The sequence below is a fragment of the Rhinopithecus roxellana genome, chromosome 3 (assembly GCF_007565055.1).
Source record: "Rhinopithecus roxellana isolate Shanxi Qingling chromosome 3, ASM756505v1, whole genome shotgun sequence".
Lineage (NCBI taxonomy): Eukaryota > Metazoa > Chordata > Mammalia > Primates > Cercopithecidae > Rhinopithecus > Rhinopithecus roxellana.
This window is the reverse complement of record NC_044551.1, coordinates 108,283,730-108,427,908: the sequence shown is the minus strand read 5'-3', so window position 1 is coordinate 108,427,908 and position 144,179 is coordinate 108,283,730. Positions and strand designations below refer to the sequence as shown.

At 36.0% G+C, this 144,179-nt stretch overlaps 1 pseudogene; it reads right to left on the bottom strand.

The window, feature by feature from the left end:
• Positions 1 to 63,546: 63,546 nt before the first annotated feature.
• Positions 63,547 to 126,107, bottom strand: LOC104675073 (annotated as a pseudogene).
• Positions 126,108 to 144,179: the final 18,072 nt, after the last annotated feature.

Here is a 144,179-nt window from a genome sequence, read left to right as displayed (position 1 = left end):
AAGAAATATTGAAGTACTTTACAATAACAAACATTTAAAAACCCAGGCATTTTTCTTATGGGTGTCTGAAAGAAAATCAGAGAAAACAGCTTATCACCCAATGTAACTTTTTCCTTGGGGCCGAAGCATTATGTCCGTTAAATGGAGTAGATTAATGCTGATATTCATTGTAATCCTGTTTTAGAATGTCAAACTAGGATCAAGAGCTAGCTCTCTCATTTTGGAGATTCATTCATAGTAACATTTTATAGTATAATGGTAAAGCAGTTAACAAGTCATTAATTGCAAGTACTGTATATTGAAAAGACATACCAAAACATCAAACTGTTTTTTTAACAGCAAATACATGGAAGAAAAACATTCATGCCTGGGACATTTCCTCTGCATTAAAAATCCCTACTGTAGGATTTTGCCAGAGTAAATATATTTCATCCATATGCAGAAAAAGGTACAGTGGGTATGTAGCTGAAGCAAAATTTTGAGTCATTTCAAAACACAATTTTATTTTCTCTGGCTTTTCATTTTTGACTCCATCTCCAAATCTATTTACATTGATTGAAGCTTTAGAACGGTTTCAGTCATGCTCCAAATCCCTAAATGCCTCCATCTGAATCGACATCAATGGAAGTCAGACACAGCCCATATTACAACCATTGCCAAGTCGAGGATTTTACCACAAGCCTTGGATTTCCTCTAGTGACAACAGCCAAAGAAACATTTATCCAGATCCTTTTCTTCCCAGCCACTAAAACACAATTCAGGTTCCAATATTCCAAGACATTCTTTACCTCCCTCTCTCCATGAGGTAAGTACATGACTCTTCCCTTCACGGATGAAACCTGAAGAATTTTAGAAGCTAATTGTCACCAGCACTTAGAAGTCCAATCACAGTGATAAAAAGGTGCTGTTTGGCCTTTACAGTTTTCTAAAGTGCCTATATTGAAAGCATGAAATATTATTTCAGGCATGCCAGAGAGTGAATACTTGTTATTCACACTTGATTCAAATGAGGCCTTTTTAGATCTAATACTTATCTTGTAAGATTAATGCAAGCTATAATCAATACAGTCAAATTTCAGCACTTTCCTGAAATTAATACTGAAAGTCCAGAAGGGAAAATAATTGTACATTTAAAAATACAGAGCAGGTAATAATGCTTTTTGACAGCTTATGATACTGATCACTAAGCATAATGGCTTGATAAAACAAATATGATTTTACTTGAAATTTCAGATCATTATTTCTCACTATAAAAATGAAAGGTATTTCTACAAGGTATTCCCAGGTTCTAGCATCCACTAAAGTGTGTAGCAAATATGTTTATAGTTGCCTGTAAAATATAATCCCATGTATATAACCCTATGTTTCTATAGGTGTGCTTTGTTTTCTTGGTGATTGCCATGAACTTTTCAGACTGCAGAAGACTGAGGCTGCAACACAAAGATGGACGATGCTCAGGAACAAAAACAGTCAAGTTGCAAATACACCAAACTTCAAGCAGAAATCTAATCACATCTGTTTATCAATGTAGAAATTCCATTGTACCAACATGTTACACACAGACTGGTTGCTTTAGGCCAGGAGGATCTCTAAACATATGTTATACTAAAGAAACTTTTAAGTATATCTTGGTTTTATAGAAAGTAATGGGATCTAATTAAACTAAAGAGTTTCTGCACAGCAAAAGAAACTATCTTCAGAGTGAACAGGCAGCCTACAGAATGAGAGAAAAATTTTCCAATCTATCCACCTGACAAAGGGCTAATATCCAGAATCTACAAAGAACTTAAACAAATTTACAAGAAAAAAACAAACAACCCCATCAAAAAATGGGCAAAGGATATGAACAGACACTTCTCAAAAGAAGACATTTATGCAGCCAATAAATATATGAAAAAAAAGCTCATCATCACTGGTCATTAGAGAAATGCAAATCAAAACCACAATGAGATACCATGTCATGCCAGTTAGAATGGCAATCATTAAAAGTTAGGAAACAACAGATGCTGGAGACAATGTGGAGAAATAGGAACACTTTTACACTGTTTTTGGGAGTGTAAATTGGTATAAAAAACCATTGTGGAAGACAGTGTGGTGATTCCTCAAGGATCTAGAACTTGAAATACCATTTGACCCAACAATCCCATTACTGGGTAAATACCCAGAGGATTATAAATCATTCCACTATAAAGACTTATGCACACGTATGTTTATTGCAACACTGTTCACAATAGCAAAGACTTGGAACCAACCCAGATGCCTATCAATGATAGACCGGAAAAAGAAAATGTGGCATATACACACCATGGAATACTATGAAGCCAATAAAAAGGTTGAGTTCATGTCCTTTGTAGGGACATGGATGAAGCTGGAAACCATCATTCTCAGCAAATTAACACAAGAACAGAAAACCAAACTCCCCATGCTCTCACTCATAAGTGGGAGTTAAACAGTGAGAACACATGGACACAGGGAGGGGAACATCACACACTGGGGACTGTCGGAGGGGTTGGGGGCTAGGGGAGGGATAGCATTATGAAAAATACCTAATGTAGGCCAGGCGCGGTGGCTCAAGCCTGTAATCCCAGCACTTTGGGAGGCCGAGATGGGTGGATCACGAGGTCAGGAGATCGAGACCATCCTGGCTAACACGGTGAAACCCTGTCTCTACTAAAAAATACAAAAAACTAGCCGGGCGAGGTGGCGGGGCCTGTAGTCCCAGCTACTCAGGAGGCTGAGGCAGTAGAATGGTGTAAACCCGGGAGGCGGAGCTTGCAGTGAGCTGAGATCTGGCCACTGCACTCCAGCCTGGGCCACAGAGCGAGACTCCGTCAAATAAAAAAAAAAAAAAAAAAAAAAAAAAGAGAAATACCTAATGTAGATGATGGGTTGATGGGTGCAGCAAACCACCATGGCACGTTTATACCTATGTAACAAACTTGCAGGTTCTGCACATGTATCCCAGAACTTAAAGTATAATAATAACTACATAAATAAATAAATAATTTTTTTTAAAAAGTAAGGACAGCAGTTCAGGTCAAAGGAAAGGCTGATCTTTGGAGTCCATCGCCCTGCTTTTATATCTTAGCTACCATGATCCAAATGTGTGATCTTGGGTAAGTTACTATTTTCACTGAGCTTCAGTGTCCATATCTATAAAATGATAAAACGAGTATCTAACCTTTCATGAAAGCCTGTGAATATTCAATAAGTTAAAGAATAAAAAGCACCTGGCTTGATAAATGGTGCCTTATTGAAGCATTTGAATTTTCTCAGAATTGCTTCTAAGTTAAGAAGAATAGTTAGTTCTCTCTTCTTACCTTCTTCCATTCATCTTTCCCCACCCCACACAAAAAAAGTTATATAAGAGGCAAAACTAATAGTAGGGGGTAGATTTATGCTTATTCTTGGGTTCTGTGTCAGCATCTCTTATTTAAGACCCTAGATGGTCATCCACACAAAAAAAGGGAAATTCTCAACGATAAATAAATACGCCTAGTTCTCCACTGAGAGCAGCAAATTCCCTGCTTGAGAGATTTCCTTGGCTTCCAGGAAAAGATGCATGCTGCACTTTTCTTTCAAAAGGCCCCCATGAGAGAATATTTATCATCTTTAAAGCAAAGAGGCTGCAAGCAGCTGTGCCCATTCTACCACTGAGCCTTGGAGAACCGAGCCTTGGAGAACACTCTAAAACCACTTGCAGTCAGGGGGCACACCACAGGCTTTTAACTAACATTTTTAAAGGCTGTGTGCCAAGAGCCAGATCCAATTGATACAAAGTCATCTAAACAATTCTACACCAATATGCCCACCTGTTATGTTATGCAATAACCATGAAAGTTTCTCTTCATCATAGCAAAAGTAAAGTCCCATGAGGCTTTCCCAAACCATGCTTGTTTTGCTTCTCAGACCAACAAAGTGGTGTTCTATCATTACATTCTTAATTGAAAACTCACCAAATGCAATTGAATCTCTTTTCCTGGAGTGTTTCATAGCATGTCTCTCTTACCCAGGCTGCCAGATAAAAGACTAACTTTAGAAAATTCTGTTTCTCTCCAGTCCCTTCTTCTAAATTAATATGCTTGCGTTTACTTCACTTTTATGTATGTTCAGTATTTAAAATGTTCGTTGGCAATAAACTTTACAGTGCTTTGTGAATCACTCATCAAGTCAATAACTGCACAAAATAGGAAATGCTCTAACATTTATTTATTTCCAGTATGAGTAGAGGATTACATTTACGGTGAGAAGTTTTACATGCTCAGAGTTGGTGTGGGTCTGCTATTCTGATCCAGTGAGACCCTTCTGATTGGAGGGAGCAATTTAAATTTTGACATGATTGACACAAGTTTCTAATAAGGTATTCTGAAAGGAGTATTAATATTCTAAACGGCCCTGATTTCTAAGTTCAGAAACTCCCATCTGTGCCAATTAGCTGGAAATGATTGCACATATATTGGAATTAATACCCTGCATTGGTTTTCCCAATCACAGTATAACTGCAAAGGTCAATTTCAACTCATTGTTAAATGTTCCTATTAATATAAGAATGGAAGTTAAAAATGGCATCACCTGTTTGTTTTTAAAGTCTTTAGCCAATCATAAAGCATTCATAATGCTCTAAATTCAAATTTAGAGGAGGCCCTTGGTTTGGACTAAGGTTCTGTGTTAGGCCCAACAGACTGAACCAGAACTGAGTCACTCATGCTGTATTTCCACATCATAAAGTCAAAATTCAATTGTATATCTGACTTTCAAAAAATCAAGAGGGAGAAAGACAATAGCCAAATTCCCCAGCAAGCCATTTCTTTCAGCATGATAAGGAAATCCCTTTTGCTTTAACCTTAACAAAGAAACTTTGAAAAAACCAATCTGCTTTGTGTCTTCTCTTTCTGTTTCTTCAGCTCCATTTTGTCTATAAAACTAAACATCTCTGCACAGCTCATTGAGACACTCATTTTTCTTTATAAAATGTGGTGTTATCTGATTCTAGAATTGCAAATAAAAGCCAAATAAGATCTTTAAACTATTTTTTTTTGTAATTTTGTCTTTGACAACACCACAATAATGTTTTAAGTAAAACCCATTTTTGCTAAATTGTCTTGCATAATTAAACAATGACTCATTTATATTTTAACAAAGATCAGTGTTCTAAAATTATTAAGTCTTTCCCAATTAGACTTACTTGCCTAACGAAATCTTAGCGCCATCTTAAAAGAACCTTGAAACATATCTTTTCTAAATGATTTATTCTTAGTGAATTTGCAAAATATTTAAACCCTAATCTTTCATCTAGTTTCAACAACTTCAGTGAAACTTACAGAGAAGTAGAAAAGGTCTACATATTGAAATTTCTAGAAAGGAAACATACTTCATTTTCTTCTTACTTAGTGGTTAAATGCAGGAATCAGCAATTGCCTTAAGGAAATCATATTTTATCAGTGCACGGAAAGGGAGGGGTTTGTATTTGCTTGGCCTAGAGTCAGGAGTGACATACAATCTGTCCTCAAAGAAAGCGAGCATTCCTAGTGCTAATGAATCAATCAATCCACAAGGAAATGCCAGAAGAAGGGACTAAAGTCTAGAAATTCACTGTTCCTTTGGAGCGTGTTTGCCAGGTGAACTGTTGCCTTAGCTAGGCTGCTGAGGGGCGCAGCTGTGAGAAGGGAAGGAAGCTTCTTATGCATTTTACGCATAGTTCTTTTCCATAGAAGGCAATAAATGATATTAAATTGCAAAGACATTGACTGAATATTGGGATGCCTTCAAACTTAATTTTTCTTGGTTAACTTGATCATACTAACCATCAAGGTATAGATTTAGTAAGATAAAGCAAAAGTTCTTAAAATCAAAACCCAAAACCAAAAGCTTCATTAATATACTTCTCTCAACCAGATTACACACACACACACACACACACACACACACACACACACACACACACAGTAGTTGTGTATACTAAAAGTCAAGAGCCAGGGTCTTCTTACAAAATTTACTTGGAAAATGTATACACATATATTTCAAACATAAACTAATACTTCTAACTGAGCTGTTAAACATTTAAGGATTTATCTATCACAGACTCCCTAAATGTATATCCAGCATTTGGCAGGATACCATATGTAAACAATAAGTTACCTTTCTCTGAATTTTTTTTACCAGAACAAATTTTTTAAAAAGCAGTTTGGTTTTTTCTAGAGGGGCTGGGAATGGGGTTGGAGAAGGGTGTCTGGTTGCTGTAATTTCAAGTGTAGAAGTAGCTCACTTTATTACCCTACAAAATACTATTGGATATATAAAGACTATATAGTAGAGAGAAAATTTAAAAAGGAAATACTTAAAGTGACCTACAGAAAGTATTAAAAACAACTGAGTTCTTCCCAAAGAATTCAGCAAGTTAAGTAATTTCTGTAACTCATATGTATCTTGGACTAAATGTTAATAGTTAATTTGTTGAATAAACATTCTCTTCATCCTATTACATGTAGAATGACAGCAGAAAATTTCTCATACATTACCTATTTGCAAATACCCATCCTTCACATTCATATTTTTATCTCTACATATTAGAACACAGAATGTTAACCACAAAATAAAGGTCTGAAGATTGATTTATTAAGAATTAAAATAAAGTTATGAGAAGTGTCAAAATAATTATGCGTCTGGAAATTTTTGTAATATCAATAATTTAAAAGCCTATTTCTATTTTATACAAAAGAATATCAGTAATCGTTAAAGCTGATATTGGATCAAAAATGAGACATGGCTCCTGTGATTATATTTTTAGATAGATTGAAGAGATAAATCCAGATTTAAATATAGATATAAAGTAATATTTATTCAAATATAGGATATTTTAGTCACCAGATTTCACACATGTTCTGTGATTGGAGTTACCGTTAGTGAACGGCTATGTATTTACCATGGAATTTTATCTGCCATCTAGGAATGTAGTATTTCAGGCATAGAAATAATTCTGGAGAGGGGGGCGGAGCAAGATGGCCAAATAGGAACAGCTCCAGTTTCCAGCTCCCAGCGCCAATGACACAGAAGACAGGTGATTTCTGCATTTTCAACTGAGGTACTGGGTACATCTCACTAGGGAGTGCCGGACAATCGGTGCTGGTCAGCTGCTGCAGCCCGACCAGAGAGAGCTGAAGCAGGGTGAGGCATCGCCTCACCTGGGAAGCACAAGGGGTAAGGGAATCCCTTTTCCTAGCCAGGGGAACTGAGACACACAACACCTGGAAAATCGGGTAACTCCCACCCCAATACTGCGCTGTACCAAGGGTCTTAGCAAACGGGCACACCAGGAGATTATATCCTACACCTGGTTGGGAGGGTCCGACGCCCACAGAGCCTCCCTCATTGCTAGCACAGCAGTCTGCAATCTAATGGCAAGACCACAGCAAGGCTGGGGGAGGGGCGCCCGCCACTGTCAACATTAGACAGATCAATGAGACAGAAAGTTAACAAGGATATCCAGGAATTGAACTCATCTCTGCAGCAAGCAGATCTAATAGACATCTACAGAACTCTGAACCCCAAATCAACAGAATATAAATTCTTCTCAGCACCACATCACACTTATTCCAAAATTGACCACATAGTTGGAAGTAAAGCACTCCTCAGCAAATGTACAAGAACAGAAATAATAACAAACTGTCTATCGGACCACAGTGTAATCAAACTAGAACTCAGGATTAAGAAACGCAATCAAAACAGCTCAACTACATGGAAACTGAATAACCTGCTCCTGAATGACTACTGGGTACATAATGAAATGAAGGCAGAAATAAAGATATTCTTTGAAACCAATGAGAACAAAGATACAACATACCAGAATCTCTGGGACACATTTAAAGCAGTGTGTAGAGGGAAATTTATAGCACTAAATGCCCACAAGAGAAAGCTGGAAAGATCTAAAATTGACACTCTAACATCACAATTCAAAGAACTAGAGAAGCAAGAGCAAACACATTCTAAAGCTAGCAGAAGGCAAGAAATAACTAAGATCAGAGCAGAACTGAAGGAGATAGAGACACAAAAAACCCTCCAAAAAATCAACAAATCCAGGAGTTGGTTTTTTGAAAAGATCAACAAAATTGATAGACCGCTAGCAAGACTAATAAAGAAGAAAAGAGAGAATCAAATAGATGTGATAAAAAATGATAAACGGGATATCACCACTGACCCCACAGAAATAGAAACTACCATCAGAGAATACTATAAACATCTCTATGCAAATCAACTAGAAAATTTAGAAGAAATGGATAATTTCCCGGACACTTACACTCTCCCAAGACTAAACCAGGAAGAAGCTGAATCCCTGAATAGACCAATAGCAGGCTCTGAAATTGAGGCAATAATTAATAGCCTACCAACCAAATAATGTCCATGACCGGATGGATTCACAGCTGAATTCTACCAGAGGTACAAGGAGGAGCTGGTACCATTCCTTCTGAAACTATTCCAATCAATAGAAAAAGAGGGAATACCCCCTAACTCATTTTATGAGGCCAACATCATCCTGATACCAAAGCCTGGCAGAGACACAACAAAAAAAGAGAATTTTACACCAATATCCCTGATGAACATCGATGCAAAAATCCTCAATAAAATACTGGCAAACCGGATCCAGCAGCACATCAAAAAGCTTATCCACCATGATCAAGTGGGCTTCATCCCTGGGACGCAAGGCTGGTTCAACATTCGCAAATCAATAAACATAATCCAGCATATAAACAGAACCAAAGATAAAAACCACATGATTATCTCAATAGATGCAGAAAAGGCTTTTGACAAAATTCAACAGCCCTTCATGCTAAAAACACTCAGTAAATTCGGTATTGATGGAACGTATCTCAAAATAATAAGAGCTATTTATGACAAACCCACAGTCAATATTATACTGAATGGGCAAAAACTGGAAAAATTCCCTTTGAAAACTGGCACAAGACAGGGATGCCCTCTCTCACCACTCCTATTCAACATAGTGTTGGAAGTTCTGGCTAGGGCAATCAGGCAAGAGAAAGAAATAAAGGATATTCAATTAGGAAAAGGAGAAGTCAAATTGTCCCTGTTTGCAGATGACATGATTGTATATTTAGAAAACCCCATCATCTCAGCCCAAAATCTCCTTAAGCTGATAAGAAACTTCAGCAAAGTCTCAGGATACAAAATTAATGTGCAAAAATCACATGCATCCTTATACATCAGTAACAGTCAAACAGAGAGTCAAATCATGAATGAACTTCCATTCACAATTGCTTCAAAGAGAATAAAATATCTAGGAATTTAACTTACAATGGATGTAAAGGACCTCTTCAAGGAGAACTACAAACCATTGCTCAGTGAAATAAGAGGACACAAACAAATGGAAGAACATACCATGCTCATGGATAGGAAGAATCAATATTGTGAAAATGGCCATACTGCCCAAGGTCATTTATAGATTCAATGCCATCCCCATTAAGCTACCAATGACTTTCTTCACAGAATTGGAAAAAACTGCTTTAAAGTTCATATGGAACCAAAAAAGAGCCCGCATTGCCAAGACAATCCTAAGTCAAAAGAATAAAGCTGGAGGCATCATGCTACCTGACTTCAAACTATACTACAAGGCTACAGTAACCAAAACAGCATGGTACTGGTACCAAAACAGAGATATAGACCAATGGAACAGAACAGAGCCCTCAGAAATAATATCACACATCTACAGCCATCTGATCTTTGACAAACCTGAGAAAAACAAGAAATGGGGAAAGGATTCCCTATTTAATAAACGGTGCTGGGAAAATTGGCTAGCCATAAGTAGAAAGCTGAAACTGGATCCTTTCCTTACTCCTTATACGAAAATTAATTCAAGATGGATTAGAGACTTAAATGTTAGACCTAATACCATCAAAACCCTAGAAGAAAACCTAGGTAATACCTTTCAGGACATAGGCACGGGCAAGGACTTCATGTCTAAAACACCACAAGCAACAGCAACAAAAGCCAAAATTGACAAATGGGATCTAATTAAACTAAAGAGCTTCTGCACAGCAAAAGAAACTACCATCAGAGTGAACAGGCAACCCACAGAGTGGGAGAAAATTTTTGCAATCTACTCATCAGACAAAGGGCTAATATCCAGAACCTACAAAGAACTCAAACAAATTTACAAGAAAAAAACAAACAACCCCATCAAAAAGTGGGCAAAGGATATGAACAGATATTTCTCAAAAGAAGACATTCATACAGCCAACAGACACGTGAAAAAATGCTCATCATCACTGGCCATCAGAGAAATGCAAATCAAAACCACAATGAGATAACCATCTCACACCAGTTAGAATGGCAATCATTAAAAAATCAGGAAACAAAAGGTGCTGGAGAGGATGTGGAGAAATAGGAACACTTTTACACTGTTGGTGGGATTGTAAACTAGTTCAACCATTTTGGAAAACAGTATGGCAATTCCTCAAGGATCTAGAGCTAGAAGTACCATATGACCCAGCCATCCCATTACTGGGGATATACCCAAAGGATTATAAATCATGCTGCTATAAAGACACATGCACATGTATGTTTATTGCATCACTATTCACAATAGCAAAGACTTGGAATCAACCCAAATGTACATCAGTGACAGACTGGATTAAGAAAATGTGGCACATATACACCATGGAATACTATGCAGCCATAAAAAAGGATGAGTTTGAGTCCTTTGTAGGGACATGGATGCAGCTGGAAACCATCATTCTCAGCAAACTATCGCAACAACAGAAAATCAAACACCGCATGTTCTCACTCATAGGTGGGAACTGAACAATGAGATCACTTGGACTCGGGAAGGGGAACATCACACACCAGGGCCTATCATGGGGAGGGGGAAGGGGGGAAGGATTGCATTGGGAGTTATACCTGATGTAAATAATGAGTTGATGGGTGCTGACGAGTTGATGGGTGCAACACACCAACATGGCACAAGTATACATATGTAACAAACCTGCACGTTATGCACATGTACCCTAGAACTTATAATAATAATAAAAGAAAAAAGTAATAATAAAAAAGAAATAATTCTGGACCATGTGAATGTTAACAAAGAGGGGCTCTGGAGAGTCATGAAGTTCTCAACAAAAAAATTCAAAATAATTTTAGAGGCTATCACAGCAAATATCTGACTCTGGATTCTTGGGACCAGCTTATTAAGAAAGACCCCTTCTGATTCTGGGCTTCATTCAAACATCATATTAACTACCTTTAACAAAAATAAAACAAACCTTTGACATATTTTCATGTAACAAAGACTATTGTTCATACAAGGATTATATTATAAGATGGCTTTGAGTTCCCTAAGATCGTCTCATGAATGTACTTATATTCTTTCCACTGAGTGCTGCTCTTCACAATTGGCCCCTTACTCTAGACATAGCCACCATAAATGTAAGAATATTAGAAGGACTAGAGATAATAAAACACTTAATAACTTATAAAAAGTTAATAAAGTGAAATAACCCAAAACCAAAGGGAAACTGTGTATATATATGTGCATATAAATAAATAGGTGGATATATACAAGATTAATCAAACAACAGGTGATAAACATAGAGATATAGTTTGTTTCATTTTCAAAGAACTTAGGACCGTGACGTCCTCTCAAAATTTCATTTCCTAGTTACCAGCATACCTAGTAAAGTTCTAAAACATGAAACTTCTTTTGTAATTACACAGACAATTTCTCTTTATTCTATAAAATCTACTATAGTTAATGCCCTTAACTAGGTTATTGAAAGATATCCTCTTCAGAGACGCTTAAGAATTGTAAAAATATGCGTATATTCCTGTGTATTGGTGAGGTTGTTTTTATATGTGTGCATAATTAAAAGAATGACGAATACCAATTTCATAACAGTAATTACTCCTGGGGAGAAGCTAGGGGATGAGTTGATGTCATTGTCATTTGGAATGTGTCTTTACAGCTAAGTGGTTGAACTAATTCCATACTAATTAGTAAGTAAATGCTAGCCCAATTCATCTGAGTGTTCCGTTTACCCATTCTCCCTTCAGTCCGTCTTCTGTGCACCATCCTCATAGCAAGGGGGCTCCAGAACTTGGCTTTAGAACTTGGGCCTGTATCAACTCCCTTTGTGCTTCTGTCTTATATGTAATTAGATAATATGCATATCACTGTACATCTTTTGTATACTGTTTCCTAGAATATTAATTCTTGGTTTGGGTTTTGAAAATATAGGTGTTTTATATCATTAATTAAATATGCAGCAAATAAAAAGGGGAGAAGAGAACGAAAGACAAGTGGACAATTCAACAGAACAGTCTTCTATTTGTGACAATTTTTTTCCTAAGCTTTGTGATGTACTGCATAATGGGCTTTGGTTTCTTATTTTTTTTTTCTATATTTAACTGGGGCCCAGCCAGAAAATTTATCCTGCATGCTTCTCTGGGAGACATAATATTCACTGACATTATCAATACCGGGCGCACTGCCCAGTGAGTGAGATTCAATATTAATTATTATTACTTATCGAGCACTGACTGTGTACTTTGGGTTACTAAAAACACAAGAGACAAGGTCTCTGGCCCGAGGGTGTGCAGAGAGCTTAGGTTAGTGAGACAGGATAATTCGGCTGATGCATACACAGCAGATCTGAGTTCAGTTGTGTTCCCTCTGCCGGCCACCTCGTTGTTACCACTCACAACGGGAAAACAACCTGGTCATTATTAATCCTGATACAGATCTCACCCAAAGACTTACGCTTTTTCTTGCTGTTCTTTTTAGCTTTTATTATTTATTTGTCTAGTTTTAATACATTTCACATCTTTACATATAGGCAGTTTTAAGGGATATAATTTGAGGAGTACTAAATGATCCACTGCCCTAATGTATCACCAATAAAAATATTTGCTAATATTTGTTTCTGGCTATGTTTCTGGACATGTGCAATGCAGTTTACATGTAGTATCTCATTTAATGTTCGATCATAAAAAAACAAAACCTTTGGTGTAAGAGTTTGTAAGAGTAAGAACATACAAGCAGTTTGAAATGGTAGAGTGAGAAAAAAGCAGAATATTTTATAGGAAGAAAACTCATTTTGTTAATGGGCATATTTAGATATAAAAAGCTATTTATTGTTACAGATCCAAGACTCTGAGAAATGTCTCTAAGGAAAGTGTGTCACTAAATTCTTCTGTCTGTGGAAGTAACAGGGACTTGGAAGATCTCTGAATCTGAAAACTAGAGGACCTAATAACTGAAGTACTTTAAACTTGGCAATAAAGAAATATAAGAGGGAATAAAAAGGAAAGGAGATCTCAGAAAACACTGGAAGCTAGTCCTGACTGAAGGACACATTAATCATGAATTACCTCAGGACAGAAAACAGCCAAGTTTTTAAGGTCATGATATCTAACATTGCATTGTAAGCTACTCTGTGTGTTGAGTTACAGTCCTCTCTGCTAACCCAGACTATGACTAAAAATCAATTATATACTCCACATGCTAATGGCATGTCTGCACACAGAATAAAGAAGTGTGGCAGGAGGAATTTATAAAATGACTCCTCAAAGATGTCTCAGCCTCATCCCTATTTATATCTATTTATATACCAAGGTATCACACTCGGGATTATGTTATATAGCACAGTTGACCTAAACTGGGAAACTACCAAGTACGTTTAACCTTATCACATGGGTCCTCAGAAGAAGAACATTTTCTCTGACTGATGGCAGGAAGACAAAAAAAAGTCATGAAACATATGGACCTGATGCATGGTTGCTTTGTTGAAGATGAATGGGGTCACACGAGAAGGCACACCGGGGGCCTTAAGGAGTTGAGAGAGCACCCTGACTGACAACCAGCAAGGAACTGGGGGCCTTAGCCCTACAACTGCATGGAACAGAATCCTTCCAACAACCTGAGTGAACTTAAAATAACTGAGCCCAGGTGACACCTTGATTTCAGCCCTGAGCATAGAACGTAGTCAAGTTCACCTGGACCTAAAGAAGTCTGCGCTAGTAAGTGGGTGTTGTTTTAAGCCAGGAAATATGTAATAGTTTGTTACACAACAATAGAATACTGATACCAGTTATCACCATTACAGACCAAAAAAGGAATGCACATAGGAAAGGAATCATGACACAAGACAGAGAGCATAGAGAAGGAATAGGACAAAGACGATAGATGGAAAGAAAAATGTAAGCTCCTTGACAAGTATCAGCTGCATCAGGAGGACTCAAGATTTCCTACAGTGGGATGGATGCTTATCAGTTTTATTTGAATGTTAAACATGTGTGAATCTTCCAAATGTCCTGATTTAGAGGAATATCCTGTGAAAGGGACATAAAATCACTGTCCCCATTTTATGAAAGTATTAGTGAGTAAGGAATTTTAGTGATCTGGTGCAGGAGGGATATTAGAAAATCCGTAACTGTGGTGAATAAATAAAACTGTATTTATCCCATCTTGGATTATGTTTTCAATGGAAGCTGTAAAAGTTATCATGTGTTAAAACTATGGTAGTTAACCATGGAATATTTCACAGGCAGCAATGAGAGATCAGAGATCTTTTGTTTGCTTCAACATATTATTAATTATATCTACAAATACTAGTATGCTCTAGGCTATAAGGAGATTACACTTGCAATTGGATGGCATTAAATTAAGGCCAGAATATCAAAATGCATACACAAACACACACATATACATATACACACATATATATACACATATATACCTATATATACACACATATATATACATATATACCTATATATACACATACATATATATATATATATTTTTTTGAGTCTCGCTCTGTCACCCAGGCAGGAGGAGTGCAGTGGTGCAATCTCGGCTCACCGTAACCTCTGCCTCCTGGGTTCAAGTGATTCTCCTGCCTCAGCCTCTGGAGTAGCTGGGATTGCAGAAATATACATACATTTTCTAAGGACTTCCAGTTAAACACAGAAAATTGATCATCCATTTTCACTGGAAATCCCACCTGAAACAGCACTAAAGTATCAGTTAAAGATATTTTTATAGGCCAAAACCAGAAAGAATAAAGAAAACAGAGGGAAATACAGCAACACAATTTTAAAAACCAGAAAACATTTGAATGAATGGTTACTGACCTATAAATGGTCACTACCATCCAGATGTAGGCACATTTATGATATAGCACCCTGAAAAAGCTCAGGAATTAATGGTACCAGGCACATCTGAGAGAGAGTAGGTAATGCTGAAAACAGATGTATTGTTTGCATGTCTCTCAAATCATACCTCACACACTGTAGAACTACTTATTCCTCCTTTCCCCTTCACAACCAAAGACTGTGAGGTACGTTAAGCTCAAGAACATAGGTTCCAGCAGAGGAAGGGGAAGGGTTATCATGCTGGAAACAAAGGGATTTAGTGAAAGACAACACATTCAATGGTGAGGTCTCAAGCCTCCATCTTCTACTAGATTCTGTGCATGATGGCAGTCAAGTTTACAGCTTATGGCAAGAGATTAGGTTAGGGGTTTGAAACAATGGCCTGCTGCTTGTTTTTATAAAATTTTATTGGTACATAGCCATATCTTTTGTTTATGTATTGTCTGTGGCTACTTTTGTGCTACAATGGCAGTTAGCCAATAAGGCATAAAATATTTGCTACCGGCTTTTACAGAGAAACTTTGCTGAACCCTAGGCTAGAAACTCTTTTCGAGGAAACTGACTGGGACAAGTAAACAATCTGTAGATAATGAAAACTAGAGTTTCCAAATGAAATGGCTCAGCAAGTATATCAATCCTACAATAAATCTACCACTAGACAAAGCCCATCTATGCAAATAGAATTGGCAAACAGCTTCCCTTTAAATATAAAATAACATCCAAGGATTACCAGATATTTAAACAAAGTCTATAACATGAAATACAAAGATTAGAAAGAAAAATAAAGAGATCAGAGCTAAAAGAATCAATGAAGGTAGCAGAAGAAAAAAAATTAATATAAATACACATATATACACAATGTCCTTGGATAAATAGATGGCATTGATTAAATGAAAAAGGGTTATACAAAAGAAATATTCAGATAAAACATTTTAAAATGAGATATTCAGTAACTGAAAAAAAAATCAGATGAAATTCTGGAAGTTCAAAGAAATCTAGGAAGTAGAAGAACAAAAAAAGGAAAGCAACAAATAACTAATCTCAGAAATTTTCTAAAATGAAAACACTAGTGTTTCCAGATTGAGTGGTGAAACTGAGTGCTTACAACAATGTAAGAAAATAACACATATTTCTCCTAGGGCTCTGATACCAAAGTAACTGGCAAATCTCAGCTTTTGAAACCAGTAGAATTTGTATTAGGTTGGTGTAAAAGTAATTGCTGTTTTTGCTACTAAAAGTAACACAATTACTTTTGTTGGTTATATTGACCACATGTTTATTACATATAATACAAATGCAAATTCTGTTGAATTTGAGAAAAGAGCTAATATATGGTCAAATTAACCAGTTTTGTTCAAGTCATCTCATTGTAGATTTTTTGTTTATCACAAGTTCATATTCTTTTGCAAAATAATCCAGGTATTTTATGAGAATATATATATATGTGTATATATATATATATATATATATATATATATATATATATATCTCAAAATGCTGTGAAAAAAGCATTAATAGGAAAAGTGATTTAAGATTTTTTCTTCCTTCCTCATCTTTTTGCACCTTACAGATATAAAATTCAAAAATGATGTTTAGTTAACTTTTTTATTAGACAGATTTTAATAGGCTTATCTCTCTATAGTAATGGAGAACTTCTAAAAACCAAAATAGAGTTTGCATAAGAGTTCAGTGCATGGCTCTTAGAAGGTAATCAAAATTTTAGAAGGTAATCAGAATTTTAATATTTAATGTAAAAGTTTGAATTGTATTCATGTCTTTAAATTCAATAAGAAATAAGACACATGATATGTTCACATTATTTTCACCTCTTTATGAGGTGAAATTATTTACAACTGATTTCAAAATGTCTCCAAACTTAGGTTTGGTGATTTTGCCAATATAACTTTAACATATTCAGAATTACTTCATAAATATCCATTCATATCAGTTTATAGCCTTGACTTTCGTCTTAATGTTATTGACTGTACATCTTCATGGGCAGAAAGACATGAAATCTTATAATAAATCTTAGAATCTCTTTCTAAATCTTCCTTTCCATCTATTCAATTTTTAAGTCCATTTAATTAAAGTATATCACACATATATCTTCCTCTCTACTGCCATAGCTAGTACTCTAGTTCAGGCTCTAGTCACTTATGGCTAGGCTAACTGATACAGTAGAAATCCGAGTGGTCTTTGTGTATTGAGCCTCTTGTCTAGTATATCCTGCAGGCGAATTACAAGGAGTTACTCCTTGGCTCAAAATCTTTGAGTGGATTCCAGGGCTTTCAGAAAAGTCCAATATTCAGTAAAATGATAGCCAATAACCATGTGACCTGCCACCAATCTCTAAGTCTGGCCCTATTATAAACATAGACACACACACAGACACAGACACACACACACACACACACACACACACACACACCATCCTCTCAGTGTTACCGGCCTTACCTTGCTCTTTTCCATATCACTTTCTCTTCTAGAAAGCTCTCTCTTTTATATTTTCTTATACTAATAAACATCTTCCAAAGACCTAGATATAACACAGAGATTGCAAATAGGTGGTTTTGTGGTTTGCAGGTCAAAAGTGGGCTTCAAATATATTTCGTTAAACTGACTATGTGTGTGTATTATATATATATATATATATAGGCATATATGAGTTTATATATGAAATATAATCAGTTTATACCTTATATATAATTTTTATAAAATATAAGAACACAGATATATAAATAATATATACATATGTAAACGTACTTTAAAACATTTAAAAGGTTGAAGATTGCACATAAAACTTTGACTTCGTAGCTTCTCTTGAGAAATCAGAAGTCTTTGTCACCTAAGGGGCCTTATCCCTAGAAGGTAATAATTAGCTAGAGCTAAGGAAACGTCCTCTTTAAAAGGAGATACACTCTCCAGTTTTCCTTGGTCCCTGCCACTCCCCTTTATATTACAAATGGTTTGCCCAGTTGTTCATTTATGCCACTCTCCTCTCCCCTGTAGACCTTTGAATTGGTAACCTCTGTTACCATGAAAACCTATCTGATTACTCCATTCACTTCAGATCCCTGCTTCTCTGCAGTCCTATAGATTTTTAAACTACTATTTTTTCTTCTTAACAACAAAACAAACAAATAAATACAAAAATCTATGACCAAAAGCAACATTAGATGACTTTCTCCACTAATGCCTTTTAAACTCCTTGAGAATTGTATTAAGTCTCATTTGACGTTTTTTTCTCTCAAGGAATTTAGTTCAGTAAAGCACAAATACTTTGCAATATTTTTTTTTTTCCTCAGAGGGTGAATGAGTAAATAATGAAGCTTCCCTAAAATGCTTTTCGATAAATATAATTTGCCACTTTCACTAAAATGACAAATATACAGATATAGCTCAATGAGATCACTGACATACATAACAATCATTAGGAGTTGCCACTTAACTATTTCTTTTATTGTATTTTACTTTCCATGGCTAAATAATTTGCCATTCTTTAAGCTCTGCATTTGGTAGCCTCATTTGTACATGTGTTTTTCTCATAACTTCTGCAATTATCTTAATGGAATGCTTATTCGGGCCCTCACAGATCTCGCCATATGGAAATAAGTTGTTACTTGCTATGATCTTACATCATTATTTCAGCATCTCCACACACTTTTGTATCCAACATGCAAGACCCAGTCTTCATTAGTGGTAGAGTGATTTGTTCAAGGAGACAGGGTAATTAAATCTCACAGAGTCAACCTATTAAGCCCAAATTACTTAGAGGACTATAAACTTAGAGCTGTTGCCCTTCTTTTTAAGTTGGTAAAACATGGAGTTTGGTTCCATGGACTCTTGGTCTTAGATTTGTTTGAATGATTTGATTATCTGGTTCCAGGGAATTAGGGAGTGGACTCATATTTTAAAAATTGACGAAAATGTAGTTGTTAACACGGAATAAAAATTGACTAATGGATTACTTGAAAATTGACAGCACAACTCCTGATAGATTACAAGCCCTGACATCTTTATCATTTGATCCAGGAGGAGAGAAACATAAACCATCCCTCTACTACTTAAATTTGGACCTTCATTTAACCTTCCAAATATTCTTTCATTTTGCATGTGTCGGCTCTGGAAAACATGAAATGATATGCTCATCAAGAGAATTAAAGTACAGTTGTTGTATATTAGTATAAGGGAATTGTCAGGTCTCTTTAGTAATAGGAGTGTGTCTTTGCAATCAATCAGTTATTAATTAACGGAAATAGCAAATTTGTCTTCATTTAAAAAAAGTGTTATTTAGTTAGACTGAGACTCTTCCTACATGTCTTATAATTGCTTTACAAACCCTTTTAAAATTATTGTCATTTTGGCTTTTTATTAGCAGGGTTCATTTTTGTCATGTCTGTGTGATTGCAACTAAATCAGATTAAACTAAAAGATCTAGTTTGACTAGATACCACTAACTGTTGTTTTTTGTCTTGGTAAATCAAACGGTAATGTTGTAGTTTGAATATAGACGTATTCTATATTACTCATCATATGTATGTATTAAGAAATAAAAAACAAGCTGATTAGATAACAGCATCAGCTTTGGCAAAAATGTTGAACTTGGGTTTAGTGTCCCCTTTGACAGTAACTTCCTTAGACTTCTGAAAATTTATGCTGAACCAGTAAGACTACGAGTCTAATCTGTTTTCCTGTTCCTACTATCTTTCTAAGAGTGTCGAGTTAAGAAATATCATTTTACTTCAATTTGCTCCCTGCAGAATAGAAAAACATACAAGTTTAAATAATTAAATAAAGATCAATTTAGTCCGAAACGCTGAAAAGAGCAAAATATAATTAGCCTTGATATCTGTATGCCTGTTCTTTAAACATGATTTTTAAAATATTTAAATGTTATTGGCATTACTCACTAGTTTCCTATGTAAATAAAAAGGGCATGGACTTGGTATCATTATTCAGGCTGTTTTCTAAAAAAATCATTAACAGTTTATTTTATGTACAGTTAGTGGACATGATTAGTAAACATCTCAATAATGTTCTCTTCTTTTTCCTTTAGGTAAACTTTTACTGAAATTTTCAGGTAAATTTTTCTTTCAGGCAAATTTGTGCTAAATTGTTATACCAACAAAAAAGCATATCAATCATAATAATTTAGCTTTTTCTGTACAATTGTACACACAGTAAACACAGCCATATAAGCAGTACTCAGATCAAGATGCCGAACATTACTAGCAACCGTGAAACCCTCTCATATCCTTTCCCAGATACTGTCCTTCCAAAAGTAACTACTATTATGCCTCTAACACATAGATTAATATTTTTCTGTTTCTTAAAGCACAATATATATACCTTTTTAGCTGGCTTCTTATTGATCTCATTTTTTAATGCAACCATGTTGTTGCTTGAAGCAATAATTTGTTTGTTCTAATGATGCACAGTATTTCATCAAATGAATAAAATAAAGAGTATTTGGTTTGTTTCTCCTTTGATGCTTTTATAAATAAGGATGTCATAACATGATTAAACATGTCTTTCCATTGGGCATGCACCTAGAACTGCTATTGTTAGGTCAAATGGTAGGCATATATTCAACCTGGTAGATGTTGCCGAATAGTTTTCCTAAGTGATGTTTTTCAATTTACACTCCCATCAATAGTGTATAGGAATTTCATCTCTTTCAAAACCTTGCCAACACTTGGTGTGGACTGTCTTTTTCATTTCAGGCATTCTGCTGGGAATATAGAAATATCACATTGTAATTTAATTTGAATTTATCTAATAACCAATTAAGTCAAGAATCTTGTCATATGTTTATTTGCTGTGCAGACTGGTATTCTGGGAGTTTGAACAAATTCTGATCATATCGATATGGCTTCTTAGCATTACTGCTCAAACTGTCATTTTGTGAGACTGGGACTGTATCAGTGGATCTGAGTCTATATGCCATTGGGAATAAAATAATGAAGCAAAAACATTCCTCCTACACACTCCAATACCACCATGCCTGTCCTTAGTGCTTGCAAAAGCAGATCAGGTTAGGGTGAGGGATGATTGGGTAGATATAAAAGAGATGTCTAATGGAGCTAAAGATACAAAATGTCATGGCATGCATAATTTTTCTATTGTGGAACATAAATTTAATCTAAAAAATGTCAATCAATCTAACAAATCAAAAAAGGAACATGGATCACATCATAATATAGAGCACCCATGGTGAAGACTGAGAATTAGATGAGGCAGCACACAAGCATTCCCTGCCTTGTGTGGTCCACATTGAAGGAAACAATCCTCCTGTACCCCCACCACTGTCCCTCCCCACACACTATCCATTAGATATCAGCTAACAAAGACTGTGCTAAAGGAAACTTGAAGCCAGTGTATAAGCAAATACTCAGGATTTTCAGAAAATAGCAAGGGTCTTAAAACAAGAAAACACCAATACCAAAAGTCAGCAAGAGATAATAGTAGCAAAAGCCATAAAAGAAAGAAATAGAAACTAGTCTCTTGGCCACATTAATTCTAGTTCCTCATAATATACTGAACAGGGAGGGTCTAGAAAACTATGTTAGAGTGGAATCTCATAAGACTTAAAAAGGGTCTTAAGCATGAGAGGAACAGAATAGGCAGAGGGGGAAAAACTTGAAGGGATTGTATTCTTTACACAAATTATCTTTGATCTAATTTTAAATATAGGTAAATTTCTCAAATGGCCCAAGTGAAGATATTTTTAAGACACAGTAAATTAAGAAAATGCAAAATGCAAAAGGGAAGAAAGTCAATTGGGACAGGTAATTTGGAAAGGGAAGAAGACAGAACTAATAAGCCAACATGTATGGAACATCTTTTGTATTCTGAGATATGGAGTGAAGCACCCATCTGAAAGCAAGTGTATGAACTTCAGGAGAAAAATCAGCTCAGGAGCAATGATTTCACACATCAGTCCTTGGAGGTATGCTGTGCCCAATGAGGAACCAATCACGGTGTCATGCAAATGTTGCCGCTATGTACTCTCTCCTTAATCTTTGTCAATCCAGTCTTTTCTGTAGATTTGAAATAACAGATAGAAAGAAAAATTGTAAAGTTGTTTTGCTTTCTTTTTCCGTCTTGTCTTGTCTTGTCTTGTCTTGTCTTGTCTTGTCTTGTCTTGTCTTGTCTTGTCTTGTCTTGTCTTGTCTTGCTCTGTCACCAGACTGGAGTGTAGTGGTGTGATCTTGACTTACTGAATCCTCTGCCTCCTGGGTTCAAGTGATTCTTGTGCCTCATCCTCCTGAGTAGCAGGTTTACAGGCATGTACCACCACAGGCATGTGCCACCACACCCAGCTAATTTTTGCATTTATAGTAGAGACGGTGTTTCACCAGTTGGCCAGGCTGGTCTCAAACTCCTAACCTCGTGATCTGCCTACCTTGGCCTCCCAAAGTGCTGGAATTACAGGTATGAGCCATTGCGCCTGGCCTGCTTTTTTTTCTTTTAAAAATATGACCATGTAGCCCAATTTCCTGCCTTGAGTCTTATGAATGGATCTCCTCTTTTGGCATTTTGATGCATGCAGTGTTCCCTTTGCCATCTCTGCCTTGCCATTGCTCCTCTTGCCATGCCCATCTCCTTTCCTCTTTTGATAGAGACATACATTTGTCTCTCCATTTGTTTTACAAAGGAATGTGGCTGGCTGGGAAGGAAGGACTATTTTTCCTGTTGGCATGCTGTCAGGCATTTGTGGCATGTTGCAGTTGAGACTGTGCTTATTTTTGCATTGTGTATCAGTCTAATTTAATATGATTCCTGCATAAAACTGTCCACCCATACACACACATTTATATATTTTATTTTATAGTCAGGGAATAAGGATTTTTCACCTCTAAAAGAACAAATGGCAGGCTGTGGTTGCTGCCTGCCTACTGAATAGTTTATTGAGAGCATAGTTAAATTAACATGAGACTTCTCATAACATTTTAATTTATCTTTGGAATAGGATCCATGATTTGGCTGACACTTTTTTCTCTTTTTTCTTTCCTTCCTTCCTTCCTTTCTTTCTTTTTCTCTTTCTTTCTTTCTTTCTTTCTTTCTTTCTTTCTTTCTTTCTTTCTTTCTTTCTTTCTTTCTTTCTTTCTTTCTTTCTTTCTTTCTCTCTTCTCTCTCTCCTCTCCCTCCCTCCCTCCCTCCCTCCCTCCCTCCCTCCCTCCCTCCCTCCCTTCCTTCCTTCCTTCCTTCCTTCCTTCCTTCCTTCCTTCCTTCCTTCCTTCCTTCCTTCTTTATTTCTTTCTTTCTCTTCTATTTAATGTATTTTCATGCTATGAAGTTCAGGGTAGGCTTAACTCAGTAACTTGGACTTGAAATCATACCTAACTTTTAATTTTTAAGAATTCGGGTTTGAGAAATAAAGTTCCAGATCTGATGAAGGACCGCATGGTGTTAAATTTGATAACTACCTCAATATAGTACATCAAATAAAAAAAGCTCCCACGTTTTCCCTGCTTCAGGAAGCTGAAGTGGTAGGACAGTCCACCTGCCTTTATCAAACAGTGTAACTCCCATTCCTCCATCCTGTCCCTGGCAACTTTGTATCCTCATTTAGTTTATTTTGCTTATTTGAGGTAAGAAAGGATAGGGACAAATAAAATAAATCACTGGAGACCTCAGAGTAAAACTGTACTGTAGGACATGCTAGCACTTACCGGCCTATTATCTATGTTCTACTGTGCCTCTACACTATAGAATTATTAAGTTTATTTTGATCCATACAAATCATTGTCCTGTGAATAGTGTGACACCCTAAAAGCATCAAGTAAGAAGTTCTGCTCTCTCTGCTATTTTAAATAAGCCTGTGTAGTTTCACTTCTCTTCCTCTCAATTGACGTCTCCCATAAGAGTATAATTAGCAGTAACTTCTGGGTTACTGTATCTATTTAGCATGTCAGTAAAGACCTAGAGATCAATGGGCAACATCAAGGCAATAGTCCAAGTTCCATGAATAAATTTCCCCAACCATGAAATTCAAATCGGTTCATCCGGATGCCACATAGAAAGCTGGAATGTGATGCCTCCCAAATAGAATCCCAGGGAGTGCCTTCAGCGGGGAAATAATGGTCTAGCAGACACTGCTCTCCATGAGGGGTAAGCAACAGCATCATGGAGCTGGAATCAAGACTCATTACAGGAAACTCTGAACATTTGCCTCAGATGCTACCACCCTGAGACCCCAGGCTTTCTGAGAGACTGAGTCTGAATGAATACATCTGGGACATAATAAGCCAAACCGCAGAGATTTTACACTGAAAAATAAAAAGCAGCAATCCTGGAAGTGAGCCAAAGGTTACAGTAAAGCATGATCATATCATATACTGTGGATGTCCAAGATGAAATATGGATGTGCCCATATGATGAATGGCATATGGCCAAAACAGAAAACACACTTGCCCTTTGACATTACGTTCCAGGCATCTATGCATGGGAGACATTTCCATAAAGGAAAAAATGCTCAAAATTGGAAAATAAAGCAATTGAGAAGTTGATGTTGATGGAAAGATGAAATGAGTTAAATAGAGACAAGTTGCCCTTATAAACAAAAAGACAGACAAAGAGTTATACAAGATATTGAAGAATTTATTCTCTATATCCCTAATATCTAAAAGAGTTCCCGGCACATGGTTATTATTCGATATACATCAGATGAATGAATGGCTTTCGAATGTAAACATTACTATAAAGAGGTCATCAGTGTGCCCTATAGGAACATACAACCACAAAATATTTTTAATGCTTTTCTTTAAATGCTTGAGAAATAATTTAAACAGAGTAGACTCAGATATTCTTTCTAACCTCAAGACAAAGCTTATATGGTCTCATAATTCACAAAGGGAAGGTGAACTTTTTAATAAAGCCAACAAGCAACATTCTCTTGAATGTGGGACATTCCAGGCTTGTGAACAAGCCTTTACAGCTGTGCCAACATTCATAGACAGAAGCAGAAGTTTTTAATTGATCACATATCATAGATTCTCCAGAAGAAATTGCGAACTGTAAAAGCATGCACCCCATCTGCCACCTAGTACCCTGTTCTTGCTCCTATTTAGATGTATAAATGAAACTTAATAAGTTATATTTTGCTGTATATGAGGATTTGGGGCTTTGTCTCGGCTTTGTCTCAAATAACTTCAGAAATAGAATTATACTTTAAATCTTGGCTGATTTTTGAATAGCCAAAATGTATTCATTGTGTGACTGCAAACATGTAATGTGGTATGCACTTGATCAAAACTTTTAACAAATTGCAGGAAAAGATATATGTTTCCCATATGGGGAGTCAGAAATGAAAGGGCAATGCTTATGGTTCAACACTGAAATGTTTAAATAGTTGTTCCTGGTAAAATTAATTCAGTATTCTAGCTCTGTAGAGGAGATCAAAAGGAAAATTGTAGAAACTGTTGCTATCTTTAACAGATCATTTGCAGCAAAAACAGAAAAAAAAAGAGTAACTTCTATGGGAAGATTAGGATGTGTGAGCACTGAGGCTTTATGAAAAGGTGCATTCAAGGTCTTTCTTTTAATAGAGTTTGAATGGTTGATAATAAGTATATTGTTCCCAGAGTTTTGGGACATGATGATAGAGTCTATTTTGTGACCACCTGCTTCTTCTGGCTAACATTAAGTATGTGCAGAATAAGAAATACATGTAAGATGTTAAGTGGATGACTGGAAAATAAACATACCAACATGTGGATGGGCTTTCATGTAACTGGATCACCTTCTGCTTCTAAGTTGTTAGAGTCCCACATGGTTACTCTTAGCCTCCTATTGGTTGAGGCTATCCTTCAATTCAAATCCCAGATGAGCCATCAAGTGCAATATTTTCTACACTGAATACCTGTTCTGTGCAAATTAATTAAGTGTTAGGTTAGCATTAAATGCAATTATTAACTTGTTTAAATAATGTGGAAGGAATACAGCCAGGAAGAGACACATGTCAGACCATTTCAAGATCTCACAACAGAAGAACATCACATGGGTCCTCTACTGGTTCTTTAGGTCCCACTTTGTGTTCCACACTGGGTAGGGTTGCTTGAAGCCACATTGCTCTTACGTTACTCTTCTTTTTAGAAGTTGGCAGTGAAGCCCAAGTTACAAACCCTGTGCATACCCTCCTTGTCCTCTGCAGAATTTATCTCATTGTTCATTCCCCTTTTCATTGGATTCCAGGCCAATGAATTGCCCTCTTCCTGCCATTTCTCTGACTCTAACTTGGATGCTTGATGTTTCTCTCCTTTACATTTAATGTAAATTTCCCACAAGATTCTGCCTTTGCCTGTCTTTTCTTTTCCCTTCTAGAGTTGATCTTTCATTCATGCCTTTTGCTGAAGAATCCTAAACCAATAATCATATTTTTCACTCCCCCTATTTGCAAGGGACAACAGCCATTCTCCTCATAAATGTCCTGTCAGCACCTCCAATTTGGCATGCCTATAACTAATCATCTACTTTCTCCTTATATATGCTATACTATGTCTCATCATACTCTCAATTGGCAGAAGCTATTGCTCCAGTCAGGCAGACTCAAAACTGTAGAGTCCTTCCTATAGTAGGTCTGCATTATAAATTTAGTGCTAATCTTATAAGAATGTAAGGAAGTAAATTGCACTTCTTTACTGTCTTTCACATATATAACTTTCCTTTCTATTATTGCTACTAATCATCTAGCTAAGAACTGTGTCTCTTTCATAAACAATATCCATAAGAGGATTTGTCCTACTGCAATTCCTTCCTTGAACTTACACCTCTGTTCATCAGACAAGCATTACTACTACCATTACCATCATGTAGAATAGTAAGAAAAGTATTACTAAAGCAGAACTCTGGTCAAGCCATCCCCAATTATATAACTTTGAATGGTTTCCAAATACTTCCTAAAAAGTGAAGTACAAGAAAAACAAGGAAGACTAATTCTAAAGCAAAAAGGCATTGGGTTATATGAAAGGAAGACTGGAAGAAGAATCAAAGGTAATAGCAAGTGTTTTCCACGCATAAGCTGAAGGACTGTGGATATGTGGTGACTTATCACTAAGTTATACAAAGAACCATAATTTGCTTATTCAGATCATTACTCTCTTAGACAACTTCCTTTCCTAGACACCTTAGTATTATTCTATAGGTATACATGTATAAAATGAATGTACTTCCCAATGATATGGAATACAATCAGACATATGGTTGTAGAAATGGGGCTGGGAAGATAAGGGAGGAGCCCGTGGGATGAGGCCTGCAGCTTAGGGTGACTGGCGGAAGGCTGAACAACTTCTGAATTGCGCCAAGTCTGGAGAAATTCTGCTCTGGTGCATCTCTAAATATCACCAGGTCTCCTTTTGGTCAATGACTAGCTGTGACACCTAGCAGGGAAGCAATGATATGAAGAGTTAATAGCTCTTCCCAATCTGTACCAATCACATTTATTTCTGAAGAAACCTTTTGATGTACTGAAAGCTCTAGAACCAGAAAATTACTCTCTATCTAAAAGGTTCCATTATACCTAACAATGAAAATCACATATAATCCTTCAAATCCAAATAAAAGTTCATTTTCTATAAAGCCTTTCTGGGTTATTAGAAGGGTTTTTGTCCTCTGTGTTTTATAGCTATTTGCCTGAATCAGTTATAATCTATTATGTCAAGTGTTGAATATATTAGAAATATAATATAATGTATTATCTCTTAATGTATTCAACATTCCTCAATGTCCACAATGGAAGGAGAGAACATGAAATATAAGATCAAAAAACATGTGTTTGAGAACCATTTCTGAGACATATGAGTTTTGTGATGGACTTTGAATGAGGTCCATAACCTTTTTCTACCCACTTTCATAATCCGCAAAACACCAATAATAATAATATTTTCTCAAACAAGCGGTATACAAGAACCCTGCTGATTAATCTAAAGGTACTTTGTAAATGATAATGTGCTCTGCAAATATTACTTACTATTCACATCCTACTCTGTACCTAACCGGAATCTTTAATATATGAGGCACTAAATAAATGCTAAATACCTGTAGAATCAAATTGAATTTCAACCCTTCAAGGTGAAATAGGAAATATTAAAACAAAATTTAGAAATGACACTTTATATACACAGATTATTTTTATAGATAAATGATTTCCCAAATGAATACCAACAAATAGGAAATTGTATTGGTGGTAGCTCAATATCTGGAATGTTCTGCTTTAAACTAATATGTATCTTTATTATTTTTATTTGGCATTATCAAGAAAATAGAATATAGTCAGGGTTGATGGCAGTGCCTTAGGATTAAAAGACAGAAAAAGCACATTTATAAAAGAGAAACAAATAGAAAGTGAATGAGAAAAATGGAAATTAATCACTGGGGAGAGACAGGGAAAAAGTAACTTCAGTCTAATGAATGCTATGATTGCACTTCCCTGCTTTCACATCAGTGGGGTAAGTGAGGATCCAGAATAACAAGGAATCACTTTGCTTTATAGCACTTATGATCTTTACATGAAGCATGAATGTTTTCTGAAATCTGATCAGACCTGCATATACCTTAAGTTTGAGGAGAAGAGATGAGTTTGGTTTAGATGCTAGCTACTCCACATTCAACATACAATGAAGGTCCTACTACTCCTATTTTACAACTAAGAAACCTGAAATGCAAAGAAGAGATTTCCAGTGATGTTTAGAGATAATTTAAGAGAGCCCAAAGTTGTATTGCCTTTGAGCCTAGGAAACAGAGTGAGTGCTACAGATGATAAGATCCATATTCCGTGCAGAACCAGTGTGTTCCAATTCATCAATGACATTCACCACTCAAGGCCTGAATGACATTCACCTCTTGGGGACTGGAGGATAACACCCTGGTTACAGATAGTGTTTTAATGGCAGAACAAACCATGGTTTCCTACAGACCTGTGATTCCTAGATGACTTATCAGGAAGGCATCCTTAACAAGAGAGCCAGAGAAAGTGGGGAAAAAACAGGGCAGGCCTAACCGCAATCATAAACATAGCTTGCATTCTCTGAATGCTTACTATGTGCTGGGAAATATGGTGCATTCTTGACAGCTGGTTCCTTGCTGTTCCTCACAGTGACCCTATGAGGCAGGTACTCTTATTATGCCATTTTACAGATCCAGAAATGGAGGCAGAAATAGCCACTTGGCTCCAAACACTTTGCTCTTAACAACTGAAAGTGTCTTCATGCTACACCAATCATGTGAGATAACTGAAGCCAGCAGAGTGTTTTTGAACAGGAGTGTCAGATAGTTCACATGGTAGTACCTATAAACAATATGATGCGTTTGAGAAAGGAATTAAGGGACTACGTGAATGAGTGGGGACCTAAGCCCTAATGGGTTTTCACTGCTAAAGAAATCCAAGTTTTTCCAGACCTCAGTAACCTGAAAGTACAGCTAGACCCGTAGTTCTCTGGATACTTGGAAGATGCTCATGGGGCTCACATTCCTTTCAGAAAAATTTCCTCGATTTTCTGGGATCTGTAGACCATGGAAAAAATATTTCTCTGTTGCTGTTTTATTCTAGTTTTCTGGTTAGTATCTTATCAAAGCTACTCTTACCATTGTAAATCTTTTGGTTCAATCTTAGTGTGTTTTGTTGTCTTCTGCCTTCTTATGGGTGGAAGTGTCATGGACAATAGGATGATCAAAATATGTATCAGAAGAAGGAAGTGGAGGATAAACATGTAAGGTGAAGAAGAAAGGCTGACCTTAGAGTGTGTGTCTAACAGCTGCTTCTTTGTAATGCTTTGGGGTCTGTCTTTTTGTGGAAAATATAAACATACAGGACTGTGTGTTTTGATGACCCCAAGTTGTCAGAACCTTGTTCTTCATGCATAAATTCCCTCTAAAACCACACACATGAACTACGTTTTCTACTAGTGAAAATTGCTTCTAGATCCTTCCTCCATACTATGTGAAAACTTTGAGAATAATAACATTATAACTAGTAAAAATGAAATGTATGATAACAATTTAAAGCAATGGTTCTCAAATCTAATCCTTTTGTGTTTATAAATCACTTTAGCAGTATTGCGATACACATGGAACTTCTTCTCATAATAATGTTATTAAATGTATAAAATATTTAAAAATAAAAGTAAAATGAAATCATTTATACTGAAATACAATTATCAAAATATTAAACAATAAATTTGTGATATAATAATCCATTTTTATTAGCACACTAAATAAAGTTCTTAGCAGCAAGTGTAGTAATTACTGTGATTTCTGAGTAATCAGGAGGGTCAACAATATTTTACCATATTTGCAACAACTGTAATATGATTTGAAAATAGCTGTGAATGGCCAGGCGCGGTGGCTCAAGCCTGTCATCCCAGCACTTTGGGAGGCCGAGACGGGCGGATCACGAGGTTAGGAGATCGAGACCATCCTGGCTAACACGGTGAAACCCCGTCTCTACTAAAAAATACAAAAAAACTAGCCGGGCGAGGTGGCGGCGCCTGTAGTCCCAGCTACTCGGGAGGCTGAGGCAGGAGAATGGCGTAAACCCGGCAGGCGGAGCTTGCAGTGAGCTGAGATCCGGCCACTGCGCTCCAGCCTGGGCAACAGAGCGAGACTCCGTCTCAAAAAAATAAAAAAAATAAAAAAAATAAAAAAGAAAATAGCTGTGATTTCCATGGGGGATGAAGTAACTGTTGCTGCTAGTGTTACTGTGCATGTTGCACAGGAATGTTAGCATTAACAATTGAAGGGTATGTAAAATTTCATTTAAAGATTGGTGAAAATAAAGAGGTAATTTTGTTCCGTCTTTCATTGTCATTCATGATGTCTTGGAGACTCTGTGGACCTGAGGTTTAGAAGCCTGAATTAAACTGGTGTTCTCTCCAGAGACTGCTTCTGTTTCTTTCTTTCTTTTCTCTTCTTTTCTTTTTTTGTTTTAACAGAGGCTCACTCTGTTGCCAGACTGGAGTGCAGTGGTGCAATCATGGGTCACTGCAACCTCTGCCTCCTGAGTTCAAGCAATTCTCCTGCCTCAGCTTCCCAAGTAGCTGGGACTACAGGCGTGCACCACCCACATTCAGCTAATATTTGTATTATTATTTTATTTATTTTAGTAGAGAGGGGGTTTCACCATGCTAGCCAGGATAGTCTCGAACTGTTGACCTTGTGATCCATGATCCACCTGCCTCGGCCTCCCAAAGTGCTACAATTACAGGCATGAGCCACCATGCCCACCATCTGCTTCTGTTTTTTAAGCTTATTAATGATAAAGTGTTGAATTTTAAATATCAGTTATTTTATAACAGAAAATTTGGGAAAGCCGTTGCCTTTTTCTCATTCCTAAAATGCCATAAACTAGACTACCTGGTGTACACACCGATATTTCTGACATCATTTCTAACCATTTGCAATTGTAGGGGGTGTCAAAAGTTACAATTGCTATGTGGGTGAGGTAATGCAATTAACACTTTTATCTCTTGTCTAAATTAACATTCAATTGTCTATCTAGTTATATGCCGAAAGAAGTAAATAAAGAAGTCACAGGCCAGGTAATTTTGAAGTGAGATATCTGTGTGTGCAATTACTTATAAGGAGAATTCACAAAGCACATGTATCCTAAAGAGCCAAACTGCAATTTAACCACCCTCGATATATAAAAGAATAGTGAATGGAAATAAACATGGGGAAGGATTATTTGAGGTGGATAAGTAGGTACTACAAACAAAATTTTCCTGTGTATTGCCTGCCCAATGGATAGCCCAGAAATCAGTTCATCTGCTTCTGAATGTGGAATTCTGCATGCCATAGAATTATTTGTTTTATTTTTTATAAAGATCACCTTAAACTAGAACTTTACAAATTATTTGAATTACATATGTGATACACAAATGCATTGTTCTATAATATTAGCTATTACAGATAAAACCAAAGGCCCTTTATCCCCCCTGCACAATCCAACTCCTTCTCTAGATGTGGTTATGTCTATTAATGAGTAAATGTCCACACTTTTCTATTACATATATATAGGTTCATGAGTTTATTTTTATATCATATACATATTTTATAGTTTTTCTCAACAATATAATTTTTTGACATGTTTCCATGTTACTAAACACATATCTACCTACTCTTCTTAGCTACTGAATATGGATATACTACAGTTTATGTAACCATTCCCTTTTTATCCAGCACTTGGGTTTTTTTCCCCAATATATTTATGTTAAAAACAATGTAGCAACAAACACCTTTTTACAAACTTCCTTGAGCTCACATGATTTTGTTTTCATCATGAACAAACTGATAAGTAGACTTGCTGGGTCTTTGAATGTGTATGTGATTGTATATACACATATTTGTGTATATAGCTGTAAGAGACACTGCCATATTGTTCTCCACAACGTATAGATTTATACTTTTGTCATTGCTGTGTAATATTTCCAATTATCTGTACCCTCGCTAACACTTGACTTTATGATACAAAATGACACTAGACTTTTATTTCTTTAGTCAGTCATAACTGGAAGAGACGATGCAAGGTTAAAGTGATTTCTAAACAGAAATTTCTGGGTCTTGTTTGTACAGATGTCCATGCTATAAAAGCAAGGACAAGCTCTTATAAGTTTCTTAATCAAAATGATAAAAGCTAAAGACTCTCCTCATAATAGCATATATAATCCACAAATTCAAATGTGACAGTATAATGTTTAGTTTTCAGTGTGAAAAGAAAGATGGGGGAGAGAGATAGAGAGGAAGACATTGAAGGACAGAGTTATGGGAAAGCTCTGCTAGGTGGACAAAGGGTTCCCGAAAGAAACTCCCAATCTAGGGTGAGAGGAAGTAATGGACATTTATATTCAAGTATAATATGTGTTAGGATAGAGATGTTGTGGGAACATGAGAAGGGACACCTGATCCCACTATGGGTCCAGGCCCCCCGAGACGCTGAGGAAGGTCGGCTGAGAGAGCTGCCGTGTTTGCCAAAGCAGCCACCATGCTGGACTTTGATGTTTACAGTGGGGTCTGGATACAGAAAACTAAAGAGGCCGTTCTCATAACACATATAACGGAACAGCCTTACAACTCAGACAACTTCTTATTTCATTCTTTTGCGATTTGGATGGAATTCAACATGACTCTGCCTCCTGATGATTTCATGCTCAAAAGAGAATTTGAGGGTGGTCCTAATGCCCTTAAAACTTTGAAAAAGGAAAAAAGGCTCGTAGATACAAATACCAAAATGACAAAAGAGGCAAACAAAAATATTTGAAATATCTTTCTTTTCCTATTTTCTTGTTTCTTTGTTCTTTGTTTCTGTTTTCTTTCTTTTCCTTTCTTTCTATTTTCTTTCTTTTCCTCTTTTGGGGGTTTTGTTGTATGCATAGAAGTAATTCTTAGAAAATGGGTAGAATGGCAGGCATGTAACTACTGTTGTCATGCTGTCTGTGGAAGTGGACTGAAAATAAAACTTTGTAGCTATGGACAGATGTCAAAAGAGAAGCAGAATGGACATGTACATATTGATACTGATGTACACTTATGTTTATATAAAGCATCTGCCCATTGCCAAAGTCTCCAGGTTTATTTGCACAATTAAAAACAACATATTCGGTGTGCTAGAAGAACAACAGTAACTAGGTAGTGCCCCACACAAACTCCTCTGAACATTCTCTAGGAAATACATATTCCTAGTGAGTTCCATCAAACAACAAGCTGAGCAAATTATTGAGACATATTCAGTGCCCTGAAGGTCACTTTCTTTGAACAAGTATAGATATGGCATTTTATAGTATGAGAGCTTTGCCTAGAAATATCATTTCAAATATAGAAATTTCCTCTAGTGATCTCTAAATTCAGCAGGGCTCTTAGGAAAACAAGTGGCTTCTTTAGAAGGTAGAATAAAACAATACTTTCCAATTGTATCCAGGAGCACTCAGAGAGTGTGGCTGTTTTGCTCCTGTTGTGTTTGTGAGGCATCCATGCTGAGGGAATTTCAAGGAGCCAGCTGCTGCCCAGACAGCTGGAACCAGCCCACCTCTCTCTCTCCCTCTCTTTCTCTCTTAGTAACCTCTCCTGGAAGATTATAGGATGCCTGGAAGGTTTTCTTCCCTAGCTCCGTGATGTGTATATAGTGAATTTTATTTCTACTTTCTACAGCTCCCAGTCATGTTCAAAGTCCCAAATGTCTTGGTTTATTTCATGGCTCTATTCAAGCAGAAGTGCTTGTGAAATTAATGAAGGAAACACTAATGGAGAAGAGGTAAAAAGGACAAAGTATTTTCCCATCCTTTCCCACTTTCCTACTCCTATGAGAGAGGTGCACCACAAGGTAAACAGGGCTCATGTGCCTCTTGAGTTTTCTGAGGCATTAAAGACCTCTTTGCTTTCTATGTGGGAACAGGACTAATATTTTGTCCATGTTTATTGTGGACACTAAGTGGAAAGCATATTCTCTTGCAACAAGATGTATCATGTCACATCCACCTTCTCTAATGGTCGAAAAACAGTCTGGGACCTGGCTGAGTCAGAATACAGGAATTTTTTCATGCTAAATAATTTCCTTGTCATTTTATTAAATCTTTATGAAGCTCCCTCTTAATAAATTGACATGTAAAGGATTAACATTTTCCAACCTTGGTGGATATAGACTGCTTGTTTTTAATTAAAAACATTGATGGCTCCAGAAACAGGATTTGGTGCCGAGTGAGTTTCCCTAATGGAGCCCTGGAACTTGGACGCAATTTGTGGCTTGGGGCTCTCAGTTCTCTTTTCTCCTGATTGCATCTCTCTGTAGAATATCATTTATCCCAAGAGGGCCTAATGTCGTACATCTACAGTGCAATAAGCATAGCTACTTAAAACTGTGGACTGAGAAGGGATTGAAACTGAGCTCAAAATATATATAAAGATTTAAAGGTCGCTTATTTTTCCACATTTGTCCTTTAGGGAATAATTGTAATTGCCATTTATTCCAATTTCCATAGCTTAGTTTTTGGCAACATTTTGCAGAGTGTGAGGAATTCACAGAATGAATGTGCAGTGTTTAAACTTATAACCTTGAGGATGGTTACTGTCAAGTTTAGCTTCAAGTCAGTACTTTTCCCCCATTCCTCTGGGTATTCTCTTTTATGCCATTTGTGTACCCGTCTCTATTTTCTAGTAAATGTGAAGCTTCTGTTAAAACCTAGATAATATTTTATTCAACTTTATGTATTTCCCAACTTATCTTCTAACACAGTGTGTTGTAAGCAGAAGCAGTTCAATAAATATTGGTTAGAGGGAGAAATAGAGGACAGTGTTTCACAAAGTCAGCTACCTAACATGATTACAGACAGTAAAAAAAATAATCTTTTCATGTTAATAGTATTATAATTATTTTGTGCTTATTATTAGAAATCACAGAGTTTATGATCAGATCTGCAGCTTCAATCATATTTTTATAAGTTAAAATGCAGACAAATTTCAAAGAATAAATATTAACAATATTAAATGCTAAAATAGGTTTTATGTGAATATGAGAAAAATTGTGACACTGGCATATTTCAATAGCAACAACATGAGAAAACTCAAGCGTCCATAACTCACCAGTAGTTGTTATTATCCGTGAGTTTTAGCAAAAAAGACAACATGCTGAAGTCAGTTTCAGAACCAAGAGTAGAACTCAGGACTCAAATTATATTGGGATATTGGGCTTCTAATTACTCTAAATCTTGACTTTCTCATCTAGAAAAGAAGCTGATTGGACTAAACTGGGTAGTCCCTCCTGTGCCTGTAAGTCCAAAGATAAGAACCAAATAATAGTATTCAATGGTGTTCATGAGTACTTTAAAGAGCCATTTATTCGTTGCATTGCTATGTTTTTTTCTCTGTAATTTCTCTGTTCATTGTCAATTTATACAGCATGGCTCTGATCCAATTTGCTGCCAACCACTATACAATCTATCTCTTTATTATATAGGCCAGAATGTGAGGATAAACTTAATTTTGGGCTCTGGCAAGTCAGATCTTGATATGCTATGGTTCCCCTGGTAGCAATTTAAACAAGTTTCAGTGTCCTTTCAGAGTACATGAATGTAGGCGCTTTTTTACATTTTTTCACCTGCAGAAATTGAAGTTTTAGATAACACTTTTCTCTTGGTAAATAACACATTTTATATAACCAATTTATACTCCCATATGTTTCTCATGGTGATATATTTCTATTAAGGACTTTCTGAGCACTTACAGGCCTGCTTCATCAATAAAACTAGATTTATATTGCTTTCATGAGTTCTAAAGTAGTAAATGCTTTAAACAAGGTTTATGGTAAATATAATTGAATTATAGATCCAAAGTTCATATTTATAGAGGAATTACATTACTGGAAGCCTGTGGAAAATATAGCTGATGATAACTAATAGAATATTTACATTAGGTACAACCACACCAACCTGTAGTCCTGCTTGATACTAATGTTCATATTCTCTTGCTTTCCTAAGTATATTTTCTAGAAATAGAGACATTTGCAATTAAACTGCATACATTTTTCTTAGATTTCCATCTTTTCCTCTGACTTTAACTTTCTTAACATGTCACTCAGTGGGATCTGTTAGAATGGCTAACTGGAAGAAGGTTCCCTTTTGCTACATTTCAAGTCTGTTTAAACTCTAAAATGAATAGACAATTTTACTTCACTCCTTGCATGAAATGACATGAATTAGAACAGTCTAATATGAAATGTAATTGCTCTAGTAATGCTTGCAACTGGCCTCTGAGGAACAGTGTTTGAAGATCTCAGTGGGACATTAATGCAGTTGAAATTGTAGTATCCCTCAGGTCAGCCCAACTTCCCAATTTTCCTTTAGTGATATAGTAGGACACTATAGAAGTATGTTCACAATCAAATTTACTCCCCTAAGCAGATGATACAGCAAATCTTTTATTCACCTAGGTCAGTTGGTGTGATCTAAGCAAAATGCCTTATTAGATGAAATGTTCCCAGTTACTCCCTGGATTAATACAAATCTGTTTATCTGAATCTACAGCTGGCAGTGTAAACCCTTTTGTGAGTTCATTGCTAACCCTCTAAAAAACAAGGTCACATTGCAGAGTGGGAAAAAAGAAGGAAGACAGGGAAGCAATACAGTTCTTTCAGACAAATAGGGCACACTTTTGAACAACCCAGCAAAGCAACTGAGTAGAGACTGTAGATCCCAAAAGGACAAGTAAGAAAGCATGATTATATCAATTGTATCCTTGAGAATTCAAAATATCAATTCCCCTCTTAAAACCTTTAGACCAGCAACCTAGAATTTCTGGAGTTATTTTTTAAATTCATTTAATTGTCTTAACTGTCTATTTCACTTTGGCAGCAAAGCATAGTCACACAGAAAACATTCATGTATGTAGGGTCTACCACGAACCACTCATTACATTAAGCATAGTTAAACACATTTTCTTATTGAATCTACTTAGTAACAATATGAATAAACTGTTATCATCCATATCTTTCAAGTGAGACAAAACTGAGATTCAAGGAGACAGAGTAATATTTCCCAAGGTCACGGTACTGTAAGGTTGAAAAATTAGGGCTTTAACATGGACTAGTATGGCTCCAAGGCCTGTGTTCTCTATACTGTATCATGCTTCTCAAAAAAAAAAAAAAAAAAATTGCTATTTTTATTAGTAACAAACAATAGACCTAAGCAACTTCATATGATTCAACCTAATAAGTTTGCAGTTGTCAAACTTCAGGTGGTGCACAGAAAACATTTATTTCATATGATTGCTGGCAACACAAGAGGGAATCAATTTGGGGGACCACAAAACCTCAATTAGTAGCTGTGGATGATTTTAGGGAATGTTTCGTATAATACCCTATATACTTTTGAACAAGGTATAGGCCAACATTTCCCAAGCTTTTATGTGCATACAGTCACCTGGGGATCTTACTAATGTACAGATTCAGATTCAGTAGATCTATGGTGGAGTCTGAAATTCCGCAGTTCTCACAAGCTCCCAGGCGATGTCAATGTTGCTGGTCTGGGAACCAAACTTTGAGTAGCAAGAGATTAGGCAACTATTCTTAAAAATAAGCATTCATGTTTTGAGAATAGTCTGGGACCAATAGCAGCTGTCTCTAGCCTGCAAATTTGCTAAGAATCATTTATGTCATGCCTTGCTTTCTGAAGCCAAGAAATTAAGAACCAGGACCTCTGGACTCTATGTAAAATGCACCATACCACATCTCCTGGCTCTAATCTCTTCCTAATAGGAAGTTCTTCCAGGCCTAAATAAGTAGGAAATATTTAGAGAAATAATCCCCTCATTCTAGCTAGATACCAGCAACTCTGTGATAATTTATGTTAGTTGTAAGCAGTGAGAAAAAAACAAGATTAAAAATTTCCAGTTATTAAGTAAGCAAATGAATTAATGACTTAGTAATCTTGAGAAGTTATATTATTAATCTGGTAATGAAGACACCAAAAACTAAGACTGATTATGATTATAATTATTTCATAAAAACTATAGGTTATTACTCATTTGTCTTTTCCTGAATAACGCACCACCTTAAAATTTAATGGCTTAAAATAATAAATATTAAATATTGCTCAGAATTCATCAGGATGTCTACACTGGGTCAGCTAGGGCTGAGTGGAATAGGATGGTCTCGCTTACAGGACTGAGACTTCAAGTGAGACTGCTCTGTCATCTTGGAGCTGGGACCTCTCTCTATGTGATCCCTCATCCTCAAGAAGATATACTGGATTCACTTTCTCATTCTTCTATTTTTGTTTTGTTTTGTTTTTTTCTAGTTTTACTGAACTGGCTGGAATTTTCAGTAAAATGCCAAATATGAATATTGATAGTAGAGCCCATGTCTTTTTCCTGATTTAAAGTGAAATCTTTCAACATTTCCCATTGAGAATATTTGTTGTGGAGACTCTTTGTCAGTTTTTTTTTTTTAAAGTTGTCTTTACCATGTTTGCCAAGAGGTTTTTCATTACTTATTTATTTATTTTTTCAAATACCGTACATTCTCACTTACATGTAACCAATGTTAGTGGAACTAAACACTGGGTACTATGGTCATAAAAATGGGATTATTCACAGGGTGATTGCAGAGTTCCCAGCAGCAAAAGAGGGGAGGTGCCGGCGTGAAAGCTGATTTTTAATCCTCTTCTTGCATTGCATTTGCTTATATCCCACGGTCAAGGCAAGTCATGAGGCCAAGCTAAAATTCAAGGGATGGAGAAATAGACTTCACTTGCTGGGAGGGGTTGTGAAATACTGAGAGTATCTTTTCAATTTAATATGTTTTGCTCTCTGACTACAATTAGTGATACTCCATCCACAGGTAAAATATGTTTATACCCATCTCAGGGTCCCTCAAAGTCTCACCCAATGTTGTCATCAAGTCTTAATCCAGATGAGGACCCTTGCATGAAGTTCTTCTTGATTCAGAAACCTGTGAACTAAAAATACAAGTTATTTACTTTCTATCTGTCCCACATACAATGTTGGACAGGGACTGAGTAACTGCAACAGACACTCCCACTCAAAAAGATGAAGAAAAGGAAGGTCATGGCAGTCACTGATTTACAGCAATTCTGAAATCCAGCCAGGCTCATATTAGCAGGTCTCACTGTTTGCAGGACAAAAGATGATTTCTGATTAGGCCTAGTTCTGGTCTTCGTGATTGACTCTCTAATACTGCAGTTCCATATGGCTTTTGGCTCCACTCTGGGTTTTTCACTCTGCTCATTGAGACATCCTTCTTTTTCCACAAGAAATGGTTCCTATTTGCAGCTGAGTAATTTTCACCTTGCTTCTTACAGTAGAAAATGCAAAGGTCACTGGTCTTCTTTTAAATATAAATTATCTTTGTTCCTTTTAGTCTAAGACTGGTTACCTATTAATCTGATTCAGGTTCACTCCACGCCCTGAAAGTCATATTCCTTTTGTTTGTTTTATTTTTAAAGACCAGCCTCTATTTGGTGCCATGTGTCAAATTGGCATGACACAATCCTCTCAGGTTCCTAGATCTTTAATCCAGCTATGTCTTCAAGAGAACTCTAACAACATATCTTATAGTCACTTTCTTGACTTCACTTTTGGCTCCGTACCTTGTTTCACATTTAAATAAAATTATTTTTATAAGATAGAGAGACCATTTTATTTTCCAACCATGCAAGTCCTGGCTTCTCTCTAAATTCTGCCTGCAAGTTGAATAGTAGTAGCTCATTGACATCTTCCTCAATGTTATTATTCACAACCATAAACAACCACTGACACTTTCAACATTCTAGTTGTAGATTTCCTTAGCCAAAACCCAAAAGCTCACTAGGTACACTCTCAGTCTTCCAAATTATCACAAACAACAGTTTTTCCAATTAGGTTTGCTGCTATGAGTTGCTATTTTTTAAGTGTTCTTTAGAAATGTTCATGCCATTTTCCCAGGCTTCACTAAGAGTTTACTACCCACTTTTCTAGACTTTATTAACACTTCATTCACAATTTTCCAGTCTTTTCCTGTTTGGTGGTCTCAAGTTCAATGCTACACATTTTAGATTTGTGTTCAACACCACCCGACTTCCAGTATCAATTTATGCCTTAGCTGTTGCTGTAAAACAAATCACTCTAACACCCAGCAGCTTAAAGCTGGGTGTTATATACATTTATTCTTTTTCAAAATTCTTTGGATTTTCTGGACCGTTCTTATGGTCTGAGTTCTCAGCTGGGATGGCTGAGAGTTTATGAATGTTTGGAACTCTTTCCACAAGATTTCTCAACCATGGAAAACTTGTCTTGGCTTCTGCCCGTCATAGTCTCAGGGATCCCAGTAGCAAGAAAGGGCAAGCCCCAAGGTGATATAGTATGTTTTAAAACACTGCATGTATCACTTTGCTAATATCTTACTAAAAGCTAAGGTCACATGGATAAAGAGAGATTCAAGGGGTAGCGACATAGAGTTTGTGTCTTGATGAATGGAGCTGTAAAATGTTGTGGGTTTTTTTTTCTTCTATCTATTATTCTATATTCCAAAGAAATATATTCTTATTCTACTGGAAAACTATTTAAAGAAATAAAAATCTATTTTTAACATAGAATATTAGAATTAGCATTTCATGAAACATATACAAATATATAGAGAGCTATAGATATGCATTACACAGACATATATACACTTATACACACATATGTATGTGTGTGCATATGTGTGTGTATTCCTAAATCAGATGTGTCTTTTCTGAATAAAAAGCATTAGATTCTTATCTTCTTCTAAAATTTCTGTGCAATTTTTTCTCCATTCTGTTTCACAGTTATACTTTACGTTAATTCATTTTATTTAGCTAAGGAACTTTTAAGATGGGAATTTAGTTACTCAAAATCATATTGCTTATGTATAAAATTTAGCATCAAATTTGCATGAATTATGCAGATCAAATTATCAATTATTTTTATACATAGTTACATAATGCATTCCATATTATAAATGTTCTTTTAAGAACACCATTTCTACAATTAGTACAGTGTTTACTTTCTATGTGTAAATTTAAGTTAGGTAGAATGTTAACAAATGTAGAATTGAGTTTGTTACCTTCAGTTACCAGTATTTGTCTTGAGCATTCTAATTTAAATTATAAATTTAAACATTTCCAAGCAAAATAAATAATTTTTACATAATTGGAATTTATTTCCCCCTAAAAAGCAGCCAATTGCTTCAATATTGAAAATTTAATTCATTTAGAAAGAGAAGTATACCTCTAATCATAGAGTTTATCCATTACTCTGCTCATATTTGGAATAATTGAATATGGAAATATTTTGACAATATAATTACAAAGAAGTATGTGGTTTTCACTTCTCCATGACATATTGATTTTATCGAATGTCACCATTTTTCAAGGAGACTGTGATAAAAGGAAAATGATGTGAGAGAACTGGAAATATTGGAAAAAAAATATTGATGAAGGATATACCACAGATTCTAAGCTGAAAAGGAAAGTGAATGGTAGAAATTGATTGAGACAGAGAAAGTACAAGGTTAATGGGACAAAATAACTCAGAAATGGTCCTAAAAAGAATAAGAAGGAAAACAGAAGTGGAGAATATGTAAATGAGACAATTATAGATGTGTTTCTCAGAATATCTCCCTGTTAATATTTCCCAATAGACTGCCGCTTTGTTTTCAACTTTTAAATGTAGTAGAATATATGTATCTCTCATTACAAAAGTTTTCATTAAATGTTTGTAAAGTTTTTTATGTATGCTCTTGTAACAGTATAATACCTAAAATACATTAATCTTTGTTTAATTCCTATTTTTATCATCTACAAGATTGCTCAAGAAGTGCAAAAACAGCAGATAATTAAACAATGGTTTTTTAAAATTCAACAACGACCCCTCATCTCTCATTTCCCACTCTCACTTTTTTGGCCATACAGGCTAAAAATCCTGTTTGTTTTTCTATTTTAAGCATTATCTATTGACCGTTCACTGTGGATGAGGATTTTCTCTTTCATACCTTCTTAATTACCAGCACACACATGTGTCCTTTTCATAATCCTATACTTGCTAAATATTGTAAATTAGGTTAGATCAACAGGCAGTATTTACATTAACTCATGTTATTACGATTACTACATAGAATCTCTATTCACCATCATCTGGGGAAAATATCCTTTGTCTCTCGTTTGTATTGTGTCTCTTGTTTCTTGTCTCCCACGTCTTCTTCCTTTCTTGGTTTACTCTCATTGTGGGAGATCAGAGCCTACGATAACTTCCTGAAAAAATATACATGGGATTATGGGATGTTTTCTTACATGATGATATTTTGGCTAGGCAGAGCGTACTCTGTTGGAAATAATTTCTCTTCAGAGTTTTGACGGCATTGGCTCACTACTTTCTAGTTTCAGAATTTGTTATTTAAAAGGCCCAAGCCATTCTGATAGCCTAATTCCCGTGGAAATCTAAATCCTCTCCCCTCTCTAGCCCCTGTGGAAGCTTGTAAAAAGATCCTTAGTTCTCTGAAATTTCATAGTGATTTAACTTTTTATGATTTATTTTAGCCATGTGTGTAGGTAGTTAGTAAGGCCTTTCAATATGATAATTAAAGTTCTTTAGTTCATGTAATATTTTTGAATTGTTTCATAAATGATTTTCTCTATTTGTTTTGCTCTTGTCATTCTTTCTGGAACTTCTTGTATTCAGATGTTGAACTTCTTTAATTATGTGTTTAATTTTTTAACATTTTCTCATATATTTTTCCATGTATGATTTTTTTGGCTCTACTTAATGGGATTTTTTTTTCCTAAGTTTTTCAGCATTCTATGAGTTTTCCTTTCTGTTATCACTTATTTACAAAAAATTCAAAAGCTCCTTTTGGATCATTGAGCGTCCTTTACAGATTGATAGACATCTAGATATAGACAAACGTTTATATATAATACATATATTCTGAAATTTCTTTGTGTATATATATGTGTGTTCTTGCTTCATGGATGCAATATATTCTCTTATTCATCTAAAGATATTAATAGTTTATTTGAAAATTGTTAATTTGCATAGTATGCTTTATGCTGCTTTTGTTTCAAGTGTGTGTGTGGGTGTGTGTATGTGCTTGTCTTTGTAAATTTTATACTAGGAATTTCTCAGATATTGTTTTTCACCTGTTTTGGTCTTTGACTTTTTATTATAGGTTTTCTTCAGATAGTGAATAATCCATAAATTTCTACTCATATTATAGGGTGGAACACTGAATAGATAATTGGAAACCCGTGGACTTGCTGACTGAATTTCACTATTGAGTGTGCTGCCTGAGCTTTTCTTTTGGTAGACATAAGATGCCCATCATTTTGTGCCTTTTCTTTGTAAAGTCTAATTCCCTAGAGAAGAATGTGTCAACATTCCTGCTAACATTCTGTAAGCCAACTGGCAAAAGAGGTGGGGTTCAGGAGTCTCAGGAATTGGTATGTAAATATCCACTTAATGCCACCTTCACCTCTCTCATTTTCAGTAAAGTATCCCTATCCACAACTATGCCTAATTTTTCCTAGTCCAGAGACTCTCTTTTTTACCCTCTGGAGAGAGCAAACCTCCAGAGTTCTGCTGAAGTACCGGAGAGTTGGTTTCTTGGTTAATGGAACTGAGGGTGGGAATTGGATCAGAGATAGGCAAAGCCCATTAGGGGATCTCCTTGGTTTCAACTAAACATTCAGCTTCACAGCACATAGGCCACACTGGGACCAAGCTCCTCAGAGTGATATAAGCAGGAAACACAGCTTGGCAGGAGGGCAACATCAGGCATTCCTTCAAAAAGAGTCTTTGCAGCAGCTCACATGGCAGTTCACATCCAGTAGCTACTCTTATCTCAGATCACAACTGGAGGGCTAGGAGGTGAGTCTGTGTTAGGAGATGCAAGAGTCACTTTGGCTGAAAAGACTCATGACCCATAGTATAACTTCCAGAATTGCATGAAAAACTTACCAGCCATTACACTCAGAATACGCCAAAGCTACATCCAATCCAGATGTAGTTTATCAGCAGTCATTGCGTTCTAAGCAGTGTTGCCTGATAACATGGTTCATATACTATTTTTATCAAGTTGCCAGAGGATCAGAGTTAGAGAGTTAAATAAAGTTTAAATTCTGAAGCCCAAAGGAATAGCTTTTCTTAAAACTTTATCCACACAATCTAATTGCTTCTTTTACTTTTTATTTTTATTTTTTAACGAAACAGGAAGGAAACGAAAAAGTATGAGTAGAAATATGGTTATAAAGGCAAATTAACATAGTGTGAAGATAAGGACATTTCTGTCTATTTCTTCATTTCCCAGGAAGTATGAGGTAAGAACACCATCATAGGGAAAGGATAGATAAGGAAGTGGGTGATTTGTGGGAGGAAAAAGCGTGAAGTAGCATTTTGGTAAAGTATATAAGGAGTACCCTAACTCCTCCAAAATATATTATGGTCAGTAATTTTTTTATTTAAGAGTATTGGTGTATTACTTGCAACAAATGAAACACAATAATATGTATAATGACCTGAACATGATAGAAGTTGATTTCATGCTCATATAATCGAATTAGGCAGGAAGACAAGGTGATGGCAGGACCCTCTTCCACATAGTCTAGTTGGGACTCAAACTGGCAGAACCACAGCCATCTTCGAAACTTAACCTACAAAGTCATTGGGTCTTCTTTCTTCCAGCCAGAATGGAAGAATGCAAATGAGAATTTTGTTTGCATTAGGCTTGGAAGTGGCAGCTATCCTTGCAAATGAGCACACCTAATTGCAAGCAAGGCTGAGAAATATTCAGCTATGTGCCCAGTGTACTAAGGAGAGCATAGATTTTGTTGTATGTTTAGTGAGCATTTAGATTTTTTAAATATTTGTATCAAATGCATAAAAATAAACATGTTAAAATCAAAGGATATATGGTAGTCAGTTATTTTTAAAGACATTATTTGAAACATCTAATTTCTTAAAACCATCATGTCAATAAAATGCTGTTTAATGAATTAGTAGCAATGATTTCAATAGCATGACATTAAGGGTTATCATTGTATCATTTTAGTAGTGATTTACATGCATGTAAAAATGTATACTGTTCTGTTATAAAACATACCACTAGACTTTCCAAAACTGCCCATGGATCAATTACCTTCATAATAAATGAAGAATTCATTTTTAGTTTTAAATAATAAATTAATAGCTTACTTTTATCTTCATGTCTTATTTTCATAGATAATTGTTTTTTAAAATTCAGGTACCACCATATTTTACTCAACTGTACATGGCATCAATTTACTATGTTACAGTGAGTATGTCATTTTATAGACTCAAAATAAGCCAAACATGGAAGTAGGAATATCCAATTTATTAAAATAAGTCTGTTACTCTTTCTGATATTGAATGAGACTATTCTTTCTGGTTATCTTACATTTCTTAATGTAATATGGGAACCACAGGGATAGGTGAACAAATATTTCTATCTAAAAATATTCTTTATGATGTTAAAATAAATTAATAATAGAAGGATATAACTTTTCAACTTATAATTAAGATTAAATATTAAAATAGGTATTATCTCCTTAGTTTATAAATGTGAATTGTTTTAATTTTACCAGTAATATTGTCCCAGTTTTATATATTTATGAAATGTCTTGTGTTTTACTGATGGTGGTTTAAAACATATCCATATTATTTTCTTTTTAAAAATGCAACTTCACAAAAAAGAAAAGAAAAAGAGGGTAAACCCACCATTTGACAGCCTGTTTCTATTCATTCACATCTTTCTGTAACATTATCCTTTTGATGTATTGGGCTCCACGAAAAGATGAAAGCTTCATGGTAAGTGAGCCATACTTGCATTACTGTTTTTCAGTTACACAGGGATGAAAGGAAAGTGCTGTTCCTACTGTCTGATTATTTTTGCATATGTGTAACTTAGAAAGTGACTGTGAAAACTGAAAACTTTCCATCAGTCTAATTTGCAAAAAGAAACTTCTCATGGAAAATGTAGAAGAATAAACATCCAAGTTCTGATGTTTGGAAAATTAATCCAAGGCCAATTCCTTAGGATTTAAAACATTTAAACTTGCCTTCGTTAATGATAGTCTATCCATTACTAAGGAGATTCACGTATATTACCTAATTACTTCATATCTACCCAGAAGTGGATTCTTTGGAAGCCCCTCCATTTACTCTCCAGTGGAGAAATAACCATGAACCAAGAAACCAAAGTAACTCTCAATTTCAACACTATTGTTCTGCACAATATCAGTGTGTCTGTAATCCCTCAACTTCAGGAAAAAATAGATACAATTACAAAGGAGAACAGGTCTGGATATATTGTTTAGACATATTTCCTACACTTAAAAAAGAAACATAAAACAATATACATTTGCTAAGAACCTAAAAGCCATCAGGAAATATATTTGTAGTCAGAGGTTACAAGACAACATATTCACTTATCTAATTTTCTTTGAGGATAAGGAAGAAAACTTGTTTTGATGCTAATTTAGCATTCCAAGCTATATGAACACAAAGGCTGGTAAGATGTCTCATTGCCAAATGATGCTTTTTCAGAAATTGATGCTAAAAATATTATAGAATTAAAAATTATCTTATGGACTATCTTTTAAAAAGTCCCTCCTTTTATCAATGACTAAAGTAAAATAAAGTGAGATTACACGTTGACGGAGATGAAAATCAGAGATGCAAGGTGATATCTGGTGTTCCATATCTAGCTGGGTTTTCAATATCATACCATGGCAGGCATAGAATCTGAACATCAGTTCTCTAAAAGTGTGAGCAGAGTGGCAGAAGACCTAGATTTTTGCTCATTTTCTTTTTTTTCCTTTGAGTGAGAGTTGCATTCTTATATATTGTAGAAAAGATAGACCTCTAAAACATTGCTCCCTTAAAACTTAGTGTTGCGCGATATTCCTGATCCTACAAGGATCTTTGGTCTTGGATAAATGATACATGAGCATGTTAAAGAAGCTCTTGAAGACTATTTATGATTCAAAGTACTCTAGGCACATACCATTTAAGAAACCACAATTAAAAATAAAATCTGCCTAGACCTCATTCCACTTCTTTCTTTATGCATCAATTTGTCAAGTTTTTATTATTATATATATATATATTTTTTTTCTTTTTCTTTTTCCTCTTCTGGGTGCTCTTCTAGGAAATCAGTTCATAAATAAGATTGGTAATATTCCTCCTCTCATGGAGCTTAGAAACCAATAGTAGGAGACTCATAGAAAACAAGAAAAAAAATAAGTTAATTTCAAAAGTGATATATCCAGTGAAGAATATAGAAGAATATGATAATGTTTGGGAGGGATCATATTTCACATAACGATCAAGGAAGGACATTTTAAGGAGGAGAACTGAAAGACAATCTAAAAGATAAGAAGACTCTAACCATGAGCAATTTCAGGGAAGAAAGTTTCTAAACAGAGGGTTAAGCAAGTACACAATGAGGGAAAAATCAGGGCTTGTATTTTTGAGGGAGGGAAATAGAATTCATGTAAATAGAGCACAAGGAATGAGGGTAATTTTGGCATGTAACGAAATGGAAAAGTTGGCAGGGCAGATTATGAAGCACTTATGGGCTATCATAAGAAGTATGGATTTATCACCTTCAAAGTTGATAGACAAAAACAGTACAACACAGACTGTCCTTTAAGGCAAACATAATATTAATGTTCTTTATTTCCTTAATACTTACCAGAGTGTCTGATATGTAGCAGACAATCAGTAGGTATGTGCTTAAGTAAACATATAAAATTTGTTGATAGCAAATGGCTGATATTGGTAGTATAAGCAATGTGTTTTTAAGAACCTCAAATTTTCATTTCATATCCAGTTCTTAAATAATATGCATATGAAGAACGATGTGAACAGGGTTGTGGAGCCCACACAAGAACAGAAGTTTAGTGCATTTCTTTTTGGGAATCTCCAGAGTATCTATTTCACAATAAAATGGAAAGCTCTCAATTTGAGAACCAAACATTTAAAATGTAACCCAGACTGGACCACTCTAAACTGCCTGGGATTTCCTGGCAGGGCCCATTTGCATATATTTTTCAACATTTAAGTAGATTTTCATCTCTTTCATTGTAATTTTAACATTTTTTAAAAGACTCACCAGCAAAGATTCTGTGATGAAGAGCATTACAACACTCACAGGGCATCCACACATGCATCCCAAAGGCTTCAAACTGAATGGGCAGACTTTCAACAACACATCCTGTATTATTATAGCATTGCTCTGGAATAGTCTGATTCCTGATGTATATAATTATAGGGGTCTAAACAAACCTCAAATCTTTAGCATGTCCCTGGCCTACATAACCATTACCTAGACTTAGCTTTGGCTGAGGAGGAAGGTCCTTTACTGCAGCACTCCTGTTTTAATTTTGTAATTTCTCTCAAAGTCAAATTTACCATGAGCCCTCAAAATACAGAGTAGACTTTGAGTGCAAAGTAAAATGCCTGCTTTGTATGTCCACAGAGATATTAGTCCAGTGAGCTCCATGGTTCAAATCCACTCATGCTTTTTTTTTTCTTCGCTGAATCATACTTGCTTTTGGAGAAACGAAGTCTCACCATGCAAATTCTATCTCTAGAGTACATTGGACACCTGGAGAATGCAATGAGTTTCAGGCAATTCTGATGCCATGGGGCAGATTCAGATCATTTAGCAATTGACTGATAGCTTTCACCAACGGATAGCCAAGCAGCTTGAGAGTTAACATAGAGATACATGGCTGCAATTCTAAAAAGGAATGTTTGACTATATCTGAGTCATACATTCTCATTACTGTTGGAAAGAAGGATTTACATTTGGCAGATCTTTCAGTTACACATTATAAAAGAAGAAAATGTTTTGTTCATCCTGGCAGAAACAATATTTTCCCTTTTACATTTATTTTAAAAATAATTTGATGATTGAAAAGTCACACAGGTAAAACTTTTTTTTTTTTTTTAAAGAAATAATGACATTCCCAGGCCAGCAGACTTCAGTTCAAAATGTTAAACCAGGCACCGTCTGGAATATTCATTTTCAAACTCTATGCCAATGGGATCAAACCGTGGCATGCTCAATCTACATTTGATTAACACTCTTTTAATATAGAACTGGCAAATCAAAACTCCCTTAGATTCCTGACCTTTGCTCAGAGATATAATGACAAGCTTGAGATGGCCTTTGCTATTTAATACACAAAACATCGACACCTGGCTGCACAGTGAAGATGGAATGGAAGAAGGTGATATTTAATTATTAGAAAAGTCACACAATTGTCCAGAAACAAAGTCTGTGACTTAAATGTATATTGGAAAGCTTAGAAATGTCACTTAAATGCTCCTACTCAAAATTCTACTGCTTATTAATCTCGCCTAGACATTCTCTGGCATGAGTTATTCACTATTCAATGTGGTGAGAGTTTGGGTTTCCTAATTGCATCCTAAGTTCTGTAACGGTAAGGGAAGGTCCACCCATTATGTTATTTCTTTTGTAGCCTCCATCTCCTTTTTATTCACTGTTTCTTGAGTGCCTTCTGTTTTCCAAGCAGCAATACTGAAGGTTGCAAATATTAATATCAGTGTTCCCTGCTCTTGGGAACTTCAATGTAATGGAAAAGACAGTTATGAAAACAAATAATTATAATGCATTGGGAAAAGAGGTATACTATAGGCATGTAAAGAATGTTATGGGACAAGAAAGGGAACAACCACATTGGCCTGGGGAGTTAGAGAAAACTTCCCAGAGATTACTCGGGACTTGGCCTTGAAAAGTAGTGGAATTTAAACCACAGTAAGAAGAGGAATACCATTTTAGGCAATGGCAAAGGCCTGGAGGCCCACAGGACCCTGTAGAACAGGACCCTGTCCTATTTAACTTTGGCTGGAAGAAAACACCTTCCCTAGAAATCTTGCTATAATTATATGATTTTTGTAAGAGTAATATGAACGTAATAGGAATGTAAATTCTGAGCAATATAATATATCAGAAGTATGTGGTTTAAGGCAAGTAATTTTGAGCCAGACTGCCTGGGTATAGATTCCAGCCTGAACACATAAATGCTATACTACTTTCAGCAAGTTACATAAGTATTATAAGCTTCAGTGTGCTGGCCTGTAAATTAAGGATGAAATTAGTAACTACCTCACATAATTATTGTACAGATTAAATAATTATTTAAAAATTCTTGGAAAAGTGATGGATTTGTGAAAACTTTTTATAAAAAGTAGTTACAAATGTTTGAATTAATTGCTTTTTAATAGCTTTATTGAGTTGTAGTTCAAATACCATAAAATTCACCCATTTAAATTGTGTAAGTCAATGAATTTTAGTAAATCCATAGGGTTTTGTAACCATCACCTCAACTTAATCTAGAATTTTCTTTTTTACTCAAAAAGAAACCTCATACATGTTAGAATTCAATCCTTATTTCCACCCAATCTACTTCTCAGGTCTAAATAAACACTAATCTTTCTGCCTCTGCTGATTTCCCTATTCTGAAGATTTCATATAAATACAATTATGTGTATGTGTTATTTGTATCTGGCTTCTTTCACTTAGTGTAATGTTTTCAAGGTTTGTCCATGTTGTAGCATGTATCACAACCTCATTCATTGCAGTGGCTAAATATTATATTGTATGAATGTGCCACATTGCATTTATTTATCTTTTTGTTGGTGAATATTTTAGTCTGCATTTTGGCTATTACAAAAAATGTTCCTATGAGAATTTTTCATAAGGATGTATAAGTTTTTGTATGAATATATGTTTTTGTTATTTTTTTTGTATCTTGGCTATGTACATAGTAAAATTGCTAGGTTTTGTGGTAACTTTATTTTATTTATTTATTTTTTTTGAGATGGAGTCTCACCCTGAAACCCAGGTTGGAATGCAATGGTACAATCTCGACTCACTGCAACCTCCACCTCCCACGTACAAATGATTCTCCTGCCTCAGCCTCCCAGGTAGCTGGGATTACAGGTGCCTGCCACCACACCCAGCTACTTTTTTTGTTTTTAAGAGAGATGGGGTTTCACCATGTTGGCCAGGCTGGGGTAACTATACCTTTAACATTCTGAAAAACTGCCAACTGTTTGCCAAAGCAGCTGCACAACTTTACATTTCCAAATCTTTTACCCATTTTAACAATTGAGTTGTCTTATTACTGTTCAATTATTAGAGAGTTGTAGATTCTTGATACAACTTGATTAGATAAATGATTGCAAATATTTACTCTCATTCTGTGGGTTGTCTTTACTTTTTTGATGGTGTTCTTTGAAACCCAAATATTTTTAATGTTGGTGATGTTCAAGTCATTTTTCTGATGTATTGCAAAGAATTAGTTTCACTACCCTAAAAGTCCCCTATGCTTTATCTATGTCCTTCCCTTCCTATCTCCAAAAACCTAGGAACCTCCCATCTTATTTCTGTTTTGCCTTTTCAAGAATGTTGAAAACATACTGTAAGTAGCTTTTCCAGATTGGCTTCTTTCACCTAGAAATTTGCTTTTATTATTTCTCTAGTAAAAAAAAATCCTTCATGTCTTATTTATTTTTATTGCTGAACAGCATAGTTTGCTTCTAAATTCACCTACTGATGGACAGTTTGGTTGATTCCAAGTTCCGGTAATTATGAATAAGGCTGCTATAGATATGTGCTGGTTTTGTGTGGCCAAAATTTGCAATTTATTTAGATATATCTCAAGAAGCACAATGACTAGGTCATATTGTAAGAGCTTGTTTAATTTTGTAAAATACTGCCAAATTTTTCCAAAGTGACTCTACCATTTTTCATTCCCATCAGCAATGAATGGTAGGTCCCGTTGCCTTGCATCCTCACCAGCATTTGGTGTTGTCAGTGTTTTGAGTTTTAGTCATTCCAATAGGTAATATTTTTTGCTGTTGCTTTAATTCGCAGTTTCCTAACGACATATGATGTTGAGTATCTTTTTTTTTTTTTTTTTTTTTTTTTTTTTTTATTATACTTTAAGTTCTAGGGTACATGTGCATAACGTGCAGGTTTGTTACATATGTATACTTATGCCATGTTGGTGTGCTGCACCCATCAACTCGTCAGCACCCATCAATTCATCATTTATATCATGTATAACTCCCCAATGCAATCCCTCCCTCCTCCCCCCTCCCCCCTCCCCATGATAGACCCCAGTGTGTGATGTTCCCCTTCCCGAGTCCAAGTGATCTCATTGTTCAGTTCCCACCTATGAGTGAGAACATGCGGTGTTTGGTTTTCTCTTCTTGTGATAGTTTGCTAAGAATGATGGTTTCCAGCTGCATCCATGTCCCTACAAAGGACGCAAACTCATCCTTTTTTATGGCTGCATAGTATTCCATGGTGTATATGTGCCACATTTTCTTAATCCAGTCTGTCACAGATGGACATTTGGGTTGATTCCAAGTCTTTGCTATTGTGAATAGTGCCGCAATAAACATACGTGTACATGTGTCTTTGTAGTAGACTAATTTATAATCCTTTGGGTATATACCCAGTAGTGGGATGGCTGGGTCATATGGTACATCTAGTTCTAGATCCTTGAGGAATTGCCATACTGTTTTCCATAATGGTTGAACTAGTTTACAATCCCACCAACAGTGTAAAAGTGTTCCTATTTCTCCACATCCTCTCCAACACCTGTTGTTTCCTGACTTCTTAATGATTGCCATTCTAACTGGTGTGAGATGGTATCTCATTGTGATTTTGATTTGCATTTCTCTGATGGCCAGTGATGATGAGCATTTTTTCATGTGTCTGTTGGCTGTATGAATATCTTCTTTTGAGAAATGTCTGTTCATATCCTTTCCCCACTTTTTGATGGGGTTGTTTGTTTTTTTCTTGTATATTTGTTTGAGTTCTTTGTAGATTCTGCATATTAGCCCTTTGTCAGATGAGTAGGTTGCAAAAATTTTCTCCCATTCTGTAGACAATCCTAAGTCAAAAGGACAAAGCTGGAGGCGTCACGCTACCTGACTTCAAACTATACTACAAGGCTACAGTCACCAAAACAGCATGGTACTGGTACCAAAACAGAGATATAGACCAATGGAACAGAACAGAGTCCTCAGAAATAATACCGCACATCTACAGCCATCTGATCTTTGACAAACCTGAGAGAAACAAGAAATGGGGAAAGGATTCCCTATTTAATAAATGGTGCTGGGAAAATTGGCTAGCCATAAGTAGAAAGCTGAAACTGGATCCTTTCCTTACCCCTTATACGAAGATTAATTCAAGATGGATTAGAGACTTAAATGTTAGACCTAATACCATAAAAACCCTAGAAGAAAATCTAGGTAGTACCATTCAGGACATAGGCATGGGCAAGGACTTCATGTCTAAAACACCAAAAGCAACGGCAGCAAAAGCCATAATTGACAAATGGGATCTAATTAAACTAAAGAGCTTTTGCACAGCAAAAGAAACTACCATCAGAGTGAACAGGCAACCTACAGAATGGGAGTATCTTTTTATATGCCATTCACCATCTGTGTATCTTCTTTGGTAAGATATCTGCTCATTTTTTTTTTTTTTTCCTTTTTAAAATTGGATTGAGTTTTTTTTTTTTTTTTTTTTTTATGTGTAAGAGTTTTGCATATATTGGATACCAGACTTTTTAATTATTATTTTATATTATTTATTTATTTTTTTGAGATGGAGCCTCCCTCTGTCACCCAGACTGCAGTGCAGTGGCGCAATCTCAGCTCACTGCAAGCTCCACCTCCCGGGTTCATGCCATTCTCCTGCCTCAGCCTCCCAAGTAGCTGGGACTACAGGCGCCGCCACCATGCCCTACTAATTTTTTGTATTTTTAGTAGAGACGGGGTTTCACCATGTTAGCCAGGATGGTCTCCATCTCCTGACTTCGTGATCCACCTGCCTCAGCCTTCCAAAGTCCTGGGATTATAGGCATGAGCCACTGCGCCCAGCTAGATACCAGTACTTTATCACGTTTTTGCAAATATTTTATCCCAGTCAGCGGTTTGTTTTCTCATTGTCTTAACAGTGTCTTCCACAGAGCGGAAGTTTTCTAATACACCTAGGTTTTCTTTTATGTTATCTTTCACAAATTTTATAGTTTCACCTTTAACATTTAGGTCTATGGTCTCTTTCGAGTTTTTTTGTATGTGTGTGTGTGAAAATTACAAGGGAAGTGTCTAAGTTCTTTTCTTTGTAGAAGGATGTCATATTGTTCCATCAACTATCCTTTATTTATTGAAATATCTTGGATTCTTCGTCAAAGATCAGTTGACTATGTTTGTATGACTGGATCTATTTCTGGGTTTTCTATTCTTTCCCACTGATTGATTTATCTTTTTATCAATGGTATTATTTGCCAATATCATGCTGTATTGGTATTGGTAAGATAGCATTTTATTACTGTAACTTTATAGTAAGTCTCAAAATCAACTAGTGTCAATATTCCAATTTTGTTCTTCCTTTTCAGTAGTGTGTTGACAATTTTAGGTTCTTTTGCCTTTCTCTGTAAACATTATGATCAATTTGTTGATATCTACATGTTAAGTTACTGAGAGTGAAATTGTGTTGAACCTAGAGATCAAGTAGCAGAGAATTTACATCTTAACAATATTGAGTATTCTTACATATACATGAGCATGAAATAGCTCTTCATTTACTTGGGTCTTTTAAATTTTTCTTTAGTTTTGCAATTTTCCTCATATAGGTGCTGTACATATTTTGTTAGATTTATACATAATTTGGTTTATTGGTAATGCCAATAGTATTGTTCTTAATTTCTTATTTCAATTATCAATTTCTGGTATATAGGCAAGCAACTGACCATTATATATTAACCTTGTATGTAGCAACCTTGCTGTAATTGCTTATTACTTCGGAGAGGTTTTCTTGGTTATTGAAGACTTTCTACACAGAAAATTATCTCATCTGTGAACACAAATACTTTTCCCTCCCAACCTTTCTACCTTTTATTACCTATTATTGTCTTATTGTATTAGTTTTGACTTTCCATAAAATTGTGAGTAGGATTGGCTAAGAGGGGATGCTTCTTTGGCAGGAAGGTTCTTAGGCAGAAAGCACAACATTTACTATGATGTTAGCTGCAGGCTTTTAGTAGGTATTATTTATCAGAAAGCAGAACTCCCTCTCCATTACTAGTTTTTTGAGGGTGTTGTAATTCATTGAAGTGTATTTCTCTATTGATATAATATGATCATCTTAATTAGTTTGTTGATTGGATGAATTATATTAATCGATTTTCAGATGTTGAACCAGTATTGCATACTTAGATTTTTAAAATCTATTGTTGGGTTCGATTTGGAAATATATTGTGAGAATTTTTTGCATCATTGTTTATGAGATATATTTGTGGTTTTGATATCTTTCAATATTTTTATCTGGTTTTGGTATTAAAGTAATGCTGTTTTCATAGAATACATTTGACAGTGTTTTGTACTTTTATTTTGTAGATATCAAAACAACTGAAGAGTATACACTTTTAAAAAAGATTGTAGAGAACTGGTATTGTTTCCTAAATATTAGGTAGAATTCACCAGTAAAATTTTCTGAGCTTAGCGCTTACTTTTTAGAACATTTATCAATTTCTTATTCAATTTATTTAATATAGGCTGTTCAGATAAACTAGTTCTCCTTGTGCCAGTTTTCAGTTTCTCTTTTTCATGGAATGGGTCAATTTTATGAAGGTTATCAAATTTTTGTGAGTATAGTTGTTCATAATATTCCCGTATTAATCTTAAAATATCCACACGATTATCTCTCATTTTTGATATTAGTAATTTATGTCTTCTCTCTTTTTGTCTTGATTTATATGCCTAGAAGTTTATCACTTTGTTGAACTTTTTAAAGAAGCAGCTTTGGTCTTGTTGATTTTCCCTATTGACTTCATGTTTGAAACATTAATAATTTTCCCTCTAACTTTCATTATTTCTATCTTGTTGTTTTGGTTTTCCATTGCTCTTCTCTAGTTTACTAAGTTTAGATGATCAATTTTAGATCTTTCTTCTTTCCTATCATATGGATTTCACACTATAAATTTTCCTCTAAGCACTGTTTTTGCTACATCTCACAAATTTTGATAAGTTGCATTTTCATTTTATTTGCTCAAAATATTTAACAATTTTTCAAGACTCTTTAAATCACTTTATTTTAGGTTCAGGGGTACAAGTGCAGGTTTGTTACATAGGTAAACTCATGTCATGGGGGTTCAGTGTACAGGTTATTTCATCACCCAGCTACTAAATGTAGTACCTAATAGTTATTTTTTTTATTATCTCTCTTTTTCTACTTTCCTCCCTCAAGTAGGTCCCAGTGTCTGTTGTTCTTGTCTTTGTGCTTTTTATAAATATAAATATTTATAAATAATTATTTTTAATATTATTTTATTATTATTAAATAATAAAATTGCTTTTTATTATTTAGTTTCCACTTACAATTAAGAAAATTCAGTGTTTGGCTTTCTGTTCCTGTGTTAGTTTACTAAGGATAATGGCCACCAGCTCCATCTATGTTGCTGCAAAGAACATAATCTCATTCTTTTTTATGGCTGCATAATATTTCATGGTGTTATATGAAGCAGAAAAATGCTAAAAAGAAAAACAAATTCCCTTTCTCCTTTGGCATAAGTAAACTGATGAGCTGATGGATTCCTGTTTTCTGTAACTAGTAACTTCAAGTATTCTGTTTTTCATCTAAGCAGCACAGTGAAGGTCCTGAGATGTCTGAGCAGGCCTGGATTGCAGCCATCTAGGCACCATAAGGAAGGCATTGAAATAAGCCCATGCAAGGCACTTGAGCAAGCCCAGATAATAGCCATTTGGCCACATAGCAAGAGTCACATGTAAGCCTGAGTTATGAACTTGTCACGGATTGATTAACTGCCTTTGTTCTGCCCCGTACCTTTGCTTTTGTGCCACTATGCTTTACGCCACTGTAAGCTTGTTTCAAACTAGCCAACCCCCTTTTTGAAGTATGTATAAAAGTCAAGTCCTGTCTTTGTTCTGGGTCCAGTGTCTGGATGTTAATCCACTGGGTATGCGTGCACTCAATAAAGTCCTCCTGTTCTACCTACTGGTCTCTCCAGTTTCCCCAATACCACAAAATTACATGTACCACCGGTATTTTCTTTACCCAGTCAAAAAAGTAGCCCAAATAGCCAAGGCATTCCTAAGCAAAAAGAACAAAGCCGGAGGCATCATATTACCTAACTTTATACTACAGGGCTACTGTAACCAAAACAACATGGTACTTGTACAAAAATAGACACATAGACCAATGGAACAGGATAGAGAACCCATAAATGAGACCACACATCAACAACTCTCTGATCTTTGATAAACCTGATAAAAACAAGCATTCAGGAATGGATTTATTATTCAGTAAATGGTACTAGAATAACTGGTTAGCCATATGCAAAAGATTGAAACTGGATCCTTTCCTAACACCATATACAAAAAATCAACTGAAGATGAATTAAAGACTTAAATGTAAAACCTCAAACTGTAAAAGCTCTGGAAGATAATCTAGGAGATACCATTCTGGGTATAGAAACTGTCAAGAAACTTCTTATTTGACTCATGTGTTAATTAGCAGTACTTTTTTATTCTCCAAATATTTGGGGATTTTTTTAGCTATCTTTATCTTGCTAATTTTCACTTGTTAATATGTTTTGTGACTCAACATATACTTTGTCTAGCTTTATGTCCCATGTAACTTGAGATGAATGTATGAATGTGTATACCACATTTATTGAATGAAACATTCTATAAATGTCAAATAGATCTAGATAATTAATGGTGGTTTTCTGTAAACTGGATGAATTAATTAATTCAACCATAGTAGCTGTACATGCCAGAGACTTCAAAGTTTTTATGTAGTAGTTATTTTTTCTCCCCTCTTTTCTTTGGGTTTCCCTAGATACTTTCTCTTAATTAGAGACTGTGTATCAGAGACTTAATTAGAGACTATGTATTACAGCTCTTCTAGCTAATTCACTGTTTGTATACTGAAGTCTGGTTGATCTGGTTGTAAGGTTTTGGGGAGGGAAGCATTCTGTAATTTTATGATTAAATCCCATTGTTTTAGTGGTTACTAGTCATTGGGTTATGACCTTTGTGAGCATTTCTTAGCTTTTAAAAAATCTCTTCTTATGTGAGAAAGGAAGACTAAGGAGTTTGGAGTTGTTTAACTGACATTTTCCTAAGTCAGAAAGGTCCTACTGTGTAGGCCTTTGTTATGAAGAAGTCTCTCAAAATATTTCAAAATGGTTACTTCCTTCCCAGGTTTATTTCAAAACAGTGACTGTTCATTACTCCTGCCTGAAACAAGACACATTTTTGTCATACTTTCATTGTGAGTACCTGGTGGGGCTACAGGAGGTTAAACTTGTGAGATTTCTGCCACAAGATTGGGACCCCAGGAGTTTTCAATTCTCAAGATTAAGCCCCCTTTTGAAAATACGATTTAATCCTTTATTATTGGATATCTTGGAGGTGCTATCCAATTGAAATTTACATTTTTTTGCCTCATTTTCATCCAGGGATAATTTGCTAACAAATTTCCTCTCTAGTTGATTTTAAGAGGGCACACAGCACAGTCACCAGAGATATCCATTCCTTCCTTGAGATTGCCAGGGAATAATATATATTTTTTTAATCCTGGCATTCTGAGAAGTATCCCTAGGACAGAGTAGCTCATTATGTAGTCAGTTGTGTTTAATCTCTTTGTGCCAGTGTACTTAAGTGTGTTGATGTGTCTGTGTATGCTTAAGAAGTGTTTCTGAGTCTTCTTGATTTCTTGACCTGATTGCTTCTTTTTTTTTTTTTTTTTTTTTTTTTTTTTTTTTTTTTTTTTTTTTTTTTTTTTAGAGACGGAGTCTCGCTCTGTCACCCTGGCTGGAGTGCAATGGCTGGATCTCAGCTCACTGCAAGCTCCGCCTCCCGGGTTCACGCCATTCTCCTGCCTCAGCCTCCCGAGTAGCTGGGACTACAGGCGCCGCCACCTCGCCCGGCTAGTTTTTTGTATTTTTTAGTAAAGACGGGGTTTCACCATGTTAGCCAGGATGGTCTTGATCTCCTGACCTCGTGATCCACCCGTCTCGGCCTCCCAAAGTGCTGGGATTACAGGCTTGAGCCACCGCGCCCGGCGATCTGATTGCTTCTGAATGAGTATAGTTTAGCACACACTCACAGCCTTCCAAACCCCAGCATGAAGTGTGATTCCAGCAGGGCTCTTTTTGGCAATCTTTCTATAGTCTCCTCTATATTACCTGTATCATAGAACCACCAGTTTCCTCTTAATTGCTCTCCACAAAAATATCCAATGCCCATAGGCATGCAGTTCTCTATGCTCTTTTCAAATAAATTCAGTCCTGTCAATTCTTATGGCCTGCCTTTACCCTTGGCAGATCTCAGAGCTACTGCACTGGAACTAGGGGTGGGGCAGGCAGGGGTGGGGGGCCTGGATTTTCCTGAAGTGATTCCCTCACATTATGAATGATCACAGTGGGGTGGTCAAACTGAAAAGACCAGACCACACCTTCTGGTCTTTTCAGTTTCACTCTTTCCAGCATGGAACCACCAACCTATGAATATTCTGAGGCAACGGTCACTGGAACCTGATTATTCTCAGATTACTCTATGTGGTGTAGAGCTTCTACTCTATGAGTGGGATGGGGGGAAAGCAGAGGCAGGGAGACACCTGGTTCTTTTAGCTCTGCTTGCATGGAATAGAACACCTGCAAGATGGGGTGACAAGGCATTAGAAATCCCAGCAGCCTGCCCTACCCAGAGTGAAGCCATAGCCCAAGAGTAGACAGTGGTGAAGGGAGAGAGCCCCCATCTTCTAGGTCTCACTTGCAGGTTGTAGAATTCCCAGGGCAAAGCTTCTGTTATAGAGAACTTGGGGGAACAGTGGGGGTGGTAAAGGATTGGGTCATGGCTCCAATGCCACAGACTTTTGCCATTCTTAGTGAGATTTAGTACATGTTCTCGATGAAGATTTCTCCATTTGCTGTATCCCTTAGGAAAATTTCTAAAGACTTTAACTGATTGTTAGACAACTGCCTTGATTGCTTTTAATTATGGTAAAATATATATAACATAAAATTTACTGTCATAACCACTTTTAAGTGTACAGTGGTATTAAATACAACCAAAATCTTGTGTCGCCTTTACCACTATTCATCTTCAGAACTTTCTTCATGTTGTAAAAATGAAACATTATACCCAATAAACAATAATTTCCCATTCCTTTCTTCCCCTAGCTCCTGGAAACAACCATTTTATTTTTACCTCTGTGGTATTTGACTACTCTAAGGACCTCACATAAGTAGAATCATATAATATTTATCTTTTTGTAACTGGCCTATTTCACTTAGCATAATCTCCTTGAGGCTCATCCATGTTGTAACACATGTCAGAATTTCCTTCCTTTTTCAGGCTGATTAGTATTCTATTGCATGTATATACTGCATTATGCTTATCCCTGCATCCACAGATGAGTGCTTGGGTTGCCTCCGCATTTTAGCTCTTCTGAATAACACTGCTATGAACATGAGTGTGCAAGTATCTCCTTGACACTTTGTTTTCAATTTTTTGAATATAGAATATATACCAAGAATAGAATACTGGATAATATAATTCTATTTTTAATTTTTTGAGAAACCACCAAACCGTTCTCCACAGCAGCTGTACCATTTCATATTCCTAACAACAAAGCACAAGGGTGTTATTCTTTTAGTCCTTTACGCTATCTTGTCAACACTTGTTATTTTATAACTTTTTGGTAGTAGTCATGGTAATGCGTATATGATAGTATTTCATTGTAGTTTTGATTTGCATTTCCCAAATGTTTAATGGTGTTGAGCATCTTTTCATCTGCTTACTGGCCATTTGTATATCTTCTTTGGATAAAATGTATATTAAAATTTTGTGCCTATTTTAATTTTTACTATTTTTTATTTTCTGTGGTAAACAGAAAACGATTTAATAGAAAAGAATAACAGATATGAAAAACTAATGAAAATATGATCAAAAATTTAACAAGAAATACTATTAAAATAGGCATCAATTATAAGACACTCTAAATGCATAATTAAAACAAACAAATAAACCGCCCCCCAAAAACAAAATTACAGCTCTTCCCAGGAATGCTGTTTGCCACAAAATGTTTCTTACTGACCAGAGTAACATGAGTTTTACTTTGCATGTGGTACATATCATAAATGCAAATTTCATAGCAGACACTAGAGACAATGTTTCATTGAATACTTTTTAAAACAATAGCTGACGTATTACAACATTCTTGCCTTCTAAAGAGATATTCACTGATCTTCCCACACTTATCAGATATTTAATAACTTTTTTTTTTTTTTTGAGACGGGGTCTCATTCTGTCACCCAACCTGGAATGAGATGGCACAATCTCAGCTCACTGCAACCTCTGCCTCCTGGGTTCAAGCAATTCTTCTGTCTCAGACTTCCCTCCAGAGTAGCTGGGACTACAGGCACCTGCCACCACGTCTGGCTAATTTTTGTATTTTTAGTAGAGACGGGGTTTCACCATTTTCATCAGGCTGGTCTTGAACTCGTGACCTCAGATGATCCATCCACTTATGCCTCCCAAAGGGCTGGGATTACAGGCATGAGCCACCGTGCCCTGCCTAATAACATTTTGTTGTACTAGAATGTTAGAAATATTGAACTTTATTGGAAGCCTGGCCAACAAAATGGTATTTGTGAATATGATTGGGTGGGTGGGGGGAGAGGGATTAGGAAATTAGGGGGTGAGGTTTAACAATCACCAATGCGCACTTCTTATTTCCCTTAAAAAAATAAAGTTTCATAATATTAGGAAATACCAATGTGTCATAAAATTAAGAATTGAAAAAAAGTTTACAATAGCTTTTTTACATTTACAAAAATGAAATCATGGAAGAACTGACTGATAGCTGTGCCTATATTTTTTGTGTGGACACTCTATATGTACACTGTGGATATGTATGTACGTATGTTAGCAGCAACTTTATAATTTGCACCTCCCTATTGATTCCAAAATCAAACCAAAATAAAATTTTCTTTGACTATTTTAAGAGAATGGATAGTTTCTTACCAATCAAAACTGTACAGAAGCGTAAAAATAATATCTGATCAGATATTATTATCTACATATATATCTGTAGATATAATATCTACGGATATTATACTGTAGATTAAATTATTGCACAAAATATGCAAATATTCAAATTATTTGATATTTCTAGAGCAATATATTACAGATAACAGTTCTACAGCTTAAAACTCTACAATCTGGAAATTAAAAATAAAGAATTATGTAACTGTTTAAAAATTCACTTTATTGAATCATAAATTTTGTTGAAAAAAGTTTACAAAGTTCGAAATGAAGCACAGCAGATATTTACAATACTAAAAAAATTAGTTCGGGAACTTTCTTTTTAAACATTCCCACAGCCTTTCGCCTAGAATCTTATGAGCAGTATGGCGGGAAGGAGTGATGTCAAAGCAGAGTCTGTTTCATTGTAAGGAGCCACACCAGCACACATCTTGCAGCGCTCAATTTCTCCTCACTCCTATCAAGCAATCCTGAACGAGGTGGTTGTTCATTACTGTGATTTCTTCTGTCCTTGATTTTGAATCCTTAAGGTATCGGTAAATAAAAACCTGCAGATGCCTTGTCAGTGAGGATTCAAGTTAGGTTATTAAAGTGTGAAATCTTACTCCACTGGAACGATGTGGTTTAATTTTGTGCATGTGTGTTATAGTCCCACTAAGTAGTTGTTAGTTAAAAGTTAATAAGGACTTCTCAGACTCCATGAATATTGAAGGACTATAGTAAAAATCCAGAATGGGTCAGAGATTTCTACATTGTATATTGATCAAAGCTGCCCAGCTACTCTAGGACAACTCAGTAGCAAAACCAATACTCATTCTCTGTTTGTACCATGGCTGGCCATGGTGTTCTTAATGTTTTGGTGGTCTGGAAGATATCTACAACTCCTTTATACTGATTATTTTCAAAACAATGCTCGATGTTATGAAGATTTTACTCCTTCCTAGCTCACATTACAATGAGCTGAAATAGGTCCATCTTGACCACAGTACTCTTTTGTTTTTATGCACTTGGCCAATGAAGTGAATAAATCTTTTTCCAGACTTTGGCACTTTTTACTCTGGCCAGTCAGTAAACTGGAACTGTCTCACTGTTCAGGACCAGCTGTCCTTGGCATCTATTCCCTTGAGATAAATTATGGCATCTTGTACTCAGCCATAGGATCTACCACAAAGTACTGGTATCTTGTGGATTATTCTTTTGGCCAGTATTGGTGACAATTTTCTCTGCCCATTTCACACAGCTTGATGAAATTGTGTTTCCAGAGCACCCACTAGAAGTCCTCAGTGATCTCTTTCAAGGGTCCCTAATGTAAGCTTTCTGTTGTTCTTTACTCATCAATAAAACTGGCATTGATGTTAACCAAATCCTTCTACCCCATAGATAAGTTGCAAGTACGACCTTGTGGATTCATGTGGTGTAATATTAACAAGGTGATTTTTGAAATTACTGCATGGAAGATTGGCACTGATGAATCCTGAGATTTGAGCTTTTGAGCTGGTTAGATGCTTAAATTTGAGCACCATTCCTATGACATTTTGTCCCGTCTCTATTTGTGTCAGCTTCTAATGTATGCATACAAGTTTATAGCTGGCACTTTGGTATTTACACAAGTAACTGCTTCTAACAGTGCATCATGGACAAAGATAGATTGGTCTCCTGCTTGAACTGTGTAATTCCTCTGGGGTCTCATTAAAGTTGCATAGGCATAATTATCTTTAGTTTTTTCATGCTTGATTCTTTCTAACATGGCATCTACAACAATGAAACAACCAGTCCAGCCAACTCTTGCAGATTCTGCATGGTGGAAGCTAAAGGGGGAATAAATGTGTCACATGGTGAGAAAGGGAACAACAGAGCCTTTGTCAATTTTTAAATCAAGTTGTTGTTGGGATTTTTTGGTTGTTTTTAGTTCTGTATATATTCATGATAGTAATCCTTTATAAATTATATGATTTGAAAATATCTTCTCTCATCCTATGGTTTGCGTTTATCACACTTGGCTGACAGTGTCTTTTGATTCATAAATGTATTATTATTATTATTATTATTAGAGATAGAAGTCTCCTTATTTTGCCCAGGCTGGACTTGAACTGCACTCAAGCGATCCTCCTGTCTTAGCCTTCTGGGAAATTGGGACTACAGATGCGTACCATCACATTCTAATTTTTAAAATTTTATGAATTCCTATTTGTCTATTTTTGTCTTTTTCTGTGCTTTTGGTGTCATATCCAAGAAAGCATTGCCAAATCAATGTCATGAAACTTTTTCTTATGCTTCTTATAACAGTGTTAGAGTTTTAGTTTACCTTTAGGTTTTTGGTACATTTTGAATTAATTTTTGTATAAAGGGTCCAACTTAATTATTTTGCATGTGGATATCCAGTTTTCCCTGTACCATTTGTAGAATAGATAGTCCTTTCCCCATTGAATGGTTTTGGTACCCTTGTCAAAAATCATTAGACCATGTATGTGAGGGTCTATTTCTGGGCACTCTATGCTATCCCACTGGTCATATTCCTTGACGCTAGTACTTCATGGTTTGATTATTATAGCTATGTAGCAAGTTTTCAAATCAGGGAGTGTGTGTCTTTTGGGTTTGTCCTTTTTCAAGATTACTTTGACCAATGTCTCTTGAAATTCGATATAAATGTTAGGGAGGATTTTTCTATTTCTGAAAAGTGCGTCACTAGGATTTTGATAGGTATTGCATTGAATTTGTAGCTCACTTTGGGTAGTATTAACATCTTAATAATATTAATCCTTCCAATTCATGAACATAGAATGTCTTTCCAATTATTTATGTCCTCTTTAATTTCTTTAAGCAATATTTTGTAGTTTTTGTTGTACAAGTTTTTAACCTTCTTGACCAATTCCTAAGTATTTTATTCTTTTTGATGCTATTGTAAATGCAATTTTTTAAGTTTCCTTTTCAGATTGTTCAGTTAGTCTATGAAAATGTAACTGATTTTTGTGTGCTAACTTTATATCCTCCTGCTTTGTTGAATTTGTTATGTCTACATTTTTTGGTAGAATTTTTAAGGTTTTCAATATATGTGATTGTGTCATCTGCAGGGATAATATTACCTCTTCCTTTTCCATTCATACGTGTTGTATTTCTTTCACTTGACTCATTCATCTGGCTAGAAATTCTAATACTATACTGAAGAGAAGTGCCAAAATTAGCAACCCTTGCCTTATTCTTGATATTAAAACTTTCAGTTTTTCATAATTGAGTATGATATTCACTGCAGGTTTTCATAAATGGCTTTTATTATGTTGAGTGGTTTCCCTCTACTCTTAGTTTGTTGAGTGTTTTATCATGAAAGGGTGTTAAATTTTGTCAAATGCTTCTCTTTGCATCAATTGGGATGATAATGTGTGCTTTTTTTTAGTACTTTCTTTCTGTTAATGTGGTGCCTTGCATGGATTGGTTTTTGCATGTTGAATCATCTTTCCCTTCCAGAAATAAATCCCATTTAGTCATAGTGCATAATGCTTTTAATATGTCACTAAATTTAATTTGCTAGTGTTTTGTTTCAGATTGCTATATCAATGTTTATCAGAAATTTTGGTCTGTAGATTTGTTTTCCTTGTGATGTTTTTGTCTGACTTTAGTATCAAAGTGATACTGGCCTCATAGAAAAATTAGAAAATATTCTCTTCTCTTCCATTTTTTGAATATTTGAGAAAGATTTGTGTTAATCCTTTGAGTCTTTTTAAAACATTGGTAGAATCCACCAGTGAAGCCATCAGGTCCAGGGATTTTCTTTGTTGTAATATTTTTGAGTACTGATTTAATCTTCTTACCAATAGTTATAAATCTATTTAGGTTTTCTATTTCTTCAAAATTTAGTCTTGGCAGGCTTAATGTTTTTTTATAATTTCTCCATTTCACCTAGATTAGCCAATTTGTTAGTGTACAATTATTAATGTTTAATTTTAATTTCTCTGGAATCACTAGTGATGTCCCCATTCTAATTTCTGAATTTAGTGATCTGAGTCTTCTGTCTTTTTTTATAGCTGTTCTATTCGAAGTTCTGTCAAATATTTTGATCATTTCAAATAACCAACTTTTGGTTTCCCTAATTTTCTCTATTGTTTTTCTATTCAGGGCTTCATTTTTCTCTGCTATAGTCTATTATTTCCTTTCTTCTGCTAGATTTGGCTTTAAATTGTTCTCTTTTTCTGGTTCCTTAAGTTGCTAAGTTAGGTAGTTGATTTCATATCTTTGTTGATTTAAACATGTTTATAGCTATACATTTTTCCCATTAGTACTACTTTCACTGTGTCCCATAAGTATTGGAATATTGTGTTTTTGTTTTAATTTATTTCAAATTATTTTCTGTTGCTTTTATTTTTTCTTCGATCCACTGGTTGATTTGGAGTTTGTTTTTTAAGTTCCACAAATGTGTTCATTTTCCAGTTTTCTTTGTGTTATTGACTTCTAACTTCATCTCATTGTGTACAGAGAAGATACTTTTTACAATATCTGTATTTTATATCTATTAAGACTTAGTTTGTGGCCTAACATGGTCTGCCTGGAAAATGTCTCATCTGCAGTTAAGAAGCATATGCATGTAGTTGTTGCTGAGTGAAGTGTTCTGTGCGTGTCTGTTAGATCTAGTTGATTTATTGTGTTAAGTCCTCGTTTTTTTACATATCTTCTGTCTGGTTGTCTATGGATAATTGATGATGAGATATTGAAGTCTCAAATTATTACTGTATAACTTTTTATTTCTTCAACTTTGTCAGGTTTTGTTTTATATATATTTAGTCTGTTATTAGGTATGAAAATATTTATAACTTTTATATCTTTTTGCTATATTGAAACTTAAAAAAATAGTCATATTTTAAGTTCTGGGATACATGTGCAGAACGTGCAGGTTTGTTATATAGTATACATGTGCCATGGTGGTTTGATGCACCCATCAACCAGTCATCTACATTAGGTATTTCTCTTAATGCTATCCCTCCCCTAGCTCTCCACCCACTGACAGGCCACAGTTTGTGATGTTCCCCTCTCTGTGTCCATGTGTTCTCATTTTTCAACTCCCACTTATAGGTGAGAACATGTGGTTTTTGGTTTTCTGTTCTTATGTTAGTTTGCTGAGAATGATGGTTTCCAACTTCATCCATGTCCCTGCAAAGAACATGAACTCATCCTTTTTCAAGATTGCATAGTATTCTATGGTGTATATGTGCCACCTTTTCTTTATCTAGTCTAACATTGATGGGCATTTGGGTTGGTTCCAAGTCTTTGCTATTGTGAACAGTGCTGCAATAAACATGTGTGTGAATGTGTCTTTACACTAGAATTATTTATAATCCTTTGGGTATATATCCAGTAATGGGATTGCTGGGTCATAAAAATAATGACCAAAAGAGAGCAGAGGTGGCTATACATAATCAGACAAAATAAACTATAAATCAGAAAAGTTGGCATGAACAAAAATATTATATATTAATAAAAATGGTCAGAAACACTAAGATCTCGGAGAGAAAGAAAATGCACTTAGGTACATTTTTACCACAGTTTTTCAGCACAGGAAACTTGCAAATAAAAACAAAAAGAAAGAGATGCTGAAGGAAAAGTAGCAGCTTGAACATTTGCAAAGCCACTGGGCTAGGAGAAAAGAAAACAAAAATAAAAACCAACATTCTTGAAGCTACCAAGGAAGATAGCACTTAATGAGGACAAGATCCTGAAGAAAAAAGTTATATATGCATGAAGTGATATGTAAGAAATTAAACAAAAATAATATACTAAAATAGCTAAATAGGAAAAAGTTTATAGAATAAGAATATGAAGAAAAAGTATTTTATACAGCTGTACAATGTATTTGTGTCTTACTTTAAGTGTTCTTCCAAAAGAGTCAGAGTTAAGAAAAATAAGTTTATAAAGTAAAAAAGTAATAAGGAGCTAATGTTAACATATTATTGAAAAAAGAGTTTTCAAAATGAATCTAGTGTAGCCTAAGTGTACAGTGCTTCTAAAGTCCACAGGAGTGTACATAATGTCCCAGGTCTTCACATTCACTCACCACTCACTCACTGACTTACTCAGAGCAGCTCCTAGTCCTGCAAGCTCTATTCGTAGTAAGTGATTTATACAGATGTACCATTTTTAACCTGTTTTAATATATTTTTACTTTTCTATGTTTAGATACACAAATATTTATTATTATGTTATAATATCCTATAGTATTTAGTACAGTAACATAATATACAGGTTCATAACCCTAAGAGCAGTAAATGACAATATCATATACCCTAGGTGTCTAGTATGCTATATCATCTAGATTTGTATAAGTACACTCTATAATGTTCAAATAACACTGAAATGGCCTAATGAAGCATTCCTCAGAATGTATCCCTGTACTTAAGTGACACAGGACTGTACATGATCAAATGTGTTATACTATATTTGTAATGAATTGAATACCACAGACTCTTTAGCAATTCTACCAGATTAACTCATTTCTGTGCATATGTAAATAAAACTTTTCTTTCCATCTGTATGTACATGAGGGGTATACTGAATTGGCATGAGGAATAGTTAAATTACTACAACCCTTTGCAAGTAATTACAGAATGAATTGGATTTAAAAACTATTATGCAACTAAAATATATAATTGAGACTGAATTATAATAACTACAATAGAGACTGAATCGGGACTTTATAATACAAAATCAAAAAATAGTGATTGTATCATTTTTATTATTTATAAAGTTTTATAAGTATATATTTATAAAAATTCATACTAATAAAGTGTCAGTTCTGTGGTTTCATGTGTTTATTAGCAAAAAATCAAGTTGCTTCTATAAAAGTTGTAAAACTACTAAAGAAAAACTGTAAGAACATTTATGGAAGAGTTTGTACCTGCAGTGCCTAAAGAGTGCTTGATGATGCTTATTTGATGATTAAATGGATAGGCTAACTTATGTGGCTAATAGCCATGTATATATAAGCCTGTATTTGATGGTCTTACATTTCTTGGGCAATAATACTTTTCATATCCATGTATGAAAATCATTGACTTTTAAAAATCCTACACATCTTCTTAGTTACAAAGCCAAATGACCAAATGGCTTCCATAAATACGTATCAAATGTAATCTCTGTTTCAGCTACCATTGTGGCACAGGTGTGAACTTAACATCTGCATCAAATTAGGATGATCTTTTTAAGAGCTGAATTGGAATGCTGCAGAATTCCACTGGAGACTGTGTGAAATGTGGATAGGAATAGCTAAAAACACTACAACTACTGAATTAGCCAAATCCTTTGAAGTTGACAATGCTATATTCTGGAATGTAAAAATAAAAACAAGGATGCAACTGGAAAAATACATTTGAAGGTGCAAAGCATGCACTTGGTTGAACACTTATGCCAAGGATAGAGGAAGTAAAATGCAGCTGCACAGAACTGAAAATATTTTCTGGAAAGTAATGCTGACAGGTGATATGCTTTTGTAGAATGACTTTTTTATTAGCCACGCAAAAACATGCAAAGGTTGTTTTCACCCAGCATGTTCTGGGTCTACAAGACATTCTGCAAATGTACTGAGGTCTGCTACCAAAAAAGGAAGAAAAACAAAAATAAATATTTCAATATTTCTAATATTTCTCCTGGTAAAAGCCCTGAAGTGATGTAAAGTGCCTGCATTATAATGAAAATGAACTTGAGCAAACCCTGCATTTGGATGTGGATTTTTCTCATGGATCACGATTGTTGAGTACGTGGGAAAGAAAAGGAGCATTATTTGTTATAATACTTTAACAACTATTTCAATACTGCTTGTTAGACAATTTTTAGTAAGACTACACATAACATTTTAGGAGATATGTGGAAAAATAGATGTTGACCAGTATTACTGTGGTATATAGGTGGAATGCAATTGATCTTTGATACAAAGCTCCACAAACAAGTTTTTTTTCTTTTTTTAAATATAGGTTTTCCCAGTTAACCTGTAACTGTGTTCTTTTTCCTAGATAGATAAAGTGATGGAAAAGAAGGATGAATAGTCTGCCCAGGACTCATAATGTTGGTATTTCTTTCTTATAGTTAATTCACAGAGGTGGTTATCACTGGTAAATCTTTGTGGAAAATTCTCCATTCTTTTTTCTTTCGAAGTAAAAAGGGACTGTTTCATGCTTTATCCAAATTTACAACCAAATTGGTAAGGAAAATATGAGTCAAAGTATTTTCTAAGTCATAAATATTTTTGAATGTTTTTGCTACTAAAGTTTCGCCATAACAAATCTCAAAGAAATAACAATATACTAATAGGGCTTTTATGCTCTTCAAGGAAGTTCTGATGGGAGCATTTAACTCTGGCCCCAACCTGGAGACTACCTGCTTACTTATTGTCCCTGAGGTTATAGTCATACCCTGAGGTCAGTGGCTTCAATCCTTCTGTAGTTGCTGGTCACCTGTGGGACAGAACTGAGTCCACCTCACATTCTGTGTTGGGCACAGCTGAAATTTAGTGAGTTCAGTTGGGCACAAAGCTGGGTAATGTTCAAATAGAATAAAGCAAAGCATAAAGCTCTATCTTTTTCTTAACCACCCTCTGTACCTACCCATTAGTAATAAATTTGACTGGGTGGTTAGAGTTCGGGAGGTAGAAGCAACTCTAATGTTTAAGAGATGAGTCTGATAGTTTACTCTTTTTTGAAATAATTTTTTGAATTTTGAAATTTTTAATTTCTAAATAACACTCTAAAAAATCTAGATCAAAAATTGCTATTTCATCAGGAGCATTAACTAAATAAACATTGCTAATAATAGCACTGAAAAGTATTACACACCTATTGGCACAAGATTATGGCTTTTGGTAGAAGAAATAGCAGACCATAATTCAGACTTCATTCATTTTGCTTTCAGCAGTGCCCATCAGGAGGAAAGGGTTTGCCGATCTGAATTTGAGCAGGTTGGTGAAGTCTTTACAAACTTATTGCATAGTTTCATTTAACAAATCTTCAGGTTCAATTCACCCTCGATACTTGCCTTATAGCGATAGATATCACATTTATTAGGTGAATTTATCCTTTTAGGGTTTGCAACATACATATATATTCACAAGTTTACAAATTCTGTTTTTAAAGCCATCTGATGTTGTGAGACTTACTATCATGAGAACAGCACGAGACAGTGCCCCCATGATTCAGTTACCTCCCACTGGGTCTCTCCCATGACATGTGGGAATTCAAGATGAGATTTCGGTGGGGACAGAGCCAAACCATATCAAGAGCTTAATTGACAAGTGCAATCATCCCATGCACCTGACCCCACTTGCCTGTACCTTTCATCAGAGGTCCAATAAAAATGCCTGAAGCTCAGTGTCCATTTAGGGTTCCACTTTCTCACCAGGATGTCTGTACAAGAGATGCATAGTCTTATGAGAGAGTAAAGTATATACCTTTTTAAAAAGTTTGTTTACTATAATATTCTACTAAGTGCATTTATTATCTTGCTTTCTCGCCTACCAAAAAAGGAAAAAATAATCATTTTAAATAAATTTTTATAGATGATACTGTCTTCAAATTCTTCATCAAATGTTTTCCTGTATAATTTTTTAAAGGTTTATTAAGTGATAATGACTTACTGATAGATTATTGTATAGAAACTTTACTGGAAGGGACTCAGGAAAACTGAAGAATTGAAGAAATCACAGAGTTCAGCTTCTGATTCACCTTTGTGGGTGATATGGTTAGGCTCTCACCTTGAATTGTAATCCCCATGTATCAAGGAAGGAACCTGATGGGAGGTGATTGGATCCTGGGGGTGGTTCCCCTATGCGGTTTTCTTGATAGTGAGTTCTCAGGAGAGCTGATGGTTTTAAAAGTGGCTCTTCCTTCTTCACTCTCTCTTTCCTGCCACTATTTAAGACGCACCTTGCTTCCCCTTAGCCTTCTACCATGATTGGAAGTTTGCTGAAACCTCCCCAGCCCTGTGGAAGTGTGAGTCAATTAAACCTCTTGATATGGTTTGGCTGTGTCCCCACTGAAATCTCATCTTGAATTCCCACGTGTTGTGGGAAGGACCCGGTAGGAGGTAATTGAATCAGGGGGGCGGGTCTTTCCTGTGCTGTTCCGGTGATAGTGAGTAAGTCTCACAACATCGGGTGGCTTTATAAACAGGAGTTTGCCGGCAAAAGCTCTCTCTCTCTCTCTTTTTTTTTTTTCCGGCCGCGATCCACCGAAGGTGTGACTTGCCCCCTTTGCCTTCCGCTATGATTGTGAAGCTTCCTAAGCCACGTGGAACTGTGAGTTTTCCATGAAACCTCTTTCCTTTGTAAATTGCCTAGTCTGGGCTATGTCTTTATCAGCAGCGTGAAGACAGACTAATACACCTCTTTTCTTTATAAATGACCCAGTCTCAGGTAGTATCTTTGTAGCAGTGTGAAAACAGACGAATACAGTGGGCATGTTCTGCTTCATACAATCTGACACTTGATTATAAACTACCATTCATATTGTCTAATTGTTGGCTGTACGTTTGTTCTTTTATCTCAAAAGAACCTGTTTTCTAATTAGTTAGTGCTTTATAGAGTGTTACTTTAGCCTTAGCTTGCTGCAAAAGAAAAATTTGGCCAGAAATTGGCTATATATCTATCTGATCTCTCTTCCCTCCCTTTCTGCCTTTCTCTCTCTGGCGAATCTATTATCTGTGAATAATGGCATTTGAAAGCAAAGCAAAATGCAAAATAAGCAAAAATAAAAGTTACCTGCTGTCAGAAGACAGAAGAATCTTCTGAAAATTCAATTAAAAATTAAGTTACCAGACTTCTTCCTTAGAAATTCTGATTTGGTAAGTCTGAGGTGGTATCCAGGAATTTCCACTTAATAAGCTTCCTTGTAATTCCATTGCAGGTGATTCTTCTACCTATGTTGAAAACACTGGTTTAGGGAATCTATATTAAGGATGATTCTGGTTGGCAGAATTTACCTATTTTCTAGCTATTCTACTGATATTTCCAGAACTGGTGGTCTATGATAAAGTATTTGAAACTTAAGTATTCGATTCTGGCTATTCAAAACCCAGATTTTTCCCAGAAGGGCATTCTTATCCTACTATGAACCCAACAGCCATTCCTGATTTCCTTTTTATTGACTTTTGCTTGACCTACTCAGAAATAACTATTATTTGGGTCCAGCGAGGCCCCAGGCTGTTACATATTTAGCACTTCTTTCTCCAACTCTAAGCCATCCAGCTTGGTTTAGCTATATAAAAAGCCCTTTCACAGTGGTGTGTCTGCCTGGTTGTTTATTTAGTGCATATCAGTTTACTGTTGCTTGCTGAATTGTTTCTTTTTGCCAGGCAGAGATGTTAAGTTCCCTGCTCCTATTGCTACGTATTATCTGCAGCTTTCAGCCAAAATTATTAGTTTTGTTTAGTGAAGCTTCATTTATCTAAAACAATTTTCTTTACCTGTAATCATTTGACTTTTTCATGATTTTCCTGCCTGATTTGCTTGAGATTTTTAATGGTAATTCACCAAATAGTATATGGAAAGGTGGTTTATAAAATCATGTAGGTTTTTGAACAGTTCAAAGGATTTTACTGTTCCTCCCACCCCAATATGTACCTCTTTTCATTGTAATTTGCTTGTGTGTGTGTGTGTGTGTGTTCATCCCTTCTCAGTTCTTGAAAAGGAAGTTGTCCCATATAATTAGTGGCCATTTAAGTCAGAGGTAATTTTTGGTTTACAGTAGCCATATGTCCTAACAGCACAGTTATTTCAAATACATTATTCAATTTTCTTCATGAATGTATTCATAGTTAACATGAGTGAGTCCTGAATTATGGGTGAAGGTTTATTTTCACCATTGCTCAATTTCAACAATTTGTGTTAATTCTACCTTCTAAACATCTCATGTATTCATTCTCTCCTTTCCATCCCAATTGTCACTGCCTTAGTAAGCTGTCACTGTATTCTGCGGTGGACCATTAGGGGCCTGAACCTGCACTTCTGTTTGCCTTCTGGATTACTCTGTTTAAATTCTTTCACTACACTTGAGTGATCCTGGACAATATACTTTCTCATCCCTCTATGTCAGTGGTCCCCAACCTTTCTGGCACCAGTGACTGGATTTGTAGAAGACAATTTTTCCACAGACTGGGGTGGGGGAAAATTGTTTCAGGATGGTTCAAGTGCATTACATTTATTGAGCACTTTATTTCTATTACATTGTAATATATAGTGAAATAATTATGCAATTCACCATGATGTACAATCAGTGGGAGCCCTGAGATTGATTTCCTGCAATCCGATGGTCACATCCAGGGGTGATGGGAGACAGTGACAGATGATCAGGCACTACATTCTCATAAGGAGCTAGCAACCGAGCTCCCTCACGTGCAACCGAGCTCCCTCACGTGCAACCGAGCTCCCTCACGTGCAACCGAGCTCCCTCACGTGCAACCGAGCTCCCTCACGTGCAACCGAGCCTCTCACGTGCAACCGAGCTCCCTCACGTGCAACCGAGCCTCTCACATGCAACCTAGGTCCCTCACATGCGCAGTTCAAATAGGGTTTGTGTTTGCTCTTATTAGAATCCAATGCTGCTGCTAATCTGACGGGAGGTAGAGCTCAGGAGGTAATGCCAGCAATGGGGAGTGGCTATAAATATAGATGAAGCTTTGTCCGCTTGCTGGCCACTCACCTCCTGATGTGCAGCCCAGTTTCCAACAGGCCTCAGACTGATATCTGTATGTGGTCCAGGGACTGGGACTCCTACTGTATGTGTTTGCCTGTGGCCTTCCCTGGCTTGAAGTTCACACTAGCAATTCCTAAGCATTATTTAAGAAAGTTAGTGTAAAACTCTTCTCAGTAGCTTGAAAACTCCTCTCTGTGTCAAGTGGGCCACTTGAGTCCTTGTTCTCATCTATCTGCTGTGTCCTTTTTTGTTGCAGAAGTTGTGACATGTCATGGAAAATATTGTTTCCTTCATCTGTTTCTTTGGAAAGTTGAAGTCATTTTGCTCATTAAAAATCTTTTGCCTAGCCAAGTATCTTGCAGGAAATAGACGTTGATTTAAGAAATAAGTATTTACATGTGATAAAGGAGAAAGAATATAGCAAATTGACATTTGTATTCATTGGCCTCCATTATTTTTTATGTAAGCCCTATTTCACTTGCCAATTTTTTGAGTCTACAGGGAAGTTATTTCTGTGCCTATTATAAAGATTTTATGTTTTTATGTCTTTGTTGAAGAGTTGAGCTCCAAATATTTTTTAAGAGACCGAGATGGACAGGTGCAGTGGCTCACACCTGTAATCCCAGCACTTTGGGAGGCCAAGGTGGGCGGATCATGAGGTCAGGAGATGGAGACCATCCTGGTCAACATGGTGAAACCCCGTCTCTATTAAAATAGAAAAAAATTAGCTGAGCTTGGTGGCACATGCCTGTAGTCCCAGCTACTTGGAAGACTGAGGCAGGGGAATTGCTTGAACCCAGGAGGTGGAGGATACAGTGACCCAAGATCGTGCCTCCGCACTCCAGACTGGTGACAGAGTAAGACTGGGTCTCAAAAAAAAAAAAAAAAAAAAAAGAGAGAGAGACAGGGACTCACTCCATCATCCAGTCTGGAGTGCAGTGGTGTGATCATAGTTCACTTTAACCTCAAATTTCTGGGCTCAAGCAATCCTCCCACCTCAGCCTCTCAAATACCTAAGACTACAGGTGTGAACTACCACACCAGGCTAATATCCTCAGTTGTCATTGCTTCAGGTGGCAGTTTACATGTAATCTAAGAAATGAAACTTGACCTCAACTCACTACAAACCTCACCTACATGACACTTATACCCATGGGAGAACATCATGTATATTTTTATCTCTGTTCCCATATGAAAATGACAGTTTTGAGTCTCTTTAACCTAGTTTTTATCCTAGTAATTCCCAGAATCTCAGAACATTGTTTAATTTTTATATTCCTACTACAAGATGACACATTGTTCTGTCTAGATCTTTCCCTGCCTGTTCCCTCCAAAGCTATTCTCCATGTTGCCTAACTCATGGATTTAATTCAGATCTCAGCTGAAACTTCAAGAAAGGTTTTCATGATTGTCTAAAGCAAAGCCCAGTGATTGTCACTTACCTGCCTGAGCCCTGCTTTCATTCCCATGAGAGCATTTATTACTTTGCAATATGACAACATATTCACATCTCTGTATTTAAATGTTAAACTATAAAATTGAAAACAGAGATTATCTCCTTCACTGCTAAACCTGTGTACTTAAAGAAGTGTCTGTGTAATAAATATTTATTACATAAATAAAACATTTTTGTGTTAGGACTGACATTACCGTTGATCCTTGAACAACATGAGTTTGAATGATGTACACTTTTACCTTGATATTTTGCAATAAATATGTTGAAAAATTGTTTGGAAATTTGTGAAAACTTGAAAAAACTAATAGATGAATCCTGTAGCCAAGAAATAAAAAAAATAAGGAAAACTTAGTTGTGCTGTCAATTCATAAAATATATGTAGATACGACTTTATTTTAGCATTTGCTATCATAAAAATACAGAAGTCTATTACAAAAATTTAAAATTTATCAAAACTTACACATGCAAACACCTACAGACATGGTGCTATTTGCAGTTGAGAGAAATGTAAAGACATATAAAGAGGCAGTATTAAATAATGACTGCATGTAATTAACTGCAGTACATACCATACTACTGTAATAATTTAATAGCTATCTCCTGTTGCTATTGTGGGGATCTCAAGTGTTGCAAGGATCTGCTAACCTGCCATGTAACACTAAGTATCTCCTTTTGTGCAGTTCTTCTCTCCAGTTAAATGTGTATCTCAGTAAAATTGATTTCTCCAAGTTCTTGCATATTTTTCATTGTGTTCTGTGTAATACCTTGAACATTAAATAACACCATGGGACCCACATAACGTGTCACTAGTGTTTCTGGGAGTGCTCCCAAGAAGCAGAGAAAAGTCATGACATTACAATAAAAAGTAGAATTACTTGATATGTTTCATAGATTAAAGTTTGCAGCTGCAGTGGCCACCATTTCAGACAGATTATTTATCTTGTAAACAGATGACATAAACTTATAGCATCAATGAATACCGTACATTTATTTTTCTTCCTTATGATTTTCTATCATGTTCTTTACAATTCAGTTCCTTCCTTACTATTAAGTTCTGTACATTTATTTTTCTTCCTTATGATTTTCTATCATGTTCTTTATCTTTATTGTAGGAATACAGTATATAATACATATAGAAAATGTGTTCATCAACTGTTTATGTTATTGATAAGGTTTCCAGTCCACAGTAGACTAATAGTAATTACTTTTGGGGGGAGTTAAAAGTTACATGAGGATTTTTTATGGCACAGGCTGGAAACCCCAACCCCTTCATTGTTCAAGGGTTGGTTGTAAACGTTTTGAAAATGAAAAGTACACTCTTTGAAATGACCATATAGAAAGATCCAAGCCAGAACCTGCAAAACAAAGGTTGGAATTGCCATTTTATGATTCAATATAGGCTTTCTGACGATTAAGAAAATTTAATCTATGTTATCTTCTTACATGACTTATGACAAATGAAAAGTAGCATATGTTGTTTTTATGCTAGGAAGCTTTGAAAGTGTTATTGTTTGGCTCCATTTGAGAGCTTTTGAGTTGCCCTTTTAAAAGTAGCTGACTTAGAAAGTGCTCAGTTAATGTCAGTGTCAGTTTTCTGATGAGCTACCAAGCACTGGTGTGCTCCTGAGTGAGGGCACAACCATGTTTGAGTGAGAGTCTCAGCTGAGTGGACAGGTAGTCATCTGGCTGGATAACAGTAGGGCTGTCACTACAGAAGAATTCACAAGTAAGGTGATGACAGAAGTAGAAATGAATCCTTTATGGGCATGAGGTAGGTGGATTCAATCATAGTTAATTAAGGATGACAGAAAAGACATAAACTGAATTACAGTCTAATGAAGCACTTGGCCTTATTTGCTGTGTGAAAGACTTTCTGGCTATTGGCTCTCTTTGAGGACATTTGTATTTTGTCTTTTAGACACACATGGTCATGTGCAGAATAACAGAACCTGAGTGTAGACTAATCCCATGACAACCTTGGATATTGTGAGTGTTGTCCCCTATGCCCCAAGAGCTCTGATTCCCACTTAGACATGGAAGAACCAGTATAGGTACCTGGAGAATTTTGCTTAATGACCTGCCAGTTGCTCAGTGATCTGATAGTTTGTGTCTGAAATTATGGAGGCATACTGCTCTTCTTTTTGAATCAATGAATATGCATCTATTTGACTAATTAGTACTCCAAGAATATGCCTTTTATTTTTTCTAATAACCTTCTCACTTGAATTCTTTTCATAAGTGATATTTAGAAGATGCACTTACGAAAATGACAGTGCACTCCATGCCAAGTCTTATTGTGACCGTCATTCCTGATGTTTAATAAACCCACATTTATATATAGCCCATCCATCTCTTCCCCTTTCCAGGACACAGTGTTGTTTTCATTTTACCCAGGCACCTTTCCTTTTAATGTTCACTGCATTGTCAAACATACCTTATCTGAAGTAAATGATGTTACTGGCTGTCCTGGGGGAACACAGTAGATATCAGTAGGTAAATAGAAGCTCTGGTAACTTCTGCAATGTCAACTTTATCTCTGTCACCATTATGGTGATGGAAAGCATGTGAAACCTGCTGGTCTATTTCATCTCCCTGACTGCATCTCTTGCAGTTGGGGGAATGTGACTGATGTGCAGCTACACAAGAGTTTTAATTAATGGGAAATACCACAGCAGCAAGTAAAGATAAAGTTTCAATACTCAAATGTATTTAGAGGCCCAATATCATTAGCAACATTGTCAAAATTCATTCATCTATTTATTCATTTATGGGAGTCTCATGCTTATATAACTAGGAAGATTTGAACTGTTTAGGGAGGTCAGCCAATCTTCCCATGGGGAAGGGACACTTGTTTTAGTATATTAATGATCAGTGGAAATTAAGTTACACAAGAAGAAAGAGAGGAGCATTCCAAGTAGTGACTGTATAAAAATTATTTTAATATAAAAAATATGTTGAGTACAAAGAATAGCAAGAACGTTTGTGTGACTAGACTAAGAAGGATAGAGTATGGTTTGAGATGATGTTGGAGAAGTACGTGGAAACCATATCAGGCTAAATATTGTTACCCATGTTAGAAGTTTTTGTCTTTATCATTAAAACTGTGAGAAACCTCTGAAAGTTTTAAGAAGCGTAACTGTATCATTGGTGGTATAAATATCTTTCTGAGTGTGTCCATTCAGTATCTTTAAGTCTGTGGCATGTAGCTGTGTTTCTCTGGGTGCATGTGTTTGGATGAGCGGCATAATCAAATTTTACTAACCTATTCAACTAGTATTTTGAGCACCTGTTCTGGGTACTCTTCTAGTTCTTGAAATGAGACCTGTAGATAAAGATATACAAGATTTTTGATTTCATGGGAACATTATTGTGGGAAAACACAAAATAAAAATACCCAAAGTCAAATAATGAGATAATATAATTTTGTGTAATGATATGTGCCATGAAGAAGATTAAGTAAAGTAAGAATATAGAGGATGAGATGTGACAGTGATTAGGGGAAACCAAAGTGAGGGAGTGTGTTATGAGAAGATGTAGGGAAGAGCATTCCAGACTGTGATGAGTAAGTGAAAGTCTTAAGAGGGGTATGAGTTTAGCATGTTTGAGGAGCAACAAGAAGACTATGAAAGAGGCACCAGGCTAGGACATGAGTTGAGATGAGTTCAGAAAGGTAGTTAGGGTTTAGATTTAAAGGCTTCACATGGCATATTTATTAGTGCCTTCTCGCTATGAAGTATGGTTAAAAGGTTATAGAGAGCAAGGGAGGATATAACGATAGATACAGAGAGTAAGAAGTCTGTTGCAATAGATTTGGTAAGATAGGGTAGTTGTTCGTGGAAGATCAGATTCTGGATACATTTTGAAGGCAGAGCCAACAAGACTTACTTATGGATTAGACATAGACAGTAGGTGGAGAGATAATGGACAGAAAAACTAATTTTGTTTTGGGCCTGTGCAACTGGGTAAATGGTGATAGCACGTGTTGAGATGGAGAAGATCAGGGGGATAATGGAATTAAGGAGAAATTATTCTATCATGTATTTGGGATGTTTTATAATGTCAGAATAGGCATTCTGACATTTCTATTAAGTATACAAGCCAAGATCAGATTATGAAGTTGAACATGAGTATGGTTTGCATTTTTAAAATGTGTCTACCTTTGATGTAGAGCAGATTGTTGCGAAAGCACTCTTGCCTCCCACCCTACTCTCTTAGTAACCAAACTGTAGTCAAAGTGTGATTTAAATGTATATACTTAAAGGAGGAGGTGGTAGAAGGAAGTGATACAGTAACATTGAAGAGTTCCAAATGCAACTTAAGCTTCACAGTGGAGTGGGATGGAGGAGATTTAAAGATTTCCAGGGTGTTGGCTGTGAGCCTAATGAGTTTAGTCCTAATTTCCTGATGGAGGAGGAAAGTGAGATATCCTCCCCTTTCCCTCCCATTATAGAACCCTCTGCAGATCATCATGTAAGGCTATAGACTGTGCATGTACAACTTCAGGAGCAATGGACCTAGAGTGAGACAGGAGAGGTGGCTGGTGGTCCTCAGAGTGGAGCAGATTGGCAGACCTCCTTCTACCACTTTTATTATTACAAAGCTGTGCTGTCTGATACAACAGCCATTAGCCATAGATAGCTACTTAAATTTAATAAAATCAAAACTAAATAATATTTAAAATGCAGTTGTTCAGTTGTTCAGTAGCACTAGCTACATGTCAAGTGCTTAATTGTCACATGAGGCTAGTGACTACCAAACTGAATGGGGCAGATATAGAACATTTATATCATCAAAGCAAGTTCTTTTAGACAGTATAATATGTAGAAAGAAGTGGATTGGATGATCTGCTGTATTTCTGCCTTCTAGTTCAATTTCTATCTCTTGAGACTAAATGCAAATATATTATAGAGAATCCAGTACGAATTCAAATTTAATCAGGAGTTTGTGATAGGAAATATCCAATAGGTTGGAGCCGTATACTCCTGCAATTCTCCTATATGGGCTTTACCTTTAAAATATTAAGCGTGTGCGTGTGTGTGTGTGTGTGTATACACATACATATACATACATACCATCTTAATAAAACCACAAATAACTGCTATTCTTATGTTGAGACTTGGGAACACAGCTTCTGCATTAATTCAAAGAAACACAATAAAAAGTAGAGTTGGGCAAAGCCTGTTTATTCTATTTAGAGTCCCAGAAATGTACTTCCTATTTCTTTTGTTCCAATTTGATGAAGCTTTGACACTACAGCGAATTATGTAAGTTGTAAACAAAGAACTACATCATTATGAGCAGAACCTAACATAATATCAGCCTTTAATGGTCTTTTGTAAACCTGTCGTATGAATAGCAGTGCCTTACAGAAAATAGCACAATTGATCTAAAGAAAGCACTTTCATTCTGCACACTAACTCATTCAAGAATGAAGGACACCACACCATACAATGAAGTGTATTGAAATAGAAAAGTACATGAAGCCAAGACTGCCAAATTATTTATCTTTCATTAAAAGAGAAAATCACACATTATTATCTCTGGTAAATGAACGTGTTTGTCAAAGTTGGCAGTGGGCTCAGAAATAATAATCATAATAAATTCTATCCTCAATCAAGTAAGTATAACTGTTTTAATATAAATTTTAGGAAAGGGATTTCTGAGCATGGAATACTTTCCAAGGAAAGTGTAAATAGGCCTGTGGGTCTTGCCTGACCGTCAGTAGGGATAGCACATGCATCTGTGCAACCTGGTGGAGTGGCTCATCCAGGCCGAAGATATTTTTCTATCCCTGTAACTTAGTTACTGATCAATTCATGCATAACCAAGAATCTTAATAACGGTTGAAGATTTTCAGCTATAGAAGCTTGGAATCCTATGCCCAGAAAGGAAGCAGATATGCAACACTTTTTAATTTTAATAAGTCTTCTTTTTAACTTTTTTTGAACATTTAAATAATATGTGCCAGAGAAAGATACCAAACGAGAATTTGCACTTCAAAACAGTTTCATTTGAGGCTATACAATGAATAGCATGGAGATAATGTACAGGTGTCCTCTCTTGGTTCTCACTGTCAAGAGAAAAAGTTTCAGCCTGCTAAGACTGAGAGCTTACAATTTAGAATTTCCTTTGGTTCTAATGATAAATCCATGCATTTGCAGAAAGCAAGGACATACCAGATTAAATAAAAAAGTTTCCTTTCCTGTTTCAGAGAAACTCTGAAGAAGGTTTTCCTTTTTTTAATTAATTATTTATTTATTTTCTTTCATTTTTAGGGACAAACTGCCAAGTCTGTAAATATTCCTGGAATAAAATTCTGAATAAGCATCTCTTGATATTTTCATTGAAGAGTCTTGTCACCTTAGAAAAAGGGAAAATATGCTGCATCCCTTAGCTCTTCAGGGAGAAACTTGAGTTACAGTGAAAGATTTCTGCTATGTTTTTAGTATGATTTTCTGAAAGTTTTTGTAGATGCTGAAACTTCTGAGGGACTTAAAAATTCACCTTTAGAACCAACCTGGCTGACTCTGACCACTGAAATGTTTTCCATTATTCATAGTTGCTTCAGGAGCTCATATTAACTTTCACTAGTACTGTTGTGATAATTAATGATTATGCCACCTCCATCCTCCAGGCCCTGCCCCTTTATTTTGCTGTCCTCGTGATGGAGGTTTAGATTATCTTTCTATAGAAAATATTTCATTTTAAAGAAAGTTGTGTGCATTATTTTATAAAACAATATATCCGGGTTCCATCTCATTCCTCTTTTTCTTTTCTTTTTCTTTTTTGGCTTGGGGGAATCTACTGGACCTTTCTCCTATTTTTACTACATTCCAACTCACAGAGATGATCTGAGTTCACACCTCTTTTTTGTCAAAAGAGGAGAGACCTTTGGAAGCCACACTGGTGTACTTTCAGGTACCAAAGGAAGAAATTTAGACTTAAAACTACCAACTATTCAGAGCATTGTAGAATGCCAGAGCTGGAGAAAAACCTGAAAAAAATGCCTGAGAAACATAGCAAGACATTGTCTCTAAAAAGTTGTTTTGAAAGTTAGCCAGGATTGGTGGTGTATGCCTGTAGTCCCAGCTCTTTGGGAGGCTGAGGTGGAAGGATCTCTTGAGCCCAGGAGTCCAAGGCTGCAGTGAGTTATGACTGTGCCAGTGCACTCCAGCCTGGGCAACAGAAGGAAACCTTGACTCTATAAAAAAAAGATTAATTTTTTTTAAATCTCTAAAAAATAGAGTCTATCTCCTTACATTTTAAAGATGAAGAGATATTTACATACAGAGAGATTTTGTGAATCAAAGCTGAATCTTAAGTTTCAGGTCTCTGGATTGCCAGCAGAGCGCTCTTTGCCAATACCCCGTACCCTTGATGCTGTCTTTCCTGAGTAGCATTTAGTCTCTCTAACTTATTTGCATTAATCCCAAGTAGAGTTGCCTACATTACTCCCTTTCTGGTCTTTGGAGCGTGTGACTCTTTGCTGTATGCCCCAGACCCATCCCTGGCCCTCTGGAAACTTTGTGACTACCACCCACAAACAGCTCCATCCCTTAACAGCTCCATCCCTTTCTGTGAACCTCTGACATCCATTTCTCTAACCATCATTTTCTTTCTTCTCTTTTGTCTCTGTTCCTAAGGGTTTATCTGAAATCTGTTCTCAGGGTAAACAAGTCAGGCTATAAATTCCCCTTACAGGAATTTTGGACAGGAACAGCCTGACTTATCTTAGAACTTTGACACTTCAGAGAATTAGAAAATGTACTTCATCTTCTTGCAGGAGGCATCCCTCAGCATTTTTAGCAGGAAAACATTTTTTCTGCTAAGTGCTTTTAGTGCTTCTCAATTATATTCTTTTCTCTGTCTGCTTTTCCTTCCAATTTTTTAGTAGGTAATCCACTTCTTGGATTATCATGACCATGTGAAATTTATAATAACAATAATAAAAACTCATAATGATGTAGAGTATTTAGGGTGAAAATAAATCATAATTGCTGAATAGAACAAGGAGCCCAATTAGGAGGATCTAAATGTATCAAGTATTAATAGTTAGATGGACTGAGTAAAGTAGATTGAACCATATTCCACCTGGAATTGATTTTAATCTTCTCAGAAAGATGCAATTCCCTCCAAGTTGGGGAACCCACTTCATCATAGGCAGGAGTTGGGAACAGATAAAAGTCCTGATGGAGATTCCTAAGGTAAGCAGTAGATTGTGAGACAGAAACCCAAGGGACCAGCCTCCTCCCAGCAATCTCCTCCAACTCAATCACCCTGTCTAGTCAAAAATTGTGCACTAATGGAAGTGAGGCTCCATCCAGTCTTCTTTATCAGGGAAGTCCCTCCTTTCAGGAGGAAGGAGGAGTGTGGAAGGATTTATTTCGAGTACATCTAGAATGGTGGAAAGTGATGGCGAAGCTACCCGTTTATGTGTGGAATCAGGAATACGGGAAGAAAAACTGTAAAGAATTTTCTTATTTCTGCCTAAATAAGAATTAACTAAGTTAAGAAAACGATGTTTCTCTTTACAGAGCATCCATCATGCATTAGAAAAGATGCTATTGTTTTACATACTTTATCTCAATCCTATCAATAACCCTTTAAAATGGTATGACAGAACAATTCACCCCTCTCCCCATATTCTTCCCAATTCAGTCATTGTATAAGGCCTCTGGAATCTAGATATCATCCTAGTGAAAAGTAAGGAAGAAAAAAACTGAATCGATCAAATGTAAATATTTAATAACTGAATTCACCTGAAACTTACTAAGATATCAATATTTTCTAATGGAGCAACACAGGAAAAGATAAAGGAAGTTGCAATTTAAATATATTTGAATGCTTGGATTTAAAATTTGTAAATTTGTTACAAATTCTTACATTGCAATGTTACAAATGATACATTTGTAAACATTATGAGGTGAAACTGGCAAGCAGGAGGCCAATGGGGTTGACCTTGGGAAGGAAGGCTTCTGCCCATGGATAGTATTTTAAGTTTAGGAGAACCACAGGAATAAGACAGAGTGCTAGGAGGAGTTACACGGTCTTATTTTTGAGGGAAGAACTTAGCCACAGAACTTAGGATCAAAGCTAACATGAGACCACAGCCACTGTTGTTACACAGCACCCTGACCTCCCGGTCTGGGTTCTTCTTGCTCCGAACAACAACAACAACAAAATCTGTCTTGAGGTCTAATTTAGAATTAACTCAGCAGGTGGGGACTTTTGGCCCAGATAAGGGAACTGGCGAGCATAGCAGCAGGTGGCCTCGTTTCTTATAATTGAAATGCACCTGGTTTGTATTTCTGTTAAAACAACGCTCACTGCCAGCCGTGAACATTAAAATACAGTGTTTCAGACAGTCCATATGAATTTTAGTGGCGTTAAGTTTCAGGCTCTTTTCTTGAAAAAGCATTTTTCATTCCCAATCACGTTTTATGTAGTGCTCTTATAGATGAATCCTAGTTGTACATATTTTTGGCATATTTGTGATATTTTGATACATGTATGCAATGTGTAATGATCACAGCAGGGTAATTGCAGTATCCATCACTTCAAACATTTACCTTTTCTTTGTGTTGGGGATATCACAATTCTTCTGTTCTAGCTATTTTGGAGATAGAATAAGTTTTTGTTAAAATTTTCTACTGTCCTATTGGATACTAGAACTTGTTCCTTCCATCCTACTATGTTTCTGTAACTGTGGTGGTTTTCATTCTACTGTGGTGGTTTTCATTGAGCTGCATGTTGGAATCAATGAGAAAAGTAAAAAATGTTCTGATGCTTGGACCACAGGAAATTCTGAGGTAATTAATCTGGGGTGTGGTCTGGGCATCATCAGGCTTTTTAAATCTTCCCAAGCATTTTAAACAAGTAGCCAAAATTGTGAACCACAGTACAAGTGTAAAACAGGTAATATTTTTAATTGAGGGCAAATATTTTATATTGAATTCTGTGTCATACTCAATATCACTGCTATATATATAGCATATAAACTCTAGAAAATGAAACAAGTTAAGAACTATTTTTTATGAGAGTTACTGTAATTAAGAGACCAGATATGAAACTCCAAATGGACTTGTAATTATAAAGCTGAAACATGACAGTAGAAGAAGAGAATAAGACTTATAAAAACATCTTAATCAAATGATTATTCTTGGGGTACAATATCACATTGCATTTTGACACCTGAATTCTTTCAGACGAGCCACAACATGGCAATAGTGTTTTGTCACAAAATTAAATAATTTGCTTTGAAAATAAATGTGTTTTTCTTTTGCATCTTTTCTTCAATCCAAAATCTTTCCCTAATGAAAAGTTATACACAGGTAAGTGTAAGTGTACATGGCTATCATGTTTCTTCCAGTGAATGGGGAGTGGGTATTGGACATGAATAGTTCTTAAGACACAATTCTTACTTCAGACCGTGTACCTAGTACCTCAAATCCAAGAAATTATATACATCTTTTTAAGTTGTGAATTTATGCTCGTGGTGGACAACTTGAAGTAGTAGGTTTATTTATTTATTTATTTATTTATTTTTTGCCAAAAAAACACTTTTCTTTTGGAAGAACTGACTATCCAACTGTATCACTACCTCCTCCTTGTGTCAGCAAGTCCGAACATGTGGAGCTCTTTTTGAAAACAGTACCTATACAGGTTTGCATTTAAATATGTCTCTCTCATGCTTATTTATTTGCTCATTTGAAATGAAGTAGCCTGAGGGCTTCTCAAACTTTAATGTGAATACAAATCACCAGTTGTCAACAAGAGTGGAGACTGAGATTTTCCCTTACCTGCGAACTAAGGTAGCCTCCCACAGTTTCATGTATTTTGGCAGAACACATGAAGTTTGTGGTCCAGAGATAACCTATTACTCATGACACAGAAGGCAGAATAAGGCTTACATTACCATTGCTTCCCCTTACTCCTCAAGTACATGCTGAATATGCAGTGGGTTTATATCACTGTTGAGGAACTTCAAATGTGAGAAAGTCCAATCTTTAAACAAGTTGCATACAGCTCTTCTCTACCTTTCCTCCAATGGCAAACATTACTTTTATGACCTTGGTCAGCAAACGAATCTGTCCTCTGCTTTTCAGTGAGATACCATGTCTTTCTTTTGAGACCATTTGCTATACAAACATCCTTGAAAACAAAAGCTGTCAATGCCTTCTTTCAGAGGACATGAAGTATGAGATACCCATGGAGAACTGTGTCCCAACACTGAGAATTTTGTCTAAATAAAAATTCTGATTCAGGTGGTTTGGGGTTGGACCTGATATTCTTCATTGCTAACACGTTTCTGGGTGATTGATGCCAATGACCAAACAGCAAGCAGCAGTGGGCATGTTTATTATACTCTCTAACCTAACATTCTGTCTTGATTTTAATATTCGGCAGAATCCTATGTGGGTATATGATGACAATGCCATGGTAGGGGAAGGGGAACAAAACTGATGCATCTCCTGACAAACTATGTTTGTCTCTGTGTGTGTTGTGTGCACTGACAACCTGTCTAAATGTGGCCAACTTGGAACACTGCATAATGCCACATACTACATATTCCTGGCATTATAAGAACTCTTTGCTACCTAGGCTTTTAAGGAGAAAATCTTGTGCAGTGATTAAGAGTATGGACTCCAGAGTCAAAGTTCCTAGATTCAAATTTGGATTTTGCCATTTACTAGCTCTATAAACTTTAGCTAGTTATTGAACTTCTTTTGGTTTCAGTTCCCCATTTATAAAATTGAGATGATAAAAGTCAATAGGGGCAAGACATGAGGACTCACACCTGTAATCCCAGTACTTTGAGAAGCTGTGGTAGTTTTATCACTTCAGGTCAGGAGTTCGAGACCATCCTGGCCAAGGTGGTGAAACCTCATCTCTACAAAAAAAAAAAAAAAAAAAAAAAAAAAAAAAAAAAAAAAAAAATGGCATGTGTCTGTAGTCCCAGGTACTCGAGAGGCTGAGGGAGGACAGTCGTTTGAACGGGGAGGTAGGGGTTGCAGTGAGCCGAGATCGTGCCACTGTACTCCAACCTGGGTGACAAGGATGAGACTCCCCACCCCCCAAAAAATCAATGGGTGTCAAGTGCTTAGAAATACCAGTCCACTGATGATAGCTACATGAATCCTTGCTATTATTGCTGGGTTCACTAACACACTTTTTAGATTGATGCATTAGTTGAAATCAAATTATGAAATGAATTGTCAAAAATACTTGCTCTTCCACAGAGCAACATGAAATATGAAGTTTATGACCTTAAAAATTTAATCAAATGATTCTCACCTATGTCATGTTATTAAGGACTCAGTAGCTATAAACTTCTAGTTATTAAAAAGTAAAATTATTCTCTAAGTTACATAAAATAATTTTATTATATGAAATATCACAGATTGCATATATGATTAATATACCTTAAGTGCCATCTTAAGAATAATACCTTAAAGTAACCAAAGTAATTACTATGCTATTGAAACACTGAGGTGAATGAACGGTCAATTAATACTTTTGTTGGCCTTTTTGAATTTAGGAGAGGCTTTTGTATAATTCTGTTCAACTTAGTGAAACGACTCTGTTGTCTGGGGTATGTATCCTGGTTCTTGGTCTCAGTCGAGAGAGAATTCCAGACATGGATGCACACAGGAGTGGGTTTTAGAAGTAGAAAGTTTAATAGAAAAAGAAGAGAGGAAGAAAAGGCTTCCTCATATTGAGAAAGTGGGTCACCCAAAGGAGGGTCTCCCCTTTGTGGTGGAAGGCAATCAATTTTGTACAGGGGCTTGAGGAGGTGATTGATTGACATAGGGCTCAGGGGATTGGATCCACCAGGTGTGTCGTTTACATAGCCAGCGAAAAGACTGGCCCTCCCACCCTGGTCTTTTACTGTGAGAATGTAGCCTCCACCTGGCTGGTCGCCATGAGGCCTGTACTCGTGGGTTTATCTGGAGGCTGCCATGACACCGGGCACAAGTAGCGACTAGGAAAAGAGGGCAGGAGACACCATATTGAATGTACCTGGCTTCCATATACAGCTGCCAGCATTTGCATATAAGAGTTTCTAGTTTGCATATCTATGCCTAACTTATCAGGCTGCTTTCTATTAGAGAAGAAATGGTTTAGGGGCTGCTTTTTACTAAAGGAAAATTCCATGAAGAACTTTCACCCTTTCTAGCTGCCTAAAATCTATTTCCTAATAACTTCTGTATTATCAGCAAATATAAATAAGTGTCTCTTATTTGATGGTTGTCTTACCAGACATTGGGGATATAGAAACAAGTAAGACCTAGCTATTAAGTATCTCACAATACAATGGAGGAAGAAAGGTACTCATTATATGCCATTATTTAATTTGAGATATAACATGAGAATTTGTGGATACTGAACAAGGAGCAATAAGTTTTGGCTTCCTAAAACAAGAAATACATCAGAATTTGACATAATCGTGACTTGTTTTCCTCTCAGTAACATTCTCCAAAATAAAGAGCATCTTTCCTTTTGCCATTCATTTCATGCAATCTATTTAAAAAATCATTAATCAAAAATAATTTATTAACTGTCCTGCTATGTGCGAGGAATCTAAAAGAGGTGCCAGGATTAGAAAAACAAAAGAAAACAAACATATGGTCTATGACTTCAAAGATGCACCATGTGTAGTCAAGGAAGACAAATAACCGGCTGCATGAACCTTGATGTGATGATGATGGAGGTGACACATCTGGCTGTGTAAGCATGCCTTGAAGATCATGCCAAGGCATGCTGGTGTTCTTCAATTTTACTTTGTTTTGGGGGTGATAGAGTGACTTAAACTATTTTTGCATTTATATCTATCTGTATATTTATTTCAGTAACTACCTGTTCATGTGCGTTATTCCCTTTAGTTTCTATTGAATTATTCATCTTCTTTTAAACTAATTTCCAAGGTCTTTATCTTGATGGCACTGCAGCATCATTAAAGGATTTTAATAAGAGAAGTTGGGAAAGGGTTTATGAGTGCACGTAAATTTTGTAAAACTTATCACTATTCTATCATGTTTTTCTTATACCCCATATGGATATTTCAAAAAATCAAGCAATAGAGTGGTATAGAGCAAGAAACAAAGTCCTCTGTTTTCTGACTCCAGCAGTCCTACTCTCTAATGTAAGCACTTTTAAATTTATTTTGTGTTTGTTTCAATAAACTTTATAAACATAATCAAGTATGTACAGTTGACACCCTTGAAAAACATGAGGTTTAGAGTTACCTAAACACACATCCCCCTCCCCGTGCCGTTGAAAATCTGTGTATAACTTTTGACTCCCCAGAAACGTAACTGTGAATACCCTACTGTTGCCCAGAAGCCTATATCAACAGTCTGTTAATACACATTTCGTGTGTTATATTTATCAGAAGTTGTATTCTTACAATAAACTAAGCTAGAGGAAAGAAAATGTTACTAAGAAAATTATAAGAAAGAATATAGTTACTATTTATTAAGTGGAGGTGGATCACCATGAAGGTCTTCATTCTCACCATCTTCACATTGAGTACGCTGACAAGGGATTGGTCTTGCTGTTTCAGGGTGGCAGAGGCAGAAGTAAATTCCAGGATAGATGGACACATAGAGTTCAAACTTGTGTCAGGGTCAAGAGCATCTATTTCTATCTTTATCTACCTATATATAGATATACATATATAAAGCTTAATAGTAATTTTAATAGAAGTGAAATCATTCTATTTGATATACGTTGACTTTTCTGTTTAATGTGATGTCTTGAATAATTTTTTATATATCATTATACTTAGATATATCTCATTCATTCCAGCTTTTTAATATTAGTAACAGCCATTGGTGATTTATACATATAATATTAAGTATGTTTTCAATCTTTTGTAGAGTGTGTTAATGGAAATAAAATTGCTGAATTAATGGACATGTGCATTTAATTTTAGTTGATAATACTAAAATATTTTTTCACAGACAATACCAATTTACACTCCCATCAAAAACATAGGGATATTTTTATTTATACCAATACTTACCAACACTAGCTATAGTAGGCTTTCTAATATTTTCTAAACTGAATAAAAGTTATTACAATTTTTTAAGGTGCAGTTTCTTCATTATAAGTAATTTAGGGTATGCTTATAAAATCGTATTGGTTATTTTAAGGTATGTCTAAGGGGGTGTGTGTGTGTGTGTGTGAGTGTGTGAATTGCCTGTTCATGTCCTTAACCGATTTTAGAAATTGAGCTGTTTTTCCTTAATCTCAAATGTATTTATATTAATTATCCATGTTAAAACCTGGAGTTATTCAAAAATCCATAGATGCTTTAGAGGATGGGGTTTAGTTTTGCCAATATTGTTTTCAGATAAGGAGTTTTCAAGAGAGAACTTTGGTAAGAAATACTGGGGAAGGCCACAGAAGTTAATGGCTAAAGAAGATTTACCACTCAGCATTCTTTCACCTGCACCAGGCAATTAGCACCCTACTCGTTCAGTCAAGAATATCTTTGAAAAATAACAAGAAGTTGAAGTTCATTCTTCTTTTAAAGCGTAATATAATTCTCTTTTTCACCTTATGAGCTCTTTAGTTTTAGGTTCTTAGGCTTTTTTTTCCCCCGATAACATTTGTGCAGCTTCCATGCTGAAATATTCAAGAAGAGTAAACCACATCAAACATATTTAAAGATAATGCTTGGGCTTGTGACCTCTGTGTATTTGAATGTATTGTTTTTATGTGTTCTGAATAACTTTCTTCCAAAATAAGTTCCCACGTCATTCAGGTTTGTTAAAGTATTTAACACAAGGCTATTAGCAACTTCTAGTAATATACTAGCTCTAAGTTGTTCATTAGACGTATTTTCCTTGGAAAATATTAACAGTATAAACTTTTCATGATTAACAATAAAAATATATAACAAAATATATATATATTTTATTTTGTTTTTATGTATTTATTATTATTATTATTATTATTATTATTATTATTATTATTATTTTGAGACAGAGTTTCACTCTTGTTGCCCAGGCCGGAGTGCAGTGGCGCAATCTTGGCTCACTACAACCTCTGCCTCGTGGGTTCAAGTGACTCTCCTGCCTCAGCCTCCCAAGTAGCTGGAATTACAGGCATGTGCCACCACGCCCAGCTAATTTTTTGTATTTAGTAGAGATGGGATTTCACCATGTTGGTCAGACTGGTCTCGAACTCCTGACCTCAGGGCGATCCACCTTCCTCGGCCTCCCAAAGTGCTGGGATTACAAGTGTGTGCCACCGTGCCTGGCCATGTTTGTTTGCTTTTTAGAGATGACGTCTCACTTGTTCACCCAGCCTAGAGCGTAGTGGCATGATCATAGCTCACTGCAGCATCAAGCTCCTGGGCTCAAGTGATCCTACTGCTTCAGCCTCAGTAAGTATAAATATTATCCATAGTGATAATCACATACAAGCAAATATAAATAGATTCATTAAAAGTATGAATAAGTTTATTTTAAGATATATGGCAAAGACTAAATGGAAAATTTCAATGAAATTTATCTTCATTAGAAAGTAATCTTTACAAAACATATTTAGATGTTAAAATGTTGTCTTATGAGGGAATTAGCCTGATTTAAATGCTTTGTACAGCAGCTATTTTAGAGATGAGTCTCCATTGTTTGGTATGATCCTCTTTTTAAAGATGCTGAATATAGATTTTAAGTTCTCAGAAGAAATTTAATAAAATCCTATTTTATGGCTCTCCTTATATATATGGAGATATTTCTGGTCTGTTGGTAACTTTAACTTAACTGGTAACTGAAAGCAATGTTTCAAGAAATAAACTCATATAATCAAAATATGATTCCCTTTAATACACCATTGTATTTTTGCAAGAGTTACCACTGTTTTTGAAGAAGTTAGATAATATACTAAATGAAGTTTTCAGTAGATGTTTAATAGTAGTAGATTAGGTGTGTGCATTTTATTTCCAATATTTCATTGAGTAGAGACTTAAATGATATTTTAATTCAAATTCAGAAAAATGAAGAAGAAAACCGAATTTTTTCCTTATTAAACCTTATGTGTAAAATGCATTCTATCTTATAAAAACCAAAATGTTATTTGCTGATTCATGCAGAAAACATTGATTCCAGCTCATATCAATAAATGGAGGGCATTTGTTGCAATATTGATTTTTAATTTGAATTACTGAAGATAGCTCTAATCAAAACAAATCTGAAAAATATCACTCTCCAACTGTCACTGAGTAGGGTCAGGAAATTACTTCCATCATTATTTGTCTTCATTATTTAATGTAATATTGAGAGTTATCTTGAATTTGGAGAAACACATAATTTCAAGGTGACTATAAAACACGAAGCCTTTTTTCTGGTGCATGTTCTTCGAACGTTTGTTAGAAGGCAGTAAAATATGCAGGGTCAAGGCAATAAAGTTTAGTGCTTTAGACCAGGGCTTCTCAAACTTTAATATATCTGTGAATTACTTGGAAAGTAGGTCTGAAGGGACAGGGGCTTAGAATCTTTATTTCCTTTTTTTTTTTTTTTTTTTTTTTTTTTTTTCTATTTCAGTGGGTTTTGAGGTACAAGTGGTTTTTCGTTAAATGTATAAATTCTTTAGTGGTGATTTTTGAGATTTTGGTGCACCCATCACCCAAGCAGTGTACATTGTACCTAATATGTAGTATTTTATCCCTCACCCCCCATCACTCTTACCCCTCAAAACCCCAAATTCCACTATATCATTCTTATGCTTTTGTGTCCTCATAGCTTAGCTCCCACTTATAAGTGAGAACATACACTATTTAGTTTTCCATTCCTGAGTTAGGAATTTAGTCCACTTAGTTCTGAGTTCACTTAGAATAATGGACTCTGGCTCCATCCAAGTTGCTGCAAAAGACATTATTTCATTCCTTTTAATGGCTGAGTAGTATAATTAAATAGTCAAAAACCAATAGATCTTGGTAGGGATGTGGTGAAAAGGGAACACTTCTACACTGCTAGTGGGAATGTAAACTAGGACAACCACTATGGAAAACATGTATCTAGAATCCTTAAAGAACTGAAAGTAGCGCTACCATTGAATCCAGCAATCTCATTACTGGGTATGAGATTCCTTCTTGCCCAAAGGAAAAGTCCTTATATGAAAAAGACATGCACACACATGTTTAGAGCAGTGCGATTCATCATTGCAAAGATATGGAACCAACCTAGGTGCCCATCAACCAATGAGTGGCTAAAGAAACTGTGGTACATGTAAGCCAGAGAAGCTTCATTGCTAACAAGCTCCCCTTGGATGCTGATGCTTCCAGACTGTGAGCCAGACTTTCAGTAGCAAAGCTTTGGAGCACTTTTTACTGTGGAGTCACATGATGTATCCTAGCTCTTGCCCAAATGTGAACCTGGATGAATTACACTGTACTTCAGTTTTTGAATCTGTGAAATGGACTAACAATGATCTTACCTAATAGGGTTGTTGTAAGGTTTACATGAGTTAATATACAAAAAGTTCTCATAATAGTCCCTTATAATTAGTAGACATTTCTGAAGCTATCATTTTATTTTTTTATTTCTTCCCAGTTGAGCAATAATGTGTTGTGATAAAGATATAGAAATTATCATTAGAGAATTTAATTTGTTTAAATCTAGACTTTAGAAATAATCTAAGGAAAATCCTATATTTTACACTCTAAGGGTTCAGATTAGCTAAATACAGAGAAATGGGGTTTGTTAATCTCCTGGTACACGTTCTGCTTCCTTTTGCCACCCTCACCATTGTACAGTATAACTGATTTTTTTAACTACAAATGTCTCAAATGCTTTTGATAAATCAACAATTTACCACGTGGAGGTAAAAAAATGAAAAAAAAAAAATTGTGAAAGGCAAATAATACACATTGTTACCAAGAAACCCCAGATTTTCCTTCAAGATGATGCAGTAGCAGTGACTTGCTGTGCTAGCCTCTGTATCTTTGTCCTTAGCATTTGTTACAGTAGTGAAACATCTGTAACCTCAAAGGGGTAAGTGATGCCCCTTCCACTGAATTATTTTTGAATAAGATAGAGAGGTGAAAAAAATATAGAATGGACTTCAACTTCAACCAACTGCAGCCCGTGCAGATCTTTGCTGATAAGAATGTTGAACAAAATGAAACATGCATGAGAAGATTGAAAAGTGGGTCATAAATAACAAAACACCTTTGCTGCCAGGATGCCACTCTGGCTTCTGGGTTAATCATGCACTGCTGGAAAAAGCATTTGTGTTCACGTGCCCGAATGAATCTAAAGACCATAATGAACAAAATCTTGTTTTTTTTCTTACCCCTGTATAATGGATATTGGTATTTGCTTTTCTGGGGATGTAATTGTAGCTATCCTTCTCTCCCAGGATTTTTTCTTTTTTATAACCTAGATAACTGGATAATGCCTTAACAGTTATTAAATAATTACTATATTTGGCATTGAAGTAGCCATAGAAACAGATAAAGCAAAGTTAAGCTTCCAAGGAACTTACAACTTAGAACAGAGTATTATGTTTCTCACAGATACCATCCAATGTATGAGATAAATGCATGAGATAAACATTATAAATGAAGTATTGCTGATACTAGGAGAAGGGAAAAATTATCACTGGACTTTCCTTGAAGGAAGTAACAGTTCCTTGCTAGGAAAATTAAAGAGAATTTTAATATGAAAGGAGGAAGGGGCTTATCAGATAGATTTATAAATAAATCCTAGGCAAGCTCTGGTAACAGCAACATTAAAATCTGGCCTCCAAATAAGTTGTGTATTTGACAGTGATGGAATAAGAGTACTTTAGGGTCAGATCATGAGAGGCTTTACTTGTGCTAAACAATATGGACCATTTTTCTTCTAATGGAAATGGGGAGAACTGAAGGTTTTTACATAGAAAAGTGTCATGTTTAAATTGTGCTTTCTGAGCATGCCATAATCAGCTGGAGGATATGGAACAAAGACTAGTGAAAACATCAAGAAGTCAAGTCAGGATAATCTGTGGCGGTAGACCTCTTCCTACTCAATGATGTGTCAACGGGTTGAGATTAAATAACTCTTAGTTACTATATAAATTGACTTTCCATGTAACCTCAATGTTATATCTATTAAACTCTATAATAAAAATCAATTTTCCACTCTTATCAAGACAAAGGAGTAAATATGGAAGCCATGGAAACTGTGGCATGAGCACCATCTGAAAACGGTTATGCTGCTTTCTAAATCCAGGATCGTGACTCTTGGTCAAATCTAAAGAATACAAATTACTGACTTTGACACAACATGTTGTGTTTCTAATGGTAATAATGAGAACAGAAATTATTACAATTAATCCAAATTGATGAGAGTCAGAAGGAAAATTGAAAATAAATGAAAAGTGAAAAGATTATAAGAGTTAAGGAATGACTAGTGCATTACAATGTTACTTTTACTTTGTTTGTGTCTTGTACCTGATAGTCATCTAAATTATAGAAAACACTTTTGTTTTCTACCAGAAAATGTCTGTTATAAATTTTGGAATAAACTAGTGATGAAAAATTTATGTATTGTCAAAAAGCATTCTAGGGATATTTTGTGATTACCCCTCAAAACAGCCTTATTTCATCGTTGTTATTAACTTTCCATTTACAGATGAGGAAACAGTTCCGGAAAGATTAAATGATTTTCCCACTTTAATTTTTCTGTAAAATACCACAACCAAAGTTAGAACCAAGATCTATTGGATCTAAAGCTCACACTGAAATTGTTCACTAATGTTGCTTAAAGTCTACTAATGTATTTTACGGAAGAATCACAAAGCATGACTATTTCAACCAGTGAGTCTGAAGTGATAATACCTAAGTTTATGTCTGGGCTCTGCTCCTTAACCAACTTGGCATAATCATACAAGAATTGTTAATTATTTTTAGACTTTATTGTAAAATGGTGGTTGTTACCTGCTTTATGGTTGTTTTCTGGAGTAATAGAAAAGCTCGATGTGAACTCGTAGGCTTGATATAAATCATGATGAATATTTTATTAATATTAATACCAAAGTTTAACATTTTATTTAGCACTAAAATGATGGTAATAACAATATTGGGGCTTCGTGAAGCTCATACTTTTGATTTTAATATGTTCTGTTGGTTTTTGTGTTTAAATAAACCTTGTATTTCCATTTATCTAAATACACATAATGTCAGTTTAGAAGCAGAAAATCAACTCTAATTGGTATGTAAGAAGTAATTTGGGATAATGGTAGACATTCGATTTTGACGTCCCACAGATCTGGTTTCATTTTATAAATCAGACACCCTAGATGTTTGTATTTAGGCAAATTACTTAACTTGAAATATTTCCATATTTACCAAAGGAGAGATTAAAATATGTAAAGTTATTATGCATATCTGAGATAATATACATAAATTCCCTGATACACAGTGAGTGCCTAGTGAAAGGCAGAGTCTATTGTAGCTATTAAAGCTAATTTTCCATTAATTCCCTTGTGTAGATAAAAACTTCACAGTATCATGATGAAGAAGACAACATTGGCAAAAAGAAACTTCATTTTTCTTCTGAAAGTTTAATAATAATAACAAACAAATCGGTCACCAGGGCTAAATATCAGAAGGTTGACACTTTCGGGTCATTTATTTGACCTTTAATATTCTATCAGGGCTGAGGAACATGAAATTATGTACTGGCAAGGAAATTGGCAGCGGGCTCCTGTGATTAAGGTCCATATTACAAAATAACTTATATTTAGGCACAGAGATAAGATTTTTGTGATCATTAAATATATATATATATATATATATATTATTTTACTTTAAGTTCTAGGGTACATGTGCATAACGTGCAGGTTTGTTACATATGTATACTTGTGCCGTGCTGGTGTGCTGCACCCATCAACTTGTCAGCACCCATCAATTCATCATCTACATCAGGTATAACTCTCAATGCAACACCCCCCACCATAATAGGCCCTGGTGTGTGATGTTCCCCTTCCCAAGTCCAAGTGATCTCATTGTTCAGTTCCCACCTATGAGTGAGAACATGCGGTGTTTGGTTTTCTGTTCTTGAGATAGTTTGCTGAGAATGATGGTTTCTAGCTGCATCCATGTCCCTACAAAGGACACAAATTCATCCTTTTTTATGGCTGTATAGTATTCCATGGTATATATGTGCCACATTTTCTTAATCCAGTCTGTCACTGATGGACATTTGGGTTGATTCCAAGTCTTTGCTATTGTGAATAGTGCCGCAATGAACATACGTGTGCATGTGTTTTTATAGCAGCATGATTTATAATCCTTTGGGTATATACCCAGTAATGGGATGGCTGGGTCATAAGGTACTTCTAGTTCCAGATCCTTGAGGAATCACCATACTGTTTTCCATAATGGTTGAACTAGTTTGCAATCCCACCAACAGTGTAAAAGTGTTCCTATTTCTCCACATCCTCTCCAGCACCTGTTGTTGCCTGACTTTTGAATGATTGCCATTCTAACTGGTGTGAGATGGTATCTCATTGTGGTTTTGATTTGCATTTCTCTGATGGCCAGAGATGAGCATTTCTTCCTGTGTCTGTTGGCTGTATGCATGTCTTCTTTTGAGAAGTGTCTGTTCATATCCCTTGCCCACTTTTTGGTGGGGTTGTTTGTTTTTTTATTGTAAATTTGTTTGAGTTCCTTGTAGGTTCTGGATATTAGCCCTTTGTCAGATGAGTAGATTGCAAAAATTTTCTCCCACTCTGTGGGTTGCCTGTTCACTCTGATGGTAGTTTCTTTTGCTGTGCAGAAGCTCTTTAGTTTAATTAGATCCCATTTGTCCATTTTGGCTTTTGTTGCCATTGCTTTTGGTGTTTTAGACATGAAGTCCTTGCCCATGCCTATGTCCTGAATGGTATTACCTAGGTTTTCTTCTAGTATTTTTATGGTTTTAGGTCTAACATTTAAGTCTCTAATCCATCTTGAATTAATTTTGGAATAAGGAGTAAGGAAAGGATCCAGTTTCAGCTTTCTACTTATGGCTAGCCAATTTTCCCAGCACCATTTATTAAATAGGGAATCTTTTCCCCATTTCTTGTTTTTCTCAGGTTTATCAAAGATCAGATGGCTATAGATGTGTGGTATTATTTCTGAGGGCTCTGTTCTGTTCCATTGGTCTATATCTCTGTTTTGGTACCACTATCATGCTGTTTTGGTTACTGTAGCCTTGTACTATAGTTTGAAGTCAGGTAGCGTGACGCCTCCAGCTTTGTTCTTTTGACTTAGGACTGTCTTGGCAATGCGGGGTCTTTTTTGGTTGCACATTAACTTTAAAGCCGTTTTTTCCAATTCTGTGAAGAAAGTCATTGGTAGCTTAATGGGAATGGCATTGAATCTATAAATTACCTTGGGCAGTATGGCCATTTTCACGATATTAATGCTTCCTGTCCATGAGCATGGTATGTTCTTCCATTTGTTTGTGTCCTCTTTTATTTCACTGAGCAATGGTTTGTAGTTCTCCTTGAAGAGGTCCTTTACATCCCTGGCAAGTTGGATTCCTAGGTATTTTATTCTCTTTGAAGCAATTGTGAATGGAAGTTCATTCATGATTTGGCTCTCTGTTTGTTACTGGTGTATAAGAATACTTGTGATTTTTGCACATTAATTTTGTATCCTGAGACTTTGCTGAAGTTTCTTATCAGGTTAAGGAGATTTTGGGCTGACATGATGGGGTTTTCTAAATATACAATCATGTCATCTGGAAACAAGGACAATTTGACTTCTTCTTTTCCTAACTGAATACCCTTGATTTCTTTCTCTTGCCTGATTGCCCTAGCCAAAACTTCCAACACTATGTTGAATAGGAGTGGTGAGGGAGGGCATCCCTGTCTTGGACCAGTTTTCAAAAGGAATGCTTCCAGTTTTTGCCCATTCAGTATTATATTGGCTGTGGGTTTGTCATAAATAGCTCTTATTATATTGAGATACGTTCCATCAATACCGAATTTTTTGAGAGTTTTTAGCATGAAAGGCTGTTGAATTTTGTTGAAGGCCTTTTCTGCATCTATTGAGATAATCATGTGGTTTTTATCTTTGGTTCTGTTTATATGCTGGATTATGTTTATTGCTTTGCATAAGTTGAACCAGCCTTGCATCCCAGGGATGAAGCCCACTTGATCATGGTGGATAAGCTTTTTGATGTGCTGCTGGATTTGGTTTGCCAATATTTTATTGAGGATTTTTGCATCAATGTTCATCAGGGATATTGGTCTAAAGTTCTCTTTTTTTTGTTGTTGTGTCTCTGCCAGGCTTTGGTATTAGGATGATGTTGGCCTCATAAAATGAGTTAGGGAGGATTCCCTCTTTTTCTCTTGATTGGAATAGTTTCAGAAGGAAGGGTACCAACTCCTCCTTGTACCTCTGGTAGGATTCAGCTGTGAATCCATCTGATCCTGGACTCTTTTTGGTTGGTAGGCTATTAATTATTGCCTCAACTTCACAGCCTGCTATTGGTCTATTCAGGGATTCAACTTCTTCCTGGTTTAGTCTTGGGAGAGTGTAAGTGTCCAGGAAATTATCCCTTTCTTCTAGATTTCCTAGTTTATTTGCATAAATCTGTTTATAGTATTCTCTGATGGTAGTTTGTATTTCTGTACTGTTGGTAGTGATATCCCCTTTATCATTTTTTATTGTGTCTATTTGATTCTTCTCTCTTTTCCTCTTTATTAGTCTTCCTAGCAGTCTATCAATTTTGTTGATCTTTTCAAAAAACCAACTCCTGGATTCATTGATTTTTTGGAGGGTTTTTTATGTCTCTATGTCCTTCAGTTCTGCTCTGATCTTAGTTATTTCTTGCCTTCTGCTAGCTTTAGAATGTGTTTGCTCTTGTTTCTCTACTTCTTTTAATTGTGATGTTAGAGTGTCAATTTTAGATCTTTCCAGCTTTCTCTTGTGGGCATTTAGTGCTATAAATTTCCCTCTACACACTGCTTTAAATATGTCGCAGAGATTCTGCTACGTTGTATCTTTGTTGTCATTGGTTTCAAAGAACATCTTTATTTCTCCTTTCATTTCGTTGTGTACCCAGTAGTCATTCAGGAGCAGGTTGTTCCGTTTCTGTGTAGTTGAGCGGTTTTGATGGAGTTTCTTAGTCCTGAGTTCTAGTTTGATTGCACTGTGGTCTGAGAGACAGTTTGTTATATTTCTGTTCTTTTCCATTTGCTGAGGAGTGCTTTACTTCCAATTATGTGGTCAATTTTGGAATAAGTGTGATGTGGTGCTGAGAAGAATGTATATTCTGTTGATTTGGGGTGGAGAGTTCTGTAGATGTCCATTACGTCTGCTTGCTGCAGAGCTGAGTTCAATTCCTGGATATCCTTGTTAACTTTCTGTCTCGTTGATCTGTCTAATGTTGACAGTGGAATGTTGAATTCTCCCATTATTATTGTATGGGAGTCTAAGTCTCTTTGTAAGTCTCTCAGGACTTGCTTTATGAATCTGCGTGCTGCTGTATTGGGTGCATATATATTTAAGATAGTTAGCTCTTCCTGTTGAATTGATCCCTTTGCCATTTTGTAATGGCCTTCTTTGTCTCTTTTGGTCTTGGTTGGTTTAAAGTCTGTTTTATCAGAGACTAGGATTGCAACCCCTGCTTTTTTTTGTTCTCCATTTGCTTGGTAGATCTTCCTCCATCCCTTTATTTTGAGCCTATGTATGTCTCTGTGTGTGAGCCATCTCCTGAATACAGCAAACTGATGGGTCTTGACTCTTTATCCAATTTGTCAGTCTGTGTCTTTTAATTGGAGCATTTAGTCCATTTACATTTAAGGTTAATATTGTTATGTGTGAACTTGATCCTGTCATTATGATATTAACTGGTTATTTTGCTCATTAGTTGATGCAGTTTCTTCCTAGCATTGATGATCTTTACATTTTGGCATGTTTTTGCAATGGCCGGTACCGGTTGTTCCTTTCCATGTATAGTGCTTCCTTCATGGTCTCTTGTAAGGTTGGCCTGGTGGTGACAAAATCTCTAAGCATTTGCTTGTCTGTAAAGGATTTTATTTCTCCTTCACTTATGAAACTGAGTTTGGCTGGATATGAAATTCTGGGTTTAAAATTCTTTTCTTTAAGAGTGTTGAATATTGGCCCCCACTATCTTCTGGCTTGTAGAGTTCCTGCTGAGAGATCTGCTGTTAGTCTGATGGGCTTCCCTTTGTGTGTAACCCGACCTTTCTCTCTGGCTGCCCTTAAGAGTTTTTCCTTCATTTCAACTTTGGTGAATCTGACAATTATGTGTCTTGGAGTTGCTCTTCTCGAGGAGTATCTTTGTGGTGTTCTCTGTATTTCCTGAATTTGAATGTTGGCATACCTTACTAGATTGGGGAAGTTCTCCTGGATGATATCCTGCAGAGTGTTTTCCAACTTGGTTCTATTTTCCCCCTCACTTTCAGGCACCCCAATCCAATGTAGATTTGGTCTTTTCACATAATCCCATACTTCTTGAAGGCTTTATTCATTTATTTTTTCTCTTTTTTCTTTAGAATTCTCTTCTCACTTCATTTCATTCATTTGATCCTCAATTGCTGATACTCTTTCTTCCAGTTGATCAAGTCATTTACTGAAGCTTGTGCATTTGTCACATATTTCTCGTGTCATGGTTTTCATCTCTGTCAGTTCATTTATGGCCTTCTCTGCATTGATTATTCTAGTTATCCATTCTTCCATTCTTTTTTCAAGATTTTTAGTTTCTTTGCGCTGGGTACGTAATTCCTCCTTTAGCTCTGAGAAGTTTGATGGACTGAAGCCTTCTTTTCTCAACTCGTCAAAGTCATTCTCCATCCAGCTTTGATCTGTTGCTGGCAATGAGCTGCGTTCCTTTGGACGGGGAGATACGCTCTTATTTTTTGAATTTCCAGCTTTTCTGTCCTGCTTTTCCCCATCTTTGTGGTTTTTTCTGCCTTTGGTCTTTGATGATCGTGACGTACTGATGGGGTTTTGGTGTGGGTGTCCTTCCTGTTTGTTCGTTTTCCTTCTAACAGTCAGGACTCTCAGCTGTAGATCTGTTGGAGATTGCTTGAGTTCCACTACAGACCCTGCTTGCCTGGGTATCAGCAGCAGAGGCTGCAGAAGATAGAATATTGCTGAACAGCAAGTGTACCTGTCTGATTCTTACTTTGGAAGCTTCGTCTCAGAGGTGTACCCCGCCTTGTGAGGTGTGGGGTGTCGGTCTGCCCCTAGTGGGGGATGTCTCCCAGTTAGGCTACTCAGGGGTCAGGGACCCACTTGAGCAGGCAGTCTGTCCGTTCTCAGATCTCAACCTCCGTGTTGGGAGATCCACTGCTCTCTTCAAAGCTGTCAGAGAGGGTCTTTTGCATCTGCAGAAGTTTCTGCTGCTTTTTTTGTTTGTTTGTTTGTCTGTGCCACATCTCCAGAGGTGGAGTCTACAGAGACAGGCAGGCCTCCTTGAGCTGCTGTGGGCTCCACCCAGTTTGAGCTTCCTGGCGGCTTTGTTTACCTACTTAAGCCTCAGCAATAGCGGGCGCCCCTCCTGGAGCCTCGCTGCTGCTTTGCTGTTAGCTCGCAGACTGCTGTGCTAGCAATGAGGGAGGCTCCGTGGGCGTGGGACCCTCCCCGCCAGGTGTGGGATATAATCTCCTGGTGTGCCCTTTGCTAAGACCCTTGGTAAAGCGCAGTATTGGGGTGGGAGTTTCCGGATTTTCCAGGTGTTGTGTATCTCAGTTCCCTTGGCTAGAAAAAGGAATTCCCTCCCCCCTTGCGCTTCTCAGGTGAGGGGATGCCTCGCCCTGCTTCAACTCTCGCAGGTGGGGATGCAGCAGCTGACCAGCACCGATTATCTGGCACTCCCTAGTGAGATGAACCCAGTACCTCAGTTGAAAATGTAGAAATCTACCGTCTTCTGTGTCGCTCGCACTGGGAGCTGGAGACTGGAGCTGTTCCTATTCGGCCATCTTCCATCTCAAGTCTTCCAGAACCTGATCATTATATATTAAACTCATATGTATTTAGAAAGTTTTTATATTAGTTGATTTGTCATCCACAATAGGATCCATACTCTAAAAATAATGTAAAAGGAAATTGTTAACAATAAAATATACCAAAAATATCTTTCTTTGATAATTGCTCTGTAGGGTCTTAGAGTCATAAAATGAATAGTCTTTGAGGTCCAGACTACTTAGTTTTTGCTTTTCTCTGCTAGCTGTATCGCATTAGATAATTTGACTTTAAATTTTAGCTTCTTCATCTGGTAAGAAATAAAAAAGGGCAAACAGTTGACTCTTAAGGTTGTGAAAATTAATATAATCATGTATATAAAATACATAATATGATGCCCAATACTTTTTGTTAAGCACCCCAAAATGAAATGATTCTTGCTAGTGGCAAGTTGCCAGCTGTCACTGTGGAGCTCTTTGTCCTGCAGAAGGCACTAGGCTGAATCTGACCTCATTTGAATGTTCCTTTCAACATGTACATACGATATACAACTATTGGTTTATTTTCCTGAAGTTTTTTAATTATTTCTTTTCAAAATAGATGAGAATTTATTCTGGTTGTTCGAAATTTCTGGTTCTTTGCTTACAGAGCAGTGGCCATTTCTATTTCTGTCCCCCAATGTCTCAGCTTGTTTCCAGTACCAAATTTAAAATATGGAACTAATTGAAGCCAATTTAAAAAAGGCAAAATCAACTTAGCTTTTGAGACAAATCAGTAATTTTTCACCACTGTTTTCTCTGCCTGCCAGAATACAAACTTTCATAGGCAAATCTTATTTTCCTTTGAAAATCCATAGGTGTAAACTTGCAAGCCACTTTCAAACTTTTGCCTCATTAAGCCTAATGCTTTTTGGAATCACACTAAACTATTTGCTTCAATAATTTCTTTTGGTAACTAGTTACAGGCACTAATTCAGCTTTACCCAGAGAAGTAGTTCTTTCTACCCATTCTTTATGTCTTGCTTTTTTAATGTTATATCTTCTTCGTCTTCAATCTTATATTCTCCATACCACTGATTGATCCTGTAACAAAACAAGTGTGTGGTTGAAGGAACTTATGCATAAATAGATATTGTTTTGTAATGCTGATGTCCTATGAGAATAGTAAGGAAACAGGAAAATACCGTAGTCTACAGCATATTCATAAATTGGAAATCAGAGTTTCATTTGTAAGTGAATATGAAATAGAATTTTCATGACAATAAGAGATAGTGATTAGAATACAGTCAATTAAATTTAGCATCTACCTATGAAGCACACTATGTGTAATGCTCTGTGTCCTATTTACTACTGTAGACACAGTATCTGACTTCATGAACTTCATGTACCTATAAATAGTGATACTAATAACTAGCATTTTCTGAGAACTTATGCTAAATATTGTATGTTCAACATACATTATCTCATTTATCTCTCCCAATGAAGAGGATACAGTTGTTACACTCATTTCATAAAATAGGAACCAAGACTTAGAGATATTTAGTGTCTTGCCTGAAATTAGAAAACCGGAAAGAATCCTTATTTGAAACCAGGCCTGCCAGAACTCAAAATTCATGTTATTACTTAGTAGAGGTAAAGTCTGTTTCAATGTCTCATGTTCTCACCTTTAAGTACCACTATTAGCTAGATGGATGTTTGCAGGCTAAGTTGAGCCTTTAACTGCCATTTAGAATATTGCATTCTTCAGTACTGTCCCACAGATTGTTGATAATGTATCTGCCTCACATTTCAAAAAGTTAGCAGGGGCACCTTCCAACTTCAGATCCAAAATTGAGCCCTATTGGCCTCACTACTGGTAGTGGTGGCAAGAGTAGGCATGTGAGGTGAAGGGAGTAGAAAAGTGTTAAGGTCCCACCGAAGGTTAATGCCGTTGGCCTGAGGGAAGTTTGCCCTCCAGATATAAATGAATGAACAGAGTTTGGGACCCCAGACATGGATTGGTTCACCCTCTTACTCTATGTGTACATTATTACATTGATATTTTAAGAAAGAAATTGTCAATGGGAAGGAATTTTAGGGAAGAAACAGCTAAATAATGAAAGAAGAAAATAGAAATTTTAAAAGAATATAGTAGAAATCTCTTAAAAAACAGCAAACTTTTTATTTTTAATCCTCTAAAAGTAGATGGGTTTGTGTTATTTAGTAAGAAGACGTTTTCAGTGTAAGTGAAAATCTCAGGACTTTTCTAATCTTAGATTCAAAGTGTTTAAAGATATGATGGGATAGAGCTTAAGAGATTATATTATTCACACATATGTGATAGTGTAGTAAATGGGCTACTGAGACAGGAGGTCTTTAAACCTCTGTGCTGGAATATTCATGGCTTGCATAGGCTGGAAGAATTTATGATGCCTGCAAGCATGTTAACATGGTGGAACAAATCTGAATATTTTCCTGGTGGGGGGAGGTTCATGGGCTAATCTGTGGAAACTTATTTATCTCTGTATTATACAAGCCCATGATTCTGTCATTAGAATTGTCTGAATAATTACCAAGCATAAAAGCTGCATCATGATTAAAAGATGAAATACAGAGGATGTTTATCAGAAAATTATCCAGATCTCTTTGAACTTTTGCTTTCACAAGAGTAGATGTTTTCTGAGATTACCTCCTGGGGAAGGCATCACTGCCTAATCATAATAAAAGTCTTCATTCCTATGTTTATAAAATGGACTGATGTGGTTTCCAGAAAGTCAGATAATTTAGAAGTAGAGAAAAAGACAAAACTAAATGGTAAGTTTGTAAAATGTCTTAAATGATTCCAACTTCATTTTTCCTTTAGATCAATGTCTAGGTTTGGAGTAGTTGTAGACATTTTTCAATAAAATGATTTGTGTTAATCTAATACAATGTATCTGAAGGAAAAGGTCAAAAAATAAGAACATTTTAAAAATAAGGCATTTGGTGAAAGCAAACACTGAAAACTCTGAGACTACATGCTAGATTTGTCTCTAGAAAATTGTTCCAGGATAGCTTAAAACTCAGGAGATTATAATGCTGAATCCTTTAGATTATTCTTGCACACACATTTTTACAGATGAGGAATTTCAAACAAGGGAAATTATGACTCTGATAATAGAATTTGGCAAAACTGTTAGTATAAACCAATCTTTTCAAATCTGTTTATTGTTTTTTCTGTGAAATATTTTTTGACTCTATGATTATGCAATGTAATTGTCCTTAAGATTTAAAAAAAAAAAAAAAAAAAAAAACCTTCTGGTTTTACTCTTCATTTATAAGAGGTATCAATAGTGAAAATTTAAGTGATTTGTTTTTTGAATTTATTAATTAAGTGATGATGTAGCTATGCAATTCTATGCTAATTTTTCATATATTTTAGGACACAGAGTTTTATTAGATGACAAAAATGGCTAGCCTAGTGTGGATGGATCTGCCCATATACTCTATTTCTATTTTATTAATTGTGCAGCACTGATGAAAAAGAGAAGGTCTAATTTTCTTGGTTCCAGTGACCCTCTGATGAACACCAGGTGCTGGAGGTTTCTTCTAAAAGATAGCAAATTTAAAATCTGAACTAGTAACAAAATAAAGTAATTCATAATAATGCTTACTAAATAGGGAAATAAAAAGAGGGACAAGAGTAAATGCAGATGAAAGACCTTAGCTGTGCTCTGTATTTCTGTGGGTTAACCTCATATTGGTTAAGAGAGTGCTTTAGAAGCAGCCAGTCTACTGAGCAATACTCCTGACCAGTTCTCAATGGAAGCCGTGAGGGAGTACTCTGTTGCTCTCCAGAGCTCTCTCTGTAAAGCCCTCTCCTGTCTTGTACTCTGCCCTGACATTGCTAGCTGCCTTGGCCTCCGTGACATCTCACTCAGCTCCTGAGTTTCTCTCTAAATCTAGGCTAGTGTCAGGTATAGAAAGATGATCGGAGACTGGGAAGAGCTCAGGTATTGGTTAAGGGAAACCTGATGCAGTAATGTAGTCAGGCATATATTTGTAATATTTTACAGAGTAAAAACTCAATGCTGTTATATTTTATTATTATAACATAAGCAAATCAAACTGCCCAACTCTCTATCTTTCTCCTGTTGCTTACTAGAGTTGTTAACTTTAGAAAGTAATGGATAGATTGAGCTTCACATCTTTTTGTCTCCTATAAACACCTGCCGCAGTAATATAGTTTTTATTGATTACACACACACATATTTTTCCTACTTTTCACACTAGTTGATTAGTGTGCAGACCACAAAGGTGAGAGTTCTAGTGAAACATGTGCACTATCTCTTTCCTTGGATTTATGTAAACAAATACAAACATAAAAAGAAATTTGACACAGCTTCTGCTTCTCCCTTTCAGTGGCTTTGTGTGTTTTCATGCCAATTCTCAACATCCATTTTTCTTGCAGCAACACTTTTCCTCTCCTTAATTTAGTTTTTATGTAGAAATTTGCCCAAGAAATAACCTAGTCAAACTCAACTTCTGTTTCAGCATACTTCGACATTTGTTAGCTGGAATATTATTTTTGTGGCTTTTTCAGCAGTAGGGGAAGTGTCTGTATTTAGAAAAATATATTCAATTATATAACTTATTTTGAAATTAACCATTGCAAAAGTCACAGGGAGGCAATAATTTAAATGGTTTTGATTCAATTATTTCTTATTCGAAAAATAACTGGGACCTTCCTAGTAAGAGGGGAGCGTGATGCTTGAGAAGACTACTTCTGTGTCTCTCAATCTGCAAAATAAACCCAAATAAATAAAAATGAGAATAGATAAAACAAAAGGGAATGCAGTAAGTTCTATCTTTTAAAAAGTCATAGGTAAAGGAAGACAAAAAAGGAAGCTTTAAAATAACATAGTGATTTCATCAGCTTTCGATTTCCTCTCTATGCCAAATATATTGATATGTTAAGAAATAAGTTTGAGACAATATCATAAAAAAATCTCCTCCATTACCACCCCCCTCGAAATAATGGAATGAGCCCAGAGGCTGAGTTCTTAACATGAATCTCAGGGAGTCTTTGGCCCATAAAGTGTTAGGAGACCTGACCTCTAGACAGGTCTCTTTCTCTCCTATCTCATCCCTTAATTCACCCAGGTCTGTTTTCTTTGTCCTTAATTTCCCAAACATATGCAAACCCTAGAGTCTCTTCTGAAGCTTGGTCATGTGACTGAAATGTTCTTATACAGCCTTCACATAATTAGCTTGTTTTATTTTTGTTTAGATCACTCTAAAAGTGATTGCTATGGCAAACATTCATGATAGGAATGAATAGCAGCATTCATTTTAATTACAAAATCAGATAGGGCTTGCCCTCTTTAGAGTTGGTGATGGGTTAGGCACTAAGTAGGAGTACTTCCAGCTTGGAGATGTGCAGGTATGTTTCTGTTTCTTAATGGGAGTGTGAGTAAGGTTTGTTTCCTAGATGTAGACATTGGTTTTTGAAGGTGCTTAGTTTGTGAAATGTATTAAGCAATAAAATGATATTACGTATGCTTTTCGGTGTATTATACTTCAACAAAAGGTAGCAAAATACACATGCAGTTACAAATATTATCTCATGTTACCAGACACTGTATAACCACAAGCAAGTGGTACTTAAACATGTTTATTTGGATTTTGTTTTGTTTTGCTTTTTTTGATCCCATTACTTTATGTTTAGCCTCAGATAACATCTCCATCCACTTTTGGAATTTTAAATGCCCAGAACTGAAGGTCATCTTCTAGTTCTTTGGACTTAGACCAGGCCAAGCCTTGGACATCAAGTGTTTCATTCTTTCACCAAATAATTCTCACTCACGCCAACCCCACTAAAAGCAACAGCTACAAGTTTTCATCTTCATTTTCTCATCCACAAATTTCACTCACATAGTCTTTCATTGGCAAGTCATTTTATTTGCCTTGTGAGTTTATTTTGCTAAGTGTTGTTTGCATTAAGTATTCTTAACATGATATTGTACTTTCACTTATAATATGGAATATATTCATTAGAGTACATAAGGTGAGAAAGTCTGGAATTAGGACTGTTCAGAGCCCGTAGCCTGGAATTATATTGTACTGCAAGATGAAAAGCAGTCAGGACGTCAGCAGGAAGAATACAGGTGTTCTTCTTAGAAAACTAGGTTGTTCAGAGAAACAGTCTGATGGTTACGTTGTGATTGAAGTGTATGACTTACCAATCATACGACTTCATTGAAGTCCACTACTAATTTGCCTTATAGTTGTTTAGGTTTTTGGCTTTTAAAAAATCCCATTCTAGCTCCTTTTCCTGAAAACCCATCTCACAGGGACTAAACCTTTTTTGTTGCATGAGGGTTTCTCTGCCTTAACCAGCAACCAACTCAGGTGAATTTTCATGATGTCTCCAAGGCTTTATTTTTCCCTTGTCAACTCAAAATATAATTTATAGTTAGTGTTCTTTCACTGCATTCGTATACAGTACTTTTATGTTTGTTATTTACAAATATGCCCTTTCATGTGTTTATTGAATAGATAATCAGGGTCTTGAATATATCATACAATAAAGGAATTCTTAGTCAATTATTATATAGGTGTTTAAGGATGTTTTCTTAGTGTCTGAGGAAAAATTGGTTGGAATTTTGAAATTGCCTGGGAATGAATTATTTTTTACACTTAAAATAATAGAACAAAGGCTTCTGTTATTCAAAAACTTGGTATTCAACTCATTTTCAGGATTGGGCTAGAGTCAGATAACAAGGAATGCCTGTATTAGCAAATTGAATTAAATGATACACAAGTATAATGCAGCATTATACAATAGCCAGTTAAGGTTCATGCCACAAATTAAAAAAATGACTCAATCTTAATAAATATAATACTATAGAGAATGAACCCATTGAAAAAACTGCTAATTTCATCACCAGTCCAGTTACTGAATTCTTATTTTTTCAGTTTTTATATATCTTCTGAAGTTTATCAAATTACATTAGCTACTTCTACAAAAGGGCAAAACAACAGTTGTAACATTGGGCATCGATGTCTTGTCCCTGACTTCAGAAATACAGATCTTTTTTTATATGATAAAGATTCATTTCATATATGTGAGGAATACAAGGATTATTCCACAAAGATGATTAAGAAAGCTAACAAGACATAATATGTGTGTATATATGTGTCTCTGTGTTTATATGTATATGTACATATAACAAAATAAATCCAGATGCCAAAAAGCCTTAATTGTAAGAATTTATTTACAAAGATATTATGCAAAAGTAAGATAAATTTGTTTATTGGAGTAGAATAGGCCATTCTGAATGAGACAGGAACCAAGAATCTACAAAGAAAAGTTTTAGGTAGTTTTACTGCTTAATAATGTACTACTTTTATATGGTAAAAAATAACTTAGACAAAATTAAGTAACAGATGATACATTGTGAAAAATAAGTACATGGCTAATTTCAGGCAAAAGGCAAATTTGATTTGCAAAGATCTCCTGGAAGTTAGCAAAAAAAAGTATATTAAAAAAATTGAGAAAGTTATATACATAACTATTTCACAGACTAAAAATATAAATGTTAAAGAGTGTATTAAAATTCAATCTCACTTGAAAAAATATGAATAAAAGTAATAAATAGATAATATTGTAACCTATCAGATTGGCAACTGTTTAAAGGTTTTGATGCAATTCAATGTTGGCAAATATATGAGGAAACAAGATTTCTTTAATACTTCACAAAAGATGTCAAGATAGCTGTACAGGATATTACCATTACTATTACCATAACTAGTCATAATAGTAATAAAGCCACGTTAAATATCCATTAGTCAGGAGGTAGTTAAAATGTATAACTATATACTGTAGCTATTAACCCAGAATGAGGTAAATCTATGTATTTGGGCATGATAAATATGGAATCACATTGGTGAAGATAAAGAAATGTATATATGTGAGTATAAGTGCTTTACTAGAAAGATACATTTTTAAAAATGTAGTTAATTTTGAGGAAATGTGTGGATGTGATTAAATGTAGGAAGGAGAGAGAAGGATATTTCTATTTCACATCAGAGACTTTCGTGTACTTTTTTTTTTTTTAACATTTACACGCAAAATACATTTTCATGTCAGCAGGGTTCCATGAGTGAAATAATTAAGATTAAAGTGAAAGTCTGCTACCTCAAATATTTTTCATGATTAGATTATTTTTAATTTGTTTTATTGATTTTTCTGAGACAAGGTCTCACTCTGTCACCTAGGCTGAAACGCAGTGGACTCACTCAAGCAGTCCTCCCACCTCAGCCTCCCAAACACCTGGGGCTACACGCACAGCTGGCAAATTTGTATTTTTGTAGAGATGGAATCTTGCTATGTTTCCCATGCTGGTTTCAAATTTCTGGCCTCAAGTGATCCTCCTGCAATAGCCTCCCAAAGTTCTGGTATTTATTACAGGTGTAGGCCACAGCATGCCTCAGCCTGTGAATATATATTTTCACAAGCATTTTCCTCCAAACTGTACACCTGGGTGATTTTTTTTCCTAGATATTTTAATGCCAGAGTTGGAGTTAAGCCATGTATTGAATAGCTTGAAGTGATATTAAACTTGAAGTAGAATTTTCTCCCATCACTTTCAAATAACATGTATTTATATATATCAAATCATCCTTCCCAGTTCCTAAATCATTGCACAGTTTTCTAGTCCCTTTCAGTTAATTAAAATCACAGTCAGGTCCACTTTAAACCTCTGATCTCATCTCTTCTTCAGCCTTGACCTTGGCTGGAGGGATCAGGGTAGGAATAGCTCTTTTAATCCTTTTCCTCCCACTTCAACGTTGGGGCAGGAAGGAAGCATTCAAGGAAAGAGAAAATCTTTTTAGTGCATTGGGCATGACAGAAGTACAGCATTTCTTTGGGGTGGCTGTTTCCAAAAGTCCCCTTTAACACATGTGTCACTTCTTTCGAAGGCCCTTTGGAAGCGTCCTCATTGCCCAGTTGCCTAGTGTATGAGACCTAATTCTAACCCCATCACCTTCTTTTAACCCATTCCCTTTCCCTATGGGATGGAAAGCCTCAGCTAGGCAAATCACACTTGATTCTACTGACTAATTCTCACTCTCATTCCTCTTTTACTGTTGCACTTTTATGTTGATGTAGACAGGGGACTCGGATTGTGAGTAGAGCCACTCAGCCAGGCTCTGATATGACGTAGAGGCTCATATTGGGTCCAATTCCAGGATAACAGGAAGATTACTACTCAATTTTATTTTCCACTTAATTCTTCCTAAATATACCCCCACAGCTAGTTATCTTTGTAAGTCTTTTTTTTTTTTTTTTTTTTTTTTTTAAGTTTGTACTTAACTTAAGTAAGTCTTTGGTGCTAGAATTCTTTTAACATGTCCTAAATTTCTTGTTAGAGTTAAGCTTTCTTGAGAACATTACTAATTTAATAGTGCTAATAATCTGTGCCTAGAAAAGGAGAAATGATAAGACATAATGCTGAAGACATAAACCAAAATAAGATTCTATATAGCATTGTATTCCATAAAAATGAGTTTGGATTTTTCCCTCTCAGTAATGAGAAGCCTCTGAAAATAACCGTGGGTCAGAATAACTAGCTTTTTCATTGAATTTACCCTGGCTGCTGTAGAATGTTTGAGGAAAAGTTGGCTGTTTTGAAGCAGCAGACTCACACCTCAATGAGTTTGTTTCTAAATTCAATAAGTAAAGCCAAAACATTGAAGGTTGTCAGAAACTCCTTAAAAATTAACTGGGAAAATGCCAGTTTGAGATCAACATACCATCTCTAAGTAGTCACAACACAGGCAATTTTCTTTTCCAGTTGGAATATGTCTGCTGTGTGCTTGATTAAGTGGTTGGTGAGTTCACACTTAGTGTTACATTGTACTTCTATGCAAAGTCTAGACTCACTTAGGGAAACAAATAGCTCACACATGAAAGACATGCAGGAACCAAGACCTCTTGCTGATTTTGAAGTGAAATAGTGGGTGGAATTGCCTATGCTATTCAAATATACTTTTCCTCTTTAGTTTTAGAGAATGAGTAAAGCTAATTACGTTAAAGTTAGTTATATGATATGGCTCCATCATTATCTCAAGAGAGCATTTAAAGAAAAATGTAGAAAATTATATCAAAAGCTGCAAAAATAAAATTAGATGAATATATTCGTTTTCTAGTTCTGCTGTAACAAATTACTACAAACTTGATCTCTTAAAACAACATATCTCCTGAGGAGAATGGAAAAAAGTCAATGTTTACATGGAATCTTAGAAAATAAAAAAAAATGTTATTTGGCCAGGCGCGGTGGCTCAAGCCTATAATCCCCGCACTTTAAGAAAATTGAAATTATATCTATCACTCTCTCAGACCATAGTAGAATAAAACTGGGAATCAACTCCAAAAGCAACCTTCAAAACCCTGCAAATACATGGAAATTAAATAACCTGCTCCTGAATAATCATTGGGTCAATAATGAAATCAAGATGAAAATTAAAAAGATTCCTCAAACTGAACAACAATAGTGACACAACCTATCAAAACCTGTGGGAGAAAGCAAAGGTGATGATAAGAGGGAAGTTCATAGCCCTAAACACCTGCATCAAACAGTCTGAAAGACCGTGGACAGACAATCTAAGGCGACACCTCAAGAAACTGGAGAAACAAGAACAAACCAAATCCAAACATAGCAGAAGAAAGGAAATAACCAAGATCAGAGTAGAACTAAATGAAACAAATAAAAAAATGAAAGATTAATAAAACAAAAGCTGGTTCTTTGAGAAAATAAATAAAATTGATAGACCGTCAGAAGATTAACCAAGAAAAGAGAGAAAATCCAAATAAGTTCAATAAGAAATGGGAGATGTTGTAACTGATATCACAGAAATGCAAAAGATCATTCAAGGCTACTATGACCACCTTTACATGTATAAACTAGAAAACCTAGAAGAGATGGATAAACTCCTGGAAAGATACAACCCTTCTAGTTTAAATCAGGAAGAAGTAGATACCCTGAACAGACAAATAACAAACAGCAAGAGTGAAGTGGTAATTTAAAAAATTACCAACAAAAACAAGTACAGGACCAGGCAATTCTATCGGATATTCAAAGAAGACTTGGTACCAGGAAAAAGAGGGATCCCTCCCTAATTAATTCTATGAAGCCAGCATCACCCTAATACCAAAACCAGGAAAGGACATAACCAAAAATGGAAACTACAGACCAATATCCCTGATGAATATAGTTTCTAAAATCCTTAACAAAATACTAGCAAACCAAATCCAACAACATGTCAAAAAGATAATCCACAATGATCAAGTGGGTTTCATACCAGGGATGCAGGGATGGTGTAATACATACAAGTCAAGAAATGTGATACACCATATAAATAGTAATAAAAACAAGTATCACATGATTATCTCAATAGATGCAGAAAAAGCATTCTACAAAATCCAGCATCCCTTTATGGTTAACACTCTCAGCACAATCAGCATACAAGAGATGTACCTCAATGTAATAAAAGCCATCTATGACAGACCCACCGTCAACATAATACTGAATGGGGAAAAGTTGGAAACATTCACTCTGAGGACTGGAACAAGACAAGGATGTCTTCTCCTTCAACATAGTACTAGAAGTCCTAGCCAGAGCAATCGGAAAAGAGAAAGAAATAAAGGACATCCAAATAGTAAAGAGGAAATCAAACTGTCACTGTTTGTTGATGTGATTGTTTACATAGAAAACCCTAAAGACTCCTCCAGAAACTTCCTAGAACTGATAAAAGAATTCAGCAAAGTGTCTGGGTACAAGATTAATATACATAAATCAGTAGCTCTTCTGTACACCAACAGAGACAAAGCAGAGAATCAAATCAAGAACTCAACCCCTTTTACAATAGCTGCAAGAAAATAAAATATTTAGGAATATACCTAAGGAAGTGAAAGACCACTACAATGAAAACTACAAAATACTGCTGAAAGAAATCATAGACAACACAAACAAATGGAGACACATCTGTGTTCACAGATATAATTGATATTGTGAAAATGACCATACTGCCAAAAGCAATCTACAAATTCAATGCAATTCCCATCAAAATACACCATCATTCTTCACAGAATTAGAAAAAAAAAAGCAATTCTAACATTCATATGGAACCAAAAAATGAGCCCGCATAGCCAAAGCAAGACTAAGTAAAATCACATTACCTGATTTCAAATTATATTATAAGGCCATAGTCACCAAAACAGCATGGTACTGGTATAAAAATAGACACATAGACCAATGGAACAGAATAGAGAACCAGGAAATAAACTCAAATACTTACACCCAACTGATCTTCAACAAAGCAAATGAAAACACAAAATGGGAAAAGGACACCCTTTTCAACAAATCGTTCTGGGGTAATTGGCTAACTACATGTAGGAGAATAAAACTGCATCATCTCGCCTTACAAAAATCAACTCAAGTTGGATTAAGGACTTAAATCTAAAATCTGAAACTATAAAAATTCTAGAAAGATAGCTTTGGAAAAGAGCCTTCTAGACATTGGCTTAGACAAAAATTTCATGACCAAGAACCCAAAAGCAAATGCAATAAAAACAAAGATAAATAGCTGGGACTTAATTAAACTAAAGAGCTTTTCCACAGCAAAAGGAACAGTCAGCAGAGTAAACAGACAACTATAGAGTGGGGAAAAATTCTTCACAATCTATACATCTGACAAAGGATTATTATCTAGAATCTACAATGAACTCAAACTAGCAAGGAACAAACAAATAATTCCATCAAAAAGTGGGCTAAGGACATGAATAGACATTTCTCAGAAGAATATATACCAGTGACCAACAAACATATGAAAAAAATGCTCAGTATCGCTAATGATCAGGGAAATGCAAATCAAAACCACAATGTGTACCACTTTACTCCTGAAAGAACGGCCGTAATCAAAAAATCACAAATTAGTAGATGTTGGCATGGACACAGTGAACAGGGAACACTTCTACACTGCTGGTGGGAATGCAAACTAGTACAAGCACTATGGAAAACAGTGTGGAAATTCCTTAACTAAACGTAAAACTACCATTTGATTCAGCAATCCCACTACTGGGTATCTACCCAGAGGAAAATAAATCATTATACAAAGAAGATACTTGCACAGGTATGTTTATAGCAGCACAATTCACAATTGCGATAACGTGGAACCAACCCAAATGCCCATCAATGAATGAATGGATACACTGTGATATATATACATGATGGAATGCTACTCAGTCTCAAAACAAACAAACAAACAAACAATGAATTAATGGAATTTGCCGCAACCTGGATGAGATTGGAGACTATCCTAAGTGAAATAACTCAGGAATTGAAGAGCAAACATCATATGCTCTCACTCATAAGTGGGAGCTAAATTATGAGGATGCAAAGGCATTAGAATAACACAATGGACTTTAGGGACTCAGGCAGAAGAGGCAGGAAGGAGATGGAGGATAAAAGTCTACAAATAGGGCCAGGAGCGGTGGCTCATGCCTGTAATCCCAGAACTTTGGGAGGCCAAGGTGGGCAGATCATTTGAGGTCAGGAGTTTAAAACCATCCTGGCCAACATGGTGAAACCCCATCTCTACTAAAAATACAAAAATTAGCCAAGCATGGCGGTGGGTGCCTGTAATCCCAGCTACTCTGGAGGCTGAGGTGGGAGAATTGCTTGAACCCAGGAGGTGGAGGCTGCAGTGAGCAGAGATGTGCCATCACACTCCAGCCTGGGTGGCGAAGTGAGACCCCATCTCAGGAAAAACAAAACAAAACAACAACAACAGAAAAAACACACAACTACAAATAGGGTGCAATGTATACTTGGTTTTCATTGGCGATATAACAAATAACTACACTCTTGGTGGCTTAGCAAAACACACATTTGTTTTCATATAATTGTGAACAGCAGACATCTAACAAAGGTCTTCATGAGCTAAATTTAGGAATCAGTAGGGCCGTGATCATTTCTGGAGACTCCAGGGGAGAATCCGGCTCCTTGCTGTTTTAAGCTTCTGGGTTTTGCACACATTCCTTGGCTTGTGGCTCTTCTTGTGTCTTCAAAACCGGCAACATTACATCTGTCTTATCCTTCTTTCGTTGTCAAACCTCCCTCTCTGTTTTGAGCCACAGTTGGAAAACGTTTTGCAATTTGAAGGTTTCATATAATTAGATAGAACTCACTTGAATAATCTAGATAAGCTCCTCATCTGACTCACCTTAACTTAATTACATCTCAGAGTTTCTTCTGCCATGTAAAATAACACATTCGCAGGCTCAGGATTATGACACTGACATTTGGGAGAGTTTTATTTTGCCTACCACAATGAATACATTAAACACATTTAGATTTAGCAGTAAGAAAATCTCATTTCAGGAATGGAAAATGAAATATTGTATGTTCATACAAGTGGGAAGTAAGCTCTGGGTTCACAAAGGAATATGCAAGACACTGGGGACTCAAAGGAGGAGGGTGGAAGGAGGGTGAGGGATACAGAACTACATATTGTGTACAATGTACACTACTGAGGTGACTGGTGAACTATAATCTCAGACTTGACCACTATACAACTCACCCATGTAACCGAAACCACATGTACCTCAAAAGCTACTGAAATAATAAAAGATGATCACATTTTACCGTGTTGAGAGCATCTCAGAGGAATGGGGAAGGCGAGAAGTTAGATTTCAGTGGGTTAAAGAGTACATAGCAGCTGAGGCAGAAGAACCAGTAAGTAGATAAGCTTAGAGAAAAATATAAACAATAATATAATTAAATCTAGGGTGCATGCCACATAGCTTTAATTTTTAACACCTTGCTGTACATGCTACAAATCATTTCCCATTTCTTTTCTCTTCCTTTCTTTGCTTGCCTCCTTCTCTTGTGTGTCTGTTCCCAACTCCATTCCATTTCCTGTTTGTGGAGAAGAAACCACTCCCGATCTTTTCTTTCATGGATGTTCTAAGATTTTTACCATGTTTTAAGAATACCAATATGTTTATGGGTACAAACATTTTTTTTTTGCATGTTTTTGAAAGTTTTTAAAGTGTCCTTCTGTACTATTTTTGAAATTTATACATCTTGATACATATACTACTAATTCATTGGTAATAACTGAATAGTATGCTATTGACTGAATATAGCCTAATTTATCCAATGCTCTGCTGATAAATAAGTTGCTTCTGATTTTTATACTTTTTTCTTTTTTAATCAATCTTGCTGATATTTTTATATTTTAAAGGGTTTCTTAAAAAAATCAGTTTCTATTCTAGTAATCTCTAATATAGCCTTACTTTGTTCCATTTAGTTGTCTTTATTTTTCCACTCTTCCACTTTTTTTTTTTTTTCAGTGACAAGTGAACATTTATTTTTGTATCTTCCTATGTGTATGTCAAGTCTTTTCCAAAACAAGGCCCCAGGAATCTCCAGATTCAATTATGTCCCTGGGCTTGGTCGACGGCTGCAGGAGTCTTAGGGAGCCTTGTACAAATGCTAGAGTTACTCATTTTACCAACATTAAACCCTGGGATAGACGATGCAGCAAAGCAGGACTCCTTCCTCCATGGGATGTGCTGATTTCAGACGAGGTGGCAGCCAGTGTAGAAAACGCTGGAATGTTTCCTTGGAACTGGACGGTGATGAGAGGTGCTTGCCGTGAACATAAGCTCTTGTCTTTCTTTCTTTCTTTCCTTTTATTATTATTATATATATTTTTTGGAGACAGAGTTTCGCTCTTGTTGCCCAGGATGGAATGCAATGGGGTGATCTCGGCTTAACTGCAACCTCTGCCTCCTGGGTTCCAGCAATTCTCCTGCCTCAGCCTCCTGAGTAGCTGGGATTACAGGCATGAGCCACCATGCCACCATGCCTGGCTAATTTTTGTATTTTTAGTAGAGACAGGGTTTCTTCAAGGTCAGGCTGGTCTTGAACTCCCGACCTCAGGTGCTCCACTTGCCTTAGCCTCCCAAAGTTCTGGGATTACAGGCGTGAGCCACTGCGCTTGGCTAGCTACTGTCTTTTCTTTGACCCTTCCTTTCCAGTTTTTGAAGATAAAGCAGGAAATAATCTTATCTGAAGATACTTGATAAAAATTCCCCAAAAAACAAAAACACAAACTTCCATTTAATTCATAAAAATTTACTGCAGTTTGGCACCTGGTTTCAGCTGGTGGATGAGCCGATTGATGCGTTCACCCCGATAGCCAGGTGTGCCCATCTCCCTGAGGAAGCCCACTCGAGTTTTGGTAGCATGACTGGCCACTGAGAGGCGGAAAGGGTGCAAGAACCATGAGATGTTCTGGAAATGCTTTCCTAGGAAGGCAGTTTCATGAATGAGGTCTTCCAAGCCAATGACACCAAACTTCCCCAGGTGTTCCCCAATCACTGTGTTGTCTGTCAGAGGGATGGGTCTTATTATTGACCTTGGCTTGTCCACATTTCAAAATGAGTTACCAGACAGACTTCAGATTTGGAAATCCCCAGGTCACATAAGGTTCACACTATACTCAACATTTTTAGGTTCTGTGGGGCAGCCGGGCGGGTGGTGGGGTGACTTTTACAAAGATACCACTAAAAATTTTCTTTAGGTGAAGTCTTGCAATGGTTCTCTGCACCAGTAAACTCATGCCATCAATCCTTTTGATACATACAACAAAGGCCAAGGAATGTTTATCTGGCAATTCCAAGGATGAGGTTTCACATCTAGCCATCTGAGACTCACCTTGTCACGTTTCGGCTGCTAGGAATCTTGTAGGAATGATTTCAGTCGCTTAAACCTGAGTCCTTTTCCTTTCTTCCTCTCCTTCTTTGCCAAAAGTGTCTGCTTTGCCTGGGTGGCTTTGGGGACTTGATAAGCTTTTCTCTTTTTTCAGGAGATTTTCTGGAACCGAAGGGATTTTTCTTTGCTCTTCCTCTGCCATCTTTCTAGTGTTGCAGCTACTGATCCACTCTTCCAGTTTTTTATTTTCTGTGTCCTTTTTGAATTATGTGAAACCTATTCTTTGCTCAATATGCAAATAATAATCAGTATTTTATTGTAATATACACTTTTCAGACCATAAAAATTCTTCAAATTAATGTTTTATTTGCCTCTTAGCTTTTTACATGTAATTTTTTTTGCTTTTAAATATTTTCTAATTTTCACTGAAATTTCTATGTGTGTATGACCATACCTGTTTAGAAGTGTGCTTCTAAATTTTCAAATGAATGTGTTTCCTTTTACCATTATGTTACTGATATCTGACTTAATACAGAAAATATGGTTTAATACAGAATTTATTTTAGTTATAAGGGAACCTTCTTAAAGCATTTGCTTTGAAGAGGCAGAAAGAGTGATAGCCTTGGTTTATTAAAGATAACATATTTATAATGAATGATGGGCTCCTTTCCCATCAATGAAAAATTTGAGAATAAGACACTAATGAAGGAAACAGGAAGGTATGAGAGGGAAATTGAGTGGTCTGATTTCCCTGAGCTGTGGAGAGGTGATGGATCCCCCAGATTTTGTTGAGTGGTCTTAGAAGGGAGTAGGGGAACCTCCTTCACTGTAACAAGAGAATGAAGAAAAATGTGTGTTACTGTAGGAAACTTTGTTGGGGGTTGAGAATTTACAGAATTGATGACCATTTTCTGAAAAAAATATAAAGTAAGACTCTGGTAAAGTAGATGGCAGGGATTAGTAGGAAGTTTGAGAAAACAAAAAAAAAATGAAATTTTTTCTTAGACAATAGCAAAATTCTTTGCTAACAGACAGTTAGCTCTAGTAGCTAAAATGGGTCTCCATTAGTGATCTCTACGTGAGCTCAGAATAAGTTATAAGCAACTTTCCACAGACGTTCATCTAAAAGTGTTGTTGAAAACTGGGAGTAACTTTCCTCAAATCCCTATCCAAATTATATAGCCCATTGTTTCCAGTTCCAGGTCCTTGGGGGACACATCCTTAATGCTCCACTCCATGCCGCCTGGCACCAGAACAATTTATATCTTTTCTTTAAAAAGAGAATTTCATTCTGGAAATGCTGAGCAGGTCTTAGTAGACTCTAGTTATATTAATTCAGAAATATTTAAGGCATTCCATTTCCAAGATTTAATTTAGGATTAAAACTTTGTATTTAGCATGCACATTGCACAGGTCTCAGTTTTGTAACTAAATACTCTTTCCACTTTAAAATCATTGTTGGCTTCAGTGCTGTCCCCAAATATCATATTCATTTTGTGTTCACACTGCTGTTTAGATCCCAAACACTCCTTAAATTTGTGAATTTCTAATTCCTTTTTCCTGCTTTTGTCTGTGTGTATATATATACACACATGCTGCCAATTGAAACAGTATCCACTCACAAAAACATGTGACAAATAATCTCCAAGTTGAAGTCTGAGATCCTTGACTACCATAGACATTTATGAATAATCAACCTGTACAATATTTTGTTACAGAAGGTCTCAAATGGTTTGCCTATTTTATCCCTATTGATTATTTTATTCTAGTGATCTCAAAGTAGGTGATTAAAAACCTATGGTATATACATTGTTGGTGATATTTTGTATGCTCTTCTGGAAAAAAGATGACCAACAGTCCAGGACTGAGTTTTTCCCAGAATTAAGGGCTTCCCAGGATGTGATTATCAGTTTTAAAAATGGAATAATCCTGGGCAAATTGGGACAATTATTTATCCTATCTGAAACCCAAACTAGATTCAAAGTTTGGGTTATCTAGGTTTCTAGCCAGAATTCAATGTTTCAAACAGTTTGTCATTATTTAATTTTTTATTTATTTATTTATTTTATTTTTTTTAAGAAGGAGTCTTGGTCTGTTGCCCAGGCTGGAGTGAGGTGGCACAATCTTGGCTCACTGCAAGCTCCACCTCCTGGGTTCATGCCATTCTCCTGCCTCGTCCTCCTGAGTAGCTGGGACTACAGGTGCCTGGCACCACGCCCGGCTCATTTTTTGTATTTTTAGTAGACATGGGGTTTCACCGTGTTAGCCAGGATGGTCTCGATCTCCTGACTTCATGATCTGCCCGGCTCGGCCTCCCAAAGTGCTGGGATTACAGGCATAATAATTTTTTACTTATATTCATAAATGTGGTAGTTCCTCTCATGTGTTCTATCTCACAAGTTAGTCTCACAAGTTTTGTAAAACATGTATTTTAAATGAGGTATATTTTAAAAAGGTAAGAAGCTAGCTTGGAGAAGTGATACTTCTTCCATAAAACTCTATTTGCTTTTATGTATACGAACATTTACAGAGAATGACATCTTAAAAAGTCTGGAAATAATTTGAGGTTATAGGCCATGAAACTTCATGCTTTAGGTCTGCAATAAAATGTCAAAATACTTCACCAGGTTTTTCAGACACAAAATAAAATAGGACAAATGTATGATTTGGGGATATTTGAGATGAAGGATATTATTTGAATACTACAAACAGAGAGCAAAAGTAAAACTTTCACTTAAAGTTTTTCACACAATTATGTTAATTTCTTTGGTTTGGACTTTAATAATACTTTAATAATACATTAAATTAGAATGTAGCACAGGTGATTGTGGAGATAAGTATTTTATTGTAAGGTTTCAAGGGCATATTCTAATGCGTTAAAATGGTCTCAACTTCTTTGTCTAATATCCTACATTTGATGTTACAGGAGGAGTAAGTGCGAATTTTGATGGAACACAAAGGAGCAAGTGAGAAAATAGACATTTCCCACAAAGTAAATGGGCAAATTTTTAGTATGAGATATCACTTTTTGAAAACCTAAAGCATAGGAGAGGGGACATATTTACAGGTAAATAGTCAAATCTACTTGGTGATTTTGGTCCAAGTAGAATGGAAGAAAATAATTTGCACAGAGTGTAGTCTAACTTCTATTACACAAGTGTATTTCTGGACACTGTGGTCTAATGAGAAAATATTTTGCAGACATGGAAATGCATGGATATCACTGAGAGATGGGGATAACTTGTTAGAAATAAACCAGCAATGATATTTTAAAACATCTTTGTTTTCCCACATGATAATTAAAACAAAGAGTTACTACTGTTCATAGAAAGAATGGGAGGATGCTATCTCTATGTTTCCCTAGGAATACAATCTGTGGACATGGTCTGAAGATTTTCCAAAGGGGATTCATGACTTTTGAGAAGAAAGCCTAAACAATATTACCCTCCTTTGATGCAAGAGAATGAAGGAAGGTGAGAAGATCAATTACTTAGCATGTGCACAAAGACTGTACAGTCAGAGGAGTGGAATCTTGATAATGACAGGCTCCTGTGACAAAGCCTTCAAAGCACATTGAGGAGTTGATGGAGCTGCTGGAGCAGGCAGGCATGTGGAGTGGTGGTTAGCTTTCTTTGTAAAAGAACAATGGAAACTGGTGTCACCAGGTGACTTATCTAATTTTCACCTGTTTCCCCAGATGGTAGTGAAAGAAGGGTGGGGGGAGGGTGGAGGTAGCGTCAGCAGCAACTGCCTTACTCATCTCTCCTTCCCTCCTCTATCCCCGTTTTGTCTGACAGAGGGCGGATTAGGGCAGCTGAAGGAGTTAGAGGGACCCATGTTTTATAATAAACCTTCCCTGCTCTGTGGATTTGTCCACAAAGTTAATATGTTGTATGCTGGATGGTAAGTTTAATTTGTGCTTTTAAATATGGATCAAGGACTTCATAGATTCCTTCCTCTAATCAACATTTATGGAGCATTTCATCAGAGCCTGGCACTGTGCTAGGTGGATTTTTGTAAAAGGTGAAGATAGAAGGATTTTGAAATAGGTTTCATTCTATTTTGTCCATTTAGACTTTACCAGTAGCTATTAATTCTGATAATAAAGGGCAAGAAAAACAGAACATTGCTCTCCTCTCCCTAACTGCCCCCCCATTTCCCATGATGTATGTTTGACATTTTCATGATAATTAAAGTTTGAATAATGAAATATTTGGGGTTTTGTGGTATATTTCCCCCTTTACCTGCTAATTTTTAATGAGCAGTCAAATTAAGACATGACAGGGCAAGGGCAATGTCGCGGGAAGATTCTGCATTATTTAAAACTGAATTATTCTGTTCTTAAATCTGGAGGACCTCACAACATGGAGGCTGTTTTATCTAAATCTGGAGAGTACTTCTGGAAGTTTCTTGAAAGCCCAATTTTTCTTCCTTTTTCATATTAATTTGTTTATAACACTGCCAAATACATTGATTTATCCTCTTACCTACTGTCAAAGCAGCCCAGCTCTGATGTTGAACACGAGCCATTTCAGGTAATCTATCATGAAACAGCTCAACAATGCCAAGTTTCTTTAAACCTCTTTCTGAATGTGTTTTCTTACTCAAAAGCAACTGCTTCGTGGAGTGACCCCTGCACCTGGTGTGTCAAGATTCAATAACTAATTGAATACACAGTGATTTCGGTTCTCCACCTGAGACAGCACTGATAATGAAATGGAGACCTATCTCAGACAGCAGGACCTATAAATTAGCTTAGTAGTCTATCAATCTAAGCCCTGTCAAAAACAAATGAGAGAAAGAGAAAAAAGGAATAAATGTTAGCAAAATTATACCCTTCCACATTTGTATCTAACAAGCAAATAACCATCAGCACATTGAATCTGTGTTAGGAAGTGGAATAAATATAGTCTTCTATTAAAATCCTTAGCACATAGAAAGAAATGAAAGCACTTATTTGGGCTGAACACATTTTATTTAACAACAAATGTCTAAATCCCAATTTTATCTTCACTGTCATGAGCACTCCCTATTTTTATATATAATAGGTACTATTGTACAAAATATATGCTTCTTACAATATAAGAGTGAGGCAATCTAACAAATCTGATGCTTCAGGTCAGTTCCCAGAGACACAGGCTCTGAAATGAAGATGAGTATGCATAAAGTTTATTAGGAAATGTCCCAGGAAGGGAATGAAGGTGGATCATGTGGAGGAAGAAGCTGGGCTCCAGTGCAGGAATACCAAAACCTCAGCCTCCTTCATGAGGAACCTGATGCTTGGATTTCCCCTCCAAGTTGCCCAGATTTGGGATCAGACTCTTACACACTTGAGCAGTCTTTGTATGAAGGCTGCTCCAAGGAGGCACCATGACATTAACTGTGGAGTCTCGGGGTGGGCTTGGGCATCAAAGGCTTAGCTGAGAGCACTTTCTACACTGTAGAGAACAATCTTGGGACTCCTGAAAACGGGGCCTGAACATAGCACAGTGTTCACTACATCAGGTAAGTGACAGCTGTCACAAGCTAGGGTAAGCATCCAGACAGATTCAGGAATAAAAAAGAGTTCAGGAGACATCTAGGTAGTTAACTGTTATATTTCTTCTCAGAATAAGTGCTACTGAAACCCCTTGAACATGAATGTCCCACTCTAAATTTCCTGATTTTTTTTTTTTTGATTCTTTAGGCATTCTTTGGTAAGATGAAGTAATTTGACTCTACACAGGCATATCATAAATTTTACTTGAGAGTTTAACAGAGGGGTTTTTAATAACATCCTCCAGAGCAGAGTGTACATAAGCTCAGAAAACGGTCTGTCAGAGGTGTTATCACCTTCCCAGGGTTGTTTGTTATTGTTGTTGTTCATGGAATATTCTGGAAAGAAATAGATAAGCTGCTACAGACCACAAAGGTTGGTTCTGTGGACTGAATTCTGTCCCTTACCTAAATCCATATGTTAAAGCTCTAATCCCCAAAATGACTGTATTTGAAGATAGGTCCTTTATGGAGGTAATTAAGTTTAAATGATGTAAAAAAGGTGATGCCTTAATCCAATAGAACTGGCCTCCTTATAAGAGGAGGATGAACTACCACAGTTCTCGTTCTCTCTACGTGAGCACAGAGGGAGGAAGGCCACATGAGGATACAGCGAAGACGTTTGTTAAACCATCAGGAGGACCCTCACCAGAAACTGAGTTGGTCAACACATCGAGCATGGACTTCTAGCCTTCAGAACCATGAGAAAATATTTCTGTTGTTTAAGCCAGACTATCTGTGGTATTTTGTTATGGCAGCCCAAGCAGACTAATATAGCTGGTTGCATGGTTAGCAAATAGAGGGGCCGTCAGTTTAGTCTCTTTGCACTATATTAAACTGGAGATAACGAATAAAGAAAGACAACTTGTATGTAAAAACAAGTTACAGGAGTTTGAATGGTTGACGTAAATTAGTTGACATAAAATAGTTGACTATTACAAGAATAGGCAACTGATGCTTTAGAAGAAAATTCTATTACAGGATGCAAAAATCTTCTCAAAGGAAAGATGTGAAGAAAAGTTCAGGATAATGTGGGGTTGGCATATTAATCTAGGTCAAATCTTGAAAACCTCTGCACTATTGACATTTTGGTCCTGATAATTCTTTGTTGTTGGGGGCTGCCCTGTGTGTTAGAGAATGTCTAGTAGCATCCCTGGGTTCTACCCACTAGGCACCAGCAGCAATCCTTATCCCAAAGTTATGACAATCACAAATGTCTCCAGACCTTGCCAGAAGTCCCCTAGGAGACAAAATTGTCTCCCTACATCTTTTTGAAAACAATTGATCTTTAAGTAATGTATTCTCAGAGATAGCCTAGAATATGAGTGCGTGCACTGTTAAGGTAAGCCTAGGGAAGAATTGTGTTTTAATTATACATTGAAAAAAAAAAAAAAAACAGCTGTTTTGTGTGTGGACAATGGTGTCTTTTATTCCTTGAATGAATGTGTTCCTCACTATATATTTATCATTTGCTAAGTCAAGGTCTAGGTAGTTGTGCGTGCAGTGGAAATGGTGTAACTGAAAATGATGAAAATTGGGTGAAGAAAGAATGAAAAACACAGTGGAGAAAGTAGCTGGCTGTTTAATGTAATCCTCAGGAGATTTGTTAATTTCTGGGGTGGTTTATCACTGGAAATATCTAATAGTTACATTTTTTAAAGGCAAATATGGTAAGTCTTTCTTGGACTATTTGATAAGAGTCAAATTATTTCATTCTTTATCTGAATTTTTAATAGAAGTTTTGAATGTTATGCATCTATTAGGAGTCCTTTTCTCATTTGCCAAATATGTGAATTGAAGAAAATGCAATTTAATGTTACCTGATTCTAAGCTACTGGATATGTTATGTTGTATGAGACAATAATATAACATAATGTTAGATAAGGAAATGGACATTTCAGATTATGCCATCACTTTTTTTTTTCTCTTAGGGACAGATTTCTTATGATGTTTAAATGTTTAATGCTATGTGAGCTTTATTAAGCAGGAGCATCCCATTTCCTTTCACACACTTAGAAAATAAACATTGTTCCGGATGTATCTGTTCCTGCAGCTGTGTGATTGTAAATGTCAGAGCAAGACATGTTGTGTTAGATAGGAATCTATTACCACTCATGAAAATAAGTTGCATTTGAATAGTTATGAGTAAGGGACAGAAAGCAACTCTAGGAAATTCACAATTACATTCTTCTAGAACCTAAAACCATAATAAAACAATTTATAATTTGCCTAGTTTTTATGAAAACTTTGCTTTCAAATTTCTTATCTTTCTCGGTCTTGTGCCAATTTTTGAAACCCCAAGTAGATTTATATTCGAGGCTTGTTCTTTTAGGCAATGGAGACGTTAACTGTCTTTGCAGTTGTGGATTGTGTTTAGCTTAGTTCTTTGAGGATCCTATTCCTTTTCCCTCAATGAAATGAGTATTACATCCATCAACCGAAGGTGGCACTGCTGTCCATTTGCAAGTTACTACGTAACCAGTGAGAGAAAAAAAAAATTCAGCATTTTAAGAAATGAACAGTAACAGTCACCAAAATAAATTATTACAGTTGTCTTTCAGCAACATTAGACTCCTATTTCCTAAATCATACTTTGTATTTATTTTCTATTTGTGATTTTTATACTTCCTTCCAAATGAATACCTTCATACCTTCAATCTCGGATTAAATGATCCCGAATTTAAATGCCATCTCTTTTATGACATCTTTAGCGACCAAAAAATACATTATTTAAAAAAAATTTTCTAGGTTCCCTTGGCCTTCAACTCCTATGAACAACATTATGCCTTCCCTTTTGCTGATAGCTTCCTACCTCAGCTCCTGGTGCTCAATCATTAACCACCCTTTTTTTTCCCCCACATGTTCTCCTTTTAGCTGGACATAAAATGACTCCAGGATGACTTTGTCCCTCAAGTCCTCCATATCTGTGTTGGGAAACAATTCTCCATGAATCTTTTCTACTTCTATGTCTTTTGGGCAGAGGCACTGTCTGCGTTTGTGCTAGACTCTCTTTTCAAGATGTGTGTACAGGGAACAATCTGAGAAGATGGAAAATTTCAGGTTGGGTGCAGTGGCTCACACCTGTCATCCCATCACTTTGGGAGGCCAGGGCAGGCAGATCACTTGAGGTCAGGAGTTCCAGACCAGTCTGGCCAACATAGTGAAACCCCATCTCTACTAAAAATATAAAAATTAGCCAGAAATGATTGCGGGTGCCTGTATTCCCTGCTACGTGGGAGGCTGAGGCAGGAGAATTGCTTGAACCCGGGAAGCAGAGGTTTCAGTGAGCTGAGATCATGCCAGCACACTCCAGCCTGGGTGACAGAGAAAGGCTCCATCTCAATATTAATAAAAGGAAAATTTCTACTCTAGGATAAAGACTGCTTTGTTTACTGTTCAGTATAATAGAGACAATATTTCCCTCTGATGCAAATGCAAAGCTCATACAAACTACTATTGCTTATTATAAAAGACATGTGTTTCCTAAGCCTCTCCTGTAGTACATCCCGCTGTATGTTCAAGTCTCCCTTGGTAAACTTTATATAACTCTGTGCGAAGCTGGGCTTCCACTTCTACTGCAAATGCTGATTATCGGGCTAGGGCTATTTCTTTACTTTTTTTCCTTTTTTTTTTTTTTTTTTTTTTTTTTTTTTGAGACAGAATCTCCTTCTGTTGCCCAGGCTGGAGTGCAAGCGGCGTGATCTTGGCTCCCTGCAACCTCCGCCTCCCGGGTTCAAGCGATCCTCCTGCCTCAGCCTTCCAAGTAGCTGGGAATACAGGTGCTCTGCTACCACACCTGGCTAATTTTTGTATTTTTAGTAGAAACGGGCTTTTACACTGTTGGCCAGGCTGGTCTCAAACTCCTGACCTCAGGTGATCCACCTGCCTCGGCCTCCCAAAGTGCTGGGATTACAGGCTTGAGCCACCATGCCTGGCCATAGCTACTGCTGTTTCTGTGACGAATTAATCATCGTTTGTTTCTGACCCAGAAGGCTTGTGTCTCCTGTCAGTATTTCTAAAACTGGGACAGTCTAACTTGTTAGCTTGCAAGTAGGATAAAGTTTCAGACTCTTAACAATTCTTAGCATTCTGGCCCACGGAAAATGTTTACCCTGTAGTGACTTCTTAAACACGGCCCTCTTCTCTCTTCCTTTCTGCCTTATCTTCATGTTCTTAAGGCATGTGTCAGATCATAGTCAATAGTTAGTTCAAACTCAAGGAAACATCTCAAACTTCCCCAGTGATCCCATGATACCTCTCTCTGGAGTCGTGCTGAAGGAAACAGCATTGATTCCCCTTAATATGGGAGATCATGATTGGATGTTTCCAAATATGCTTCTCACCGAAGAATTAATGTTTTTTTTCCTCCACTCCCTTGACCTTTTTATATTCTCAACCTGAGCAAGAGTACCCAAGAAGGGCCCAAGAATAATAAAACTCATTTTTGACAAACTACATGGAAATGTACCTTTGATATATTCTAATTTATTTGATATATATCACAGGTGGGGCTTGGTAGAAACTGAAGCAAGGAAAATCGCAATCTTCTTTTTATGTATAGTTTAAATGTGCAATATCTATATATTAATAAAACTTTTCTGAATAAGTTATTAAAACATACATAATAAATATAAACATCAAATTCAGGCAAATACAAACCCCCATCCATGAACAGAGAATAAGCAGAACGAGATGAAAGAAGAGAAACAAGTGCCTTCCACTGTATCTGTAAAAGTAGAAGTAGATTTGGGAACAAATGGCAAAATGATAACATTTGACATGATAGAACTGCGTGCTAAACACATGGTATTTGCTATCTTAATGTCTTTACCTTTCTCAAATCTTCACAGAATTTATTGTAAGCATATAATAAGTAAAGTTTATAGTGCTGTATTTGCTTTCCTAGTTCAGAATTATGATTTGGTTTCCTAATACTTGAATAACAATCTGGCTTTTATATACTACTTGGGATTTACTTCACTTCTCAGAGTTCTAAATTCATCGCTCTATAGTCTTTTGAGGTTACATATTGCCTTAATTTAAGTCAAGGCCAGTAATATCATCTTTTTTTTGGTTGAAATTTTTTTTTTTTTGCCTATTTATAAGATTCCTTTTGAATGCCATATTTATCATCATTTTCATCTAATTTAGTTCATAATAACGAGTATTTTTTATTCCTTTCTATGTATTGAGCATGTCTTTAAACAATTATATTAAATTGTTTAATCCTGATTGTAATCTTATAAGGTATGAGACATTATAATTGACCCTTTATATAGAGAGAAACAGGCACACAAAGTACATCATCCCAATTTATACAGTAATTGGTGATTTTAAGCATAGGCAATATTGCTCCATAGCTTGTAGTCTTAACCACCATGCTATGTTGCTTTTGAAATTATGCATTAATTGATTAGGTAAAATATAAATACATATTTATAAGCATTAACATAAAATGTATATCAGAAATTCTCATGTCCATGAACTCAATCTGCCTAACATTTTCAGGTACTGCAGAGCATTCCAAATATTCATATGCCATAATTTGTTTAACCCATCTGTTTATTGACATTCCACAACTAAGCCTTAAAAGACACACAAAAATATAAGTTATTTATGTGATTTATAGTTATTTTGTAATTGAGATATATATATTTCTTATATTCAGTTGATGAAAATAGTACTGGTATGATATGCTGCCCTCTGATAGGCATCTTTCTTCACCGCCAGAGACACACAGGACACACCAGAATAAGAAAGATGACTTCCTCTAGATTGAGCAGATTTAGGCTGCACTGGATTTTTTCTTAATTTCTTGTTTACCAAGATTGGAAAGATCATAGTATTCATGCTTAGGATTCTCAGCGCTATGTCATATGTGTCAATAACTATTCTAAAATACATACTTGAGTGGACCAATTAAAATCTGGATTTAAGAGATAATCCAGTTAGGTGCTTGTCAAATTGCTGTTGTCAGGAACTCTTCAATTTAAGGCTAGTTCTCTTGTCTCAGAGTTGATCCTTGCAAACACCTTGTCTGAGCAGTAAGTGCCATTTGGGCCATTTGAGTCTTTCATTTGCAAAGGGTTAACCTGTTGGATATAAAGTAGACACTATTTGCCTGATTAACCTTGAGCACAGGAATGTAACCTCTACATTGTTTTTTTTTTTTTTTTTTTTTTTTTTTTTTTTTTTTGTCTTACCTATCATTCTATCTTAGCTTGTGCCAACCTAATCTTCAGGGAAAATTCAGTTTGTGCTTGTCAAAGCTCCTTAATATTCTTAGCTGAAATGTGTTCTAATAAATAGATTAATGTTAACATAATAATTTGAGAATAAAGAGATAGGAATAATGAACTCAGAACCTTTAGTTAGCTCATTTTAAAATGAAGATATTAGATCATAGATGAAGATCCTCTGTAAGCATGGTATTTGCATACAGGGTTATGAGGATTTGATAGCAGGGCTTTGCACAGCAAAGCTTTACAGTCTTATCCATAGATTTTATGTGTTTAAGAAAAGCCGTAATTCAGAGTTCTGTATTTTCTGTGGCAGTTAAATGATTTAAATGAATCCTGAAACAGGCCCTTTCTGTTAATTTCAGAAATAAATAGCATGTTTTAGGCAATTATTCAAAGGCTGTTTTTCTTTAAGCTGATGGCAGGAGATAGAAAGGAGATTTATTTCAAAACAAGTTGAATATTCCCTCAGTATGTGTGCTTACCACTCCAACAATAATAGGAAATTAAGTTTCCCTAATGATACCAGTTTCTTCAGCTAGAATCGTCAGAAGGGTTTCTCCACTCCACTGAAGACTATCACGAGTAAAAGATGTTTGAACAAATAAAATTATTTCAGGTTGCTTCAATTTGAATCTCAAGAGTAAACTGTTTACACAATAATTTGTTATATAATTCAAAATAACCAGAGGATTTGGAATGCCTTAACACAAAGAAATGATAAATGTTTGTGGTAATAGGTATGCCAATTACCTTGATTTAATCATTACACATTGTACTGAAAATATCGTATGTACCCGATATATATGTACAATTATGTGTCAAAAAAGAATAAACTGGTTACATGTGCAAAGAAGGTGGTAGGCATGGGAATGCCTGAAAATAAGTGCATTTATCTTTTTTTTTTTTTTTTTGTCTCTAATACAACTGTAAAAACATGACTCCTAACAACTGAAAATCTTGGTGAAAGTTTAACAGTTTCTGGGATATTTGTTATTTTCATTATTCTATCAAACTAATTTGTTTCTTTCGTCTTGAACTTGAGAATCCTTTCTCAGTTCTCCAGATCTCTAAGAAATTGTTTTATCTTTTCATTTTGAATCTGGTTCCATCTAACTTAGTCGTGGGGTTCCTTAACTAGTGCTTTTCTTAACTAGTATTGTAAACTCACCAAAATCTTTTGAATCCTGTTCCTTATGATGTTTACAATGATAGGTAACATTTAGTAAATAGATAGACCATTTCCCCGAGATCTCAGTGGCAATATTTCTTCTTTAGTAAGTGAATGGAATCACTTAACTAAAGTCACTTACTAAGTCAAAAGTAAAGGCAGATTTAAGTAATGGTGATCCCAGTGATAGCCAGAACACAGGAGAGAAGCCACCAGGATTTTGTTATCACTACTCAGTGAAGAATTTGAGGAGTTGAGCTCCAGCTGTCAGAGGCTGGAGTGTTAGGTCTATCTAGAATGCAGTGGTGTCACAACGTTCTCCAAGCACTGACACTAGGCCAATGGTGGTCCGAGGTTAAATGGAACAGTCGTTGAAGATGCTATAGCTGGCTGATGAACAAGAGAGATTGGAATTGGAATAAGGTATGTTGCAGTTGGGAACTGGGACAGTAAATGAAAGCATTTAAGAACAGCTATTTTTAGGGAAAATTTTAGTCTGATAGAAAAAAATATATAGATTTTTCAAAAGAGCTGAGCCCCAGTGATCTCAAAATACATTGTTTTGTCATTACATTAAAGCCTACCATATAGGCTTTTGTGGTGGAGAATGCCTAGTTGTTTAAATCAATCACTCTTCCCTTCTGGATCCATAACTAAATACTTTCCAAGCTCTTGCAGCTGAGTGAGGCCATGTGACTGAGTTCTGTAATTGCACTAGCAAGATGTCAAGAATAAGATGAGAGTGATTATGAGAGCTGACATTTTGTATTTTAGTAATTTAAATATTATAGTTTATAATTTAAAAATTTTAGAGGAAAAAAATTAAATATGCATTATTTCATTTTTACTGGCATGCCAAATATAGAGTGGATATTTTATATCATCACATACCATTTTAGAATTTATGGAGAGGACCAGAGGCAACTCCCAAGTAGATAGGCTCATAAAATGAATAAGCAGAACAAAGATACCCTGCAAAATATTTTCTGAACCTAGACGGCTTCAATTTATGATAAGCTGAATAAATTCTCGTTGGACCCTCACTAGCTTTATCTCTTCACTGCGTTGCCTGCCTAATGAAAATACCAGTAAAGTCATTCTTGAGAGTTGTCTTTTCTTTTCCACAGGCACAGGCATAACTTTTCATATTATATAACACTTTTTTTTTAATTTTAAGAAAAATGGAATACATGTAGAAATCCTGAAAAGTAAGATTACAATTTATGACTTTATGGATAGAACGGGGTGTTTCTCCTTAGTTGTCCCAAACTCAACTGCAAGAACAGTTGCTTCATGCAAGTAATAAGTAGTTTAAGTGTTTTAACAGTTTTTCAATAGCCTCTATCCATTAAAGTTATTTTAGCCTCCAAATGTGTTCATATGTCTTCAAGAGTTTATCCTAAAATACTCTGAAATAGCCCACAGAGTATGAACTCTTGAATTTAATAAACTTGGAATTAAATAAACTTTGAATTAAACAAAAAAAGATCAAGCAAATGTATACGAATTTTCGACTGGTTAAGTAGCACCCTATTGGAAAATTATTGGAAAGAATCATTCATTTGTATCTGTTTTATAGGAGTCCAAAAATTCATTCACAGCTGAGAGGGTCTCTTGTTCTTAGGGTTAGGATGAGTGTCAGTGAAGAGGAGGCATGAAGTATATAGAATTTTTTTCTTTCTCCTACACACCTCAATAGCCCCAGCTATTCTTTGAAAGTATTAAATAAACTCCACTTACTATAGTAGACAAAGCTAATCTCCTTTTTATTGGGGAAGGATAAGGTCTTAGGTTCTGGATTCTAGTACAGGAATCAAATTTGTCTCCATACTCAAGGTCAACATCCTCCCTCACCCTTCATACTCTGACATTTACCCTGAAGTTTTACCAGTGCCTTAGCTTTCTGTCCTCAGCATTTAGATTGGATTTGGCTTACTTCCACCCACTCTGAGTGTTGAACACACTTGTGATTGCTTTCAATCAGAATAAATAAGGAGATTACTGTGCATAATAAACAAATTGTGGGCTAAGTCCTGTCATAATAATAGTTTTCATTTTTGTAACAGATTGTTTTGGGAGATCTTGAAGAATTTGCAAATATGGTTTCCCGTGTTTTGCTGATAGGAAAACAAAGTCCTTGGCACCAGTCTAGGATTACAAATCTCAGAGACTGCAGCCGAAAACACAGAACTCGCGTTTTGGAAATTTGGACTCGGTTCATTAGAGCAGGATAATAAAAACATGACCAGGATCCCCATCCTCCTGCTATTTGGAGGATGTGGATTTGCTGATTCTGCTAAAGAAATACTTGGCAAAGAATTTGTTTTCTGTTTTGAGACTCCAAAATCATTTACAAAATGCAGAATGTGAATCCTAAAAAATAATAGCAGAGGGTCATATGCTAACTGCCATCTCCAAGGAAAATCTGAAAACAAATTTGCCACTTTGAATAAGCACTTTTATTTATGCAGTACAATCTATCTGTCAAAACACCAAGAGGCTCTGCTCAGTTAAATATTCTAATACAATTAGCAAAGTAATGTAATTGGCTGGCCTTAATAGACATCAGCTCTACAGGCAGCATCACTAAAGTTAACAGTCATGCTGGAGATGGGACCGAGACGCTCCAAATGAAGCCAGATGTACACACAGGGGCTATAGACCCATCAGGATTTCCTGGGGGAAATATTCATTAAACTGTGCATCTGGTAGAGTGCTTCAGATGTCTGCCCCTCCTAAATGATCCTTGGGCAGATTTGTTTTTAAAAATACCTCACCCCCATTTGAAAGGTAAATCTATATATGACAGTCTTTAGTAAATTAATATGTTATTACCAAAAGTATTAAGTCAAAATGATAGTTTTTTATAATGGTGGTGATGCAGAATGATGGAATCCTCTATATCTCGTATTGTTGAAGAAATTTGAAAAAAAAGATTAATATTCAGATTTATTTATTTTTTGACACTTTTCTCATCAAGAGACTATGGTCTATATCCCTTGTCCCTTCCCCTTGAATCTGGAAACGCTCTGTGACTGCAGCAATTAATAGAATATTACTGAGTGGTATATCAGTTTCTGTACTCAGGCGACAGAGACATACACTTTCCATTTTCTGTCTCAGAACACTCACTTTTGGAATTCAGATGTGAGAAAACCCAAGTCCTCTCATCAGAGAGGATCATGTGCAGAGAAACTGAGACTCCAGGTGACAGTTCTAGATGAGCTTCCAGCACACAGCCAACACGAAATCGCCATCTTTTAAGTTGTCCACCTATCCTGGTCCAGCTGCCTCAGCTGTTTCTACATGGAGCAGAGGTGAACTGCTTCCCCAGATGCCTGCCCACATTACAGATTTTTCACCCAAATTATTGAAAGCTGTCATCTGAAGCCACAAAGTGTTTGGGTAATTTGTTATGGCCACGATAGGTAGTGGGAATGCTCATCAATAGGTAACCAAACACATTGAAAAACATGTATATTCTTTTCACAATTTCTTTTCTGTCTGGATTTGAAAACAAATTTCCCTCAATAAAATAGCTCAGTATCTATTTTCTCCAGGTCAATGTTTTTAATTTGTAGCCTGAAATCTGTATGTTTAACTTGATACCAAACTTGTTCATTCTCTAATCCAGTTGTTGCTGTTCACTTACACTCTATAGATATCTCTCTAGGATTCTTCTGAAACTCTCATCAGGAAAAATACTGCTGACAACACCTTCTTTTTTTTTTTTTTAAATTTTATTTTATTTTATTTTATTTATTTATTTTTATTATACTTTAAGTTCTAGGGTACATGTGCATAACGTGCAGGTTTGTTACATATGTATACTTATGCCATGTTGGTGTGCTGCACCCATCAACTCGTCAGCACCCATCAATTCATCATTTATATCATGTGTAACCCCCCAATGCAATCCCTCCCTCCTCCCCCCTCCCCCCTCCCCATGATAGGCCCCAGTGCGTGATGTTCCCCTTCCCGAGTCCAAGTGATCTCATTGTTCAGTTCCCACCTATGAGTGAGAACATGCGGTGTTCGGTTTTCTGTTCTTGTGATAGTTTGCTAAGAATGATGGTTTCCAGCTGCATCCATGTCCCTACAAAGGACGCAAACTCATCGTTTTTTATGGCTGCATAGTATTCCATGGTGTATATGTGCCACATTTTCTTAATCCAGTCTGTCACAGATGGACATTTGGGTTGATTCCAAGTCTTTGCTATTGTGAATAGTGCCGCAATAAACATACGTGTACATGTGTCTTTGTAGTAGAATAATTTATAATCCTTTGGGTATATACCCAGTAGTGGGATGGCTGGGTCATATGGTACATCTAGTTCTAGATCCTTGAGGAATTGCCATACTGTTTTCCATAATGGTTGAACTAGTTTACAATCCCACCAACAGTGTAAAAGTGTTCCTATTTCTCGATGGAACGTACCTCAAAATAATAAGAGCTATTTATGACAAACCCACAGCTAATATCATACTGAATGGGCAAAAACTGGAAAAATTCCCTTTGAAAACTGGCACAAGAAGGGATGCCCTCTCTCACCACTCCTATTCAACATAGTGTTGGAAGTTCTGGCTAGGGCAATCAGGCAAGAGAAAGAAATCAAGGGTATCCAGTTAGGAAAAGAAGAAGTCAAATTGTCCCTGTTTGCAGATGACATGATTGTATATTTAGAAAACCCCATCGTCTCAGCCCAAAATCTCCTTAAGCTGATAAGCAACTTCAGCAAAGTCTCAGGATCCAAAATTAATGTGCAAAAATCACAAGCATTCTTATACACCAGTAACAGACAAGCAGAGAGCCAAATCAGGAATGAACTTCCATTCACAATTGCTTCAAAGAGAATAAAATACCTAGGAATCCAGCTTACAAGGAATGTAAAGGACCTCTTCAAGGAGAACTACAAACCACTGCTTAGTGAAATAAAAGAGGACACAAACAAATGGAAGAACATACCATGCTCATGGATAGGAAGAATCAATATCGTGAAAATGGCCATATTCCCCAAGGTTATTTATAGATTCAATGCCATCCCCATCAAGCTACCAATGAGTTTCTTCACAGAATTGGAAAAAACTGCTTTAAAGTTCATATGGAACCAAAAAAGAGCCCGCATTGCCAAGACAATCCTAAGTCAAAAGGACAAAGCTGGAGGCGTCACGCTACCTGACTTCAAACTATACTACAAGGCTACAGTCACCAAAACAGCATGGTACTGGTACCAAAACAGAGCTATAGACCAATGGAACAGAACAGAGTCCTCAGAAATAATACCGCACATCTACAGCCATCTGATCTTTGACAAACCTGAGAGAAACAAGAAATGGGGAAAGGATTCCCTATTTAATAAATGGTGCTGGGAAAATTGGCTAGCCATAAGTAGAAAGCTGAAACTGGATCCTTTCCTTACCCCTTATACGAAGATTAATTCAAGATGGATTAGAGACTTAAATGTTAGACCTAATACCATAAAAACCCTAGAAGAAAATCTAGGTAGTACCATTCAGGACATAGGCATGGGCAAGGACTTCATGTCTAAAACACCAAAAGCAACGGCAGCAAAAGCAAAAATTGACGAATGGGATCTGATTAAACTAAAGAGCTTTTGCACAGCAAAAGAAACTACCATCAGAGTGAACAGGCAACCTACAGAATGGGAGAAAATTTTTGCAACCTACTCATCTGACAAAGGGCTAATATCCAGAATCTACAAAGAACTCAAACAAATATACGAGAAAAAAACAAACAACCCCATCAAAAAGTGGGGAAAGGATATGAACAGACATTACTCAAAAAAAGATATTCATACAGCCAACAGACACATGAAAAAATGCTCATCATCACTCGCCATCAGAGAAATGCAAATCAAAACCACAATGAGATACCATCTCACACCAGTTAGAATGGCAATCATTAAGAAGTCAGGAGACAACACCTTCTTTAGTGATCTCAAAGACGGTGGAGAAGAAAAGTGGATTCCCACAAGAGTTAGAGGCCTTTAGTTTGATGTTATTTATGTATTTAGTCTTGCATGTTTTTATAGGATGTGGTACATCTTATTTCTAAAAATTAAATATACAAATTACCATGATGATTACACTATAGGTGAATTCCTAAGACTCATCCCTACACCAGAGCTCTGAATTTCCCCTTTCTTCTTATAGATTCCTTCTGAATTATGACTTTTCCTTTTACATGTCCAACATCTTGATGCCTACTGACATGCTCAAATTTTTCCTCTTACTATAAATTGAATTTATTCCTCAGCCTAGCTATTCTTCCAAGCTACTGACATTTCTTTCTTATTTCCGTTTGTTACCAGAATTCTTTAAAGAGTAGTCTACCCTTGATTTCTCTCCCTTACATCCCCATGGTTCCACTGACATAAGTCGCCAGGTGACCAGTGACCCCATACATGTTAAGCCTAGAGTATGTTTTTAGGCCCTAGGTTATGCTTTACATGACACACAACCTTCATAAGCATTTATTTCTTCTTAAAATACTATTTATTTCATCTCCATGGCACTGTCATCTTTGTTTTACTCCTATCCCTGCAATTGCTCCTCCTTGAGTTTCTCTTTTTTCCCATAAAGTGCTTTCTTCCCTCTTTCTAGATGGTCCCCTCCATACTCATGGCAAAAATTGCTCTTTGGGCCATATTTCTCTCCTGAGTTCCAGACCCTTGTATTTAACTACCTATTGGTTATGTCTACATTTCCCATGTTGAAACTATCATTCTCTACTTTCTATCAACCTGTTCAATACTTTGTTTACAACCCCAGGTAAGTGGCACAATCCTCCATCCAATTGTCCAAGGGAAAAAAAAAAAAAAAAAAAAAAAAAAAAAAAAAAAAAAAAAAAAAAAAAACAGGAATTAAGTTTATTTTCTAGCTCATATTTTCTAAATTCAATTAATCACCAAAGGTTCCTTTTCTTGCATTTTTAAACTCACCCACTTCTGTCCACTTCTTTCTAGTTGCACTGTTCCAACCATAGTTTAGGCAATCATCACCTCATGTTTCTAATTCTGTCTCTCTGCCTCCTTTGTTCACCACTCCAATCCATTTTTTGACATTGCAGTCAAAGTGGTCTTTCTAAAATCCAAATCTGAGCATGACATTTCCCAGTGTAAAAATCTTCAGCGACAACTATTCTCTGTTTGGACATAGTGTCTTTTACATTTTCCACTTCCCAGAGCTCTACTCCCCCATCCGTCTTTCGGTGATTGTGCACTTTGCAATGGTGCCATTCAAAGTCCTTTTCTAAATCATCATTGGAAAACACCAGCTTGCAGTGAAAATTGCTGTGATAAATGGCAGAGGGCTAGGTCACCTTTCTTCATAGACTCCTTTTCTGTGACATGATGGGCAAACCTCAAGTTGCACCACATTTAAAATGAGACCAAAATGATTTGAACTTTGACAAAACATCTCTTAAGAGTCCTACCTGCTAACTTTATGGAGTGCCATTTACTTTGATTAAATATCCCCTTTGAACCTGCAACCTTCTGTTCTCTATGAGACAGCTCTCGACTATATTTTGCTGAACGATAGCCTCACATGTCACTTTAATTTGTTTTTGTCTTGCTCTTTTCTCAGACCAAAGCCAGTCTGTTCCTAGAGTTTACCTGTCGATAGACAATACTAGGACCCTGTGATGGTGTAAACCTATTCTTACTATCTTTCTCCACTAACCATAGTTGAAATGTATAGATTCTCATTTGTAATGACAATCCCCAAACTGAATATTTTTTGGATGCCATCTGATCATTACAAGATAAATCTGTATGTTTCCTTTTCATATTTTTATAGTTCTAGTTTGTATTACGTGGCAGCGAGTCAAAATATATCTTTTAAGACTAACTTTTTTTTACTCTTAAAATTCAGCGTTTTATATCAATGTTTTAAACAATTCTAGTTACATTCTACTGCAATAGCAAAGCCCTAGGAAAAGCCCAAAACAACTCAGCTTATGCTTATTGACTTGCATATTGAGTAGTTGATCTTATAAACAATGTACTGGCTCAAATACCTCTAAGTTTCCACTTTTAATAGCTATGTATATCTAGTAATAGTTTGCTGGTTATAAAAGTTAAAAAAAGTTTTAAAATTCATTCCTTCTTATTGTAGAAAGTAGAAAGTACAAAATGGGATAATCAAAATTTTACATCTTTTATATAAAGGATAACGGTACAGTTAACTTTCTACAGTGCTGTCCTTCAGTTAAATAGTTCCTAGCACATAATAGACATTCAGTAAGTATAATAAATGGCTGTGGAATGTATGAAGAAATGTATAAGAATGAAAATGACAGTATATTTTATGAGGTACTCTTCTAATATGATATTCCCAAAATCCCATTATCTATATGTAAACAACAGTTCCTCTATATGCAGCCATTTCCCTATTGCTAGATATCTGAATACTTCTTTATCAGAAATAAATACAGATACGATATACCTTCAGTCTATATCTTTTCTGCTTCTGTGATGGTTTCCCTAGACTAATATATATGCATTCCTTTTTATAAACTTCTCTTATTGTCTTTTTTTTTCCCAGAATAATTTAAATAACTCATGCACTAAAGGAGTCAGAAGGTAAAGTGTTTCTCAATGATTCTTAAGCATGCTGAGATGCATGCTCAAAGCATATTTCACAGATTTTACTAATTTCACCTTATGGGCTATTTTATTCTTCTATCGTCTACATTTTTAAATTCAGTTAAATGTGGAAAAATCTGTTTTTCTCTTGCCACATCTGATCTACTGGATAGTATCTGGATACATTATACTTTCTTATATAATAGCATAAATATATATCTACTAGGTGATATTTATTTTTTCTATTTAAAACTCTCAGTTGGTATTGCTTAAATCTGAAACAAAATGAAAATAGATTATATATTTTGTTTACATGGTTAATGCTGTAAGTTATAGGTCTCCCATGCTTCGGTTATGTCTGAGATGAGCCAAGTCAATACCTAATGTATGGGCAACATCTAAATGCACGGAGCTTTCAAGGTTTTGCATGACAAATGTGGCAGTTGATAAAGGCAGTAGTATTGTAAATTTCCCTTTTTTAACTTCTAAGTTCAAGGGTACAAGTGCAGGTTTGTTACATAGGTAAACTTGTGTCTTGGGAGTTTGTTGTACAGATTATTTCATCACCCAGGTATTAAGCCTAGTGCCCATTAGGTGTTTTTCCTGCTACTCTCCATCCTCCTACCCTCCACTCTCTGAAAGGCCCCAGTGTGTTTTTTCCCTCTATGTTTCCATGTGTTTTAATCACTTAGCTCCCAGTTACAAGTGAGAATATGTGGCATTTGGTTTTCTGGTTCTGTGTTAGTTAGCTTAGGATATTGGCCTCCAGCTCTATCCATGTCCCTGCAAAAGACATGATCTCATTTTTTTTTTTTAATTGCTGCATTGATACAGTATTGTAAGTTAAAAGTGATAGATTTCATAGGATGGTTTTTGTCAAAAAATGTACTTTAGCTATCATCTAATATAATTAGATAATATAGTTTATGAACTGTTTTCCAATGTCATTTAATAGGGTTTATGTGACTAGTATCTTAAAATTGTTGTGAATTACACTGTTATTTTGATTGTTGAGAAAGTGCTTCCAAGTGCTTAAATTGTATGTCAT